The sequence below is a fragment of the Ursus maritimus genome, unplaced genomic scaffold (genome assembly GCF_017311325.1).
Source record: "Ursus maritimus isolate PB19 unplaced genomic scaffold, ASM1731132v1 scaffold_6, whole genome shotgun sequence".
NCBI classification, from domain to species: Eukaryota; Metazoa; Chordata; class Mammalia; order Carnivora; family Ursidae; genus Ursus; species Ursus maritimus.
Window position 1 is genome coordinate 30,076,213 of NW_024426774.1, and position 144,179 is coordinate 30,220,391.

At 45.9% G+C, this 144,179-nt stretch overlaps 1 long non-coding RNA gene across 3 annotated transcripts; it reads right to left on the reverse strand.

Moving 5' to 3' along the window:
• Window positions 1–9,258: 9,258 nt before the first annotated feature.
• On the reverse strand, window positions 9,259–59,048 carry LOC121100992. 3 transcript variants are annotated; one of them, XR_005832808.1, is made up of 4 exons: window positions 58,906–59,048; window positions 54,604–54,778; window positions 51,801–51,954; window positions 9,259–9,489 (listed from the first exon to the last, which is right to left on the reverse strand). It is a non-coding gene; the product is annotated as an uncharacterized LOC121100992 (long non-coding RNA). The 3 variants fall into 3 exon arrangements; XR_005832809.1 differs by lacking the exon at window positions 58,906–59,048 and adding an exon at window positions 58,777–58,894; XR_005832807.1 differs by lacking the exon at window positions 58,906–59,048 and adding an exon at window positions 55,770–55,965.
• Between the last annotated feature and the right edge of the window lie 85,131 nt (window positions 59,049–144,179).

Genomic DNA, 144,179 nt, shown 5'->3' on the forward strand with positions numbered 1-144,179 from the left:
CAGTTCAGTAACCCAATTCTTTGTACTGCTCTTCTTCACAATCGTTAACTCGCGCCCTGCACGTGAGGTTGCTTTTGCATGCCTTTCTTTCTCTTTTTTACCCCCCACCTTCTCCTCCACAGCTATTCTCCTCCTCCCTGTCTGCCCTGCTTTTCCTCTTGATCTTTCCTCGTCCAAGTCCCTAATGTTGCTTCCCGTCCACAGACCATCCTACGGTTTATTTGCAAGAGTTGCTACCTGCTTCTGAGACCCTCCACCTACCTTCCTGACTGTGCGTACCCTTTCCTGCGTCTAGTTCCTGCAGGTACAAACCAGAAAGCACTGTCGTCAGAAAATGAATTGTAGCGGGTCCTTTACTAACTATGATGAATTTTCTTGTGAGAATCCAGTGATATCCTGTAGAAAGTTCAGGTCACTTTTTAAAATAAATACCAGCCTGTGGAAGCTTCTGTGAAACACGGTCTCTTTTCTTTTGGATTTTTTACCACAAAACCAATGCATTAACAATTCCTTTTCTTCGTCAAGACAGGTGTCCAGGTGTCCAAATTGCTATCTTGTCCAGGCCTTGTCCAGTCTAAAAATCACGACCTTTCATCCTGCATGATCTCTAGAAAAGCTCTGGTGTCCTAGAAACTTGCACAGTGCCATTCTAGCAGGGTTTTCATTGGGCTGCCAGTTAATTCATCTGTCTTCTGTCTTTATGGAAAGGGATTTGGAGCTTCTCCTGGACTTCCTACACCCTGCACCCTGGTTCAGTGCCCCTAAGCTCCCAGCCATAAGCCTGGCTTGATGATGGATTTCCTTTCATAATCTTCCTATGTGGCATCTATTTAATGTTGCCCGCAATCTGCTTTATGCAAGGTACCATCTTGGGCATGAAAGAAGATGCAAAAAAAAGTATTTTTGTGGTCAAAGAATAACTTTCATTAGAGTTAGCAGTTAACTTGGTACTCAGTGCACCCCATCATGGACCCCCAGGGACCTAAGGCTATATTCCTCCTAGTCTATTGACCTAACTGCTGTCCTTTCCACTATTAGACACTAATTATCTCCTGGGCTGCTACTACAGTGCCCTGAACAGGTCCACACAGCTCCTGACTTGAAGGAGCGTAGAGAAGCCTAATGCAAGTACAGTCAAGAGATTAAACAGTGTCCCACCGTCGCCTCAAATCTGTGTTTTGAAAAGTCCTTTCTTCATTTTTCCCAGCTATCCCTCTTCAGTTTCTCATCACAGTGAAACCTCAGTGTTACTTCGGAATTCTCCCTCCTCTCTCCTCCCCTCTGCATCAAACAAGCCTGTGTTAAGTCGGTTCTGACTTCTAACTCTCTGTCCGGGTCACCTCCTCTCCATCCCCTCAGCCTCCCTCTTGATTCAGCACCATCATTTCCCACTACACTGAGGTAATGTTGCTGTGGGCCCTTCTCCTGTGTGTCGAGTCCTCCCTCCAGCCACTGGCTGAAGTTTTCTTCAATGCAGATCGGTTGATGTGCTTTCTCTGCTCAGGATCGAGTCCAAACTCTTCAGAATAGTTGACAAGGCCTTTCGTGATTTGGGCCCCACCTATGTATCGAGCTTCATTTTTCACTACTCTGTCACTTATTCCTTATTTTTTTCATTTAACAAATGAATTTTGACACCGTCGTGTGTGTTGAACAGCAAATAATGAACATAACAGACAAAATGGGTTTACTTAGTTGTTTGTTTTTTCTTTCCACAGCCCACACGGACCCCTCCAGCACAAGAAAGTGAGCCTCAGGGGCTCAAAGATCTATCTGATTCAGGGGTGCCTGGCTGGCTCAGGGGTAGAGCATATGACTCTTGATCTTGGGGTCTTGAGTTCAACCCCCATGTCGGGTGTGGAGATTACTTTTAAAAAATTCTGGTTCTACCGCTGATTCAGCCAATGTTTCTAAACTTCCAGGTCCACATTTTTATTCGCTAGCTATATATAACAAAATTCTTCTGGGATCAAATCAGTGTATTTCAGAGCCTTTTCTTGATTGTTAAATAGCTTTTATGAAATGTTTACCTGTTCCGGGCACCCTTCAAAGTACTTACCATATGTTAGGTCATTTATTTCATCCTTAAAACAATCCTAAGAGGTAAATGCTATTAATAGTCTCATCTTACAGTTAGAAAAACCAAAGCGCCAAGAGGTTTAAAACGTGCCTAAGTGGCAGGACTGGCATTTGAAGGCAGGAAATCTGGCCCCAGAGTTTATGTTTGGATCCACTGTGACGGTACTCGGTTCGCACACTGTGAATTCCCGGAGGGCAGAAGCCACAGCTTATCCACAGCGGGTACTTCGGGATTCTGCCTTCAGTTAGCGTAAATTGTATTAAAAACTATTTCTTCCAAATAAACAACTTTAAATATGTTTTAACCCTATTAATAAATGGGCAAAAGATGTCCACAATTTGCAAAAAAAGTGTTATAAAAATGGGCCTTAAACATATGAGAAAATATTCAGTTTCACTCATAATAAACGAAATGCAAATTAAAATAACATTGAGACACCATTTCTCACCCATCAGTCTGGCAAAAATTCAAAAGCTTATGATGACACTGTGTTGGCAAGGACATGGGGGAAAACAGGCACTCACACATTGCCTTCTCACTGAGAATGCAAAATGGTGCAACCCCTATGGAGAGGAATTTGGCATTGTCCAACAAGCTTCATCTGCATTTACATTTTGACCTGCCAATCACACTTCTGGGCATTAACTCTGAAGGTATAACTCCAATAATACAAAAAAAAAAAAATACATTTGCACAAGGTTATTCACTGCAGAATTATTTGCAGTTGCACAATTTTAGAAACGAAATATCCAAGCATAGGTGATCAATTAAATAAACTATGATAAATACTCATGATGGGGCGATTTGTATCTGTAAAGAGAGAAGAGAAAGATTTCTATGAACTGGTATGGAGTGATTCCCAAGAGATATTCTTAAGTGGAAAAATCAGACTGCAGAATAACATATGCAGTATGCTTACACCTTTTGTGTAAGAGGGAGAAATAAGAACACGTGTATATCCACTTATCAGTCCAAAAAAAACAAAACTCAGAAAGTTTAAACAGAAAACGACAGTTCGTTCCCTCTAAGAGGGGGTGGTAGAGGGAATAAGAAGGAGTACAGAATGGAGTGAGTATCCTGTTTTATGTAGTGCTGACTTTTGAAAACATCGTCTACATGACCAAAACAAAATTAAATCAACAATAGGAAGAGGTTACTAACACTGAAAGCAAACCAAACAAATGATTATAACAGTTTCTAAATGAACAACATAGCCACACTGAAGAGGGGAAAAAAGGGCCAACTAATCCGAGTAATTTACAAACATAGAATTGGACTGTAAGTATTTCTCAGTTTTGGTTGGGATGGGGGAAAACAGCAAACAAATCCTGAACCTTCTCTAGTAGCCTTGTTTTTGTAGAGGTGTAGGCAAAGCAATTCTGAATTTATTTTAGATGTATTATAGATCGGTAAATGCACATATATTTATATGATATATAATATTGATATATGTTATATATAATCTATATAAATATTTTATATAATACATGTGTACATTAGATATGAGTAAATATATAAATATATTTTAGATGAGCTATAGATGAGTAAATGTGTCAAAATTGTTGAAAGCTAGGGTTCTCAATGGGGAAGAAGGGACATACAAATAATGAAAGGCAAAAAGCAAGGTGGATCCTATGGGATGGACTAAATTGGAGTTATTGATACGGACTGAAGATTTATAAAACATGTACACACATGTGTGTTTGCAAGTGTAAATATGCATGCGTATGCGTACGTGCTGTGTACATACATGTGTATAGTGCCTTTTCCTGTCCACGGAAAAGGCCTATGAACAAAGACATTCAGGTAACAACGATCATACCTAGTGCCCAATCTTGGCCTCTGATACCATTCCCTACTAAAAGAAGTGGAAGTCCATGGAGAAACCACTGGTTTCAGAGCTGGAGCAGGCTGAGTGCAAGATGAGCCATGAGCACCATTTTTGTATCGGAAGAAGGGAGGTACTCAAAAAATAAATAAATAAATAAATAATGGGGCGTCTCAAAAAGGCACCGAAGGGGCTCCCACTGGCCAAATTTGAAACAATCTGAGCACTAAAACAATTAAAGACAACAATGAGTTATAGAAAATAGGGAAAATAAGAAACTATGAGTCTATACCAATGATAGATTAGACAGGTAAATACATAGATGATTGATAGATAGATGGATGGACAGACAGACAGATAAAGGGAGCACGCTTGTTTATAGTAGGATGCTGAGGGTCAACTGGTAAATGTGGAGGCCGAGCTAGAGTTGAAGGGTCATCAGTTTGCAACCATGATAGCAAAGAGTGGGTCAGGCAAGAATCATCAATGGATGCTAAGTCAAGGGGCAAAGATTTGATGACGAATCAAATATTTGCTTGTACTAACGTTTCTCTTCACATTTGCTTAATAATTGCAAAAGAAAAATAGAAACCAAAATTAGGCAACACTTTGAGTAGGTGATAAAAATTAGCATCACCGGGGGTGTGTGACTGGCTAAGTCGGTAGAGCACGTGGCTCTTGATCCCAGGGTCATACAAGCCCCACATTGGGTACAGAGCTTGCTTAAAAAAAAGACAAAACTTAACATCACCAATGAGGACACAGAGAGACATCATGTGCCTCCAGATATGATGCCCTGAGAGAAACACAACATTACTTACACAGGATGCCAGTCTGGAATGAACCTAACCATGAAGGAACCTAAGACAAGCCTAAAAACAAAAAAACACTGAATTAAAAAAAACCAACCAGAAGAGGGGATATATTCCTCAAAAGCATTAGTGTCACAAGAGACAAGGAAAGACTGCAAAACTGTTCTAGATTAAAGAAGGCTAAAGAACCATGACAACGAACTAGATCAGATATCGATCTGAGCCTAGACTGGATCCTGTACTAGAGGGGAAATGCTGTAAAGGACACTATTGAGTCAACTGGCCAAATTGGAATATGGATGGCAGGTAGAGCATCCCATCAGTATTAAATTTGTACAAAATACATAGAGGAGTATGTTAGAGTAAAGGGCCAGTGTGCATAAGACCTCCCCTCAAATGGTTTAGAAAATATTAGAGAGAGAAGAGGGCAGAAAGGAAGAAAGAACGATAAAGCAGATGGGGCAAAATACTAATAATAGTGAGTCTGGATATAAGTACATATAGGTGATCGATGTTTATCCTTATTATTGAAACCTTTCTGTAATTTTGAAATTATTTCCAAAATGGATTTGTTTGGGTTTTATAATTTTAAAAATATAAAATAAAAAATTTAAGTTGTTTATTTTAAAGGACAAAACATCATATCTCTTTAATTGGATCAAAGATCGAACAGAACTTACACTTCTTGGGACGCCCGGGTGGCTCAGTTGGTTAAGCGTCTGCCTTCAGCTCAGGTCATGATCCCAGGGTCCTGGGATCAGGTCCCACATCGGGCTCCTTGCTCAGCCGGGAGACCGCATTTCCCTCTGCCTGATGCTTCCCCTGGTTGTGCTCTCTTTCACTCTGTCTCTAACAAATAAATAAATAAAATCTTTTGAAAAAAATTTTTAAAACTTACACTTCATGTATCACTATGCAATTATTAAAAAGAATCGCCACTGACAACTCAGCAGAAGAAAATTTTTATATCAAGCAGGAAAAAATTAGATTACAACTATGCAAAGACATGTGTGGACATAGAAAAACCTGGAAGGAGGTATGTTAAAAACTGGGAGGATGATATGGGGATTATATTTATTCTCTACTTTACAAATTTTCGATAGTCCTACAAAATTGCCCATAATATCTTTAAAAATTACTCTGCAAGTGGCTCATTCGGGCTTCTAACAAATTTCTGTGGTAGACGATAGAAGAGACTTTAATTTCAGAAGGAAGGATTTAAGTCGGACATTCTAACGTCTATGACTTCCTTCCTGGAAAAAATCTTAGAAAATGTTGGCACAAGTCAGCAATAACAGAAACATTTTAAACAGAGTTACTAATGACCCAACGTCTCTCAGTCTATTTCTGATACACAGTTCGTCCCTTTTATATAGAATACTGTTAAAATACCTTGCGATATTCTTCACAGCTTATTCTGCACGTCTAGAACAGAAGGAAAACTCTCAGCATATTCTCCAACCACACAGTCTGGATCTTCCTGCTTTCATACATAATCACCTATTTTGTATGAAGTCCTGCATTCAGATGTTTAGTTGTGAAGAACTTGCTTCCCCATTTCCTCTACTCCTCTTAATAATTACTCCCTCCCTTTTCCTTTCTTCTGACCTTATTGGGTTTTCAGTGCTGTGTTTTCTAGAAGTATAGTTTAAGCTACACCATACTTACAAGCTGGTGCTTCTTTGTGCAAAAACGTGCGCTCTCTTGTGCACCAAGCGCTGACAGAAGATGATCGCACCAGGTCCCGGAGACCGTGTAGACTTCTGCGTACAGAGCTGCTTCAGGGCCCAGTTGACAAAAAGAAGAACAAGGCTGCAGAACCAGCCTGGGGTCTGGTAGCGCCGGGAGCACCGGGAGCCAGTGAGCTTGACCCAATCACTGGCGTCCCGTGGTGGACTCCGCAGGCTCTGTGGTAGTGGCCACTGATTAATCCCAGAAGTTGCACAGTGACCATGGCCAGCAAACTACTTTGCCACCTAGGAGGCTTTCTTTGAGATTCAACATTCCGAGGGAAAGGGCCAAGAGGAATTTTTTTGCAGGAAAAGAGAGAAACCAGAGTAGATGTGGACAAGAATATGGACTCTGGGTTACTGATTGGCAGGGAGATTTTACTTATACTCAAAGCTGATGAGCCAGAGTCGTCTGGTTATAGTCTCTAAGGGAGATCAAACCAAAAACATCAAGGTTCCTTGAGGCTGGAACTTGCAGGGGCCTGGACCTGAGTGCCGGCTTCTCGTTAGACAACCGTGTCTGTCTCGTCTTGAGAATAGTCGGCATCTAGAAAGGCAGTTGCCCCATATGGAACGCTGTGGGCAGAGGAGTTTCCCCTTGGGCTTGCTGCTTAATCTTAGGTGTCCATTTTTCTCTAGAACAAGAGGGAAATAATGACGCCTCCAGCCCACATCGATCCTGAGAGAGAATGACTTGAACGGGGATGTGTTAGCATCAGTGTGGCTTAGTGAAAAAGAACACCAAGTGTGGAGCTCAGACCCCAGCTCTGCAGCTTGGTGCTGTAACCTTGAGAAAGTTAATTCACCTCTCTGGCCCCCAGTTTCCTGTGCTGTAACACAGAGATCTCTTCCTAGTGTGTTTGTCATGATGATTGTGGTTAATTAGATCAAGTATTTAGCCCGGTGGCTGGCACACGGTAAGAAATGACAGTCGTCACGATTAGTGCGCCGCCGAAGCAGCTCTTTTGAGTCTAAGAAGAGACTGAAAAGCAAAAAGATAATAAATAATAATAATACCTATTCATAGTTTCATTTAATCTACAAAATACCTCAATGAGTATTATTGGCATCATCAGCCTTCTACAGAAGAAACCTGGGCTTTAAGAGGTCGCATAATTTGTTCAAGGCCACATGCTGAGTAAGTAAGTGGAAGAGCTGAGGTTTAAATGCAGTTCTGTTTGCCTCCAGGGCCTATGTTCTTAACCGCGCATCTCCAGATGACACACTGGTCTTAAGGCTAAGCACTGAAAATTCTATCATCAGAAGCCATTTATACAGACCTCTAAGTAGCTAGAAGCAGCTTCTGGATGTCCAGGAGACTGTGTCAGGCAGCCGGAGCGGATGCAGACGCCCCTCCACGTCCAGGGCGCCCGCGAGCATTCTGACAAGCACTCTCCTAAGTGCAACGAGAGCGTCTATTTGAATGACCCACCTCTACAGTTCATAGGGGTCTTGCAGTCACTAAGATAGGTTAGAAGTAGGAGCAACAAAAATCCACCTCCGTGAACTGGACTTGCTTAATACTTGGAAACGTAGACAGAGCCCGGGGTTTTAAATGAAGATCAGCATACAAAAGAAAAGAACACTGTCAGGAACTCTCTAGGGATGATTATCGTATTCTATCACATTTTTTCAAAAATAATAACAAGGAAGTGGATGTAGCCATCATGAGACAGAAAATGTGCTTGTGGCGTGAAGGAAACACTGCCATGTGCTTTCCATTCCTCTGAGAACAGGGCAGTCAATGTTATCCTCCGCAAACAGCCCGTCTGGATACACCTAACCCTCCCCGTCACTCCCCAGACTTCGGGAATGCCTTTGAAGTCAGTGGGAAAGCCAGGCGTCTCAGAAGGAATTGCATATTTTAGCTTCTTTTAAGATGAGGACATATCTACAGCGACCTTATTAGAATCAACATATTTTATTTGTAACTGGAAAGCAGTCAAATCTTTTCTATCTCACACCGAGCTTAATTCCAAGCTCCCCAAATCTGACTGGCTAGTTGTCAGACAGAACACTCCACCTTGACAATGCCCTTAGAATTGACTGTCCTTGTTAGAACCTATTTAATCCTTCCAGAGTAGTTTCATCATTATATCTTGACAGATCTGCGCTGACCTCAAACACCTCCCAAGCCCCACGCCACGTGCTGACCTCAAACACCTCCCAAGCCCCACGCCACTTCTCCCCTCCCTCCCAGTCTCAGGGTCTGTCTTCAGGTACAAGTGCTCAGAATGTGAGCTCCTTCCTTCTATTTCCCATAACCACTCCTCGCTCGAGCTGAGATGGCAACAGGTAATGTCACCGCCGCCTGATCGGCCTGGCACATAGTTACCTTTCGAGCTTGTCCTGATCACCCTGCCAGAAGGTGAGCGATCATAAAACAGAATGAAACAATTGCTGTCGTAAGGCATTAGGTTTGGGTGCAATTTGTCGTACAGCGATAGATAACCAGAATGCCTGCGCGTGGTATGATACCAACGCATAAAAATACATACGTGCTAAAACGATAAACAAGTACGTAGCAATGATAAACACCGAATTCGGGATAGCGGTAATCACTCTGGTAAAATCGCTTGTTTGCTTCTGCTGTCTAGCACAGTGGGTCTTCATTTTTTGTTGTTGTCATTTTGTTTTGACAGCGATAAGAATGTTAAATGGCACCCACTTGCAGGACATGCTCCCACAGGGGTGCCCAAATATCCATTGGTGGCCACTGTAAATTAGACTGTTGGCCATGCAGCACCCATCAGGAGCAGATCTAGGATTTGTGGGGCCTAAAGCACCCACAAGGTTGGGGAACCTCTTTCAGAAAAAAAAATTCTGAACCAAAATCAGATGTAAAAGTAAATATTTATTTAGCATGAGAAAAGAAATCACAAATTTTATAAAGCTAACACGTACCACAAACATACCAGAAAATAGTATTTTTTATTAATTCACTTTATGGCATATCTTCCTAATACTATTTTTCTGAAGTTTTGACTGTTCAGTCTTTGATCGGCTCTTCCTGATATACCAATTTGGGGATATCATTTTCTGAAAAGAAAATGGAAAGACAATTTAGTTTTTCTTCTAGCATAGTTAATAAAGTTCTTATTTATTGAGGGTTTTAAAAAGTCTCTGTCAGCTTTTAACATTTTCTCATTGAAGTCATGTGACTTTTGAGGATTATTGTCAAATTTGGGGAGATATCGATCAGGTCTTTTTTTTTTTTTAAAGATTTTTATTTATTTATTTGACAGAGATAGAGACAGCCAAGGAGAGAGGGAACACAAGCAGGGGGAGTGGGAGAGGAAGAAGCAGGCTCCCAGCGGAGGAACCTGATGTGGGGCTCGATCCCATAATGCCGGGATCATGCCCTGAGCTGAAGGCAGACGCTTAACCGCTGTGCCACCCAGGCGCCCCTCGATCAGATCTTTTGTGCAGGAGTGTCAGATTTCAGAGCATATCAAGTTATCTTTTCAGTGACTAATCTCGAATACTCTGGATTGAAAATGCATGTGGCATTTATAATTGGCATATGTTGCATTTTGCAGTAGATTCTTGACAGGAGAGAAATTCCATTTCTTTTCTTTTTTTTTCTTTTTGAGGGGGAGAGGGGCAGAGGGCAAGAGAATCTCAAGCATGCTCCATGCCCAGCACAGAGCCCAATGCGGGGCTCCATCTCACAACCCCGAGGTCATGACCTGAGCAGAAACCAAGAGTCGGATGCCCAACCGACTGAGCTCCCCAGGTGCCCCGAGAGAAATTCCATTTCTTTCTTTTTTTTTTTCTTTTATTTCATTATTTCTGTTTGCTGCTGTTATTTTTATTTACTGAAAGAGAGAGGGAACTTTTGTGGCCTTTTTCTTTTTCTCTGTAGGCCGCCTTAAGCTTTCTAAATTTGGAATATTTAAGCAAGCTGAAGGGAAAGGGGTTTCTCAAAATCACTTGGGAGAAGGAAAGGCTGCCTTGTCCATCAGGCCCTATGGTGGGAGATCAACTGCATGTACAATTACGTTTCACTCTTAATCGTGCTTAAGGCTTTAATTAAATTTGGGTGTTCCCTTCTTAGAGCAGCTCATACTGACGAAGGTGCATGCGCTGAATGATGTCACGGCAGTCGTTGAACACACGGCGAATGTTCTCGGTGTCCACAGCGCAAGTGAAGTGGGGGTAGCAGTAGTGGCGGCCGTCCCCACTAGCAGTGCTGATTCTCAGAAATTCGTCGCGGATGAATTCCATTTCTAATCGTTACTGATGGGGTCAAAATCTTCTTTTTACAATTGCACCCATCTAGTGATTGGAAGGATTTCCCCTAGACTCAGTTTTTTCCATACTTTCCAAACATTATTTTCCCTCTGGTCTCCACGTACTGTTGGAGCTGGCCACTGTAGGACTCTTTCACATGTTCCAACCGCCTTTGAGTCTAAGAACACAGGCCTAGAGAGACAAAGGGTACCTGTATTCTGGTTTGTTTCTTGAGGGCTGGAATCCAGGAGGTTGAAGTTAAAGAGACTAAAGGGATTACCGGCAGCAGAGGAGATTTTTGCCCCTCCCCCGTCTGGAACCTGGGGAGGGAATGGCTGCACAGAGGGGGCTTGCTCCTTTCAGAAATGCTCACTGCACATGGAACACAATGGTGCGTGGACGTTAGGTGGCAATGGGCCTTGGTTGTCTCTCTGAGTTTTCCTGGGCTGAGACCTGGTTGTCACCATATAGCCCATGAAGGACTGGGAAGGCAGCTGAGCTGGGAACCAGAGGGCACAACTGTGAGTACAGAGTGCTCAGCCTAAACCAGGAATCAGATGAAGGTTGTAGGTGCAACTCAGACAGGTTTGCCACACCAAGGTGACCTGAATCCGCAAAAAAGAGCACTGGGTCCTGGCTACACCAAGAACAAAGTACAGGCAGGTCAGCTCCCATGGCACAGACGAGTGCAAGGTGCCCGGGGACCAGACCAGCCAAGCGGCCTCCCAGCAGAGCCCAGCAAGGCCCCACACAAGAGCACTGGGACACGGGCATGTAGCCCAGGCCCCATCCCCTTGCCAGACGGTCACCTGAGTAAGCTTTCCACTCTGCCTGCAGCCCTGTTCCTTTAGCTGTTGTTCTAGGAGGGAGTAGAAAACAATGGAGCCTAAGATACCAGAGTCAGATTTTCAAATCTCAGGGGAAGATCCCTGGAATCCTCTACCAACACTTATCAACAATATCTATCAGTTCTTACGGACGTCTGGTAATTCATGTTACCATGATAATATATTTATATCACTTTTTTTCAGTGAGCTTACAACGTCTCCAAAACAGAGGTACTACTACTCTTCCCCTTTTACACCAAGAAGCCTGAAGCCAAGAGAAATTAACTGGTTTGCCCAAAGCTACCCGGTTTGTAAGCTAGTGGAGCCGGGCTTTGAACTCACAGGTAGACCTCGAGAGCGCACTTAGAACCACTAAGTTGTTCACCTGCAACAGCTTGAGGACTCTGGGTGCATAATACCAATAGCTCCTTGGGCTTGGCCTGACGATCCCCCACCACAAGTCCTTTCCTTGTCAGCGTGCGACATCAGTGGCGGATCTCAGAAGATAACGTGATTGCTGCTCCAGTGTATGTCGTGTGGGCCGCTTCTCAGATGCAGAGCTCACGCTGCTTCGGGGGAGAGTCGCCTGTTGCGGGAGAAGGGCCGCGCGCCAGCCTATTCTGTGGCTCTACACTAGGCCGCGCTGGCAGAGACCAAGGATGCTCTAATCTCATACCCGTTCTCTGCTCCATTCCAGAAGCATCTGGAGCATCTTAAAGGTATGCTCACTCCCAGCACAACACATGTTACATATTTTAATCCATGGAAATTCATCCTTAGAAACAATCACACTTGCTACGGATAATCCGGAAACGGGAGCTCCAGATTGCAATTCTGACTCTGTGACAGGATCACTGGAAAATGTATTTATCCGTCAGGCACCTTCATTTCCCCAAAACAGAAGGGGGTGCAACATACCACTATCACTTAGAGGCTGGTTGGTTGGTTTCCTCTTGAGCAAGTATTCATGCTCACTTGTACTTCTCTGCCCAGCTGCCCCATCTCCTCCAGCGCCCCTCCCATCAGCATCTGCTTTCCTCCGAGTTCTTAAGGACAAAGCCATATCCTTGCTGGTGCTGACAGCGCCCATGGAGAGAGCTAGGATCTGTGCCAAGTATGCAGACTGCTGATGCTCCTGGAGCCTCTGGTCCAGTGGGCACCACAGCTGAGAATATTCCATACAGAGGCAGCGAGATCAACCTCCAGCCAGCCCTGCCACGCTTTATTCCAAGCAGTTCTGCTTGTGCCTAAAGATTCTCAAAGATGTTGCTGTTTCTTCCTCTCACCTCTTGCTGGGAATGCCTCAAAGTCTCATGAAGCCAGTTCTGTTTCTGGTCTCTCCCCTCTAACCAAGGGTCTGCAGCACCTTCTAGATATTGTGCCTCTCCTCTGCCACTCACTTCTCAGGCCCACCTCCTCACTAATCTTACTTGTCCTTCCTGCAAGGGCACTGAATATTTGACCAACCCAACACAAAACTAATGCACATAAAAATGGGTGCAAAGCCGAAAGGGACTTGAAGGAGAAATATTGTCTTTACTAGCTGTATTTTGGCCCTTGCTCAGGAAGACAAAATTGCCCTATAACAGGTGTTAAAAAATATTTAGGAATTTCAGCACAGGTTAAATATTTTCCTCCTGTTCTTATTTTAAGTACGTAGAACCAAAAATGTGCATATCCATCTGGAAAACAGCATTTTTAGATTTTAGTCATGGGTATATTTAAATCTGAAGGTCAAGACCAGCAACACCCTACATTCCGAATTGGAACTCTGTCCTCACAGACATCCGTGTTTTCTTTTAGCTCATCCTGAATGATGGTGAGTGACAGGATTTGTCAAATGCAATGAAGAAACCCTGGGGGAAGTTCATCATGACGGTAGGTAGGGACTTGTTCTTGACAAGATAAGCACGTTACGTCTCACCATAGACGATGCAGTTGTATAAAAGAACACAAAATCTTTCAGTCTAATACCTTAACAGGGAAAACTATTTTCAGAGCAATTTTAGCATCTTTCATTATGCTTATGTGAGAACTGAGGCGCTGGCGGCCATTCTGGGGGTGAGGTTAAATACTGTGCACGGACTAAGACGTGGCAGCTTCCCAAAATTAAGACAAGAGAGCTCCAGAAAACCGCTGAAATTTCAGGTGTACACATAGATGCTCCGGAAAGGCTGGAAGGAAAATAACAGGCCTCTGGTGAAAAAAACAGAGAAAAGAGATATGTGGAGGTAAAGGAGCCAGCCACGAGCGGTCGAGAACGGGCAGAAGCAGCTAAGAGGAAGTTCAATTTAGGAAGGTGTAAGCAAAGGCTGCCAAGCAAAGAAGTGCCCTCTGTGGGTCAGAAAAGAGGAAAGAGAAATTCAGCAACAAAAATTCAGGAACCCCCAAAAAGAGAATAAATCGTATGTATTAAAGTCACCTATGATTCTGGGGAATCTGCATCTGCTCACCAAAAGATGGTGCTCCCAAATCCCACAGCAAGGAAATGAAGAGTGAGATGACCTTGGTTTCTATTCTATTCCCCCAGCATCTGCTAAAGCAATCTGGCCAGCTATTCCCTCTTGGGTGGCAGGGAAGGGGAGAAGCATACAGACAACAAAGGTGGGAAGGAAATAGAAAGGACAGTAGCATCACGTATTTCAGTAGAGGAGACACTTGGGAGTGCTTTTGGGGAAGCACCCTGAGATAAGTGTGGGATCTCTAGCCAGGGGGGGCAGGGATCTGGTAAACTGTGCCTCGGGGGTCTACACTGGGCCTGTAGATAGTGATCACGACCCAAAGGCAACTTCGTAGGCTCAACAGGTCCTTTGAAAATTAGATCGTTTGCAGTACAATGAGTATGAGTATTTTAAATCTAAGATTGTGCCTGATTCCCCAGGTAGCATACCTGGGGTGTATACGGTATGAGGATATGGTATGGGGCACAAGCTACCTGGGGTGTATACGGTATGAGGATATGGTATTGGGCACAAGCTACCTGGGGTGTATACGGTATGAGGATATGGTATTGGGCACAAGCTACCAATCCACCATGGGTTTCCGAGATAGCTCTTCTCTCCTGCCAGTGAGATCTCTGATCACATCTGCAAGTCTTTAGCAGGTTCCTCCAACACAGACTGGAGCATAAAAGGCCACATTTAAACTCATAGGCAACCTCTGGTAAACCCTTTTTTGAGGACACAATTGAATCGCGAAGGGAAAGCTAGGCTATTTCATTACTCCAAGTGGAATAATAATTGATAACACATTAGGGTGCTTTAAGCTGAAAATAACAGAAAACTGAACCAGGAACATCAGCAACAAAAGGAGAATGTCGTATCTCACGTAACAGTAAGTTCAAACGTAAAATGATTTCAGGGTTGATAAGCTCACTGTTCAATGACATCATTAAGACATCTGGTCGCATTGTGTTTTCCAATTTTCTGCTTCTCCTTCCTCTGCTCTTCCTTTCTCCAACCAAAAGGTTGCCCTTTGTGTACACATTTATCCTCTACAGCTGCAAACTGGCTGCCACAGTTTTAAGTGCTCCGTAGAGATGCAACGGTGTGAACAAAAGAGGGTCTATTTCCTGCTTTGAATCTCTTTTCTTCAGAGGGAATTTTAAGTTTTAATTTAGTTTTTTAAATTTTAATTTAATTTTAAATTTTCTTTAAACTTCCTTGCAATCTCACTGCTCAAAATTGCTACTCATGCCAATTCCTAAACTAATCTTTGACAAGGAAAGTGGCCTTGCCGTGATTGGTTTGGTGTAATCAAGATCCACCCTGCTTTGGGTTGAAATCAGCTTTCCCTGAAGCTCATAAGTTGCCTGATACCTGAACAAAGTTGAGATATTGTTAGAAAGGAAGAAGGGAGGAATGGCTGATGGAAAGGCAGCCAAATTGTTTGTCTTAGAGAAGAACATGACTTCCAGACATACCCTGACCCACCAGCTGCTCCTCCTGCCCCAACAGTCCACTTGCCACAAGGATAATGACTCTTCCCCCCTTTACCCCTAAATTTGGTCATAACTGAAGTAATGAAGGCCCTTCACAAACAGGCTGGGAACAAGCCTGGAAGCCCTGAGACCCAATCAAGAATTCTACAAGTACCAGAAAAAGTAATGGGAGTCATAGGCAGCTTAAGTTGAAACACACCACCAATTGAGAAGCATAAGGTTTACCGTCGATGGTGCTAAAGGACCTTCCAATATTCAGTAAGTACCAGTTAGACGTTGTTCCTGTTCATCCCTTGTCTGTGTTGTTTAATAGAGGTCCTGGGTTTCTATGAGGCCTTATTGCATAGTTGAAAATCCTGTTGATCTTATTGTCACACGTATCCTTATAATATAGTCTCCCATAACTTAAAGTAACTTTCATAAGTTGGATTTTTCTCTGCGGAAAGTCAATTTAACCTGGAGGCCCAGAGTTGGGAGCCAAATGAGACCTACAGATTTGTTTTATTTTATCCTCACATAGTTTGCCAATAAAGTGGTTTTTAAAATTTCTAAATTAATTACCAACATTTAAAAATCAAGAAATCACATTTTTAAAAATCTGAGTTTCTGGATGTTTCTCAAAAAATCACATCTGACCATGGTGACCATTGTCAGAAGCTGACTAGTGATTCCCCCTTTGGAAGGGAAGTAGATTCTCCAGCTTGCACAGACTCCATTTCATATTCATCTGCCTGCTTGATCCATCCCAAGTTTATGGCCCCTGGTTACCTACCCAAAACGACACATGGACTTGCCTAATGTGCCTGAATTTGATAAACCCAAGAGTCATAGCCAGTTAAATCCGAGAATGAAAAGCAAATGCATATATGAAGGGAGACACATACATGTATGTAACACATGATAGGAGACATATGATCTCCAAGAAGGGCTGAGACATGAGGCCTATCCCCCAAGAAAAAACATTCTGAAACTCACAGCCCTCCTCCCTCTCCCCAGAAATCTTGGGAATCTGGCCAGCCCTGATAGGAGAGAAAGAGGAAAGAATCAACAATGCTATTGTGCTCTGGTCTAGTCTACAACAATCACCGTGTTGGGGGAGGCCCCAGAGCACTAGATCTGATTACCTACTGATTGTGATTTCAGCTTGCAGAACAAGCCTGTTCCCATTAGTGACTGTATACAATTACTAACTGATATGCTTTTGGGATCTCACCACAATATTCTTTTCAGGGACTTCTCATTTCTTGAGCCTTCCCCTACACACAGACACACAGACACATACACACACGCGCGTGCACACACGCTCTTACCTTGATAGGTCTGATAGCAGGTGGCCCAAATGGACTCTGAAACCTGGCTCTGTTTGTCAGCATTCTATACATGTTTCTCAAGGCCCATTTTTTTCTTCTTTCTTTAATCCCCACTTAATGACCACATCTGTTAAAACCTATCTTCCTTGCTGAATGTCAGAGTCCAAAACTGAAAGGCCAGGGATGGGAGTGGAGGGATAGTTCTACCAATTATTTTCAGTAAGTGCCTAATTCCAAACTAAATCAGAACTGTAAAAATGTACTAACTTAACATCTCAGGATCTCAGTTCAGAAATAGCCAGCATTCAATATGAACAAAAATGTGCATAGCATGATACGAGGCTGCATGTTGAAATGGACAATTGAGTACAGATCCTTTAGTTGATGAGATGACAGAAATAGTTCTTAAAAATTAGGACAGACAAAAAAAAATCAGCAAAACAAGGAACTAAGTATCATAGCGATTACTGTGGCCTTTGGAGAAATTTCTATCAAACTGGTTGCAGCCATAGGGAAATTAGGCTAGTGTAACAAGATCAGACATTTTGAGTCCAAAGCACCCCTTCAAGCATGGAAGGACTCAAACAATGCTTCCTCCTGATAACGCAGGGTAAGACGGTCTTCTGTCTGTTCTACTTTCTGGTGGCCTAAGGTACGTGCCTCAGGAAAACCCTGTTGAAAATAGAAGGGCTCATTCTACCTAAAGAGTTTTAGCACCTGGAATGTAGGCTCTGATAGAACATCAAGGAATTAAACATTTTCTAGAATTCCTCTCTGATCCTTTCATCACGCTAGAAGGTGCCTGAAAACAGTGATTAGGCAAGGAACTAGGAACAGAGAGATATTGCATAGACAGACCTTGGTGGGATTGCCCTTATTCAGTTCAGCCAAATTCAATCAGAACTATCTGCGCCCAGCACTGTGCTAAGGGCTACAACAGATGTGAAAGAAGTTTAATGACAAAGCCCTTGATTTCGAGAAGCTTGCCATCTTGTTGGGTAGGCTGCAGCTATATATCTGAAGGAATTAGAGAGCAACATAAGAATATAACTGAGCGTCAAAACTGACCTAATCTTTACCTAACCTCGGGTTTCTTAGGTGCAATTCTGCAAATACACTTACTAAATTGGAACTAATTTAATTTGGTATAATTTAATAAATTAAAATCCATCATTGGTCGCATTCTAGCACAGCTAAAATGAGTAGATAGGTAATGTCAAGTATTTAAAAGAATGTGGACCAACTGGGCCTCCTCTCATACATTAATGATGGAGGAAGAAATTGCTAAAACCACTTTGGAAAATTCTTTGGCAGTATCTGTAAATATAAGTATATCCTATGATCCAGAAATTCTACTCCTAGATTTATACCCAACTAAAATCCACATATATTTTCACCAAAAGCCATATATAAAAATGGTCATAGCTGCACATTCATAATAGCCCCAAACTGGAAACAACCCAAATGGCCACCAGCAGCAGAATAGATATGTAGCATATTTAGGCAGTAAGCTACTATAGAGTCATGGGAATAAACAAACCATAACTATACCCAACAATATGGATGAGTCTTACCAACATAACCTGGAACAGAAAAAGCCAGACCCTCCCCCCCCCAAAAAAGACAACTACATACAATATGATTCCACTTGTATAAAGTTCAAAAGCAGATCAAACTAATCTATTGTGGTAGAACTCAAGATAGCGGTTACCTTTGTTCAGGAAGGGTAGTTATTGGAAGGACAGGCAAGAGGACTCTGGGGTGTTGCTCATGATTTATTTCTTGATCTGGGAGGTGACCACATGAGTGTTCACTTTGTGCAAACTTACTGAGCTCTATGTGATTTGCACACATTTCTACATAATTTGTCGATAAAAAAATCCATACAAGGGTCACATCGAGTATTTTAAAGGCATCAACGTTTTCTCAAGATTCTACTAATGGAGAATTGAAGCCCAGAGAGTTGTAGAAATTTACTTCCAGTAGTCTTTGACGGGGACCAGGAATTGCAAGTTTCTGAACTCCCTGTTCTATTACTGATTCTCTAGACAATTTTAGAAAAACATTACTTGTCATACCTCTATTTTTAAAAATAGCAAGTTTGGCTTTCATTCTTCAATCACCAGCTAATAGGTTTGCCTTTAAGGGTAAAATATGTGAAATTGCCCAGCAGTTGATGCTTTTGACGTTAAATCAAAATGAAAATTCAACTCCCTTTCAGTTTTCATGATAGGTAACAAAATTCTGCTACACATAGGGAATGGGCTGATATTGTCCAAAGGAAATCATTCTCATTCTCATTCTCCGCTCAGCCCACAGGTGAAGGTTAGACTGTCTGCCATAAATCTTTATGTGGAAGCCAAGCTCTCATTTCCTTTCCTCTCAGAGGGACGGGGACAGGTGCTTTCTCAATCCTTACATGGATGGATTCCCTTGCTCTGAGGAACAGGAGAAGAAACAAGTCTTAGCAAAATATGAGCCAAAATGAAAAGAGAGTTGATCTTGATGGACAGGGACCTGGGGCTGTCACTTATTAGCTGGAAAATTGTAACAAGTCATTCCACCCCTCTAAATTTCAATCACCTCATGTTTAAGATAGAGCCGTAGCAATCCCTCTCCTACTTACATCACTGGGTTCCTTTGAGGTAAAAGTGAGATTATGTATGTAAAAGTTTTTTGGAAACTAGGAAGTTCTACCCAAATGCAAAGGATTATAACTCCTTTAAAGTCGAGTGTCCAGGGGCTGAGGATATAAGCACAGTGAGCGAGACAAACGAGGTCCCAGCACTCAAGCAGCTTATGTGGTGGGAGACATTTTTGCAGATAGTAAAAAGCGAAATGAAAAATAAGATTTCAACAGCCAATAACATTGTCATAACGTAGTGTGGTGATAGATGGTGACTACACTTATCACGGTGAGCATTGAGGAATGTGGAATTGAGAATTGTGGAATCATATGTTGCACACCTGAGACTAATAATAAATAAATAAATAAATGAGTTTGGTTACGTGAAAAGTGCAATGAAGAAAAGAAAGCAAAGCAGTGCAATAGAGAGTGACTAGGAGTTCCATGAGGTTGGATGACCAGGACCAGCCTCCCTGAGAGGGGGGCCATTGAGGCGGTGTCCTGAAAGCGAAGAGGAAGCTCTGGAAGCAGAGGGAACCCAGGTGGGCAGAGGCAAAGGTGCTGAGATGGGAGGAAGCTTCACACACCTGAGGACCAGACAGAGAGCCCCTGCGGCTAGAGCAGGGAGAGAGAGGGGAGAGGTGGCCTGAACGGCAGGTAGGGGCCAGAGCATAGAAGACGTCACGAGTCGTGCGAGAAGCTGGTCACTTAGGGAAAGGGTGTAGGTAGAAAAGAGGGCACAGGACCAAGACTCGTGTATAGCAGAGGAAGACCTGGCAGCAAAAGACTTTTCTCCCAGGGAAATAGCTGTGAAATCATAAAATCAGGCCTTACTTTTGACTTGCAGTATTTCAGATAAACACGACTCAGGTTCCAGAGATTGAGGCTGGTGAAAGGGCAAGCTTCGGAGTGCCCCACTTGTACAAGTCTTTTCCAGGGCTCTGGGAGGCACTCCAGCATTCTTGTAACCCAATTTGGTATTCTTTTTCTTTAAAAGGTCTCCCCAAACTTGCCCCTACCCCTGAATGTGTCCAAATGCTATTGAAAATTTCTAGAACAGAGCTTCAGCAACAAGTCAGGACTCAGAGGTCTGTAGATATGCCCTCTTTGACTACTCAGGTCCTTCTCAACCAGCACAGGGAGCCTAAGATCAACATTTCTATGGGCTGCCCTACTTACTTCTCTTTGCCCTATTAGGCCCTGGGGCCAGATTTTCCACAATCTGGCCCTAGCTAACCTTCCCAGCCTCATTCCCCATGGCTTCTCCAAGCTTTCTCCCTCTTCTGCCTCCCCTACCTTCCCACACCTGTAAAAAGCTCCAGCAACTCTTTCCTGTTCTGGCAACCAGCAAATCCTCTCTCGGCTCCATATTTTTACACGTGCTGTTCCTCCTGCCTGAATGCTCTTCCCCTCCTCTCCTGTCAAACCCTTGCTGTACCCATACTCGGTAAAACTGGAGCCCTCTCGTCGTCCTCCTCCAATTACTGCTCTCATGACACTGAATGCATCACTCCACGGAGACACCAACTTCACAGTAATCGGAGTTATTCATTTCCACGTCTGTTCTCCTCACGCCCCCCACAGCACACTGGCCAGTGGATCCCTTGAGAACAAGTCTTATTCATCGCTGGCATTCCCTAGCCCCATCCCAGGATCTAGCACATCGAGTAGTGAATCAGTGGATGGCAACCTCCCAAATGCAGGGGAGAACATGAGGGTTTGAGGAAACTTCTAGTTTTGCCAATACCTCTAAGCACTTTTTTAAAATTTATGTACACGTCTATCCCAGCATGCCCCGTGCCTAGTAAACACTGGGTGGTCAGTAAGTGGTTGTTGGCTGCATGGTTGAGCACCTACCTGATACAAAGCACACCTGTGGGCACCTGCTCCTGTGGGGAGCTCCCACCCCAGTGCAAAGTGCAACACGGCACTTACTCTAAATGAAACTTAGTAAATAGCTAATTTAAAATAGCTGAAAGGTTATGAAGACCTTGAAAGGACTACAGCTAGAGGAAGGGAGCTACTGTGGACAGGGCACCACTCTAAGGAATTAGCAATGACTAAAGCTTGTCCCTGGGGTTCACTCTACAGACAAGAACAAAATTGTCCGGGTCTCTGAGGGGCTATGGGTTTGGGAAGGAGGCAGATCTCGTTTGGTTGGGGCTGGTTCCCCTGAAGCCCTGTGATAGAGCAAAGCTTTCCCAGGCCACCCAGGCCAGGCGCCAGGCAGCTGGGTGGTGGTAGAGCGGGCCTCCGTGTTTACTAAACAAACCAATGTGATTATCCTGTCAAGATCTGAAAGACAAAGACAAAACACTTAGCATAAATACAAGGCCACCTATTCAATGAAAGCCTCAAACCGGGGCAGCTAAAAGGCTGAATATAAAGCAGTCAGGGAGAGTTTTATGAAAAGTGAGTTACATAACTTGAGACTTGCTTGAGACTCAAACAAAGGCGTTCTTATCTCAAGGTTAAAGAAAAGAATTAAGACTAGCAGCGGTCTCCAAGCACTTCTCCTATGAACCTTCTGCCAACAGTGGGGCGGGAACTAAGGGAGACCAAGGCCTCTACAGCCAGCCACTCCCTTGGGTTCATCAGGATGTCTTCTGGGTGGGGTGTTGCTCCCCACCGGTGGTGGAATCGCAGGGCTGTCCCACCATCACCAACTCACCACTCGAGAACTGTTCTGTTCTGCCAACCCCTCCTGCTGTGGTTAAGAAACCCCAGAGGTGACCCAGCCAGGCACTGCAGGACAGGGACCAGAACTCCTGCCATCCAGGCCAGTGCCCCTTCCGCTCTCCCCCACTGCCTGCACCTTCAGATGCACCATGGGCCCTCTGTCAGCGGCCGATGGCTGGAGGGGGCAACTGGGCATGCCCCCCCCCCCGGCCGAGACTAGCCGCCTACCCCTATCCCCCACTGAAGGCTTCTCCTTTCTCCCTTTCCTTTTTTTTTTCCCCCAAGATTTTATTTATTTATTTGAGAGAGCGAGTGTGTGAGCTCATGATCATGAGAAGGGGGAGGGGCAGAAGAAGCAGCAGACTCCCCTCTGAGCAGGGAGCCAGATGTGGGGCTCAATCCTAGGACCCTGGGATCATGACCTGAGCCGAAGGCAGACGCTTAACCAACTGAGCCACCCAGGCACCTCTCATTTCTCCCTTTCCTTTCTCCTTTCTTCCTTCTCCCCTTTTCCTTCCCAACCTGACTCTGTCCTCAACCCACTGATGACACAGAGGGACCCCAACGCCTTGTTTTGTCTTCCTGGTGGCAGTGGGAGGCAGTGCAGTGTGGAAACAAAATGTTTCTCTTTCAACCTCTTCTACCTCTCTTCCAGTCTAAGCCTTGCCTGCCTGGGGCTCTGACGCCCCCATCCCTGCCCCAGGCTTTTCCTCCTTGCTCTTGATTGTCTCTGCTGGAAAACGGGTCATGTTTAAGGCAGAATCTGCCATAGGGCCATTACATTTTAATAAGGCACTCTTTAACACCCAGCAGCTTTCACCAAGAGACAGGGTCCTATCAGTGGACATATTTAAAAGACAAATTCTTTGAGACACAGCCTTCTGGACCTCCCTGAGATTGTGATTTAGAGGTAATCCAAGGGAAACCAGAGCTACCCAATTCCCCCACTGCCCCCTTCAAGGAGCAGCAATCCCATCCTGGTGTCCGTCACCTGCTCCGGCCAGGGGCTCTGCCTTCAGTGGAACCTACACTTGCCACGCTGTGTAGTCCGAGGCCACACCCCCGGGTGCTATTGTCATTGTGAATGTACAGTCCTAGTCAGCTCAGAAGTTCTGACTCACACAAATGAGAAAAGGGCTACCTCTGAGCCACCCATGCCAGTACATGGATGGTTTATAGCTTTAAATCCAGCAGGACGTGGTCCGGGCTGGTTCTGCAAAGGGACAATGAAGAAATCCTTTGTTTGGGGGACCTGCTGGAGTAGGTTAAAGTGCCAGGCAGGCTCTTTCAGCTTCCGTAGGCTCCCAGGAGTGTTGGCATTACACAATCTCTTGCCGGACAGACAGGCAGAACTGGCAAGCTCGCTGGAACACAACGAGGTCTTGGGAGAGAGCTTTTTCCCTGCAAGTCTGCCAGCATTCCTAATCACACTGGCTCTAGATTTAGGGACTTTAAATGACAAAATGATAAGGTCTGAAATTTATTTTTGCCGCTCCAAAGAAAATTATAAGACTCCCCACGGGCTGGAAAATTTTGTAAGTGTTAATTTTGAATAAGTGGCTTTTCCAAAACCCTTCAGCATTAGCCAAGCATGCGGGAGAGAATGAAAACTTGCCCTTCTGGGGACCAGGTCCTGGGCTGTCCCTTTCTCTTTATTGGGCAGGGTTTCTCTTAAATTTGCATCAAAACAAAGGACACCAGCAGCAAACTGGGTGGCTGGGTTGCTGGGTTGTTTTCCATTTTTCCACTGCCTTCTTTAGAAAACAAATATTATTATTCCTTATTTTGGCTCCCTCCAAGTGAAATGGTCTTTCAGATTCAGCATATTTCAGGATTGGTAATGGGTCAGAGAGAAGGCACAGGGTGCATGAGAGCGTGTGTTTAAGTTTCCAGTGTTGCTTTTAGAACAATCCAAGAGTGAAGTCTCCCCACGGTGCCCAACCGCCCCAGAGGGCAAACCCCCCTAGAAGGCATCAGCCAGGGAGACCAGATGAGTAAAACAGGGGAAGGGCTGCCTCTTTTGTGGTATCCGAAGGGTTGGGCCTGATGACTTCTGATTGCACTTCTGGAAACTACCATCCACCTCTACTGAGCTTAGCCATAGAAAAGAGCCATAGAGTATCTCCATGGTGTCTCCTGCATGGATGTTATTGAAAACATGGTATAACCATCATGCAAGACTCTCTTTATGAGGATTCTCAGGAGAAATTTCATTCTGGCCTTAAGACCACAGACATACATACGTCTCTTGAACAATTATACCACCTTATGATATTTGTGGGAATTCTTGCAAACAGTCTTCAGAACCCAGCCATATGTTCTGGATGGATCCTACAGCTGTAGTTCTACCGGGGCTGCCCTCGGGGGATCTACCTGACCAGACCCGCAATCCCAGAGAACACCTCCCAGGAATCATCAGCTCAGACTCAGAGCTTCAAGAAGCCTGATTTCAGCCCAAAGGCAAATCCCTAAAGACATACCATTCTTTCAATAACAGACATTTCATATGACAAATATGGATAGAGCACCTACCATGTGTCAGAGGATACAGCCATAAATGTGACAGGCACAATCCCTTCTTCTCAAAGAGTTCGCAACGTAATAGGATTTACCTCACTGGATCCATCTGAGTTTATAGATATGCCAATGAAATTAACAGGCAGCTAAGGTGGAAACCTCGGAAAATGACCAGAAGACCAAATTAACAGCAACAGCAAAAAGATGATCTGAGTCAGAGTGAATGAGAAGAACACTTAGAGAAAGTGAAAGAACTGTATTTCTGTTAGCTGTGTAATCTTGGGCAAGTGACCTAACCCCTGAGTTCCCACATCTAAAAAATGATGATACCACAAAGGCTTCCAGTGAGAAATAAATGAGGTAAAGCACGGAACACATATTGATAAAGCTCCTTGCACATGCTCAATAACCCTGGCTGCCACTTCTTTCACTACTGTCCCAAGGAGTGCTGAGAGGAGAACGGCTCGTGGGATGGGCATTGTGGCCACATGACCTGTTTCAGTGGGATTGGTGTTAGCAATGGAAATGTGGGGACAATGGAAGGGTCATGCCCGTGATGTCACCTTAAGTCCTATTATTTGCAATGGAAACCGATCTTTCTCTTACACTTCAAAAATTTCTAATCACAATCCTCATACCCTCTCTCTTTTCCGATACGGTAACTCCCATCGTCCCTTGCGTTTTACCGATGAGAGTGGTTTTCATTTTATTGATCTTGGCCAATGTTAGAAAGTTAGCACAGATAGAAAAGTCCAGACCTTCTAACTTGTATCCCATGTTTGTGCATTTTCTGTTCCGAGGGAAAGCGGAAATCAATTTGGTTTCTTCTTTGTTCTGTTTTGGCAGCAGCAAGCAGGGTCATACGCCACAAAGGTCTCAACAGTGCACATTCTAATTTAGGAATTCCTTACAATTAGCTTTGGGGTTATTGCTTCTCTAAAGTTAATAGTCAAATACTTCATTAAATGTAACACCCTTGACCTAGAATTCTGGGATGCAAAAAAGGGAAGTTCCAAAGATGTGGTTCCCTCTTTGGCTCGCACGTCAGCCTCGGCAAATGGCTCACTTCTATTTCAAGGGGTTAAGCTTCGGTGTACAGTCTGGGCAATGAAAGTTGCACCTCAAAGCAGCAAGATCCTAAAATCCCAGGATTTTGAAAACCCAGTTTCCTCACCTTCTGTGCTTCATCCTCCCCACCAGACCCCGCCCACATCTATTCCTCCACCCCTACCCACCCTTCATGGCCCTAAAGAACCTTCTCCAAGGCTAAGCAGAGTAGCTCTATAAACAAAGTGGTGAGAGGGAATCTCCACGTGGCCCACCCCCAGCACCCTAGGAGTTGAGACACAATTAAAGAAATGACCTTGCTATATAAAAACCGAGAAAGGTGAGGAGATGATGGAGAAAGAACATGTTACTAGTAATTTCTACTCACGCAAGGCGAGCAGGCCCATGATATAAATAGAAGAGTGGCCACTTTAAGCCCTCCTGCCTTTATTCTCCATAGACTTTATAATGCAAATGCGCTAAATTGGGCTCAACCTAATCCCAGTTTATTGACCCCCAGTTACCTTCAGGGGATTGGTGGGCCCTTCTGACCCACCACTGATGAAACTTGGATGAAGAAAAACTCACTGGGCATGAACTGGTACACCCAGGATCTAGAGTGAGCTGTGACCATTGGCAACAGTTTCTGGACGGAGAAAATGTTTTTAGGGACCTATTCTATCATTGTAAATTCAGGAGACCACTCCTTACTTCTCTTATCTCCTCAACCTGGTCTCTTAAGAACTGTTGAGTGTTTATCAACTATTCGTTCTGGTAGAGTGATAAGGAGGAATTCTCTTGTTTCCTACGATAAAGCTTCTCTGTTCTGTTTTCGTGCTTAGGCAAGTAGCCGCAAGCCTGGGAGATTTATCAATTTATTACCCATGCCACTTTCGGGAGCTTGCAACTTTGAATCAAGCCAGAGATATTTGTTATTGTACAAACCTAGCAAGCCAGTGTGGAAAACTCAGGAAAGAATATATATCCTTTGAACAAATTATTCAAGTTGACAGCATCCCATCTTCCAGATCAACTGCCCATTGAATCATAATGCCTTTAGCGACATGACCCTTCAGAGAGAGCTTACAAAGCATGTTCTCATTTGTTATCTCCCGACCCTCCCAGCAGCCCTCTGCTGTGGGTTTGACTGGTGTTATCACAGAGCAGGCTCTGGACTATGAGCCCAAAGGAGAGGGCTCCAGCTTCCTCCACTTCCTTGCTTGATGCCCTTGGGTAATTTCACGTCAACTGTGATCCTCCATTTTCTCTTCTGCACAAAGGAGCCAAAATACCAAGAGATGGATGGGACTAACAAAGCTTTAGTTTCAGGACCTACTGTTGCAGAATTTCTTTTCTTTCTGTGCCCATGGTTCTTGGTCACACCGTTTCGAAGAATGAAGAGGAAGACCAGATGAATAGTGGTGGGCAGCAAAGCAAAAAAGTGTATTGAAAGATAGTACCAAGCTCCCGAAGAGAGAGGGGATCTGAGAGCGTTGCCACCGGAGTTCCTAAGTCTAGGGGTGTTTATGGGCTTTCTGCTAGGCTCTTTTCATCTGATTTAACCCTCCATGCACCTGTCATCCAATCAGGTTTTTGTCATCTACCTATCACAAGGGAAAGGCTGGAGGGCTCTTTTCAGGGTGGGTGTAAAATCCTTTTAAGGGTGGTTTCCTCTTAGGGCGGGGCCCGTGTCCCTGCCTGTCTTTCTTCCAACTCTCTTTCATTACTACCGCCTGTACAGGCTGTGAAGCTAATTTTGAAGTCATTTGGGGTCCTTTTTCTTAGAGAAGACTGCCCAAATTGTAGTAAGCTTCAGGACTCACCAAACTTAGATCAGTCTCCCAATAAAACCTGCTTAGTCTAGTACCAGGAAGCCAAAATATGACCGGTATTTCTATGGCCTCAGCTCTGCCAAATGGTCCGCGATGATGGCCATTCAGACCCGTGCACTAGGTGGACTTTGTTGGTGCCCCTCCCGGATAGCTGTGAAGGGCTCACAGCTGGCCCCGTTTCTGCAGAATTGCCTTCCACTGCGTCAGAGCTCCTTGTCCTGGAGGTTACACTGTCACCGCTATTCAGGGCAGCCGACCAACGTCTGCCTGATGCGGAGTAGTCCCCTGTACGAACAGCTGCAGCCCTGGCTCTAGGTGAGACCGGCTCTGTGATATAGTCCATGCTCCTTTGGGATCAGACTGCAGCTGGGCTGACATCCTGGCTTAGCTCTTCCCTCTGTTTCATTTTGCTTCCCTCATTTCCTTTCTCCTAGAGCGTTGCCCTGCCAAGTTATATGTATCTGAATCCTCACCGGGGGCCCAGCTTCTAGGGTACCTGACCTAAGACATAAAGCGGTAAGGAGGGTATCATCTTTTCCCACGTCAAAGCCTGTCTGGTCCACTTTCAAGCACAGTCCAAAAGCCACGAGCCCCCGAGACCCACTGCGGCCAGTGCTCAGGCTACCACACAGAGGTGTTTACTTATTCCATGACTCGCATCCCTGTCTGAGGCCCATCCTGTGCCCCTAGCCAAGTCCGGAGATCCAGAGTTCTAAGGACCTTTGGAAATCAACAGTGGAAGGGTGAAGGCGGTGTTGCTAAGCTTTTGGTAAAACTCTAAACTGCGACCGCCCCACCTTTAGTGTCTTCTCTGAGCATTTGCTTTAGATGTTAGGAAGGAGACCAAACGATGAGAAAAAAATGATTGGCCTCATCATGTCTCTTGATCATTTTCTCGGCGTTTTTTACTGCAGATTTATAACTAGCTCTTTGACCCCACTGAATAGAAGAGGAATCCAGGCTCTCCAGTGTGGCCTGTCATTTTAGAGAAAGACAGAGTTTAGGATGAAAGAGATTTAGAGCCTCTTTCTGTCTCATCTCTGACTTGGTTTGTGACTTTAAATGAATTAATTGTCACCCATTAGCACTCGTGTGTGTGGCATGGACATTTACTTCCACACCCCACAAAGAGCAAAGACTCTTGGAGAAAGAGCATCATAACAGCAAGACCATGTCTATAAAAGAGACATAATTTTTAAATCACCAAAAAGGACACAGAAATTCCTCACAGAAGAGAATAAAATGTGAGGCAGGAAGTATTTAATACCCAAGTGCTTGCTGCCCCAGGCCCTCAGCCCTAAAGCATCTAGAGATAACTAGTCTACCACTTCCTGACACAAGAGAGACAGGTGTAGGCTTTGCAGACAAATGGTGAGGATCTAGGTCCAGATTCAGGGGCATCATTCAAGAGAGGAGCAGGTGGGCCTGATGCGCTTAGGCAGGTATAGTCCAGAAACAGTTATCACAGGTTGGAAAAGCCCAGTTAAGCAACTATAGATCCAAGAAGCAAGGGCCCAGGGAACTCACCCAGCTAAGGCTCCCAGTGCCCAACATGGAACTCATCAGAACCCTGGCTTTTCTGAACAAGCAGTTTCCTGTAGACATCCTTGGAACTTATCTCAGAATGTGGGTAGTACTATATTCAGCGGGGAGCCAAATAACAGGATTAACTGTGTGATCTTGGCCAACTTACTTGTCTTCCATTTCTTCATCTGTAGTAATTCCTCCTTTACTCATCTTTCAGGCTGGTATCAGATTCTGTTTGAGCCAGTATGTATGAAATTGCTTTGTAACCTATAAAGTGACAACTGTACATGTAAGACAATAATATCTGTGAATAGGTAAGAAGGGAGAGAGAAAAGAAAGCTTTTCAGAATAGGAAGAAAGGAGTTCCCAGGTCTGTAGGCTCATTCAGCCTGGTCTCTGAGCTGATGCGAGGCCAGGCTTGCAATGCATGCAGAGCCTTCCCTGCTACTGAGGGGGAGCTGGAAAGAGCCCCATGCCCAGTGTCCAGTGTCCTGGCAAGAATGAATCTGCCTTTGGGTGTCCACAGAAGTGGGAGCTGCAGTCTAGTCTTCCTATCACAGGCAACCACATATGGTCCATCTGTCGGACTGTTCTCTGCCATGATTTCTGGTTCCAATTCCCTCTCCAGTTCCCTTTGGGACTAGGGCCCATCCCTAAGCTCTGCTCCAATTGGCTGGGGCCCTATTCCTTCCAGTCTTTTCCCCAGGACAGATGGACATGTTGGATAAACATGTTGGATATACACAGAGCACCCACACTCTCTGAAATCCTACCTTCTGCTCTACCTGCTCGACTCGAATAGAATCCGCCATGGACCAGCTCAGTCTGGATCATACTCAGCACCACTCCCCAAGCTTAGTGGTTTGAACCGTGGGTTCTACTCTTGAGGGAGGAGGAGTCTTCTGCCATTCCCCCCATCCCAGCTATTTCCCCCTTCACCCCTAAATCAACATCACTTGCAACGTTCTCCCTCCTCCCCCCTCCCCCCTGGGAGCCCACAGTACTAATGACAGCAGTTTTTAATATCTTTCTCTAAAAATTTCAGCAAAGACAAGAAAGGTGCAAGATAAAAGACTCAAAAGAAATAAGGAGCGTGTACTTCTAAAATGTTCATCCTTCAAAGGAAGAATCAAAGATAATTAAAATATTAGTGAAGGAAGCACAGGTAGATAAGAGTTACATTTGCATATTCTTTAAATTATAAATTACTGTGCTGCTCCTTAAAAAATATTTTCTTTTGACTTAAACAATTTAGGTAATTGAAGTGATGAAGTTTGTAGAACCCTGATTGCTTGTGAAAGAAACACACCCTGTAGGTCCTGCACACACCACTGATGATTTTATATTGTATAAACTGTGCTGATGTTCTGGGTAATCCTCAAACAAGTGGAAAAAAGACATTAAGCTATCAGGCCAAACCGAGTGAGGCTGCTTTCATTGCTTATCTAACAGTTTGCAAATATGACACGAGATGATTGTTCTCCTGCCGGCCAGGCAGGAATGGACTAGGGCAGCTGAGTGAGGGTGGAGGGTCCCTCAAAGTATTGTCCCGGGAGCAGAGGAGAGTACTCCTAGAGGCTTCATCTCCAGACCCCTGGTGCCAAACCAGGCTGATTGTAAACCAAGTGGCAGTTGGTGAGAAGTGGCTTCAGGGAAGTGGATTGGACACTCGGGAGACGACATGGGAAGACAGAGGTGGGAGCAGAGACTGGAAATTCTTTACTTGGAGGAGGGGCTGGAGCAGCTTTTGATAAAGCCTCTGTCACCTTGGGAAGGCCAGGGAGGGAGCCACTGAAGCAGCTGGCGGGTCTGGATGCTTCTCTTCCTCCAGGAGTCTGTGTGAGAAGGGTAGGTCCCTGGGTGGAGAGAAAGACTGAAGACATTTCTGGTTTTGATGCTGGTTCACCTGCTGCTTAGCAGCTGGTCAGAAAGCAGATAGATGACTTCCTCCTGAAGTCACAACTCAATATACTCATCTCTAAAATTCACCAATCTTGCAGCACCAAGGATGGGCACAGCCTCAAACTTAGAATACCCAAGCATGGGGAAGAGGAATTCACACCTTGTTTTGTTTAGTGGGAGGTCTATACTTCTTTGATCCTGACTATCAGGTAATGTGGTTGATCATTTAGGTCAAGTCTGGTAAACAAAGCAGGCAAATACAATTTGGGACCCAAAATTGCACTGTGAGCATTAGGGGGTCCCTGACTAAAATGGCTCCCAGGGGCTTTGCTGGAACTGGCTGGTTATTAACCTACACAGCAGAAAGTACATTTCAGCAGAGGGCAAAGGTAACGAATGAGAGAAGATGAGGAAGGACCTTCATGAGGGTCAAAAGCTGGAATTGCCAACTACTGTGCTCATGGTTACTCTTCTACTTAAATCCGTCTTTGGCTTCCCCTTGTCAAAGGGTGAACTCCAATCACCACTGGCCATTAGGGTGACATACAGGACCTGGCTCAGCCCTATCTCTTGACATGACCTCCAGACATTCCACTTCGGGCATCCAGATTCCTAGCAGTTGGGATGATCTAGCAACTATTTGTGCGTCAGCAGAATAATTCCTGCCCTTCCTATGCCTGGGAATTGCCTCTTCATCCTTAAGAATCAGACCTCCCTCCCCTGCAACCTGCCTCCCCTCATTGACCATTTCCTCCTTGGGCCATGACAGTAGCCTCTGTACCACTCTATTAGACTCACTGATTCCGTGAGCCTGTAAGGGGGTGACCGTGTCTCATCACCGTCCTTACCTCCAGTGCCCAGCACTGCGCGTGGCACACGCTAGCTACCTCGCCAATGATTGTTGAATCAGATCGAACTGATATTGAGTATGACTCTGAAATAACAAGCCATTTTCTTTTTCTTGTTTAACTCACAGTGTGAGAAGAAAAATAAAGTAACATGTGCATATTATCTCCAAATAAATTAAAGAACAACTTCTATGTGAATTTTGGGTTTGCAAATTCTGTCAAAGTGTACACGAAGGTAAAACCAAATTCGTCTCCTTAGTTTATGGTCACACTTTAGACCCAGGATAACATTCAGTTAACTTTATTCATTAGTGATTTTAAGAGAAGTGGGTGTTCTGATCAGTCAGATAAAGACCCATCATAGAAGAAAACAAAGACACCTGGATCCTGGGTCCTGGCTTTTCCACTTACCACCTTCTACAGACTCTGGGCAAGTCACTTCGCCGTAATTCCTTCAGCTTCGGAATGTGGATTATAAAATTTTCTTGTTTAGAATACTGGATAAGGGCACCTGGGTGACTCAGTCGGTTAAGTGTCTGCCTTCGGCTCAGGTCATTATCCCAGGACCCTGGGATGGAACCCCTAGTCAGGCTTCCTGCTCAGCTGGGAGCCTGCTTCTCCCTCTCCCTCTACCCGTGCTTGTGCTTTCTCTCTCTCAAATAAATAAAAATAAAGTAAAGTAAAGTAAAGTAAAGTAAAATAAAATAAAATAAAATAAAATAAAATAAAATACTGGCTAAACTGCAAATTGATCTGCCAATACAAGGTACCATTAGGTAACCTGACCAATTCCCCAGGAATAAACGTCAAATATATTTAACACCAGGAAATATTAGGCAAAACCCACACCTTTCTTTGATGATTCAGAAGGCATTTCAGTAAGTGCTTTGGGCTCATCATTTAATAAACATCATTTACCCTTACACCATAACTTTGTGCAAATACCAGTTAATAGAAAGTTCCATTTGATAGAATGGTATATAAGCTGAACTTTGAATAATAGAGTTTTGTTTTGGTTTGGTTTTTTTGAATGGACACGCCATTTAACAAGCTAATGAGGTTACTGCCAAAACAGCTTTGCGTTTTCGTGAGTTAAATGCATAGCTAGGGCTGGAAAGGATTGTTTCAGCTCCGTCAGCTTCATCACGGTTTACTGGGCCCGAGTGGGTTTGGAGGGATGGGGTCAGGCATTACGATGTGTGGTCAGTGACTCACACCCAAATCATTGTTTTCAGGCAGGAGAATCAAACATTTGGACAACAAGCCTTGTAAAATTCTTATTTATAGGGAGGTTAAGCAGCCTTTGGGATTAGTCTCATCCAAAGAGGGTTTTGAAGACCTTCACTGACTGCAAGTCTGACTATCCCTATTCACCACAGTGACACAGAAACTGCATTCTAGGGAAAACTTCCGTCTTCCTCCAGACTTGCCAGACTTGTGGTGAACATTACTTCGTAAAGAAGTGGTTTGGGAGCTGTTTGGAGATGGAACCAGAAAGAGAAGGTGGAAGGGCTGTTCTTGGGGCAAAGACCCTGCATTAAAACCTCTGGAGAAATAAAACCGGGTTTGGTAGAGTGGGGAGGACAGAAGAATTGGATGAATGAGGGAGTCAGGCCAGGAAAGGGCTGGACACGAGTGGAGATATCAGAAGTCACGGTGTAAGGGAAGAAGCTGCTGGAGAGCGGCTGGAGTGGAGGGGACTCCCTCGCAGGGTGGAGGGGAGCTCTGTGAGACAGGACACGAGAGAGCATCATCAGTGATGAGGGAGGTAGGGGGTGTGAGAGAGGAGCGGTGTGCAGGAAAGGCAGCGGTGAGGAAGCGCGCCTTTGCACTGGGTCGAAAGCAGAACCATCCACGGGAAAGCCCAAAAGCCGTGCTTCTCGAGGGTGGGCCGTGGAGTGGCACCAGCCTCACCCGGAGCCTGTTAGAAATGCAGAGGCCCAGGCCCCACCCCCGATCTCCTGAGTCAGAGCCTGCACTTTCACAGGATCCCTGGGGAATGGGGTGCACAGGAAACCAAGCCCCTTGTTTTTGTTTTTGTTTTTGTTTTTAGGGCCCTTGCAACCTCAACTCTTCCTTTTCTTTGTTCTCCTTCTTCTCCCCTTCATCTTTCATCACTTCTTCCTCAAATTCCCAAACCAGGTCATGTGTGAAAACAATATCTACTTGTCTCAACCTGGTCTAATTCAAACACTCAAATATATCTCTACTTGAGGTCCCAACTCCAAGCACGAACCAGCCTTGATTCATAAACATGTGAGCAAAATAGTTTCATTGGGCCTCAGAAAAACAGCAGGCAAGAGCCCTCCCCCACAAGATCTATATTTGCGTCATTTACTTACACGGAGCCTTAAGTGTACACACGGCTTTGCTGGGGAACATGCCAACAAGACTACAGTCCCTGCCCTTTAAAAAATATTTTTCCTTTTTCTCTTATGCCCCAGGGAGCAGCTAGGGTGGGGATAGAGCTATGAAATCTGGACCAAAATATATGAGATGAATAGAAGGAAGCTGTAAGTATTGGTGAGGGCCTCCAGACCTCTCTAAGAAAACAAGCAAGACTTTCCCAAACAATATGCACGAGCAGATTTTTGCTGTACAAGGAAACCAGCCCTCATTTCTCTGAAGAAGTCTCAGTCACACACACACACACACACACACACACACACACACACACACATACACACACATCTCCCACAGGAGATCTTACAGGCATTTGAGCCAAAGATATCCGTTCAAAAAATAAATTTAAAAAAGGAAATTTAAAAAGGAAAAATATTTAATGGTACTTATAAAAAACAGTTAAATAAAATATGAAACAACCATTTGATAAAATAGTATGTAGCCACTCAAATCAGGATTTCAGTAATATTTAGCCCAAAACATTAACAATAAGTGGCCAGGTAGGGTACAAAATGTTACGTTCGCCATTACCCCACTTTTATGTAAATAAAAAAGGTGAAATAAATATACCAAAATGTTAATGGTCTATATCTCTGAAATTGATATATATTACTTAAATGTTATTCTTTGCACTTTTCTATATTTTCCAGCTACTATGGAGACTTAGGACTCATACGAGTACTTTCCTAAATGGTCACATTTGTCTCGGTAAAAGTTCTTTCTAGACCCCACAAATTCTCCTTTCTCTCCACAGCCTCACCAAAACCCGCTTACTTTTCTGACCCAGAAAAGTGACAGTTCAGAGAATTCTAACCATTGGAAAAGTCATGCTGGTTCTGGACACTGAGAAGAGGGGAAAGCAGGGTTGGAAGGGGGTCTGAATGAGGAAATTTAACAAATTCCCAAATCCTCTTAGGTCAGCCCTTCCGTGTGAGATTCCAGACTTTATTCAGAGTGTTCTGCATTCCCAAACACACCCATTATTGATCGACATGGAAACACATTCTAAAGTCCAAAAACATGGTTTGTGTACCATCCAGAAGAACAAGAGTAGGAAGAATTTTAGAGACCATCTTAGTTCACTAGTTCTCAATTCTGCTGTGCGCTGGAGTTGCCTGGAGAGCTTGAAAAAATTTAATGCCCAGGTCCTACGCTCAGAGCTTCTGATTTTACTGGTCCGGGGTGTGGCCTAGGCATCCGGGTTTCCCTGTAGCTCCCACGTGATTGACTATGGAATGCCACAGCCACTATCGCTCTTACCCAGATGGTCCTGCAGCCCCACTGTTGTGCGATCCCCTAGTTCAGGTCGCGTGACCAGCTCCATCACTGGCTTCCAGAATCTGATCAGGTATTTGGCTACAGGCAGAACAGCTATCTGACCATAATGAACTGCAAGGTGGGCAGCCAGGTTCTATAACTGTGCAAGAGGAGAAGGACCAGTTTCAGTGGACAAGTCCAATTCTGACCACATAGGTAATAGCTCCCTTTCATGGCCAAACAGAGGCAAGGTAATTTACTTGGTCAAGAGCTCTAGGCTACTGAGCGGTTGGGGTGAGATTCTCATTCTAAAGCCTCAGCCTTTCCACTGTCCTACAGGATAAAACATCGAAGGCAGTTTTTAAAATGTTTCTAGGGTTTCAGAATAATTTTAGATTTATAGAAAATTTGCAGAGCTAGCACAAAGAACTCCCATGCAACCCTCGCCCAGCTTCCCCTCGTGTTAACATCTTACCTAGCCCCGGTGCCTCCGTCCAAACTAGGACATCGACATTGCTACATTATCATGATAACTACGGACTTTATTCGGACTTCACCAGTTTCTCCACTAATGTCCTTTTGTCTGTTCCAGGATCCCATGTCGAGCACTAATACGTTCAGTACAACGACACAGGAAATGTCACGGGATAATTAGTTATCAAATGCAGACAGGAAAGAGAGCATCCTCTCTAGCTGAGAGAGGTCTCATGTATCTCAGAACCGTTGAGATCCCCAATGTGCCTGGAGGGATGTGTCTCTGTTCCAGGGCAGACAGGGGTAAGGCAGGCATTCCAGCTCTCAGGAATGTCCGAGAGGGCTCAGTGTGCTAACTGCCTGAGGACTTTGCAGCTCATGTTGGACACAGGGTGTAAGGCTCCAACCACGGACTTGGGACCAGAGAGGACCAGAGGTCGAGCGTTTCTGTGCCTGAGAGGAGAGACTTTCCCACGCCCTGAAAGCACACGGCTTGCCCTGCAGTCTGGCAGGAGTGCAAAGCCTCCAGATCTGGGCTTATTTCTCAAGTTATTTCTCAAGTCAAAGGAATGAAAGTAACAAATTACATATTCAGACTTGCTGCTTCTGGGGAGTCTCTTTTCTTGGCCTCCACAGGGGCCACCGTGGCCCAGAGGCTGCATGGGGCTGGTGAGCAGGGGCTAGCGTGGAGTGGGCCACAGCCAGGAGGGAGCTGCGCTGTGCTCACCTGAGCAGAACCTGGCGTCCTTGGGGGCCCTCCCAGCCCTCACCTTCTTTCCTTAGGAAGGCACTGATCTTTGAGCTGGACTCGGCGCCTAAGGCAGCCTGGGCACCGACGTATCAGCATTCCAACTATATTTAACGTGCAGTAGATTCTAGATTTCGCTCTTCAGCTAGGACAGAATTTTCCTCTTCCCCTGCCCTCACTGTTCCTGCCTCGGAGCCAAGTCTAGGGTGAGGCAAGAGAGGTGCCTAGGGCACACAACTGAAGGACGCCTTTGCATTACCTTGACAATGAACACCTCCCTCAGTTTTGTCCCCGGGAGCCCTCTGCTTGCCTCACCACAGCCCCAGTCCAGTTACGGCCTCCCCATCCACACTCCACCCCCTGGGGTAGCACCACAACGAGTTAGCACCTACAGAGTAAACGGAGTCGACAAACCCCCCACATATCGGGCCTTCCTCGTTCCAAGTGATACAGTTTTCAACGTCCAATGTCCCAGCCTCCAGCTCTGAAACAGGACGGAGCAGATAGGAACAGTCCTTCCAGGGCAGCCCGCTGGTGAGGGCTCCCACTCAGCAGCCACCGCGTGGGGAACGCAAATGGGACCCAGGACACAGCCACTTGCTGGGCAGTCCTGGACCAGGCATGCTCCGCTCTAGCTCACCCAGGGAATCCGTACCTCAGGAGGCTGGGCTTTAGGAAGAAGAGAAGTTCCAGAACTTGTGAGACTTCCGACTTACAAATGTAAAGCCAGTGCGGAGGAAGAAATGGGAGAGCAGACAAATGGTCCAGAGAGATCTACTTGGCAGAAAAGAGCAGAACTTTCCTGAGGGCCGGACGTCCATGCAGGGCTAATAGTGCACAACTGCCTCCAAAGACCACAGTCCTAATTTTCTCCAACGAAAAATAAAGGCATTTGAATTCGTGAACGGTTCTGAACCCTGACTGCATACTAGCATCACGAGGGGCTTTAAAAACACCGGTGCCTGCGCCCCGCTCTGGAGGTGCTAATTCGTCAGGCTCAGCCACAGTGCTTTTTAAAACCCCAGGCCGTTCAAACGCATGGCCACGCTTGAGAACCTCTGAGACAGGTGAGCTCTAACCACCTCCGATGTTCTGTGATCCCGAGAAATAAGGTCACCGTTTTTTGACTTGCTTCCCTGGACGGAACCCAATTCAGGAGCTCCCATTAAAATGACCACACGTTAAAAAAAGGTGAAGCGTTTCTAATGAAGTCTCTGGCTCCTGACAGAAGGAAGTCAAAGGAATGACAGCCACGACAACAGGGTGAACGAGTACATTTCCAAGTAGAAACAGCTCCAGGGGCTCGCAACCCCTGGGGCAGCTGGAAGGTCACAATGAAGTTGCTTCATGCGCTCAGAAGCCAGTGGGCCCAGCCCCAGGGAATGGCCGCGTTGCCCTGATGATGATGCAATGACCCGGCTGCCCCCAAAGTGGCTGCGAGGCCGTGAGTCATCAGCGGGCAACCTCAGCTCCGCCTCCCCGGAGGACACCGATGCCAATTTAACCGGAGGTCACCCGGGTCTGACAAGGATGGCAGCCGGCCTGGGTTTCACAGAGGGGTACACGAACATAGATGCTTGTGCAGTAGCCATCAGGGACTGAGCTCCCCAGGCACACACTAGAGCACAGGGATCGAAAGGTCCACAGAAGATTGGGCAACTGTGGATTTCAGGCCCCAAGTTCCAGGGCAGAAGTCCGTCTGGTACCTCACAGTAGCTTCCTAGGACAGCTGCCCAGGGTGTTACAACAGGGCTCCTATCAGAGCAGAAAGAGTTTTTTATTCCCTTCCTTTTTTTTTTTTTTTTTAACCCTCTTCTGGACTGTCCACGTGGACTGTGGATGCTGAGGGCCGTGAACACTGCGTGATGCTTTTGAACACACCGCCACCTACGAAAACATCGCCAAGGAAGTTTCTGGTAGTCCGGTAGTAAAGGTTCTTGACCCCAGCTGCACACTGGATTTGACTGGTCTGGAGTGAGGTCTGGGTATTAGCACAGTTTTCAGAGTCCCCAGGTGATTCTGACGTGTAACCAACAGTGAAACGCACGGGCTAAGCCATGCCTGGCTCACGTGAGGAGGTGGTGGGATGGACTGGAGGGGGTCACGGCAAGGGTCTCAGGGGTGTCATGGGGAGATGGAAGAAGACCAAGACGTGGAGAGCCAGCCAGTTTTCAGAAATCACCTACTGATGCCTTCTAGAGCTAATGCTTTTCATTCAACCATTCGCTAGCGCATTACCGACAGTGGCTGGGCGCCGGGGTATCAAGAGGAGTAAGACCCAGGTGCTACCCTCAAGGAGCACACAGTCCAGGAGCAGAGACAGACACGTAAACTGTGTGGCAGAAGTTGCACATGGACTGTCTGTGTATGCGATTACTAGGCCCCAGAGGGCACCTCAATCTGCGGGTGAGGGGTAGGCTCACCCCATTGTCAAGCATGCAGGGAAGAGGAAAAAGCTAAAATAGTCAATGAGATCTTGGAAGGAGGCCTTGAGCAGGGGAGAAGCAGGAACCTCGCAGCCTTCCTGGCCTTACCCTGTAGAGCCTGTACCCCAAGAAGCCTGGCAAGTAGGTACATTCCGAGCAACCTCGGAACAAGGGACAAGGTTGGGGGGCACCATTCATGTTGTGTTTTATGGAAACACTGCCTGCTGTGCACCCGGGTGGCCTTGCCGGTGGTGATGAGGGAAGCTGGCCCTGACGAGGGAGGCCCATGAGGGGTAGGCTGGGAGACGCCTCTGCCCCGTGACAGGGAAGCCCTGTAAGGAAACAGGGGAACAGATCTGTGCCCACGGGCTGTCTAGGTGCCGGGCAGTGGATTCTCTATTTTCCCAGAGCCTTCAGTGGGTTAGGATTAAGGACAGGTCTGTGACCAACCTTTGGGCTGGCGTGGTACCCAGACACCAGCATCTCCCAGGGCCAGGGTAAAGGCAGCATCCCCCAGAACTGCAGGGGGAGTCACTGCCCCGTGGGCCGTGGCCCAGAGTGACGAAGTCCCATGCCTGAGACCTCACCCAGAGATCCACTGATACAGACTAGATGGAAGGGGACCCAGAAAGGGGACATGAGGGCCTGCCACCATCCTGGTGGAGATGAACAGCCAGTCGGATTTGACTTTAAGTAATAATGCAACCTCATTTGGACACACAACCTAGTGTGAAGTGTGAAGATTAGCTGGGGACAAAAGGGTCAGGAGAATCAGGGAAAGCCTCTCAGTGGGGTCCTCTGAGTTGGGTCTTTTTTTTTTTTTTTTTTTTTTAGGATTTATTTATTTATTTTAGAGAGAAAGAAAGAGAGCAGGGGGAAGGGGCAGAAAGAGAAGGGAGAGAGAATCTGAACCAGACTTCACACTGAGTGCAGAACCCACACAGAGCCCATGCGGGTCTCAATCCCATGACCCTGAGATCACAACCTGAGCCAAAACCAAGAGTCAGAGGCTTTACTGACTGCGCCACCCAGACACACCACCCTCTGAGTTGGGTCATAAAGAATGAGTGGACCTCAGCCAACTGGACCGAGAAGCAATCCGGATAGGGGACAGCACGCACACAGGTATATGGGGCAAGAGCCTTCTGTGATCTGGGCACCATCTAGGGCTGAGACCAGAGACCTGAAGTTAAGAGGCAGGTAGGGCTATATCGGAATGTAAGCTAAGAGTACCCCAGCTTAAAAGTGCGGACTTTGTCTTGTAGCGGATGAGGACCCCCAAAGAATTGCAATCAAGATCGTGGTGTCATCTAATGAGTGGTAAGATCGGCCCAGCAGCCGGGTGGCACTGTTGCCAGGCAGGGGAAAGACTCTGAGGAGATCTAGGGATGTTTTTTGCTACGTATGCCACATCCTGCTTTCGGAGGCGAGGAAAGAAAAGTGGGTTTCTGTTAAATCATCGGCCAGCCACTGTTTCTCTGTGACTGTCAGGGGAATCGGCCATGGTCTCTGCTGCATTCTCCGCGGCTCCTGACCATAAAACAAAGGGTGTCTTTCAATTTCCAGGCATAGCAAAAACCTTGCCTTCCTTCCCTCTGATTCAAGTTATAAAAAACTATCTCTACAGTCACGGGTAAAACAAAGGGAGCTGGGCTTTGAACTTCAGGGGTCTGCTTCCCACATAGGAAGTGAGGGCTCATTGAGCGAACTCCCCACTCACCTCCCACTAGCTCACTTTGACCTTCCTTTGATGGTCAAACCCATGTCTCTAGACCCCAGGTGATTTCCATCACTGTTTGGGTCAACCTGCTGCCTCCTTCCACACAAGAAAGCAGCACAGAGCCCCTGGGTTTGCTGGTTCAACAACCATTTCAATACTTTATTTGCTCAGATCAGGAAAAAAAAAAACAACTCTTTGACTGCAAGAAGACACAGACACGCAGACATCATGCTTAATAAAGTGAGTGTCAGAGAGAGGCATTATTTATTCAACGGGCTTGATTAGTGAGTGCCAGACAGCTATTAGAACAAAAATCATGCATTGAGGCAACTGTGTCTATTTGTGTCATGGTGAGCCTCTGCAGAGAGCCCAGATAATGCTTGTTATCTTCACCCACACTAGCCAAATGTTTGAGTAAATAAAGATGTTGTATGAAATCCCCTGTCACTTTAACACAAATTGACATAGAATGGAACACTGTTCTGTTGTGTTCCATTTCATGGCTGGGTGGTTTCCAAGGCCAAGGAAAGGGGAAGGGGAGGGTTTCCTGGAGCTAAGGATCCTGCTTAACCTGCCACCCTCCTCTGTGTCGCCTGTGTGCAGACACACCGGGTCCTCCCCTAAGACCACGGTTCATTGTGTATCAGGTAACCTAATCCTTGCCTGGTTGCTAGAATTGTCCATCTGTAACCAGTGTTTTAATGTAAATAGCCCCCCCCACAAGTCAGAGACCAATAAAAGGGAGTCAGGCACACTGGTCCCATTGCTAGCCACTGGCTTGGATTGTCTGCCTTTGTTTTCTATCTGGCTCTGACCCCTTGCTCAATTTTGGTATGTAGCCAAAGGCCAAAGACACTTCGGGCTTTGTGCCTTGTTCTTGGGCCCCTGGAGAACATGATCTAATCTTTTTCCTTGCTTTTGGCTGTAAACACTGGGCATGCACTAACCCTGAAGCTCCCCTGTGACCACACCCCAGCAGGTGAGCACAGGTGAGCCCCTCCACTGGGCAAGCTCTAGTTTGGACAAAAATGGAAGATGAGTCAGTTGTGACTACCACTTACTGGACCTTTCCTAGAATCCCATCTTGTTCAGATATCCAACTATAACACAGAACCGGAAGTTGCCAACCCATTTCACCAGTCAGGCTACACAGACTAAGAAGCCACACTACGGCAGAGCCACTGAAAAGCAGCTGCAGACACGCTATAAACATGTGCTCTTGCTACGGGAGACCACATGCCCCTGTCTGTGCCCGTATGTGGAGCTGCCCACACTGACTTTCATTTTGCAGCTTCATCCACTGGAAGGACGCCTTCCACCCCGCCCCCTTCTAGTCTGCCATCCTAAATTGTCAGACGGAGCTCACTGATCTGCTTCGTAATGTGGCTGCCTCCCCTGCAGCTCTTTGATGAAGGTGGGAAATGGCCTGGCACAGCCCCCAAAGAAGGGAATTCCCACAATTGCTCAGGCTCAGTGGGGGTTATCACCCCGTCATGTCCCTGAACCCCACCAATCCCAACCCCATTTAGCAAAACAAGAGTTCTCCTGTTGCATCCCAGCTATGTCAAAAGATAAAGACTGCAGTCTGTTTTAGATAAGCCACTTGTGGAATCCTTACCAATTATTGCCTTGTAGTACAGAGGATCCCTTTTCTATCACTGTATAATGGAGAAAAACAAACGAGCTGCCCAGTCTGAAGAGTCCCTGTGTCGTAGACAAAGACCTTGTTCTGTATTCTGGATGAGGCCAATCCTCAACAAAAGGCAATAGGATGGAGAAGTTAAGCTCATAGTTCCTGAAGTTAATTAAGGGCTGAGTTCAAACACCTGCTCCAACATTGAGAGCCATGTGACATGCAGCCTCAGTTTTACCATCTATAAATGAAGATAGTTGATAACCACCTCCTCATGTTGGTGCGACGATGATTGGAGTTAATGCATGAAGAGCCCCTAGCATGGAACACAGAAGGCTTTTCATGATGCTGGATGGACTTGGTCTTTGGTGATGTCCCTTTGTAATGTCTTCCTCATTCCCCACTGCTGCCTACGACCTGGGGCATCCAGGGCTCTGTAACCAGGCTTGCTCCCCAACTGTTCCTCCTCCATATGATTTCTCAAGGGGACTTTGATGAAATATACACCCCCATATGAATTTAAAATCCTTCATGGCTCATTAAAACTGTCAAGACAAAGTTGAACTCTTTATCATGGGCTCCTAAGACCACTCTCAGCTTGTATCCTGCCTACCTCTCCCACCTCAAGTAGTCTATGCCAAGCTCTCACCATGCTAGAACATTTGCTGTTGCCCAGATAGGCCATGCTCTTTCACTACAATGCATGTCTGCACAAGCTGTCCCCTCTGCCTGCCATACCTTTCCCCTGGCTACCTCCAACTAGCCTAGCTAACTAGTTTCCAAGATTTGTATGATCAGGAAATTCCTGGAGACTCTTGCCAACCCCAACCTCCATTCTGTATTAGATATGCTTCACCTGGCTCTATTCAGGTCCTTATCACACTGTATTTACTTGTTTGTCTTTGTTATTAAATTCTGAGTTTCTGGAGGGCAAGAGTGCATTTCTGGCATCTAGCACAGAGCTTGGCATGAATGAGACATTCAATAAAGTTTAATTGCCTGAAACACCAACGATATATTTTTGAAACCATATGTACTGGAAGGGACGATGAAACACATAGTCCTTTTCTCCATGTGACTAAATGAACCAGTTGGGCATATAATCTATGACCTTGGCCACAGCAATTCAATTGGCACTTCCAGCTGCTCCACCAGAAAGAGAATTCAGCATTGTGTCTAAAATATCAGATTTTAAAGTTGGAAACCTCCTTACAAAGTCCCCCTTTCTTGGGATCTTGGCCAAAATGCTCAAATTTGTTTAGTTTATAATACCTGGCTGTAGAAAATAAATGAGACAATGCCTATAAAAGTAAAAGGTATCACTGAAATTCTTTCTATATGGAATTGTTATGGTTACTTTCAGAAACTGGAGAATATCCCAATTTCTAAGCCACAGCTAGTCCTTGTCCCCTAAATATCAAGTCATTGTCTGGTACCAGAAAACGCTCATCATCACCTGTGTTTTTCTCCTGCTTGTATCGTACCGCAAGTGGAAACCTGGGCATACATTTTACACCCCTCATGACTTTCAGGTGTTACAGAATTCACTGGAGCCTGACTATAGCGTGGCACTGTCCTCAGAGGCCATGCTGTGGGACCAGGTCACAGCAAAACTCCTATAATGAGCTCTTCCCAGCACAGCCAGCAAAAAAAACAACCCTCAGATAAGATGTAACCTAACACAGATTTCTATGCTTTCACAGGTCAGCCTCTAGTGAGATGAGTAATAAAACAAAAAAAAAAAAAGCTGAAATTAACTATGGGAATAAGGGTTGCATTATTCATCCGTAAGGATTATGTACTGGGTTTGAACAATACATATATGCAGCACTGCTAAGCTTCTCCCTGCTTATAATTATGAACAAGTTGCAGAGGGACTCACAGTAATTATCATCTGGGAATACCATTCAGGGTACAACTCTCAGAAGGTGAACTAATTCCTAAGGTCAGGTGACGTGGAGCAGAAATGTCAAAGTGTGCAGTCTATAAAGTAATTAATAAGGTAACCATGAGCAATAAGGCCATAAATTCATCTAAGAGAGCTGAATGAGCCAGCCCAGGAAGGGAGACCCTCAGCCTGACCAGGATGTGCACATTTCTACCCTTTGCTCTTACTGATGTGCAACGTGTGGTCAGCATTCCCTCCATAACCAGCACATGGAACCCAGCACGTGAACCAGAGGCAGAGGAGAAATCAGAAAGCCTTTGTTCATTGCACAAACACTGAGGCAGCAATCACGGGACACCTGGCCCAGCAGCAGGTCCAGTAAGATACATTTCTGGCCTTAAGGACTCATAGGTGGGCAATAACGCGATAAGGGTAGTTCCAAGTGCACATGGAGTCCCAGGAGAGCCCAGAGAAAGCAGCGGCTCATTCTTTCTGGGAACACTAGAAAGGATATCTCTGAGGATGTGGCTTTGAAGAGGAAGTCTTGAGAAGCTCTTCTGGCCAAGAAGTGAGGAGAGGGCATTCCAGGTGAAAGAGAAAAGCAGATGGGTTGAATCCTGGCTCACCGGAAGCCAAAATGGGCCCCTCTAGGGCCTGAGCCAGACAAGCTGGCCTCAACCCTCAGAGTCAAGCTCAACAAGGAGAGGGGAGAACCAGAGAGGAGTGCCAGCCAAGCCCGTTAGAGAGCTGGGCGGCCATCACCGACCAAGCCCAGGTCAGCTGTCAATAGTCAGAGGGTCAGAAGCTGGCAGAACAGAGGGAGAGGGGAGATGGAGAAGAGACCCAGCCTCCGGCAGCCACTTGGTGGATTGGTCTGGTTTAAAAGTGAGGGACTAGAACAGACAAGTTTCTGGGCACAGAGGTGGGTGTGTGGGGAATAGTGAGTATTCGGCAGAACAGAAACGTGTGTTCCTGGAGAAGTGAAGAGGCAGGAGCACAGCCCAAAAAGTGGGGCAGAACCGATCATGACTGGTCTCTCCTGTTAGCAGAGGAATATGGCTCCATCTTTCAGCCCCTGGGAAAACACGGCGGTATCTTAAGCTAGGGAGTGACACAGAATTGTATTTTAGAAAGATCACTCCAGCAGCACTATGGAAGACAAACCAGAGCAGCCTCTGTTGGAGGGCAGTAAACACCCCGCCTGTCTCAGAACTTATTTAAAACAAAGAAGCATCACTTTAGCTGGGCCCTAGAGCTGGATTTGAATTCAATGGAGACACCTAGGAATCTGCATTTGTATCTTTCCCTGGTATTTTGGGGGCACACTAGAGTCTACAAGCCGTCGCCTGGGCAAGACAGGGTCTGTACCGCAAAGGAGACTAGTAGAAAAACGTGCAAGCAAAGACCCTGTCGCACAAAGGGAGTGCCAGTAAGTCTGGGAGAGATAAATGAACAAACAGGACAGAAACAGGTTTTGGAGACTGAAGGGACGAAGACAGGTCAATTCCAAAGTATAAGGTAGAACCATATGACACACAGTGGCTACCCTCCACTAAATGTTGAATTTGGGGGGGGGGTTCACAAGCGCATACTCAACCTCTGTGAATTATCTTCGTAGAATAAGGGCAGACCAAGCTCCATGATGCTTAGTCCACTGGTTCTCACCCTGACTGCACATTAGAATCACCTGGGGAACCTTTCAAAGTTCTCGGAACCTGGAACCCATCCCTTGACCAATCTTGGAAGGACGGGGGCCGTCCTGGCATCACCACATTTCCAAAGCTCCCCAGAGGATTTTAATGCACGAGCAGGGTTAGGAATTGATAATCCTTAAAATTGGCAGATAACTGAGAAAGGAAAAGTGGTTTTATTCCTTCTCCCTAATCATCACGGAAAATAGTCAAAATGGGACAACCTAGCAATCTGGGGACTCTATGGAACCAAGGCTGATTTCATGGTACGCAGTCCAAGAGATCCGGTTTCATATCCCTGAAAGGCAGTGTGTTTTCCTCCACACCCAAAGTGCCACGCTTTCAAGAAAACCCTATCTGTTATCCCTATATGGAAACCGGGACACGACAGATGGCAGGAGAATGGATTGGGTCTGCTCAAGTTAGAGCTGCTTTTATTTGCAAGACATCAAATTCATATTGACTACGGGGACGGGCTGACATGATTTATTTCTAATGAAAATGGAGGCATCGTGGGCTCTGTCTTTGCTCATTAGCATAAGACAGAGTCTCATCTGTGACCAGGACACACTGGATTGCTGACGATAGAAACTGCAGGCAGGGACCGCAAGAGGCTGCTCCTGTTCTCAGGGATTACCTGTTGGAGAATCTCTCCATGCCCAGCAGACGCCCGAAGTTCACAGCCGTGAACTTCCCCACCCAGAGCCCAGCTCCTCCAGAGCACTCAGCTAAGTACCAGGGAAACAGCTTTCATATTTCTTTTTCACCATTAATTATATATTTCTACATGTGCTCTCAAAAGTGCGGCATGAGATTTTGAGAAGAAAATGCAGTAGGTAGAGCACATTCATTCCTGAAAGAAATCATTTCCAGCGACATGAGAGCAGCCCCGGCTGTGGCCCCCGAGACCCCTCACCAGCTCAGCAGTGTGATATGGGCAGGGAACCTGCCTGCTGCCCGAACTGCTCCTAGCTGCTTCCTGAGGCTGGTGACAGTGTGAAAGGGACAGTAGGACACGTGGTGGCAGGAAGAACAGGAAAGCCTGAGTGACAAGCGGCTCTTCTTCCCCTCCCCTCCCCCCACCTGCCAGGAAAAGAGCAGAACCAAGCCAGTTGCCCACTACCTGCCCAAACCCAGGAATGCCTAATGATGTTTCAAAGAGGGTCAGTCCGGTGGAACGGGTCTTAGGAACCTTCCACTTCCGAACTCCCAATTTACAGATGAGAAAACGAGGCCAGAGAGGTAACGGACTTGCCCAAGATCGCATGATGACTCAGTGGCAGTTTCGGCTTCCAGTCTCCTGATTCTCAGATTCCCCCTCTTGGCCTCGCCAGGAGATCTCAAGCTTGGCCCCACAGGAGAATCACCTGGGGAGCTTTAAAAAAAAACTGTGACCAACCTTAACCCCAGAGATCCTGGTTGTGGGATAGGGTGAGGCCTGGACATAGGCATTTTACAGTTCCCCAGGTGATGGGCAGTACGCCCGAAAGAGAGGGTCCCTTCACCCTGGTGTAACCTGACTCAGCTGTCTGTCCCGTTTTGCTCCAGGATGAGCCCAGCCCTGTGCTGGGGCCCGAGCCGGGAAAATGCAGCAGAATTGGTTCTTGTCCTAATGCTTGCTCAGCGTCTGGCAGAAGAGCCTGCTGTAAAGGGCTCATTCCAGCAGCAGAGTTGATAAGAGTGACAATTTCTATTTCTACAGAAATAAGTGAGAGCAGTGATTAACTCTGTCTGGGAAGGCTGAGGGAGGCGGTATTTGAGTCCCCGGTAGAGGATGAATAGAGTTTGCTGAGAGGACAGGAGGCAGAAGGGTTTTCCAGGGAGAGGGAACAGCATGTGCGAAGTCCTGGAGGCATGAAGCGACACGACACATTTGTAGCTTGGTGTATCCAAAGCAGGGAGCAAGGTGGGAGCAGAGGATACAGAGCTAGGAGGCAGGCAGGGCTGGACCCCAAAGGGCCTTGGGCTACAAGCCATTCTAAGGGCTGGGGATGATCCTGGAACGGTGGTGAATTGCTGAGCTAGGTCATGCAGAAGGAAGGCAAAGTACAACTTGCATTTTAGGGATGGAACCTGGATGGTGCTGTGAATAGTGAATGGGAAGGGAAAGAAGCCAGAGGCGGGAAGACCAGTTGACAGGGAAGGCAGAGAGATGACGAGGGTCAAGGGCAACAAGCACTGAAGGCAGAGGACAGATAAGACCCGTATGCTGACCTCTGCCCTGAGTCACTGTTTTTCGAGGTGGAATTGATTGGATGAGGTGGTTGGCCAAGGAGCTCGAAGGTCTGATTCCAACCCAACTCCTCCGTATTCCTCTTCATGTACTTAGAACGGAACGGCCCACACCCCACTGCCTCTGATACCGCTGGTCCCGTAGCCTGGGATGCCTATCCCTCCCCCATGCCCAAATGTCCAAAGAGGATAGATCCTTTAAGTCTCAGATTGATGCTGCTTCCTTCAAAAAGCTGTTGAATGAAGGAAGGAAGGAAAGAGTAAAGTTCAGCAACTTTATTCTATGTGTTCTCAGAAACGGGTCTTTGCATTGTGCCTCCTGAGAGGTCTTCCTTCTTGTCCATGTGGCAAACTACCACTCCTCAATTCTGCCCCAAGCCACCTGTTCTGGGAAGATGTCTTTGGTGTTTACAGACATGGGCTGTGTCCCATAGCACTTTTATATTCCTCTGTCAGTTTTTAGAGAATTGTTTCACATTGTCAGTAATTACTGTTTTCCCTGTCTTCTTCTGTCTCCTGCCCTAACCCAGCACACAGGAAAAAGACATTTGATCAAAGTTTGTAGAACGAATGGGTGTCAAGGCCAAATTCATGAATCTAGGGAACTGTTCTTTAATGATGATGATGATGTTTATGGAATGCTGGAATCCCCCCTAAGAATAGGGCACCTCAGATTTAACTCTCCAGCATCAGGCGACACCCAAGGGTGGAGTGATATACTGAGGAAGTACACCCATGCCTTTCGAACTGGTCTGCAGACCACTTGGAAGACTTCCTAAGGTGACTGCAAGGCTGGGGGCTGCACTTTGAGAAATGCTTCCAGGGCATTCCCTCAGAGGAGCCTTTAGCCATGGCAGGGAGGGGAAGAGAGAGACAAGACTGCCCTACCCAGGAAAAGTGAGGCTTATCCTTTTCATCGGGGCAGCTCTCCCTAGGACGAGGCCCTCTCCCGGCCTTCTCAAGGAACTAATATCTTCCAGAGGCACCTCTTCCTCCAGGAATCTCCCCTAGCTGGGGGTTATGAAGGAACTTCTGACAAACTGACACACTCATGCACCGGCAGTTGCTAGCTTCATCCTCCCACAGGTTACCTTTTAAAGTGCTGGAAGATTCAAAAGGATTTCAGGTGCTGTAGAACGTGAAGGGAAAACATGTAGACCTCAGCAGGGTCCTCCAGCTCGCCTACCATGAGGGAACTAGGATATCTGAGAGTCATTCCAGCTCCCCTTGAGTCACGCACCCAGGCAAGGAAGTCCATATTTTGAGTCTGAGCCGGCAACTCAAGGAAGAGAGCCTGAATCAGCACAGCCCTCAGAATGCTGCTTGAGAGAAGCATTGCTGAGACTAAAAGGAATAATCTTCTCTGCAGCAGTCTCTCTGAACGCCTGTTCCCCCGTGGCAGCTACGGTGTGCAGGTTAAGGTGACCTGTCCTGGGGCTGAGGGGGAGGAGGAGGGAGCAAGGAGAATCATGGCAAAGAGGAGGGAAGGGAAGAGCCCCTCCTGGACACACATGCACCAGCGCGAGATTTACGGGGGGCTCTGCTGATGCCTGGACAGGGAACACCTTCCAAACCGGCAGCATTCCCCCCTGGGAACCTGCGGGCGTGTGAGCCCCATGGCAAAATTCCTCCTGAGGCTTTGGCTCTGCAGGAAGCTCCTGGCTGTTCTCTAGAAGATGCAAGGGCAGGCAGGTGGGGCTGGCCCAGCCCTTCATCACTCCTGGGCACGTTCAGACTAGAGGGCCCCATTTCAGGGCGGCCATCTGCTTGGAAATGAGGTCTGGTAAAAAGCCGTTGATAGGGAGGCCTCTCTCCCTGGAAGACCATCAGCTCTAAATCACCCAGAGGAATTGGGGGGTGGAGGTCTGGCTTGACACCCTGAAAGCCACTGCCAAGAACAGGTGCAGTGAAAGCATCCTGAGGGTGGGTTAAAAAGAAGTTAGTCCGAGTACAGAACACGATGCCCTCATCTGGGGTGTTTCTTATAGCACCTGTTGTTCGGATGGGTGGATGTGTTCTTCAGGATAATGCTTGGAAGCCTCCAGAATTTGTTTTCCTTCAGGCTGCCTGACCTGATACTATTCTTTAAGACCAGCTTCTTTCTGCCCCAGACCTTAAGTTCAACCTTCAGGGTTGGGTCCTCGATAGACAACATCTTAATTTTCAGTGAAAAACCTCAGTCATCTCTTCGGGTTGTACTTCTTCCACTCTGATTTTGGAAGGACTTTCTCACCTCTGTCTCTCCAGATCTAGCTGTGGAGTTTCCCAACCTCCACAGGAAGTCCTTGCAGATTCCAGCTGTTAAACATTCTGAGCCCACATAAAGCCTCCCCTGCGGCCTGCCACCACGGAAGGATTTTGGGGGGATTTAAGGTCCCATCCAGCAGTTCCTCCCCTCTCTCGGTCCGTCCAACAGGAAGGCCAGTTGGAAGCCTTCCCCCAGTGCTTCCTTCTGGATTGACCTGGCAGACATGAATTAAACTCCCATTTTGTCCCAGGCACTGTAGCAGGCCCCGGGAATACACAAAGAGTAAGACCAGAGACAGGCGATAGCAAGCCAGAAGGTCCTTTTCCCTGCTGAGAGTAGAGGACTGACCGTAAAGCCGGACATTGACCCTGTGAGACGGGATTAACTGGAAGCTCTCAAATTAATTTACATCATCAGATTTTTCCAGGCCTCACTTGCTGCTCCACTGCAGTCAGCCTTGGAGGTGTGGCCCCAGTGACAAGCCAAACTGTGTTGCAATTTTCCTCTTAGCACCGTACACATCTTTGAGTCTGGGAGAGCAGGTGTGCAAGAGGAGGGCCCAGGAGGCAGGGTGGGCGGGGTACTCCATGCATTCTGCCTGGATTGGCAGTGCCGCCATCTTGGTTTGTTCATCTGTCCGAAGCCTACAACTGCAGTCTCCATGGCCTGCCCTCTCCCCGCAGAAGGGGCTAGGAAGAACAACTGTTCCAAAGCCAGACTGAAGGGCTTGGCCCACTTTTGAGGGTTTCCAAACCAATTCAGCTCAAGCCATCCTGCAGCTGTGCCTTTAAGAGAATAATGCAGGCAGCTGAGCTCATCTTTTATGAGCTCATCTTGCAGAAGGTGTGGTCTCTTCCTTCTACTATTTTTCTTGTGCTGCCAGAGTCTGAAGACTTAGAGGAATTACTACAAAACAGCTCACCTTCGCTTTCACCCATGAAACACAAAAACTCTGCAGCAAACATCAAAGTCTGAAGGGTCATTGTATTCTGAGTGAGTGTAACAAACAGGCATTTTACTCCTGTGCCTTACAGTTGGTTCTAGTCCTCAGGTCCTCCCTCCCGGCTTCTGCTTTGGACACCTCTTCTGGGCAGGTCCAGAGACCAACAATAGCCTTTCATCAGTAGTGTTTGAACTACAGATCGCTATCTATTGCTCTTGACTGTGACTGTGTGTGCAATAATGAAGAATTAGGCCAGCAAGTGCTAATCCTCAGAACTTGGTCTCGGACCCACTTGTAAATATCACTTCTGCTACTATGAGCAACGCGATCCTGGGCAAGTTACTTAATTTCTCTGAGTCTCAGTTTTCTCACGTGTGGAATGAAGTTAATAGTACTTACCTCATATAATCGATGTGACAATTGAATGAGAGAGCATATGTAAAGAGTGTCGCAGGGACTCTTTGGTGGCCAGAACCATTACTCGACAAATGGCCCACGAATGTGCTCTTGGTCTGGCGTAGGAGGGACATAATATCCTTTTGACAGCCACTATCTGTTGACCAGGAAGATTGAGAAAGTAACAATTTTGCTTGTTAAAATTCTCACACCTCTTCCTCCTTGATTTAACCCTTCACTCTCTCTTGGCTGTCTGCCTGCTGCTCCCACCAAAATGTCAAAACTCTTTGAGGACACAGATTATGCCCCAGTGGTCAGCAGAGTCTTTCTACATTTTTAGATAGTCAATAAATATTTGTGCATGGATGTATGGATATTTTTTTCAACTGACTAGTGGAATATGACTTCTGCTGCTAATGGGTATCAGTACCCAGGAAATATAGAGTCTAAGATGGGAGAGACATGGGTTTAATATTTACTAATTTCCCATACCCGCCCTGATTGCTTTTAAAGGTATTAAATCCAAAGTCTTTAGATCTTGCTGCTTTGCATGACTAGATTAGATTGCATATAGGAATTTTGCAAAGCAAAGAAGATACATCACACTGATTTGCATCTCAATTTCTATTCCTTTTAAAAGACTCTCAAAAGCCACATAGTCCCCCAGCAATAATCATGTGCAAGGCAAATAAATTAAGAACTTGGGCTGGGAAGATATTAAATTAGTCTCTGGAATGTAGTAAAAGACATATCCAGGGGTGTATTCTTTCCCTGGACTTCTTTCTGGCCCCTGCCACGGACTCTGAGCAGAGCAAGCACTCATGGGAAAGGTTCCTCTTGGATAATGAGAGAAAATACATTAAAATCTTGTTACAAATCGCTGCTTGGTACTTTGGATTTGTTATATTTATAGGTCAGATCGTGTTCCCATGCACAGCGGTGTGTAAAAAGCATCACTCCTGATAACAACAAAACCCTACAATATAGAGTTTCTAAGGCACAGAGTCCCTTAGTAATAAAAAGCTGCAAGACCCAATAACCCAACAGTTCTCTTCATCCCCATTCATCGGCATTCCAGGGAAATCTACTGTGCTTCTCCCTTTCAGTCTCTTAGGAATCACAGTGATAATGAGCGCTTGGGGAAGGTGGGGGGGGGGTAGATGAAAATGAGCTGGTTATTATAGCCCTGGGTGGTTGTATTAAAAAGAGGAGTCTGGTCAGAAAAGAAGCAAAAGGCCCAGCCTGGCATGTAAGGACTCTGAGGGAATCAGAATTCCAGATAGAGAATCCAGAGTAGGTCTGGGTTTGTTTATATTTGTTTTAATAGAGCAGTAAGACAGGGCACAGTTTCCCTGTGCCATGTGTAGATTTACTGCTTGGAGAGGAAAGGCTCCAATGCAAAGATGGAACTTCCTCTCCCATCGGGAAGGGGATCTGGCTTCGGTAAATCCCCAAAGCCTATAAATAAGGTTTTGCCTGCCAAGTGAGCAGGACTGGGTGGTTGCAGGTCCCATTTTCAGAAGTCATTTCCTCGGGGAAGCCCAGCTGAGCCCATTCAGCTTGGTGGCCCAGGGCACCCTAGGAAGCTCTTAACCTCCACACACCAGAGCATGAGGCACCCACATGGCCCAGAGTTCCCCTCCAGATGTTCCACCCCTAGTCCTCCCAGTTAAGCTTGTTTCTGACAGGTGTTCTCAGAGAGGAGAAGGGGAGGGTTGGAGCGTACAGCCATGGGAAACACCCCTGTAGTAATAACTGATCCCCTGACCAAGTCCCGCATTCCCTTCAGGCCCCCCTCTTAGTGAAGCCTTCTTGGAATGCTAATTAAACATACAATTTTCTCAGCCCCTCCCCCAGCATCCCCTAGCTCCTGTCCCTGCTTTGTCTTCTCCACCGAACTTATTACCTTTTGACGTTATTTTTTATTTATGTGTTTACTGTCTCTCCCACTAGGTTGAAAGCTCCAAGAAGGCAGGATTTTTGTCTCCCTTGCTCACTGGATTCCCAGCACTTAGAGCAGTGGATGGCACAGAGCAGACACTCCATAAACATATCTCTTTGAATCGAGGCCTACTGATGGCCAAGTGCTTTGCATTGATTACAGCCCCCAAGCCAACCCTACCAGTGAATGTTGGTCTCTGAGGGAACGTAAGTGTCCTCTCCACGGATAGGTAGGGTCACTCTCTGCCTTCAGAAGAGTGCTGCTCTCCCAGAGAGTGTTTTAACGGCCACTGTGTTAGTGGGAAGAGTCACTCTGCCTGATTAAAAGTCTCAGAATAAGTGGTGTTTTCTTCTGTTTCTTAAGTCTAAAGCGGTAAAAAAAGAAAAGAAAAGAAAAGAAAAGAAAAGAAAAGAAAAAAAGAAAGAAAGAGAAAAAAGAAAAGCCAGACCCTGCCCTCCTCTTTCTCCCAGTTAGACTTGCTTCTGTCAAGGAGTCAGTCTTGGCCTGAAGCTTGATCTCCCTGGAAAATGGCTGGCACCCCACTTTCTTGTTTACACTGGGAGACGTGGCTCAAGAAGTCATGGTTCTTAGTTAAACAACAGAAATCCAAGCCGGCTAATTTAAGGAGAAAAGATATTTACCGAAGAACATTAGGCAGTTCACGGACTCTCTAGAACGGCCAGAGAGACAAGCCTAGAAGCAGCTAGAATAACACCCTGAATCACACCACAAAAGTGGTCCCAGAGAGACCCCCATTTTTGCCACTGCTGTGTTCAGACACTCCAGCTCACACACAACCCACCCCACCCCCACCCCCGCATCGACATCCCCAGCACGGGCATGGAGGCTGGGGATCCACACTACCTGAGAAAGTGGACCAGGCTGCTGCCGCTCTCACTTAAATGGGTTCACACAGCATTTGCTCCTTACATAATCAACCTCAGAGTCTGCAGGGAGGGTGTGCTACTGGCCAAACGCAGCTCGAACGCTGGGTCCTTGACAGCAAGGGAGCCTGGGAAAGCAAGTATCTGATCTTCTCCTGTGGGAAGAAGATGGGGTCACATTCCTCAAATGATGAAGTGATCAAAAAAGTATGACAAATGTCTACTTCATTGATATACTTGGTTCTCCTGGCCAAATGCCCTCTTACTAACACTTACTGCAACATTAATTTCTAAGAGTGAAATCTTACAGTACCCTTTTCACATGAGAAGATGGGCTTAGATTCAGAGACTCGTCCAAGGTCACACGGCTCAATAAACATCAGATTAAACATTCAAATGTGGTCTCTCCCCCACCACACTGACTCGGGGGCACTTCACGCCTTCGTCGGTAGGTTGCCTCTGCTTTCCTATTCTTTATTATCTATGTCCGCGGGTATATTTCCTTTTGGTCCCATCTCCCCGTTACACAATAAATTCCTATTCTTCTTTCCTTCTCTCCTCAACCCACTGACTAGGAGGGACCCCAGGGCTCTGCAGCAGAAGCAAGTTGTTACCCATCCAACAGCCATTCGCCTCTCGTCCCTTGCTAACAGAATGTGGGCTTTGTCCCAGAGACGATGGGCGGGGCCTCTGGAGTGAGTGGTGATTGGTCTAAGGGTAAGCATGTGACCCCGTTCTGACCAATGAGGTGTAAGGAGTAATCTGTGAAGGAGTTTCCGGGGTTCCGGCATAATAGAGAGGCGTGGGAGAGAATAGCGCCTCTCTGCTCCCTTTCTTCCAGCTTGAAACTGGTCCTGGGAGGACAAGACAGCCGCCACTCTAGCTGCCCCACTGGGAACGCTAGAGTAAAGCCGCTCCAACTCGGCACGGTGTGTGCGCACGTTCCTTAATGTTCCGGGGCCCACTTCTACGTTGGACTCTCACTTAACCTGGTCCTTCTCCCCACCTATCCACGAGTTCCAGCAGCAATTGCTCTCGACCCTCACCTCTCCAGCCTCCCGTGTGCTTCTCTTTTGGGCTTCCATCACCTCGGATCCCCTGACCACCTTAGCACTCCCTGCAGCGAGTTACCCGCCCTGCTCTCACCTGCTGGGTTCCACTTCTCTGGTGCCTGGCCTCATACACTACCCTTGGATCTACCAAGTCCTCTTCTCCGGGAACCTTGACCTCAAAGTGAGCGAAGTTTCCCTCACACCTAGGGGAAGGCGGCAGTTGCACAACATTGTAGATGCAATATATGCCACCGAACTGTGTGCTTTAATGTAGTTCACTGAATGTATGTGAATTTCACCTCAGAAAAGAAATCCCTTCACTCTAAACCTGTTTTACTCACTCCATTCTCTTGCTACTAGCCTTCACCAAATCTGGCTCTCCCTTGAAAGAACACACTGTATCTCCTGATACATCTTATCCCCCACTTCATTTGCCACCTTTTCCTGCTCAATAGAAATCCTTAATATGAAGTCCGTGAACACCAAAAGAGGGCTATGAACTCCCTAAAAATATTTGCAAAACTTTAAACATTATACATGGCATTACAAATATTTTAAAGGGGCTTGTGGTCTCCAAAAATATTAATGTAAAACACATGTTAAAAAAAGGAGGAAATTGATGTATATTTGTATATGTAGATAGATAGATAGAGTATATCTTCAGCAGCAGTTCACAAACTTCAGCTTGCACCATAATCACCAAGACGGTTTGTTAAAACACAGATTTCTGCCAACCCCCCCCCCCCGGCAAAAGTGTGGGGTGGGGTCTGAGAATTTGCATTTCTTACAAGTTCCCGGGTGATTCTTTTGCTGCTAGTCCAGGGACCAAGGCTGTTGTGAGATACCTAAAAACTGTTAATATGATTGCCTCCAGGGAGGGGGAACCTTGCTGGCTGAGGGCGCAGGGGGAAGGCGTTCTCACTGTGCACGCTTTCATATCTTTTGAATTTCTGTCTATGTGAGTGTATTACCTACTCAGAAACAAACCTGAGATTGGAAAAAAAAAAAAAGAGAAATGCGAACATCACTATCTTAAACTCACTACCCTCACCCACATGGTAAGAGTTTTTTTTTTTTTAATCGCTGCTCTTCTAGAAGGTCACCACCCTCTCCCTCTTTTTCCCTTTGCTTCTCAATTTGTATGCTGTGCCCCCACTCAGTGTTACTTAATTCAAATAAGCCCTGCTGCTGGGTACCAGAGCACATTTCCACCTTCCAAGAGGAATTTCCTTGTGTTCAAACAGCTAAAAAACACAATGACGAATTCAGTTGTCTAAGAAAATAAAACAATCATGAAATACTGTTTCCCGCCAATCAAATGAAAAGTTATTAAATATCCAAAATATGTTGGCAAGCATTGGGGAGCACAGACTTTTTGCACTACTGGTAGAAACAAAAATTGGATCATCTCTAGAAGGCAATCTGGCCTTTAAAAATGTGCACAGCCTTTGACCTAATTAATTCCACTTATAGAAATAAATCCTAAGGAAGTAGCTAGAGATGCATAAAGGCATTTATAATTAAGGATGTTCATCTCAGCATGAAAAACCAGAAAAAAACTCAATGTTGAACAATCAGTGGTTATTAAATATAATGTGTCACATTTATCATGGAACCCAATGTAACAACAAAAAACCATATTGTAGAAAGATACTCAATGCCATGGAAATGTGCTCATGTTGTATTACCAGGTGACAGAATGTAAATCAGGTGACAAAACAGCACCGCGGTATGACGCAATATGTTTAGAAAATGATGAATATGAGATGACTTGAAGGCTCTGTTCTGCAGTGTTTAATAGCGGTTATCTTTGACTGGACTGATTATAGGCGGATTTTATTTTCATTGCGCTCCTCCGTATTTTCGAACTTTCCACCCGGCGTGTATATTGCTTTTATCAAAAACAAAAACAGAAACGGGGAGGGGAGCTTGTGTTGACATAAATGTTGCTTCCCCAAGACCGGTCAGATGCGTCAGATATAGGCCTCTGAAGCAGCGCCCTCAGGGAACGCTGTCAACTGCCCCTCCTGAGACACCACTCCCTTGGGTTGGGCAAGCTTCTGGCAACCAGGGACATGCGGGGGTGAGAGCTTTCCACTCCCGTCTCCATTGCTGCCGCTGCGGCTGCTTCTCGGGACAGCACCCACAGGAGGCCCCACGGTGGGGGCCAGCCCCTGGCCAACGGCCCCGCAGAGCCTCCGTAGACAAATCCACCCAAACCGCGGGCTGAGCACGACACATGGGCGCAGGCCCCGAGGGAAGGAGCCCATGTCCTGACCTGGGTGGACTGCTGGGCAGTTTGTGGTTAACCGCACCTCCCGAGAGGCTGGGCTGGCTGGAGGCCAAGTGAGAACGGAGCGTGGGAGCCAGGCATGGGAGTGAGCAAAAAGAAAGTGTAGTAATCAAGACAGAGACTTAAGTTGAAATGGTGTAGGAGTTGACAGAGATGGGGGTGCAGATAAAGACCGAAGCAGGCTGACTTTGAAGAAGAACCAGTTTTTCCACCAGGGCGCTGGACTTCTCTAGGCCTATAGTCCCCTGCTCACACAGAGCCATTGTTTAAAACACCACCAACAAAAACCTCATGGTGATTCTAAGAAAATGCCCAATCTGAAGAAAATGCCTAGGGCTCAGCTCTCCTGGGGATTTTTTAATATGTGCAAAGCCTCTAACATTCTTCACAGCCATCTTCCAGGGTAGACTAGCCATGGCATGGTCCCTGGACTTTAAAAAAAGAAAACAGCTGAGGAATTAAAGATCCCATAACCACCGTCTTTACACTGGTGACTATCAAGTCGGTAGCTCCCACTCAGACTGTATTGAACCACACCATATCTCCATTTGTATGTCAGTGTCGGTTTAGGCCAAGACCAGAAGTACGGATCCCCAACTGAGTCTGCTCAAAAGCGTTTTTGCCTCAGTCAGCAGTCTAAGAGCTCTCTTCAGTTCTATTCTTTCTCTCATATCCACATTCAACCTACCCTGAGCTCCTCGGTTCTGTTTCAGAACATACCCTGAATCTGATTTCTTCTCTCCAGTTTCCCTGCTACAACTCCGGTCATACGTGGTCATCTGTCATCAGCCCAAACTGGTGTGCTCACCTTCTTAGAGCCTGTTCTCCCCAAAGTGGCCAGACCACTCTTCCTGTAAAGAGCGAATCAGATCGTACTCTGCTGTTGCATTCTCCAGTGATTTCCCCTTGCTGCTGAAATAAAACTCCGGCTCCTTACGTCGGCTGAGAAGCTGGCCCTCGCATATCGCTGTGAGCTCAAATTCCCTTTTTCTCATTCACTGCGCTCGTCATGCTGACTCTGCTCTTCAACACACGAAGACTCTCTCAGGGCTTCGATGCTTGTTGAAAAGTCGACCATGTTGAAAAGCAACACTACAGGATCAGTCATGTTGGTTAATTTACCGTCCAAGTAAAGTTTCCAAACTCTGTGAACTTCCAGGTAGCAATATAGCTGTGATTTAGTAGAAGGAGCACAAGACGTAGAAGAACCACCCAACTCTGCAACCAACCAGCCAGCCGCCGCCCGAGTCTGAGTGCTAGCCCTGCACCTGAGTCAGTTAACCTCCTGGAGCCATGATTTCCTTGTATGTAAAGTAGAGAAGCTCACTCCTCCAACAAACATTTATTGAGCACCTACTATATGTCAGACCCTGTGCTCAGCACTGGGGACCCAATCATGAGCCGGTTCCCACCGTCATAGGGATTAAACAATGTTATGGCCACAGTCTGTCTTTGGACGCTGCAAGTTAAAAATGCTTTTTACATTTGTGAACTAGTGAAATAATTAAAAGGAGGGTATTTTGTAACTTGCGAAAAAATTACATGAAATTCCAATTTCAGTGTCCACAAATAAAAGTTCATTGGAACACAGTCCCATTCATGAGTTGACCTAGTGTCCAGAGGCTGTCTCCACGCTCCACCGGCAGAGCCGAGCAGTTTTAACAGAGACTCGACAACCCACAAATCTGCAAATATTTACTATCTGACTCTTTACCCCCCCCCCAAAAAAAGTGCTGACGCTTGGACTAAAGGAAGAAAAACAAGGTGATTATAGACTCCGAAAAGCTCAATGAAATTAAAAGAGGGGAGGAACTTGTCAAGGCTGTTATGAAGGTGAAAATTAAAATGCCCCCTCGCTTTATATAGCATCAGACCCCCTCCCAAGTCTGAGTGTTTCTGGGTCTCACTGGGCTGTGAGTTTCTGGAGCTCACTGGGCTCACCACCGGCTGAGAGGAACAGGTGTACCTGGAACTTCAGTGGCCCCTGCGTCCACCTGCACGATGCAGCCCCTCCAGCCCCACCCAAGACACACTGGTGTTCCGGAGTCTGGGAGGGAGACTCCCGTGTTCGCAGGCTGCCCTCTAGGAATATACCTGTATTTTTGCCGAAGGCGCTGTTTCCATGACACCAAAGGTGCAGGGACCAATATGCAGTTACGCTTTCTGCTGTCCTCACACGCGAGAGAGGCTTTGCGGCACAGGGGCATGAGGACAACGGCCCTCCTCCCCTCGGTGTCCCTGGGAGTTCACTTTAAACCCAAGGCACACAGCCATGGCCTCTGTGTCCCTGAGACCCTGTGAAAACGGCCCCTCCGGTCCCCTGCCTGCTGCCTGTCCCACTGGCCTGGGAGACAAGGCCAGAGCTGGGCATCTGTGCCGAACTCTCGTCCCTCCTCTCCCCCAGCGTTGGCTTCCCTCCCACTCTCCACGCCAGTCACCCGGTGCCTGTGTGGACTACTGAATACAGGTGTGCTTGGCTTTTCTCACCTGCTCGGTGAGCTCTGTGCTGCCCACTTGGTGTTTCCCAATCCAGCTCCCCGTCAGCCACCCACCCCTGCACTTTCTCCTATCGCAGCTCCATGACACATGGGAAGTCAGCCCCAGCCTCCCTCGGTCCCCCCAGTGTGTGGACAGGCCCCAGGCGGCTCCGTTAGTGTGTCAGCACCAGGCCAGTCCTCGGGCCCAGTGTGCACAGCCTGCCAAGGAGGCTCCTGCCTCTGCTTCCCTGCGGGGGAAGGGGGCAGACTGGCCTCCCTAACTGTCAGGCTGGAGCCCTGACATCCTCCCCGGCTCCAGCCTGCCCCTGCCCCACGGGCGGAACCCTGTCCCTGACGCCTCCACCCGGCGACGCCCACCTGCATGGGTTCTGACAGCGACACCCTGCCATGAAGGGTCCAGGTCCCCCAGGTCCTCAGACCTCCTGCCACAGAGGCCCTCCGGCCCCCCAAGCCAGGGTGCGCACCGCATTTCTCACCCTTGCCTGCGCTTCCCGTGCCCCCTGCATCTCGCCTGCTACGTGTTCATACTGGGTCAGCACCCCTAACTGCCCCCTCCCCACCCATGCTTGGGCTTCCTGCCCCCTCTTTTTAAAGAGTATCTTTGGCTCCCCTCTTCAGCCCAGAAACTCACTGGTGTGTGTGAGACTGGGGTTCCAGTATGGAGCAACCCTGCTGTTCTATTAGTTAATTCTGGCCTTTTCCAGGCTGGCTTCCTTCCCTTACCCTGAAGGACCTGTGCCACCAACGTCCCAGCATGGCTCGGGGCCCAAACCCACTTAACAATGACCGCAGCCGGGGTCATGGCCTGGGTCCAAGCTCTAGCAGCGCAGAACGAAAGGTGAGGAGACAGGTGGAAACGGCAAATAGTCACACACGTCACACTGTCTCTGCGGTGGGTTCCAGCACTGGCGCGGGCCCAGCTTCGCGGGAAAGGGCGGCCAGTGATGCAGGAGGGGGGGAGCCAGAGTGCAGAGGGGGCTGACAGCACAGACCTGCTCCCCTCAGCGGGGGCTGGTGGTGAGTTTCTATTTGGAGGAAAGGCAACATCTACATTTGTTTCTGTACCTTTAAGGAGCCCAGAAAGCAGAGACAAAGGGACAGAAGGAACTGTGCAGGCAGGACTGTCAAGCGATTAGCCAAATCCCCCTGGCTTCTCTGCCCTATTTCCGAGTGTGTGGAGAGATCCAATTCCTCTCTTGTTCCTCGGTCCCTCCTAATCCAGGATATGATTATATGAAGTAGATTAAAGGTGTCTGTGACGGTGCAGGGCCTGCCTCACCTCTGCAACCAGTTTTGCAAGAGTCTATTCATCTTAATTCAATTAGCAAACTTGGAAAATGCTCATGCTGACTGCTGATTCTTGATGACAAAGTGAAAATCGATGCAAAGTTTTATAGGGAGTCTGTAACCTATGGGACTCTGTCCCTTCAGCAATGCCCTTAAAAAGCAAGCTCTCCGAGGCTGGTGATTTGGCATGTTTTGGGAAAAATTCTTTCATCACGTGGCAAGCTGGATGGGGGACGTCCAGGGTCCCTTCTAATTCAAAGCTTTCATGTGTCTAAGGTTACTGGATGGCGAAGGGCAAGTCCAGAAAAACCATCTCACAAAAGCAGTTTAAAAAAGACTTGACATCGTGTTTTACCCGGAGCAAAGTGAGCCCAAACATTTCAAACTAGAGCTGTCAACAAAGAATGTGTTTGCAAACCAGACACAATGTAAAATAAACTTCAGCCAGCCAATGATAAACCTTCCCTAAAAAGGTAATCAGAGGGTGAGTGAACAAACTTTGGAAGTGGTATTAGAAAAGACTTCTACACCATCCAACAGGCTTTCACACTTCTAACTCCAAATGGACCTGTGCACTTGTTTGGGGTGCGGGGGAGGGGGGGATTCAAAAAAATGGAAAAGTTAGGATCATTGCATCCTACTCAGCCAGGGGCTGTGGGAAAGCGGCAAGCAATGGAGCACCCCGTGGCAGCTTTGAAAAGGAAAGCAAAACAGGCTAAATCCTGAGGATTGCGGTGTGGGAAGAAAGGGTTATAAGGTGGGTAAGGTGAGGTCCCCAGGCCATGTGAGCAGGAGGTCCCTGGGACGGTGGGACCCACCTCAGTCCAGCTGCTGGTATGCACGGCAGGTGGACAGAGAGCGGCTTACCTTCTTCCTCTCTCACTGATGCCCTTCCAGATCTTCAAGGCACCACATTTGGCAAAGTTCTCATTCCTTTGAGATCATACCGTTCACCCACCCTAACCTCTACCTTTTACTGGCACGGGGGAGGGGAAGCTTTGGCTTTGACAAAATACATTTTTTAATATTTTCACTGTGCAATCGATCATATTTACAAAAGAGTGTGCATGACCTATATATACAGTTTGAAGAATAATAATAAAGCCAAGCAGCCACACATTACCACCCAGCTCAAGGAATAAAATATGGCTGATACCTTAAAGCTCCCTCTGTTCTCGCACCCCTTCCCATTTAGCTCCCCACCCCCTCCCCAGGCAAGCCACTGACCTGACACATGTATCATTCACTCCCTTGCTTTTCTTCCCAGTTTCAATCCATTTATAATGGATCCTTAACCATTATATTACTTGATGGGGCCTGGTTTTAAAGTTCATCTCATGAATCTATACAAATTATAGTCTTCTCTATTTGCTCTTTATACTCCACGGCCGGTATTTCTGAAATTCGTCCACACTGATATACGTAGCTGGAGTTATTCATTGTCTGTGCTCCATAGGACTCCATGGTCCGATTACACCACGATCACTTCTTGATTCTGTTGTTTACAGACATCTGGGTTGTTACTTTTTTTAGTTATAAATGAAGCTATTGGGGCATCTGGGGGGCTCGGTTAGTTAAGCGTCTGCCTTCAGCTCAGGTCATGATCTCGGGGTCCTGGGATGAGTCCCACATCTGGCTCCCTGCTTAGTGGGAAGTCTGCTTCTCCCTCTCCCTTTGCCCCTCACCCCTGCTCGTCTGCTCGTGCTCTCTCTCTCTCAAATGAATAAATGAAATCTTTAAAAAATAAATAAGTACATAAACAAAGCTACTGCGAACGTTCGCATACATATCGCCCATAGAACATGTACGAGCATTTCCTCGGGCACAGCTACTCGGGGTGTCGTTGCAGCCCCACCGCTGGTGCCCAGACTGGCGCTGCTTTACCACGAGTGAAGGAACTCGCACCAGAACGGGAGGCAGCTGCACTATTAAGTACTGTGTAGTGGGACCAGCGGTTTTCCCGGAGCAGGACTTCACTGCGAAGGAGCAGCGGAGCCACATTCTGGCACAAGCACCTCGTTTCTTCTTACCTCTGGGACTTTGCTGAGTGCGAGGTGCCCTTTGCCTTTTTTCTTCACCTTCATCTACCGACCTCTAGGTCACCTCTCCCCAGTCAGGGAAGGCTCTGGCCCCTCACTCAGTCTCGAAGTTTTGCTCAACAAAAATCTGTTGAAGGATGAATGAATGAATGAATGAATGAATGAATGGTTTGCCCTTCCCCACCCACCATCTACCTTAGGAGCTTCCGTGTTCTTCCATGAACCTCATCTCCCCAGCTGATTGGTCGGGGTGGGGCAGGGGCCAGCACTGACATGCAAGCGGGAGAATAAAAGTCCTTTCCAGCATTTTTCATCCTGGAACCAATAAAGGAGGTCACTATATCTCCAACGCAAAGCTACGACTCCATTCACCGGGGCTGTCAGCCGCCCTCTCTACCGGCTCGGGATGAAGCAGGTCCGCAATGACAGGGGATTGAGTCGAGGTACAGAGAAAAAGCATAGGACCAAGACGAGGCGCGAGAAGCTGGCAGCACTCAGTGCCTGGCTCTGCCGTGCTGGGCTTGGCGGCATCCTGCCCTTTCCATGCCGCTATTCAGCCTCATTCTTAGCTTTTCCCTTTTTGCCCGGGCTGGCTGGAACTGTGTTTCCAGGTCTGGAAAGAAAATAAATAACCCCATACTTTAGCCCTCATAAGCTGCAGAAAGCTGGACTCGAGCTTGACCTTTGAATTGCAAAGCTGGTTTTCATGGATATGTTTGAAGAATGGTTGTCAGTCCTTCAGATTTGTGTCGGTACAAACACCACACCAAAACCCAAACCGAACCCAAAAAAAGTTCCAAGCAAATGGGAGATCTGAGATCAGCGTACTGCCGTCAGAGTCATTCCCATCTTTCCCACCACTGCTCAGGTATCAGCTCGGTGGTTTAGCTTGGGGTGCGCTCATGACCACACGTGTCTCAACGCTGATCTCACAGGGGGAGAGGCCCTCTTTACCAGGGGGGTCCTCTGTGGGACATCGAGGGCGCCATGTGACACCACCAGGAAGGCTCTTTTCCACATCCAAATATAAACCGCACGTGTGTGGAGGGTCCAGGAAGAAATGTGTGACAGCAGCCGGGACAGTCGGGGGTCTGTTAATAAAAGGAGATGGAGAAGCAGCTCTAAGCAAAGGGCTCTAAGAAATAGCAGGAGTCTCCGGAGGAACATTCGATCCAGAAACAATTGCTTTAAAAGCCAGAGGGGCTTTTAAACTGTTTCACCACAGAAATTGAAAGCCCTTTGTGGGCATTTCATCTTAGTTCAACCCGAAGGCGGACACAAAGCACAATTAAGTCACGGTCGTGGCGTCTGGAGTGGAATCAACAGCTCAGGGCGGCCCCACCTCACCCATAGGTGAGCACCCCGCATGTTCTTGGGACCCCTGGTCACCGTCTGTTCTGGGATCCGCCCAGCCTGCGCATGCCCTGTGGTGGATAATCTCAGTGCTCCTCCAAGGTTCTCTCACGTCTCTTCTGATGGCCTCCATGCCCTCCCTGCCGCGTTTTCTCTCTTTCCAGGGCTGCTGCCGGGCTGCGGAGGCCCCCTTTGCTCACAGCCAGAAGAGCTGAAAGTGGCTGGCCCTTTAACCCCGACCCTGGGACTCTTAGCCAACAAATGCGGGGGAGTACGAGAGCCCCCTCTCTTGACTCAGGTTGGGACGACTCTGTCTGTCCCACTGCGGGCATGGAGCAGGTATCTGAGAACTCTGAAAAGTAAACCACGGCAGGTGAACTGGGAGAAAAGACGGGGATCCAAACACCAAGAACCTAGTGGTGAGTTTGCCATTAGCTTTGCCCCGGTAGCTAGATCCCTGCCTGCACCCGCAGCAGCTCCAAACCCAGAATACGACGGGGGGCACGCACGGTAAGCACTCCTGGGGGTGCACAAAAGGGAATCCTCGTGCTCAGAGACGGAGAGCAAATTGTACCACTCTACTGTTTTTTCTTTCTTCCTTTCCGCTTCTCTATGTCCCAGCCCCCAAGCAGTGCCTGGTTACAGGGCCTGGTATACAGTACCGAGCTCAAGGAGTGCTGGCGACGAACACTGATGCATGAATGGTATTTACTGAATATTTTTTTGCTCAGGACTGGCCATCTCAGCTGGGCATCAATGATGTCGAAGCTGAAAGAAGGGGGTTGGAAGAGAAAGCTGTGCTTCTCCTGGGAGTTATAGTTTCCTACTCCCACTTGAGAGCCTACCACATTATCTTCACTCCCCCTTCTCTCTCCCTTCTCTTCCTCCCTGAATCGAAAGAAGAGACGAGCGTGTATCCAAGAGGACATGTTTTGCAGGAGTTGAAAAAGAGTAAGATTCATTTCCTCACTCTCAGCTTCAAGCCAAGACTGAGAACACTATTAAAGAAGTCAAATAATCTGTAAGTTAATAAAAGCTGAGGATAGAAAGAGCACTAGCCTTGGAATCCGAAGGCCTGGATTCAAGCCACAGTTGCATCTCTTGTTAATTCAATGGTGGTGAGCAAACATCTTATATTCCATGGCCTTCTGTCTGCTCTTAAATTGCATCTTAATCGGGTATAATAATACCTGCCTGAGGATTCATCCGTTGACATCTGTGAAAATACCTGGTACACATCAGGTATAAATATTACGGGATGTGGTCTTGATTTTTATCCCCTAGGTACTCAAAATTTAAGCTAGACGAAATGAAGGAAACTCAGAAAATATCAAAAATGGATTTTCAGAGCTGGAGTTGATGTGACTTCTTACCTCTGTGAAGAGAAAGCGGGGGTCCAGAGGGGTTAAGTGACTTCTCTAAAGCCACCGGGTCAGTTACACAGCTGGGGCTAGAATCTGGTCTTTACCAACCAGTTCTCGGCATTCTGTTCGCACACGTCCCTTATGGTGAGTGAGTTAGCATGGTGGCCACTTTCACGCGGATAGGCAGGCCTCACGAATACAAAGCAGGCCAAGAGTCGCTGAGAGGACGTTATGTCATACAGCCCCAGCCTGCATGCCATACAAGGTAAAGGGACTTCAGGATCCATGGGGACGGGGAGGCCCTCTAATGAGCCTTACAGGCTATCTGACTGGGAGGGAAAGATAACAAATACCTGCGGTAACTGATTTACTATGTGAACCAGACTCCTCAAGACACAAGAAAACCACTTTGTTTTTTCCCATCATGACCTTTTAACCGCTCTCCAGGGGCCCCTCCCCCAGCCCCAAATGACAGCTCAAGCCAGTCTATGCATTTCCCGCCACTTTCACAATTAACTAATCACATCATTTTCAGATACTGAAAAAAACACAGTCAAATCTAAACCCAAACACCTCTATCACGTCCAATTTAAAGCACCCCCATCTTCAGCTCAGTCCTGAACCCCAAACTGCAGACCAGCAATAGGAGTGATTCTTTGGTCGCTCTGCGTTCTTTCGGCACCTGCCTCTTCCTCTGCTCCCCCACTGATCACAGTGCCCCAGGCAGTGATGCCCAGGCTCGTCCAGGATAGAGCATCGCTACATTCTGTCACACCGGATTTTTACAGCATGGAATAAGTGTAATTTGTGGGGATATTAAAAAAAAATCTGAAATTCTGATTCATCTGCCTCCTCCTTTGTTACTCACTGGAAACGATGGAATCACTGTGGACCATTTAAATTGACTCAGCAGAAGCTTCGACATCCTTCATGAGGACGATGGTCTCTGATCATAACAGTTCTGGTCATAACAGGGGTAGACAACATCTATCGGAAGTCTGTGCCCTTCTACTCGACACCGGGAAGGTCCATTTTCTTACTCCTAGTCACATGCTAGCTCAAAAGTCTGGCCTTCATCAAAGAATCATAATGCAGATGCCCTTCTTGATTTGCTTTCTTCAGAAAAGGAGGAATGGGCTTTCGCAGGTAATAAGACACCTTTCACAATCTGAAGACAAGAAAGAATGGAGAGGGGAGGGAGAGAAGAAAGGAATCAAAGATGTAACAGGGGCATAGAGAGGTCGGCATGATGGGGGAAATAAACCTCAGGAAGGGTAGTAAGACTTCTTATCTTGATATGCAATGGAATGCATATATTACCTCCTCAAATCTTTCCCCAACAACTCCAGCTTCACTTAATTTTTCGTCTGTTTCAGGAACACTTAAAATTCTCACTTAAGATCTAAAAGGCTAAGGGGCACCTGCTCCCTGGTGTTTATAGCAGCAATGTCCGCAGTAACCAAGATACGGGAAGAGCCCAGCTGTCTATGGACAGGCGTGGTATGTGTGTTTTGTATATAACGGAATCTATACAATTTCATTCCATATATAGTAATATTCCATCGTATATATACATATATATGGAATATATATGTACATGTATATATATATGATGGAATATTACCTAGACGTCAAAAAGAATAAATTCTTGCATTTGCAAGGACGTGGGTGGAACTAGAGTTTAATTATGCTAAGCAAAATAAGTCAATCAGAGAAAGACAAATACCATATGATTTCACTCGTATGTGGGATTCAAGAAACAAAACAGATGAACATAGGGGAGGGGAAGGAAAAATAAAATAAGATACAGAGAGGGAGACAAACTGTAAGAGACTCTTCACTATAGGAAACAAACTGAGAGTTGCTGGAGGGGAGGGGGCTGGGTGATGGGCATTAAGGAGGGCACATGATATAATGAGCACTGGGTGTTAGATGCAACTGATGACTCACTAAATTCTGCCCCTAAAACTAATAATACATTATATGTTAACTAAATTGGATTTAGGGGCACCTGGGTGGCATAGTCGTTGGGCATCTGCCTTCGGCTCAGGGCGTGATCCCCGTGTTATGGGAGCGAGCCCCACATCAGGCTCCTCCGCTGTGAGCCTGCTTCTTCCTCTCCCACTCCCCCTGCTTGTGTTCCCTCTCTCGCTGGCTGTCTCTGTCAAATAAATAAATAAAATCTTTAAAAAAAATTGGATTTAAATTAAAATTTTTAAAAAAAATCTAAAAGGCATTATTATTAATAATGTATCCTATTTATATCACACTTTCTATTTTTCAAAGTGTTTTGTTGTTTTCGGTTCTCATAAGCACCCTTTGGGGTAGATAGGGCAGGGACTCTCATGATTGAAGGGAGCTACGGTTCAGAGAGGTTAAGTGAATTATCCAAGATCACACAGCCGGGTACTACCAGAACCCAGGCCAGAAATCAGAAACCCTTATGCCTGGTTTAGTGGTCTTTTCTCTCCACTGTGCTGCCTTGGATCAACTCTCAGGAAATGCCAAGTTCAAATGGTGTGAATTAAAATGTAAAACCAGTCAAGTGGCTATAGTTTCCTCAGCATTAGTGTGTGGGACAGCTATCAAATGACAACCCTGGGGACATCCTGGGCATTTTATTACCCAGACACCCAACTATGCGAGAGGCAGGTAGAGGCCTGTTGAACTTTGAGTCTGAACTTTTCATGGGGATCATGAAATGAATTAGTGTGTCAACTAACATTTCAGAACAGAATAGAGCATATCACACTGCATCACACGGGAAGATGAAGCATTGTTTTGCAAAGTTTTTATTACTGTGTGTGTACATGCGTAAAGTGTAGAAGGTGTTTTTGTTGTTGTTTTGCTATTTTGTTGTTTTTTTAACCATGGGTCACTGTCAAAAATGTTTGGAAACTCTGCTTTACAGAATAACTTCTAGCCAAACTTCTAGCTGTTACAGTTAAATGCTTTTAGCTTCCCCACAGATGTAAAATAATGTAAAAAATACTTTGTGTTTTCTTAATGCAGTAAACAAAATTTGGAGCTATTCTAGTAAAACTCCAATTAGGCAGAATGCTCAGGGAATTTACTGTCCTGGTTAATTGAATCTCTGCATTAATGAGGACACAGTGAAAACCCTGTCAAGAGGCAGGATGGCAGAACTTTATAGGTGGACGAGACCTTGAAGATGGGTTTTCTCCAGCTCCCTCATTTCTGCTGGTGCAAGCCCAGGCCCAGGAGGGAGTGGCATGCCTGGGGCCCAGCAGACAGGTGGGGGTAAAGCCAAGACCCAGGGCCAGGAATGGCCGGCTCAAAGCACCTGTCAGATTGAGCTGAATCTCAGTGAAATTGCCCAGAACACTTGGGGTTGCTTCTTAAAATAAAACCACTGCTTTCAGTTTGTCTCTGCCATTGTCTTTTCTCCTAGGTCAGTACAGTTGATTTACAGAATTTAGAGCAAACACCAAAGATCTGCTGGTAGCATCAGAAGGTTGGAGTGGCCGAGCCTCTCTCTCTCTCTCTCTGATTTATTAGAATTCACTTTTCTTTGTTTGCTCTGATCTTGTTTCTTCACATACATTGTTAGTATTCCAGACACAGGGTGAGAATTTTTTTAAATATATTTTTTATATTGCTTGAGGCTGAAAGAGGCTGTTTTCATCCTTCGAACTCTCTACACTACCCTATGACCCCAGCTTGCCTCTGTTCCTGCATGCAAGCTAGTATTTCATTCATTCTAGCACACTGACACTGAAATGCACAGCGCCGTCCTCCAAAGACATGTGCTGTTCTCTGCATACGCATTCTTTCAACACATATATATAAGCACCTACTATGTGGCGGGGCAGGCACTGTGCGGAACACTGGGGATGAAGCAGGGAACAAAATGGAAAAATTCTTGCCCTTACAAAGCTTATATTCCGATGGTAACAAATAGTGAACGCGTACACAGTAAGGACATGGTGTGTCAGATGGTAATAGGTATGAAGGAGGGGGGAAAGCAAGATGTAGGAACACAGGGATTGCTGGGGATGGGTCATTACTATTTTATAGGGAGTCATCAGGGAAGGTCTTGAGACAAAATACAGAGACCTGAAGGAAGTAAGCGAGTGAAACATGTCACTGTCTGGAGAAGGGTGTTGCTGGCAGAGAAAAAAAATAGTAATTGAACAGCATTTTAAGTATCAGGCTACAAATACTTTCCATCAGCTACCAACGTCCGACTTGTTAAGTCCTCCTCATCAGTGACACGGTTCTAAAAGTTATTAGATTTGATTTAGGGATAAGACAAGTTGCATTGGTTCATTCCATTCACAAGCGTAAATGCCAAATGCACGCATTCTGTAACAAAAGACACAGATGGTCCCTGCCCTCACGACTAGTGACCAGTCAAAAATCACTACCCACAATGGCTGGGGTAGTAAGAGTGTCGCAGAGGACAGAAAGCATGAAAAGTCTTCCAGAATAAGGGGAAGGGGGATTTCAAGCAGAGGAAATAACAGGGTTGGGTAGGAGAGCAGATGGTACATTCCGGGGTTCCCAAATTGGTATGATTGGGAAGTGAGTCTCAGGAAGTAGGGGTAGAAATGGGAGTGCGGGTGGATGCCCCTCTGCTCTCTGGAGCACTGTTAAAATCTTTCCTGGTTGCAGCCCTAAAAAAGCAGGCTGGGTGGCAGGAGGTGGGGACATGAGTGGGGAGGCTTTGGACAGGTAGAGAGGAGCCACATTATAAAGTCACAAAGTTAAATATTTGAAGCAGAAGAATGATTGGATTGGATTTGCCTTTTATAAAGATCCATTGATACATAGAGGATGAAAGAGGGAGTGAGCCTCAGTGAAGAGGCTGAAGGGGCCGACAGGTCCAGAGTAAGGCAAGTGAGAAAGGCAGAAGGTCCCCTAAGAGGCTGACAGCAGGGGCGCCTGGGTGGCTCAGTTGGTTAAGTGTCTGCCTTTGGCTCAGGTCACGATCCCGGGGTCCTGGGATGCAGTCCTGCATTGGGCTCCTTGCTCAGCGGGGAGCCTCCTTCCTTCTCTCTCTGCCTGCTGCTCTCCTTGCTTGTGCTCTCGCTCTCTCTCTGTCAAATAAGTGAATAAAATATTTTTTTTTAATGTTAAAAAAAAAAAAAAAAGAGGCAGGCACGGAAAGGGTGGGATGGGCCTGCCGCTATTTCGAGGATAGCATGGACACGAACCAGGGCTGGACGCGGTCTTGGGGCACAAGAAGCAAGTTTAGGGGAAAAGGGAGCGATTCCCTCATACAAGACGGAGCCAGAAAAGAACAACTATGTCCTGAAGGCTGTTTGGAATTCCTCAAATGACACCATTTGGCATAAGAAGCAAAGACTGTTACTTTCCCAGATGACGACTTCAACGTGTAATTGTAGAACTGGCCAATTAATTTGGGTGAGTAGATTCCAACTACAGAATATCATCGAATACAAGAAAAAATGTAAAGTAATGTGGTTAATGCTTCAAAAGCCATACCAGGATTTACATATGCAAACAGACAGTACCTTCCTTGGAGGCCACATGGTCTGCACCTGCTGAGAACTGCCTTAGACTTCTTTTGGGGACCTCCCTTCATGACCATAGCCCCAGAGCTAGAAAATTCTCGGCCTTTTAGGGAAAATCTAATTTTTAGAAAAGATGCTTATTTGCCATCAAAGACCAGTGGTTCCCTGGGACGGGGCAGGTGGAAGCATAGGGAAGAGAGATGGAATACAAGGGCACAGGGGAACTTTTGGGGGGTGATGGATGCATTCATCTCTCTCTCTCTATATATATATATATAGAGAGAGAGAGACTCATCAAACTCATCAAAATGTACACTTAAGGGGGCGCCTGGGTGGCACAGCGGTTAAGCGTCTGCCTTCAGCTCAGGGCATGATCCCAGCGTTATGGGATCGAGCCCCACATCAGGCTCCTCCGCTAGGAGCCTGCTTCTTCCTCTCCCACTCCCCCGCTGCTTGTGTTCCCTCTCTCGCTGGCTGTCTCTATCTCTGTCGAATAAATAAATAAAAAATCTTTTAAAAAATGTACACTTAAATATATGCAGTTTATTGTACAACAGATGGTAATTTTGTACATCAATTATATCCCAATACAGCTATTTTTTAAGGTCATTTGTTACAAAGAGTAATGCCTAAGGCTCATGATCATGCCGAGGAATCCCCTCCATTGTTTTTTTTTTTTAATGAAAATTTGAGAGACTACTCTTCTGGTGTGTCTGCCAGCTGACTTGAAGGCAATCCTCAATGCAGGTTGATTTCTGTTAGGAAAAAAACATCACAGAAGCAAGAGACCTGCTCCCATTAAAGGATGGGCTTCGTGTGAGCGTGCACATCCGAGAACATTTGTTTTTAAACTTTGCAGTCATGCCCTGTCATCTAAATTGGAATCCAGTGACTTTGTGTCTTCTGGTTCTTCCATTCGCTCTCATAAGGGACAGCTCTCCGCCTACGTACATTGTCCCGTTTGCTTAGCTCATCCAGAGAAAGGTTTGAATAAGAACAAGGGTCATTGCTCCCACTGACTGGGGTTTGCATTTCAGATATCCAGGGCCGGCCTTACAGAGCTGGGGTTCTGGAAATGTTTCCTGACTGTCTCCCACTCCCACCTCACCCCCACCTAACATGGTTCTCTGACCAATTTGCCAATGTCTGGAAGTCTACCATTAGGGGGTTCTTTCACTTGGGTTAACCATTCCATTCTCCCAGAATTCCGTTGGAAAATAGGATCCTGGAGGGCAGGCCCAAGGGGAGAGTCTGGAGTTAGCCAGGGGTGTTGTGAGGACCTTGGGGCCTCGAGGCCACCAGTGGAAGAAAGGGGAGTCCAGAAAGGGGAGACAAGGTGACACAGAGGACCTAAACTAAAGTTATTCCCCATGTTTTAGTCATTTATTTTTTCAGAAAGCATTTATTGAGTACCAAGATCCGCACCTCAGTTTACCTCTGGACGTAGTACCGAGCAGAGCAATATGAAACAGGAAGTCCAGCAAAGTTGATGAGCAAGCCCAACGGCTCTCTCACGTACCTCAGCAGAGAGACAGCTGGCCGCTGCGTCAGTGGCTGGTCCCACAGGGACTCAGAGGCCGGGTGCCCACATCACACCTGGAGCGGCAGTTTGGAATTAAATGAAACAGAATATTGACAAATGAAAGTTTAAGGGAAGCGTGAAAACTCTGAATGCAAAGCAGGTGGGGATGCTATTAAAATAGTTCACCTAAAAATAGTCTAATTCCAGCTAGGGGCCAAACCCGATTAGGTTTCGTGTTCATTCGGGTTCACAGTTTGACTGTAGCCTCCTTTGACTTTGTGGGGCCCACACGGGACGGGAAGAGGGTGTCGCCCGCGATCTCTATGCTCAACCACACACTGGCCCATCATCCGAGGCAGAGCCCAAGAATGGGCAGGTTTGGAGGCAGGAAGAAAGTGTGCAACGTGGAGCTGTCCAGAGCTAGAACAGGCTTGAAGGGATTTAGAAGGAGAGTTCGCAAGCCCTCCTTTTGATCTGTCTCCCCTCGGACAAATGAGGTTAGAACCACAGTGCGGTGGTCCCTAAATTCCCAGACATTTCCCTCTCCTGGGGGCCGGGCCTCCCCCGGGTCAGCCCGGGGCACGTAAGGGAGAGGGAAACCGGGCCCACGTGGAGAAGCTTGTGCCGCCCTCGGCCGCCGCACGGGGCAAGGTCTGAGAAACCAAATCCGTCCTCGCAGCTCCTTCTTGAGTCTGGCAAAGGCATGGCTGCTCAGGGAACTCCAGGGTTGAGCGGAGATCATTGAAATCAGAACCCAGGAAGGGGACTGTGCCGGACAAGTTTCACGCCTCCCACCGACCCTTCTATAGAAACCGCCCTCTGACACAGGGCCGGGCCCAGGATCCTGGGTGTTTCTACCATGTGACCCTGAGCTCTTGCCATCCCCTCCAGCACCACAGCTGCCTGGCACAAGGTGGCTCCGGCTGGCCAGGAACCCAGGACCCAAGGCCCTGCGTGAACAGATGGTGGGGCCGCCCCATCTCTGTCCCGGCAGTGCCAGCAGTGGGCGAAGCAGCCTCCCCCGGTTGGGTTTTGTCACAGGGGCTTCATTTGTCACCCAGCGCTGCCTTCACCCCTGCTGTGTTGAATGTCCCTTCCTCCCAGCGATGTAGAGGAGGCCAAAGAGGTTCTGAGTGGCCAGAGTCAAGAAGGGAGTGACCCAGGAAAGAAACAACAAGGAAGTCAATGGCCGGACAGAAAAGCAGACACAGAGGGCAGCCGAGCCCCATGGAGGAGGCTGAAATGCCTATCCCAGTCCCACGGCAGGGTCCCCCGAGCCACACAGGACCCGGAGCCACCCTCCAGCCCCTCCTCTGTGACCTCTGAGCCCGGCGGGCTCTTGTCTTGCATATGTCTGCGCTGTTCCTTATTGCTCTGTGTGGAGCAATACGAAACTTACCCCAAACACCCCCACTTGGTAAGCTCGAGGCTTCGCCCCTCGCTAACGAATGAGCCAAACGACAGTTTTGCAAGAGGTCCCCAGCCTCTGCCGAGCAACAGAAGGCCAAAAGCACGATAGGGTCCCAGGGAGACCAGTGAGGCCCTTTGCCCTCTGGGAGCACAGGGTGAACCCGCTGCCTGTTTCGCTGCTGGGCTCTTCATTTTTTTTCTTTCACAAATCATTTTGCCAAAGTTTAGAGGCAGCAATGTGGTGCAGTGGAAACAAAACTAGAACAAGGGTCAGGAAATCTGTGCCTCCCTTAATCAGCTATGCGAGGTTGGCTGAGCAATTTAAGTCCCTGTCCCAGTTTTGTCATCAGAAATGCAGGACGAATAATATTTGCCCTATTGCCTTGAAGATTTTTTGTGAAGATCACATAAAAATAGGCGTCAGAGGCCTTGGGGGAGCACGGATGAGAGCTATACTATTTTATAAGCCGTAAATGAGAATGCGAAGCAGGTGGTACCGCGCATGCCAACTGACAACGGAGTTGCTGCCACTCCCCTCTGCCAAACTTGATGGACTCAGCACCAGAGAAGCCCAAAGATGAATGTTTGTGTCTCCCGAAAATGAAGACTGTGGCTTCCTGCCTACACCCAAAGTCACTGTTAATTCCACAAGGGACATTAACCAAATCAGAATTTGTCCCCCTCCACTGCCTCCTTGGCTCCTCTCTCTCTCTTTCTCTCTCCATTTCCAGCTGAAAGTGGATTAAACAATAGAAAATTCTCATGCAATTTCCAATTCCAAAATGTGTTAATCTAGTGGCACATCAGTTGGCTTAGATCCTTGAGCTTATTGCCATAGGGTTACAAAAAGGCTGCTTCAGCACCACACAGCACATTCTCTCCCAACCACATCCAAAAGCAGGGAGGAAGATTTTTCTTAAATGTCTCTAGGGCATTTCTGTCATTAGGGCAGAAAACTTGTCCAGGAATGCTCCCTTCCTCACACACACACACCCAACACAGAACATGCTGTAAAGAGGCTGGGAAAGGTTCTCAGGGTCTCTAGTGGGAGTGGGCACTGCCAATAAGAAAAAGGTAGGGGGTAGGATTTGAAGGCAGTAGCATGGAGGAGACATCTGTAGGGTTGGCAAGAGAATTTCGATGCAGAGAATGGAGTTCATTCTTAATGAAGCAGAAGAATTTGTTCCAGCATATAATTGGCCAACCAAACTGTGAAGGCTGAAGAAGCAGACTCTGGGTTGAGTATCCAGGAAAGAGTCCTACAGTCACCCTGCTGCCTGGTCTGTGCTCAGAAAGCCAGAACCACACTGCCATGGCCATGATCAGGAAGCCACCTGCACTGTTGCCAGCTCCTTGAGCACGCCATGTCTGCTGTGGTCCACACCAGGTTCATGGACAGCCCATCCTGCCTCTTAACACCCACAAGGCCAAAGACTGGACCTTGAGATCTCTGCTGCAGCTGTTACAGAAAAACCGAACACTTCCCCAGCCAAATTTGCCAGCAGAATCTTGGCTCCGCCTCAATTCAGTGGTTCAAGATTCATAGGAGACCATCCAACAGGCAGAATCAAATCACAGCAGAAATTATAGCTGCAAGAGAGTCTGGCAAATGTCCTTGTCTGCTCTTAATCACCGGTGATATAGGGAGGTACACCAGGGGAGGGAAGGAGGACACTGAGTTCCAACCCCACTTAATCAACCATGGCAACCAACTGTGTCTGCCTCACTCTTCTTTGGGCTATAGCTTCTAACTAATTTTTTAAATATTTTATTTATTTGTCAGAGAGAGAGAAAGAGAGAGAACACAATCAGGGGGAGCAGCAGCTGAAGGAGAAGCAGCTCCCCACTGAGCATGGAGACCGATGCAGGACTTGATCCCAGGACCCTCGAATCATGACCTGAGCCAAAGGCAGACACTTAACCAACTGAGCCACACACGCTCCCCGTAAAGCTTCTAACTTTAATTGGGTCAGTCCATATGTTCAAGGTGGCAGCCAGGGGTGGGGTCTATCCCTGATTCCAGAGGCGCAGGACATGACAATCAACATACCTCATTCTCCTGGCCACAGTAATTGGCTCAAGCAGATACATGCCTTAGGACTGTTCGAACTGATCAATCCTTGGGACTTTTGCCCAGGCTCCTGGAAAAGAGGCTTGCTCTTTCCAGCGGAACATGCACCAGCTGTCTGGAGCTGCTACCTCCATCTTTCATTGCAAGAGAACAGCCCGTCTGAGAATGGAGTCAACTGAGACGAGGCAAAGCCGAGAGACAGAGAGAAGCTGGGATCTGATGACATTTTTGAACCCCTGGATTCAGCCATTCCTGAAGCCTTCTGGGCTTTTCAGGTGCATGAGCCAATATCTTCTCTTTTTGTTTAAGTCCATTTTAATTGTCATTTGGCTGGGGTGGGGGAACACACAGGAATGTTATCCAAGAGCCATTTTGATCATTCGCCTGAACGTGCAGGAGGCAGCCACTGGTTTATTGAGACTAGTACCCCAGCTCCTTAAGAGTTAACTACTCACCCTGAAGTGAGAAAGTCCAGAGACAACGGAGAGATGTGAGCAGCTGGAGCTCGGGTTACAGCAGGGACAGCTGCAGCCTTTACTTGTCTCCATTGATACAAAAACCACTCCCGTCTCCGAGTCCCCAGTGGTCTGGGGGTATGTTCATATTGCTCTGAAAGACAACAGGGATCTTAACATTTTCCTTGGGAATTCCATTTAGAAGTAATAATAATATCAGAATACGTTATTCTATTTTCAAATATATATATTAAATATATATTTAAAATTTTGCATTTCGGATGAATAAACATATTCTTTTTAATCAAACAAACTAATTAATAACAACATAAACATTTGTCTTCCTGTCTAATATCAAAGACGTTGCACAAATGAACTGCTCAACACACTCAAGCTGATTTATTGTTTCAACCATCGTCTAAGTGAGGAGAGACGAGGGGCCAAGGAATCCGATGGTCCTCAGCCTTGAGCGCACAACAGGGCAGGGGGACCCTCGGGGAGTCAGTGCACGGGGACCCTGGGCTCTGCCACGAGGTCCCCCTTTGGGAATGGAAACCTGATTCCGCCAGATGCCACAAAGGTTGTCAGCTGACAGGCCTCAGCTGTCCACCCTCTTTGAGGATTATATTGGTTGAAGATTACTGCCTCATCCAAGGTCATGCTCCTTCCAAGGGCAGCCCATATCCAATGACTGACCAACGCAGGAGAGAAAGGCCACGCTCCCTTGCCCACCTGGGACAAAGGAAGGGCCACCTTTGTTGGCAGGCATCACAGTCCCACCTCCCCCTCCGGGCACTCCAGCTCCCTCTCCCTGGTGTGGACCCCAGGGGCACTCCCCAGTAAACACCCTGGTCTTCACCCTCCGTCTCAGAATCTGTCTCCCAGGAGACCCCTGCCAACCTGCATCTCAGACCACAGTTGCTGGACTTGGGAGTTCAACCAGGTATAACAGAAAAAGATTCCAAACCAATTTCCATACTTCTTAACCGCATCTCAATTCCTGCTGCTCCCACTCCTTGCCCCATCTTCCTGTGCAAATAAAATGATCTTTCGTGGTCCAGCTTCCCAGCCCACCTTCTCTGTGAAAACTCCCCGGAACCCCCGAGCAGCAGTGGGTTCTCCCTGTCCTGAGTTCCCACAGCATTTTGTGGGTGCCTTGTTCAGGATGAGTCACCTGCTTGGGTTTGTGAAGTTTTGCATTGTCAGTGTCTGCCACTGAGTCTTTGACTCCGTGAGCACCTCCTCCGAGCTGACCTCCTGTTCTATGAAATCGGAGCAACAATAAGATGAGCCAACAGCTCCTACCCCAGCATCTGGCCCCCCGAAAAAACTCAATATGCCAATTTCTTCTCTCCTTCCTCCTAAATGGGCCACTGTCCTCAGGAACAATGGAGTGTCTCCTCTTTTTCTGCTCTTTCAGGGAGGAGGCAAGCAGCAGGAGCCCCCTTGAGAGTATCTGACTTCCCCCCAACGCTGCCCTCCACAGAGGCTTGGCTATTTGCACACAGAGGGAGCAATAGCATGTGTGGCTTTGAAGAGACAAAGGGTTGACACAGGTACTCTTCTGTGGTCACACTGCAGTCAGCTTGCCCTAGAACATCTAAATCTCTGTCTATTTTTAGGATCAGAGTTCATTTTCTGGCTTGGTGTGAGCACCCAGGATGGGAGAGGAAGTTAAAAGTGGATGGTGTTTCACTGCTAGGTCTATATCCAAAGGAATTGAAAACAGGGACTCGAACAGATACTCGCACGCCAATGTTTGTGGCAGGATTATTCCCAACAGCCAAAAAATGGCAATGACCCAGGTGTCCACCACCAGACGATCGGATAAACAAACCACGGTGTATACTCAGCCTTAAACAGGAGTGAGTTCTGACACCTGCCTTGCCACGGATGAACCTTCAAAGCATGAAGCTGAGTGAAATCAGCCAGACACAAAAAAGACAAATATTGTATGATTCCACTCACATGAGATGTCTGGCATAAGCAAATTCATAGAGAAGGAAGGCACATCGGAGGCTAGCAAGGGCTGGGGGAGGGGCAAGTGGGGAGTCAGTTACAGGGTTACAGAGTTTCTCTTTGGGGTGATGGAAACCTTTTGGAAATAGGAGTCATGGTTGCTCAACATTGTGAATGTCATCGATGCCCCTGAATTTATACTTAAAAATTGCACATTTTATGTTACAAATATTTTACCACAATTTTTGAAATTAACATGGTCTCACTGTCCAGGCAATCCAGAGTGAGAACCCACGGTCACTTTAGGCAATTCTGAGCATCGCACCACATGAGGAAACTGAGGCCCAGAGAGTTTAAGGCACGGGGGCAAGATCACACAGCTGGTGGATGGTGCAGCCCAGATTCTAAGTCAGGCTTTTCTCACCACACCGTATCTCATGAACATCCTTGTTATCCACCCATGACCTCACTGCTTTCTGCTAGAGCAGCCCATGGGGTCAGCATACCTGTACGTGCCTCAGGTTTATGGTGGGGTTGGGGTGGAATCCTGCTCTCCCATGTTCTCTGGGATGACTGGAGCCAAGGGGAAGTCTTGGAGACACCAGTAACACCCATTCACTCTGTGCTGCCTGTCTCCGAGATTTCTAGATGGCAGGTCACTTGTATTTCTCTTTCCTTTTAAGTTTGATTTCCCAGTTTCCAGGGCCAGAGACACACCCTGAAAAAAATCTGTACTAGCTCCGGTAAATACAGATACCATTAATGCCACATCTCCTTCTTTCTTCCTAGGACAACAGAAATATTGGCTCAACCTGGATAATAGTAAAGTCTTGCAGAGTGTATGTGTACGTGTGTGTGTGTGTATCCCTATATGGACTTTGGGGGAGTTAAATAGAAATGTCCTTACCTTTCATGGGATTCGGTGCAGTTTGCTTACAGCCAACCACCATGGGCCAAACACGATCAGAAACGGTACAAGTCTAATAGAAGGCAAACAGAATGCAAAGCAATTTACACCCTATACTTGCTGTAATTTCAAAGTCTCAGAGAATTTAATTAGGGGAATCCCAAAGGTAATTTAGATCTGTCTTGCGTGAAATCTGTCTTGCGTTGGCCCAGCTCAGGACATTCAGGATGTACCTGTGTCTCACCTTTCCTTCTCTCTGAGTTAATCTTCTACCGTCCCATTTGGCCATAGTCCCGGCCTTGACATCTCTGAGCCTTGCGCCTAAGGAAATCTATGTCCCACAGACTGGCCCCCGTAGCAGAGACATTCTTTGGGTTCTCTTGTGGGCTGGAATTATTTTGCCATGTCTGAGAAGTTGCTGAAGTGACAGCTTCACCTGTCCCCCAGCTCTATCTGCTCTCGCAGCTGTGGCAACACAAGCTCCTGATGGAAACGCAGTCAATGCCCTGGGAGGAATCCCTGGTTGGAGACAGCAGGTTGTGAGATAGGAATGACATTCCAAATCATGCAGAAGGCATTTGGAGATGCAGCCTGAGAAATTCTGGAGGACATGGAAGTCGCTCCCAACGACAGAAGATGCAAGGACACACGGTTGGAGAGAGGCCAGCTGACTTCACAGTCATTTCAAGCACATACGCTGACCCACCCAGGAAGCAGCTGGCCAGAGAAGGACCCAATGGGGATCCATTGGTGACCTTGTGGTCCTCAACCTTACTGCCTTAATAATGGGTAGATACAGTCAAAATATTTACAAAGGCAATTATTTCTCTCCAGTGTGCTTGTTTGCTTGCCTGATTTACAAGTCCAGGGACAAGGCCTGGCTGTCTGGGATGACAGGGAGCTAGGATTCCATTCTTTAATCATCCTTATTTTTAGTCATGGGGATAAGGGAGTTGAATTACTAGGCTATCATCCCTTGGAGCTGAAATCCCTCTGTTCCTAAGAATCTCAATGGAAAGTTTAGGCCTGTTTTTTGTGTCCCATAACCTCTATTTTTGGAGTAGAGGTATTCTCCAAAACCTACTTTTTAAAAATCCAGATTTGCTAACCTATGTATAACCTTATTATTTTTCCCTCTTCATCTGCTCCGTCATCACCGCTCCCCCAGCTCCCTGAGATCCACCCCCTGTCAAACACCTACTACGCAGGGAACGTTGCTTTAAAAGTCGTCATTGCTTTCATAGGTAACTGCGCAGAACAGCAGGAAGGCACTTGGGGGAGGTGGAGATTTCCGCTCGTCATGGAATTTGGAGAGCAAGCTTGAGCTGGGAATTCAGCAGTCAGCAAAGGTGGCCGGCCTTTTTCTGGAGACCTGTCAGTCCTCGGTTGAATGTCAGAGTACACTCCCGATCGGCCCGCAGTTTTCTTCTGGTGGTGTTGACCTTTCCAATAGGGTGTGTTCCCGGGGCAGGTTTCCCATGGAGTCAGTGAGCCTCATTTGGGATAGGATGAGTAATTACCTTTTTTCTGGCTTCCCACCCCATCCTAATTAGGGTACTTTCCCTAACCAGAGCCAGCAGGAGCCACCTCGAAGTCTCTGCCTCCCTCCTGGATCTATGAAGCTTGTGGGACTAGAAAGTAAATATTATTTGCTACAAGTAGCCCCGACCGGGTTTACAGGCTTGAGGGTCCTCACCGCCCTTCCTGCCTTCTTCCCCACCCCACCCCCAATCTTTCTTCTTCCCTGTCAATTTATGCAATAATAGAACCTTGATCTTTAATCATCCTTTTTATCTTTTCAGTAAGTGTCACATCTTTGGGCTCATCTGAGAAAGACTCAAGGGATGGGATGGTAGGCGAGTGGGAGACCCTGGGGGGCAGTGAGCTGCAGGGCCGGCCTGAGAGCACAGGCAGAAGCCTGAGAGTATTTCCAAGGAAGACTAGCCTCCCTGACCATTCTCATAAGGGAAGAGAGGATAGAGCCCAGGTGACGCTTCCTCGAAGTGGAAACGGCCGAGTTCTGGCTCTTGGGACCAGCAGGCTGGATAGCTCACTCCCAAGTGTGAGCTTAAAACCTTGCCGTCTCCCCTCCCACACCTCCCCACTGGATCTGCAGCCGACTCTTCACCTGAAACAAAGGGTAGGCAGAGCCCCCGATAAAGCTGATAAAAGCTGACTAACCAGTGGCAGGGGGCGAGGGGGTGCAGGGAATAAGTGTCCCCCTCAGTCTCCCCTTTCCCCACCCTCTGTCCTTGCAGTAGCCCCAGCAAATATCCTGGGAACTGTGTTTGGGGACCTCGGCACCTCTAGACCACACGGGCTCCTTCAGGCAGAAGGCCCTTGTTATCTTAGCCTCCCCCACCCCGCCCCTCCCCTTCCCCAACCCTAGAGGACAGATGCTCCCAACTAAATGAGTTGAAATTCAAGTCAGAGAAATTCCTAGGGGCTGTTTACTTGGTGTTCCATGGCTAACAGGTTTTAGTGTGCCCTCTGGCTGAATCATCCCTCTGGGGGTGGGGGTGGCAGCCGGTGCCAGGAAGCCTGGGCAGCGGTGGGTGGCAGTACCGCCCCCACAGAGACACGTGGTGTCTGATACCTGCCCACCTGCTTGACGTGTCCCGCATCTCTCCCTCTTGCAGACAGATTCCTGGCTCTGGCGTGTGGGGTTTCCTCATGCCTGCTCAGCCCTTCTAGACCAAGTCGGCCTCAAATTAAGGCAGCAGGCAAGAAAGTCCTGATTTTTTTTAGCGGCCGGGCAGCACTTAGCGAGCAAGCCGCCGAGCAGATGGTAGACTCCTCCTTGACATCCCCGGGGGCAGCGGGACGTGTGCCGGAAGGAGTGTCGTCGCCGCCGGGCTCTGCTTCTGGCTCCACCGCGAACCCTTCTAGGGGTCCTGAGCAAAGGCCTCGACTCTCCAAACTCGGCTTTCGAGAAAATTAAAAGGCGGTCTCTAAGGTCTCTTCTCACCTTACCTTTGTATTTAAACGGCCACTCGTGGGCGCTGCCTGGTCAGCCCCTCGCCTCCCGTCTGAGGTGAGGGGCCCAGGAGGCTCTTCTGGTGACATTACTCTGGATCGTGTCCTGCATGTTGAATGACATCGGTCTTGCAACCCTGCCCACCAGGAACCACCTGGAACAGAGAAGATGCTAAAAGCAATCCACACCCTGGACCAAATGGGGCTGGCCGGTGGGGAGGTGGCAGGTGGGGACTCTGTCCGAAAGGGGCCCTCCTGATTGATGGTGGCCAGGTCCTCAGATTTTCTTGTCTCAGGAGGATGAATGTGAGGTTCTTACACAGAACATGTCAGAGCAACCATGGGAGACAGAGAGCTTCAAAACAAAGTGTGGCCACTGTTTCTGTTCCTTCAAGGTGACCCCACAGGCCAGCTCCGGGAGGCCTGGGACAAAGCACAGCTCGGCACTGTTGAGATGGCTCTCCAAGACTCTTCACTTCCCCCTGTGGGCTTACCGTTCACGCTCATCGCCTAAGGAGAGCCACGCCTGTCTTGCCCTTGTAGCCCAAGAGCACCTAGAGGCGAGGATTCCACGCTATTCTGTAAGCAGCTCATGATGGGGAAGTCCTGGGTCGTCAATCACCTGACACCCTGATTTCGTGTTGGGCATGACTGCTCCTCCCTGATCCGACACAGAGGGTTAACTCCTGGTGGGTCAGTGCAGCAAACATTTCTTCCTGATCAGGAGCCCTGAGTGGTTCATTTATCACTAACTAGTAAGGTGACCTTGAGGACGGTGCTTGACCTCTGCCTCAGTCTCCCAGCCTCTGGTGAGAACAGTATTATTGAATCCACCTGAGTCCGAAGGCTGTCGTAGAAAGAAATTAAACGTGATCACGTACGTGAACCTGCAGCGTGCTAGGTCAATAGTCGGCCTTCATACCCAGACGGGGACGGGCATGAGACAGCAGAAGGTGGAAATTAGGAGCGCTGGCTCTGGTACTTCCCACAAGGCCTACTTAGCCTCTGTGTGCCTCGGTTTTCTCATCTGTAAAATGGGGGTGATTATAATAACACCTGCTTCATAGAGCTACTTAAGTTAATACAAGTACATAGAACAGTGCATGGCATATAGTAAATGCTCAATTAATGTCTTGTATCATTAAGAACACATTCCCCTGGCCAGAAGCACATTTGCCGGGCTCCCACAGCCTCCCTGCACCCCTGGGAACGAAGGCCTGCCTGGGCCTTGGGAAGGAAACCGTGGCGGGTCTGGCACAACCCCTCCCTCAGAGCAGTTACATGGCCTTCTATTCTGCACTCGTACTGTGGGGCCTCATGCAACTCCCTCCTGCCCAAGAGCCTCAGTCTCCCCGCTGGAAAAGAAAGACAACCATAGTGACCTGCCCTGCAATCATTCGGATGGCTTCATGGGCGGTATCTGGGAAGAACCCCTCACGCCATGATTTCCCAGGCGTGCACCCCACTGCAGAGGGGAGCCTCAGCACACACACGGCACAGAATCGGGGGGACGAACAACTCAGGGCCTGGAGAGCTCACTGGAAAGGAACAGAGAATTATTTTTGCTGTAAATACCTTTTAAAAAATGATTCCTCAACCTTACCTTTGCCTGTAATTTTCCTGGTAATAGACCCCCGCCCCCGACTCCATGAGTTCAGAATGAGGTAGAAATTTCAAAAGGAGTCTTATTCCAGAATGCAGTGTACTCTTCTCAGCAAAGCTCTTTAAAAAAAAAAAAAAAAAAGATTTTATTTATTTATTTGTCAGAGAGATTGCGAGCCCAAGCAGGGGGAGTGGGAGGCAGAGGGAGAAGCAGCCTTCTCCGCTGAGCAAGGACCCCAATATAGGACTCACACTTGATCCCAGGACCCTGGGATCAAGACCTGAGCAGAAGGCAGACGCTTAACCGACTGAGCCACCCAGACACCCCTAAGCAAGTCTTTTTATTGGGAGCTGCCGTCACTGACCCCATTGGTGGGCGGGGGGAGGTGAGGGGGAGAGGCAGGCACCCAGCCTGCTGTGACCTCATGCTGCCATTTCCGAGAAAGTGACTTGAGCAAGCAAGCCCCAAATCCTGGGGGCCTGGGCCCCGTCGACCAATCTACATGGCAAAGGGATGGGGGCGGGGGTCTCTGCCATGCATCGCTCTGTTGTTTCTGCAGTGGTCCTCATTCAGACTGCCAGAGATGATCACCCAGGTGAACCCTAGAAGGTCCCCTCTGGAGCAGGAGGACTGGCGAGGGACAGGGTGACCACTGCATTTTCAGAGACTCTCTTGTGTTTGGCTAGCTTCTGGTTGGATTGCCACACTCTGCAGCGTCCACCCGTGATCACATTCATGTCCGGCCAGAGTGACAGCTTTGGCTCTGGGTTTGGATTCCTTAACCATGCCCCCATGACGTGAGCTGAGAATGGCATGGAACAGGGAGCAGGTCTTGGTATTTGCTCAGATGGCACAAAGACCTTTGTCCTGGAGTCAGATCTCCAGCCAAACCTTGAACTCTGCTGCCCCGGCTTCATAACTGAGTCCTAACAATTGTTCCATGTGATCAGAGGTAAGAAATAGCCTAGTGCCATCCTTGAGGCTTAGCAAGGACACCAGCACGCAGTTCCAGAAAGGCTGTGGGTTAGAAGAGAATATGTCCAAGAGCTGTTGCGTGGAGTTACGGCTCAGCAGGCCCTGTCATGGGACTCCTGTCATTTTCCTCTCGGAGAGAATGCGTCTCTTTATATGTGAGTAAGGGAGGCAGGCAGTGAGGTTTTCTCTGTGGAGACCAAAAAGGTTTTACAGATTTTACCTTTCTCAGTCTCAAAAACACTTTTTTTTAAAATGTAAGATATTTTCTGAAGTGAAACCTGCAGGATGTATGATGCTGTAATTATGAATCCTGTGGTCCTGCTAAGCTAAGGCCCATGGCATCACAGAAGTGTAATTCATTCTTTCCCTCGACCAGTATAAAACTAAAACAGCCTGCTAAGCTGTGCATAAGTTTCTCTCACTAAAACACACATCTGATCACAGATACAATGGTTCCAAGGCGGTGGTCAGAGCCCAATTAAGACCTTTTAGAGACCACAAATACAGAACCAATTAAGGAACACACCCAAAATAAAAATGACATCAAATGCATTTTTTTTAAGTGTGAGGGAAGGAGAACACAGATCTGATCTTCCCCATGATCAATATTTCATTAGCAAATGATCTCCACCTCTCCCAGCCTCCCACCCCCTACTTCACCCCTCCAACCTCCTCCCTCCACCAAATTTGCAACACAGCCTAGGGGAGTGGGGGCAGGGGAGGGGGTGCATTTGAGTGATGTTATTGCCTAGAAAGTGAGAGCTCTTTCCCAGTTCCCACGGGATAGAGGGAGACTCAAACACCATAAAGTCGTCTGAAGCAGGCCAGGCAGTCTTCCGAAGGCAGTTCACTGGGGGAGGGATGAGAATTCTCTGGGGAAGCGGGGCAAGAAGCTGTAATCTCTAGAAGGGAGAGGTGGCAGAGCCCAGCTCTGGAAGGCTCACCAAAGGGAGCTGAAGCTGTTGGAGCCCATGAGACAATATCATAGTGAAATCAGAGGGTGGACATGGAGTCAAGCAGAAAATTATCTTGACTCATCTGGGAAACTAAGGACAAAAGCAATAACTCAGTTTCTACCGAGAACTACTTGTGTTCTTGGGGAAAGGAGATTATTCACAGAGAAACACTGGCCTTCCAAGTCTGCTTCAGAAGACATTAGACTCAAAGTCGGGGCTGGGGAAATAAGAGCAGGAAACCAGGAAGATTTGGAGATGTATTTTTGGTTAACACAAGCGGAGCCTTCTAATTGCCAGATCCCATAGTCTTAGAGGCACTGCAGCCTGACATTCGTCTCTGCTTAGCTGTGTACCGAGAGGATGGATGTGTAGACGCTGTTGTGCGAGGGGCATCCCAGGAGCCCAAAAGGGGAGAGGCTATGAATCCCAGGGCACCCCCTTTAGAGAAGATGTTTCTCCTCCACCTTGGATGATTCTGGAAAACAGTGACCTACCACATAGGGGACAATGAACTGTTCAGAGGTCTTCCACTGGCGACCCCCCTGACACCAGTTTTCATGGTAACTTTTGTGTCTATTTTGTTGTGGTGGTTGTTAATTTCTCTCTAATAAGTTTCTTTAGCTCTTAAAAAAATACTGGTTCTCAAAGCAGGGGTCCCTGTCCTAGCTGCATCAGCATCACCTGGGAACTTGTTAGAAATGCAAATGCGCTACCTGACCCCAGACCTAAGGCAGCAGAAACTTTGGGGTTGTTTTACAAGGCACTCTGCTGACGGTGGTGCCCATGGGTGAGCACCATCCCTGTAGCAGAATGGCAGACCCGCTGAGCCACGAAAGTATTAAATATGTCGCCCTGTGCTATTTATCAGTCAGTGTTTGGCTTTTATATTTAAAAGTTCTTTGCAGAGACGTACAGGGTTTCTGTGACACGGAGCTCATTGTTTCCAGGGTTATGATGCACAGTATTGAGTTAACTCTTTTAACCTTGGGGGTAAGGAGGAGGTGCAACAGGACCGAAATGTAGTTGGGTCCTCCTTCCTTCCTAGGCTGGGGGAAGAGCAACGAAGTGAACAAAGAGCTGCAGTGGCCAACCATAAGAGACTCTTAACTCTAGGAAACAAACTGAGGGCTGCTGGAGGGGAGGTGGGTGGGGGGATGGGGTAACTGGGTGATGGGCATGAAGGAGGACACTTGATGTGATGAGCACTGGGTGTTATATGCAACTGATGAATCACTAAATTCTCCCCCTAAAACTAATAATACACTATATGTTAACTACATTGAATTTAAATTTTAAAAATTTAAATAAAAAATAAAATTAAAAAGGAGAGAGAGATGCAGGGGGACCAGGCTCCAGCTGCATTTGGCTCCCTCCCTCCAAACAGAGCCGCTTGAATCGGCAAGGCAACTGAGACGTGTCCTTAAGACCTGCACCAGCTCGTCCTTCCCTTTGGAAATGAGAGCTTGGAGGGCCGCACGTGACAGGTGAGTAACCACTAAGACTGCTCACATGCTTCCCATTTCCTTTTCATTTTCAAGGTCAATTATTCTAGCATTTCTCAACACTGATTCCCTGCCCCACCCCAAGGGAAAATGGAATTTATAGCCCTGGAGACTCTGCTACCGTCAGTCACCATTTGGTCCCAGCCCATCCCTCCCCCCAGCCACACATTCCACGTGACTCTCTCCTCTGGGTTCCAGACCTGCCAAAGCATTCCAAGACAGAGGCGATGCCTTCCTGCCTGGCTCACGTTGTCAAAGAAGAGAAGGGAGGCCAGAGACAGGTATCTGTCAGGGGGGCCAAGATCTCTGTGCTCCCTGCAGCCTCGGGCAGGCGGGGATGAGAAGGGAACCGGAGCTTTTGCAGAAGCCGGGAGACAGTTAACTGAGGAGAAGAAGGCTCTGTTATGTAAGTGACGCGCCTGGCTTAGAGCACGGCTATCCACCTGTTGCTAATTAGTGCGTTCGCGGTCAGGAAAACCCCGCCTGCTGGTACAAGCGCCCCAGCTATCAGAGGGCAGAAAGAGGCAATCTAGAAGGGTTTCGTTCGGTTTAACAAAAACATTGACTGAACCACCTACCCTATTAGGTGCAGGGGATCCTGAAATAAATAAACCAGGGTCCCTTCTCACAAGTAGCTTGCGGTCAGGAAGAGGGACACGGGCGGGTAAACAGACCTTTACGATCCGTATGATTTACGGTCTATGTGCTACATAAATGAAACTATCATCGGTGTACAGAAAGCCTGCAGAAGTGCTTTGAAAGTTGAGTCAAGCAGACCCAGTGGTTTCTTCCAGAAACTCGTTCCAGGCAGAGAGAACAGTATGTGCAAAAGCTGCAGAGAGGGGCTGGGGTCCTCTAATCCTGAAACAGCAACATTAAGCTAAGGTTCAAATGCCAAGCACAGAGTCAGGAAGGCTGGCTGCCTCTTTGCAGGGCCAAAATCTGAGCGGGAGAAGCAGAGGAAGAGCGAGGAGAAGAACGGGTCTGAAGGGACAGAGAAGGGTAGGGGGAAGGGAGGCCAGGGAGATTGCGCGGACAGCCGGCTAGCATTGCGGCCTTTGTGGGCCAGTGGGGACGCTGCTTAGGAGAGCCAGCCGAGCCCAGATGGCAGGGTCGCTGCCGGGACACAGACACAGCTGCGTGCAGAGCTCCCCACCAGTAGGAGGGGGCTGCTCTGCTTGATGAAAGAGTGGGATCTGGAGCCCAGGAACATTTTTTAAGCCCCTGGACGAGGCCTGGTGTGTCTGGGAGGGCATGACCAGGAATGAAAGGGAGAATCCTGGAGTGCAGAACAGAAATCTGGCCATGTGTACCCAAGAGGAAGACAGCTGCTTACTGGATGGACATCTTTACCTTGAATCACCCCCCCACCATGGACACTCAAACCTAATATATTCAAAACCGATATGTGATCACCACCCCTCCTCCCTAACTCACACCCAGAAACCCCATGAGGCCTCTTTCCCACCTCCTCTCTCTAAGCAAATTATTTACTAAATCACTCTGGAATCTGTTCACCTCCCATATTAGTTTCTGTTTGCTGCTGTCACAAATCCCTACAAACTTAGCAGCTTAAAGCAACACAAAGTTACTATCCTCCAGTTCCTGGAGGTCACAAGCCTGAACTAAGTCTCACCAGGCTCACGTCAAGGTGCCGGCAGAGCTGCGTTCCTTCTGGAGGCTTTAGGGGAGAGCCATCCACTTGATGTGCTCCAGCTTCTAGAAGCTGCCGCATTCCTCTGTTGTGAAAGCCAGCCGCACAGCATCTTCAGATCTCCCTCTGACTTTGACCTTCTGCCTTCTTCCATCTTTTAAGGATTCTTGTGATTACCTAGGGCCGACCCAGATCATCCAGATTCACCTCCGCATCTCAAGATCCTTCATTTAATCACATCTGCAAAGTCCCTCTTGCCTGTAAGGTAACACAGTCACCGATTCCAGGATTAGGAAGTAAACTCTTTTTTCTGCCATTTGGGCCATTATTCTGCCCATCACACGGCTCTCCCCAACACCTCTGTCAGCAGCATCTCTCATCTGGAGCCCCCAGGACGTTGTCGATGCATGGCCAGGGGAGAAGAAAAGAGGGAGAGGAGAAAGAGAAGTGGGGGGAAGGAAAGGGTGCCTCCTCCCACGACCCCCTTGTGGGAAAGGACTTCTTCATTCCCAGGCTCTCAGCTGGCCTTCCTGACTCCAGGGTTTCCCCCTCCACACCATTCTTGGCCACATGATTTCCTTTTGTCCTTGCTCTTTGCCACCAAGATTTTCCTGGCTCTCTTCTCTGTCTGGAAGCGTCTCTCTGTACCATCCCAACAGTCACCCTCACCGCACCTCAACCCCCACACAGAGCACCTGGCCAGGTGGTGGCCCTTCAGCCCCCATGGCTCTGTCACCTCCCCAGAAGCCTTCTCACCCCTCCAGGTTTAGGTTAGATGGGGCCCGGGGGCACGTGGAGCCTCCCTTTCACCTACCCCAGCCCTTACTTCCTCTGCTTATACCGCCTGTCCCCTCCCTCGTCTGTCTTCTCTGAGCTTTGCATGCCTTGGGGACATGGTCAGAATCTTGTTCTGTGTTTTCCCCCAAGTACATTGAAAGGCTCAATAAATATTTCTGAATCAGATTTTTTTAATAAAATAAAATAACACTCTCTTTGATTGAAAAGTCTGGGGGTACCAGACCCAACCTGGTCAGCTCACGGATGGCCCTAGCCCAGATCCTGCTCTTTCTTAGTGCTTATGGCAGCTCCCTTGACTTGCAGGATACATTCCCAGGCCCCCAGGGGAGGCCTAAAACTGCAGATAACACTGAAACCTATATATGCTATGCTTTTTCCTCTACATACATACCTATGATAAAATTTAATTTCTAAATTAGGCATCATAAGTGATGAACAATAATTAACAATAAAATAGAACAATCATAACACTACACTAGGGTAAAAGTCACGCAAATGTGGTCTCTCTCGAAATATCTTACTATACTGTCCTCGCTCTTCTCTTCCTATGATGATGCGAGATGATAAGGTGCGCACACGATGAGACGAAACGAGGTGAGTGATGTAGGCGTTATGTCATAGTGTTAGGCAACTATTGATCTGTTGATACGGCAGAAAGAGGACCATCTGCTTTCAGACTGAGGTTGACCTCTGGTAACTGAAACGGCAGATAGAGGGGGACCCCTGTGTTACCTACGGTTGACTCGATTGGAAGGTGCGGTGGTGAAGTCAGTAGAGGGACACTTTCCTATGGACACGGAGGCGCCAGGAAACAGTTCAGTGCTTGTCAGTCAGTCCCAGATCAGGAAGGCAGCTAGGGACAAGGCCCTGGCAAGAGGCCTGGGAGGTTTTCCAAAGCCAGGATCCAGAAAAGAGGTTTCCCCTCTTGGGTCACCTACGCAAGGCTGGACCCTGCTGTCTGTAATTTCATCACTGGCCAGAGCTGGATTCCTGCGACATAGTAAGAATTCCAGGACAATACACATGGGGTGGTAGCTGGACTATCAGCTTATGCGAGACCAAGGCAGGGCCAGCGTGGCAGCTCCCCAGCAGGGGTGCCCATGTGGGGGCCCCACAGCCCTCCCACACCTACCTCACCTCTGCCCCCACCTCTTCCCCACACCTCTCCCCTCCCATTTGCACTCCTCGAATGCCAGGCCCACTCAAGGGGGGCAGACATGTAAGAGAATACCAGCAAACCTCTAGCAACTTCAACAGTTGATGAGAAAAAATCATTAATAACGACCCTTTTCTGTCTGCTTTTAATAGATGAAAAACTTACAAAATCATAGCCTCCTTCAAGAGTTACTGTGGCCAAGACAAATTATGTCAAAAGTACTTGTCAACTGGTTATAGACTAGAGGATAAACAAGTGTCTCTTTCTCTTGCTCTCTTTCTGTTTTTTTAACTTTCTTAAAATAAGTATTATTAGAACTTTTCACACCCCAGACGCAGCTGTTCACTTCCGTTCCATATGGAAGTTTTTGCTTTGGTTTATTTATTTTCGCAGCTCTATGATATTCCATAGCATGTCTATCCCACGATGTGTTCATCCATTTTTCTCTTGGTGGACATTCAGGTTGTCCTGGGTTCTTTTCCTCTCTCAAATAATTCTGCAATATATTCTTCTACAAATCTCCTTATGCACACACAGGAGAGTCTCTTACGAGGAATCGATGAGTGAGTCCTTGCTCATTTTTACTAAAGGAGTACTGTAATTACTAAGCTACAATCCGAAATGGCCCCATGTATTTGCCCTCCCACCAACAGCAGGTGTTCCTGTGGCTCCATATCTCCCCCAATTCTTTGCAAACGTTTTAGGGTTTCATCATTCTTACATGTATAAAGTGGTATCTGGTTTGCTGTGATTTACATTTCCCTGACTACAAGTAAGATCATGTATCTTTTCTTGTATTTATTGGCCTTTTAGAGTTCTTCTTTGAACTGCCTGTTCATATCTTTCGCCTGATTTTCTATTGAGTGTTTTTTTTTTTTTATCTTAGCAATCTATACTTTGGTTTTCATACACATTCTGGATACCAGTCCTTTGTCATTTATAGGCTATGTCTGTTCAAGTCCTCCAAGAAACAGACACCAAGAGGGAATTAGAAGTGCAAGACAATTATTGAGGCTAATGCTTCTGAAGGATAATGGGATGGGGGTGGGAATGGTTGGGAAAAGCCTTCAGATGCCAATGCACATCTTGCTATCTGGAAAGAGGAAGAGAGAAGAAAGGAGGATTGGGTAGGAAGAGCCTCCACTGAAGGGCAGCTCTGAGAAGGTTTCTGCCAGCTACTGAGTCCTGGAAGTTTGCCTTTCAAAAGAATCCAACATTAGGCAAGAATGGCTCAGCTCTGGTTCTCCAGCCATGCTCAATCTTTAGTGGGGATCAGGCCAGGGAGAGCATGGCCTCAACTTGAACCCTGGGGTGGCTCTCAAGGGCACAGCAGCTACAGGCTGTCCTCCAGTCACACACGTGACAGGTGTTTCTCTCTAGAAGGGAGACTGAGCAGCACACTCCTATGGCTGCTGCACTGCCAAGATCTTCTCCTACTTTGTACTTGTCTACTTTTTATTTTTCCCTTACGGCATCTTTTGATGAAAAGAGGCTTTATATTCTTAATGCAGTCAAATTTACCACTACTTTTCTTTATGGTTTGTTCTTTTTGTGTTTTCAGATAGTATGGCCTACGCTGTGATCTTGAAAGATTTCTGTATTTGCTTCTAGAAGTACTAAAGTTCTGCTTTTCAAGTTTTTGGCCTAGAATTTATTTATTTATTTTTTAAAAGATTTTATTTATTTATTTGACAGAGATAGAGACAGCCAGCGAGAGAGGGAACACAAGCAGGGGGAGTGGGAGAGGAAGAAGCAGACTCATAGCGGAGGAGCCTGATGTGGGGCTCGATCCCGTAACGCTGGGATCACGCCCTGAGCCGAAGGCAGACGCTTAACCGCTGTGCCACCCAGGCGCCCCTGGCCTAGAATTTAATGGGTTCTTTTTGGGTTTGTGTTTCTGTATGCATTACCAAATTCCCAGTGCCATTACGTGAATTGTTCATTCTTTCTCCATGAATCCGCATGTCACTCCTGTCACATATCAAGTCTTCACATGTAGAGGGACCTGTCTGGGGAATGCCTATTCTGTTCCAACGGTTCTATTTGTCTCTTTCGGGCCAACACCACACTGCCTTAATTTAGTAAGTCTTAGAATCTTATAGGGCAAGTCACTCATCTTGTTTTCTTCAAAATTTTATAACTCTTTTGGCCCTTTGCTTTTTCACAACAAGGTTAGAAACATCTGTCTAGTTACACACCAAAAAAATCCTACCTGGATTTGGTTTGGTGTCACGTAGAGTTTATAAATTAATTTAGGAAAAACTGAAATGACGGTGAACCTTCGTATCATGAACACCTTATTCACCTATTGAAGAATACCTACATCAGTGAAGCTTTATCATTTTCTTCATAAAGATCATGCATACATTTTATTAGATTTATTTCTGGTCCCTTATAGCTTTTGTTTCTTTTTTAGATGTTAGCTTTAAAAACTTGTGTTTTCTTTCTTTTTTTTTAACTTTTTAAAAATTTAAATCCAATTATCCAATGTATAGCACATCATTAGTTTCAGATGTAGAGTTCAATAATTCGTTAGTTACGTATAACACCCAGTGCTCATCACATTACATGCCCTCCTTAATGCGAATCCCCCAATTATCCCATCCCCCCACCCACCTCCCCTCTAGGTAGCCCTTGGTTTGTTTCCTATAGTTAAGAGTCTCTCATGGTTTGTTTCCCTCTCTGATTTCTTCCCATTCGGTTTTCCCTCCCTTCCTCTTGATCTTCTGTACTGTTTCTTTTATGCCACATATGAGTGAAACCATATGATAATGTCTTTCTCTGATGGACTTACTTCTCTCAGCATAATACCCTGCAATTCCATCCATGTCAATGTAAATGGTAAGTATTCATCCTTTCTGATGGCTGAGTAATATTCCATTGTGTATATATATATATATGTATATATATATATACCACATCTTCTTTATCTAAAAGCTTGTTTTGTAACAGTGATTGATCATAAAAATGCAAAATGGTTTTTATATAATGCTCTTCTATTTAGCAAACTTGATGCATCTCTTACAAGTTGTATGAGTCTCCTTTTTATACATCTCTAGAAAATCTGGATCCTCTTGTACCCAAGGAAAATCTATCAGCAGGCTCTTACCCTTGGTGACCTAAGCAGTCCACGCAGCAGGGAGAGGCCTTCTGCTGACTCCCCTGGCTAAACAGCAACGCCCCCTTCTGGAGACCTGCCAGCAAGACAGAACTCTCCGGTGACATAGCTGTTGGGCTTGTTAGATCAAACGAGGATCTGGACAGAGTGGCCTAGCTTGAGGTCGGCTTTACTGTTACAAAACAGAATAATCCCCAGGCAAAAGGCTCAGAGCCAGCCGGGTTAGACAAGGGGCTGCCTGGATGACCTGATTAAAAGATGTCGTTTCTTGATTGGCCACATCCACTCTGTCCTTCCACTCTCCCTACTGGAAAAGGCCTTGGGGACATCAGAAAGCAGGCCAGAAGGAGGTGGCAGCACTGCATAGAGAAAGGGAGATAGAATGAAGCCTGCCCCTCGCCCAGCCCACCCCCGAGGAGCTCTCAAGCTGTTTCCAAACTAGGTCCCACCTCCAGTGTCCATCTGGCCTGGCTGCTGGAGGGGAGTTGGGCATCTTTGAGAGACTATGTGAGGCCAGGAAGATGTGTTTTGTGGACCATTGGCTTTGGGGTCATCTGAAGTCGATACTGGAGAGAGACAGAGACAGAGAGGATGAAAAGGCAAAGCCCATTTAGTGGACATGGGGCCTCTCATCAGCCCTCAGCTGTCTCTACAAAACAGTCCTGAGGTTAGATGACTTTTCCAGAAATCCCATTATCTCTTCTCTCATTTCTCCATGGCCCACTTGGGCATATAGGGTCTTGGTGACTTCATGTGAAGGCCTAGGTTTTATTCCCACATACATCAAAGCTGTGAGCCAGTGGGGCACAGGGAAAAATGAATATGCTTTGAGTCAGACAGATCTGAGTTAGAATCCCCATGTGGTCTCAAACACGGTACAGTCAACTCTTCTGAGCTTTGATTTCTCCTTCTGCGTAAAGAAGAAGAAAATATTTTCTTTGTGGGGTTGGTGAGATGATTAAATTAAATCACATACATCACACCAGAGCGGATGCCTGATAAAGGTGTTTGAGTCCTTGGATGGTTTGTGAGGAAATCGCTAGATCATTTCTCTAGTTTAATGGAGTGTTGGGTACTTGCCAATCTCACCTCTCTTCCAGCGAACCAAGAAACATGAATTCCCCTGAAATAGCAGCCACTATGTCCGACGTTGCGAGCTCGGGATGGAGTTCACGTACATATGTTAACCCATTTTATCCTTGGGACAACTCTGTGAAGTGCACAGAGCAGATACTATGGCTGTGCTGCAGATGAAGAAATCGAGGTCCAGAGAAGCAATGTGAATTCCCGAAGTCGGAGGCAGGATACAGAAGACCAGAGATAAGCTGTATGCTGCGTGGAAACCTTCGCTGACCTTGGCCCCACTGGGTCATTTCCTTTCTCCTTTCCTGGCAACCTAGTTCCAGACCTCAGGTAACCCCATGGCTTTTAGCTAAGCTCCAGGGCAGTCCTGACTTCTCCTTTTCGGATGACAAATTAAGTATTTCAATTGCCAGGAGCAACAGTTCACCGACTCACATGACCCTCCCAGTCTCTGGTGTTTTCCTGCCAACAAGAATTGACTGAAAAGCTCTTGTTTTTCTTATTCTTGCTTTTCAGGGGAACTGCTATTCTGTATAAAGTCCCTGAGCTGGAATGTGCAATCAGATAAAGGTAGAGAGGAAAGAAAGGTTAATGGGAAGAAAAGAGGGGCAAGAGCGGCTCTTTATAGGAATCAGCAAATCGTTATTTAAGCCAAAAATGGTTGTTCTTATATACTGACTCTATTATAATTTCTGTGTGTTTGTATGACTTCCTCCATTCATCTGTAAGGTTCTGAAGGGAGAAAGTGTGTGCGTGTGTGTGTGTGTGTATGTGTGTGTTTGTGTGTCCATCTGTGTCTGTATTTAATCTACTATGGCACCTGGCCTGATATCTAACACATAAACAACTACCCCATAGAAGGGAGGAACTGGTGGCCCATCTTTCCAGAAACGTCTTCTCCTCTGGCTTTCAGTTATGCCTGACAGTTACATCATGACTGTCTCCACCTTTTAGGGGACTCTTCCCTTTGACTAGGTTAACTGGGTCCTCCCCACTGTCCACAGAGCCGAGTAGAATACCACAGGAGAGGAACTGTGATGAATTAGGTCAAGGGAACAGCTGATACCTGGGACACTGTCAGTCCTGTGAGACCCAAGCAGGGATATGCTCCTGAGACATGCAGCATGGATGGCTCTGGCTTTGTAGGAAGAAGAGAACTCGCTCCACAAGGAGGAGCCCTGAGAAGGCAAACACGGCTCATGCCATCATCTGTCAGGATTAGCTTGACTTGGGTCTGGTTCCATGCTGCAGCCTGGGCCACAAGGCAGAGCAACACTACATGGCTCCCGTGTGCCTCCAGCTGACGACCGCAGTCTCGTTCCTTTGGTCCCCATCAACATTGGGCTGGACAACTACAGATCTCTGCAGAACATGCAACGCTCTAGAGCAAGGGCTGCCCATGGCCTCGATCCATCAGACAAGTCAAGAGGCTACTGATGTGTTTCTTATTTGTCTGTTCCGTTCATTGTTTTGATCATTCGTTTATTCACTCATTTGCTCCTCGATTCTCTCATTTGGTCACCCATTCAGTAACATACTTATCCCTGCTTTGTTACAAAATGGATTTAAGGTGAAACCTATTTATCCCAAAGAGGACATTTTTAAGTCGATTCGGTTGCATCAGTATTTCAGTAATTTGAACATTTGCAATAATAATTTGCAATTGCTATCAATTGCATTCAATAATTTAATTCAACAAATAATTATTAAATGCCAACCTTAATAAAGGTGAGACAACATCCAGGAAAAGACAAAGATGGGCCCCACCCAATTGTACCTTCTAGTCTGGGTGCAAACGATGGGATGTGGACAAGTAAACAGATACAATTGCACACCAGTTGTCTTTTTAGTGATCATGGCTCAGTATTCTATCTTACTATCAGTCAGTCCCTAAATACTGCAAAAATTTGTTTTCATAGCTGTTTATATTCTGTGTACTCTAATGACATCAGACTAATTGTCATACCGTTCCTCAACAACCAAAAATTGCTCCCCAGATTAAGGCTGATGCAGCAGCAGCGGCCCCCTGTCCCCCACTCCCAGCCTTTGTGGTCGGAAAGCCTGCCACTCCCACCCAGACAATCGCCTTGGGAATTTGCTCTCTCCTTTTTTTTTTTTTTTAAGATTTTATTTATTCATTTGGGAGAGAGAATTTGCAGGGGGAGGGGCAGAGAGAGAGGGCGAAGCCCACTCCCCACTGAGCAGGGAGCCCAATGTGGGGCTCAATCCCAGGACCTGGAGATCTTATCTAACTGACTGAGCCGCCCAGGCGCCTCTGCTCTCTCCTTTCAAACAGAAGAACTTACAAACACATCAATGAGAATCAATGTTAAAGCAATCAGTAGACAATTTTTTAAATGTGACTTGCAAACTCCAAGTAAAAGGCAACATTTGCAGAGGTTCCATTCTGGGTCTAGTTTCCCTTAGCTCAGTGAGAATCCTTCGTTTCACTTCCCTCCACCCCGAGCACAAGCCAGGGTTTCTGCCTTCACTGAGGAGCTGCTGGTGAACCAACGACTTCTCAGGGTTTACTCAGAAAGAGACCCTTGTTCTCTTGACCTTCCGAGTTTCAGGAAAGAGCTGGTGCCAAGCTAGGTCCTGTCCAGGGGACTATGGGAAATGTATTTGATCTCAGAGCCAGAGCTTCCTGCTGGGGAACCACGCATTCTGCTGCCTGCCCTGCCTTCCTCCTCAGGCTGGCTGGGACACTTAGAGCCCTGTGAAGCGGATGACCCACGTCAAGAGAGCAAGGAGTCCTACTCGCTCACCTGTCTTCTGCCTGGTTCTCTTTGTCCCGTGTTCACCTGCACCCTGAAGGTTTCGCTGTGGTCAAGGCAAGTCAGATCACTCTGCAGAGGTCCGCGGCCATGTTTTGTTTGCTTTTTGTTTTCGCTTGGCCTTGTTCGGTGTTCAGTTACCTTGATGCTTTTTCTTCCCACTTGCTCCAAGCATCCCAGGAACTTTAAATGGAGTATTTGGTGTCGCAAACCTGCATTACAATCTGAAGAAGAGGAGAAAGAGATGTCTGTATCAACCGACATAAGAATGAAGCCAATCTCAGGTGCTGGGGTTGGGAGTCAAAGCCTGCGATCGTCCAGCTACAAGTGACATTTGAGACTACCCAGGCCAATCCCTTGCCTTTGACAGATGGAGACCACTGGCTCTGGGTCACCCCAGTTAGTGAAAAACCAAGACCCGGGAGCCGCTCTCTTTGTCTCTCTGGTCACAGAGTGAGGGTAATGGCCAGCATTTGTGCCGTGAGCTTTAAATATGTCTTAATGGGTTTGAATTTATTCTCTCATTTCATCTCCTCAAGATGTCACCTTTGTCAGATGAGGGGGAAATCGGGCCAGGGAAAGATAAACGACTTCCTTATGGTCATTCACAAAGTCAGTGTCTGTGTTGTAAGTAGTGTCTGGGTCCTGGAATCTTAGAGCCTGAGTTTCCCAACAGATGGTTTTAATAGCAAATAGAACATTTGCTGGACCGAGCGAGAGCAGAGCTCTGGACTAAAGGAGCCCGGTGATTTATGAGGAAACCCGGGCATGTCAGATGGTACTAGCGTTATACATCTTAGCTTGAAGTAAAGAAAGCTCTCTCTGGTCTGGGCTGAGGGCCAATTTGCTCTTCGATGCAATGGAAGAATCTAGCAAGGTAGTTCTCAAAGCGTGGTCTCCAGGCAAGCGGCGTCAGTGTCCCCTAGGGGATTATTAGAAATGCAAATTCCCCAACCAACTAGATGAGAAACCCTGGGAGTGGGGCCCACAGTGTGTGTTTTAACAAGCCTTGGGAGGATTCAGATGTAGGCTCTGAGTTTGAGGGCATCCGCTCAAAGAGCCGTGTTCTCAAGTTGTGGTCCCGGGAGCCCAGCCTCAGGATCTCCAGAAGGACCTTCTGAAATAGGTGATTGGAGATGCAATAAAGAACCAGAGTTTGGGACACTGGGTGGCTCAGTCGGTTAAGTGTCTGTCTTCAGCTCCGGTCATGATCCCAGGGTTCTGGCATCAAGCCCACGTCGGGCTCTCTGCTCTGCGGGGCCCTGCTTCTCTCTGTGCCTGCTGCTAAACCTGCTTCCGCACGTGCTCTCTCTCTCTCTCTCTCTCATAAATGAATAAAATCTTTAAAAATAAAAAAAAATTTAAAAATAAACACCTCCTTTTGGCAGAAATCATTCCAGTATAATATCTAATTTATCACCTCTTACTCAAGAGAAAGGCTATATGCTTGTAGACCATCCCTATGATTACAAGTCCTGTTCATGACTTACTTTAAGACCAGATACCACACACCAATAAACAACGTTTATACAGCTCTTCTTATCCACACTGATGAATGGAGAGGGGCAGATCAGCGAGGAACCCACTCCTGGGACGATGGGGCCCAGCCGCCCTCGTGGGCAGAATGGGTGCTCGTGTCTCCCTTTTGGCTCAGTTTAAATTCGGCAGTACTTAATCCCAGGCACACTCTCTGCTCACAGCCCTCAACTGGATGGAGCAAACGCCTTCCAAGCGTTCTCTCAGCATCTCCTGCTGTTCCTGAGGCCGTTTCCCTTTCCCCTCACTACCTCACGTCACTACTCCAGGCAAAACAAGTTAGGTTGATTAGGAAAGAGAGAACGTTGACAAGAATTTTGTTTTCTCCGGGAGGCCTCCTGGAGAGGGGCGGACCAGCGCTCTGGGCTGGAGCAGGTAACAGACTATGAAGTGGTTAATGGGCTACTCTTCACTGGGGTTCTCAGACTTGAGCGAGCATCAGGATTCCCGGCGGGCTTGTTCTAACGCGCTGCTGGGCCCCCCTCAGAATTTCTAATTCCACAGCCTGCAGTGGGACCTGAGCCTGTGCCTTTCTAACAAGCTGCCCTAGGATGCTGACGCTGCTGGTTCCCAGACCAGACTTTGAAGACCACCACCACTCTACAGTTTGGAGAAAGAAATCATGACTTATGAGAAGCTATACGTTATCATAGAAAAGTCACATTGAAAGATACTCTTCCTCCATGGCGAGTTGCAATGAGGGCTGGAAGAGAGCATAAAATGATGTCACTGAATAGGCACTAGATCGTTTTGATTATGTCACCCTTTTTTAAGATTTTATTTATTTATTTGACAGAGAAAGACAGCCAGCGAGAGAGGGAACACAAGCAGGGGGAGTGGGAGAGGAAGAAGCAGGCTCCCAGCGGAGGAGCCTGATGTGGGGCTCGATCCCAGGACTCCGGGATCACGCCCTGAGCCGAAGGCAGACGCTTAACGACTGCGCCGCCTGGGCGCCCTGATTATGTCCCCCTTGATTACAGTACTGGTCCCGATCACCAGTGCACAGCATTCCGTTTCTCGCTTATGAGCATGATGCTTATCTCATGATCTTGTCTGTCATTTCTGGAGAACTTGGTATCCAGGATAATAGGAGGGCTACTTAAATACCCATTGGCCCAAAAGCATCTCCTGCTTCCTGAGAAATTTCCAACATCAGAATCACCAAGTCAGGGATGGGGTGCCCGGAACTACACAAGGAACTCAACAGGGAATCAAGAGTATCTCTGTCTTCTCCCACTGAACCTGGAAGCATTCATTAAACTAGTTTGTTAACACTTGGTGCTGAGCTAGTGAGATGCAAAGTTGTGTAGGTAGAACCATGGCTAAAACCAGCTCCAAGGAAAATGAGATGGGGGCACAGGGTGGCCCAAAGACAGGTGTGAGGGTGGCTGCCCCAGGACAAAGGAGGGAAGAGTCCCTGAAATACAGTTATGGGGAGGTGTGGGGGTACCTGCTTTTGTGTACCCTTATCTTGATGATCGAAGCGGTTGCCAACACAGAAGAGAGGAGTGAAGATGAGAGAAAAACAGCTCCGGACCGCTCCAAAGGGAAGTCAGTAGGAACATTAATGACTTGGCTCCTGACCAGCTCTGTTTAAGTCACAAGAGCCTTGTCTCTCCCTCGTGTATTGTCCCAGTTCTCATCCTGTACCCAGGAAGGCAGGTTTTCTGTATAGGTCATTCCACAAGGAGGCTGGGTCACTTATTTCTGGGAGGATGTGGTACAGGTCCATGGAGGGAGGAGATAGACAGCTCAACCTCAGATAGAAATATGTACCCTGAAATTGGAGACACCTTTTGCTAATTCCCACGGAGACTGGTATCCGATAACTGAGGACAGACAGGATTGCAAACACAGGCACCTCTGTCTGCTCCCGTCCTGCAAGCAGTGTCCAGGGCACGCTAGCTCCCGGGGGCAGCCTCCTCGGGCCTAGAAGCCAGTTCTTGGTGTAAAAACCTTGGCCCAAAAGGACTATCTCCTTTGTGCAAGCTCAAAAGAGGCTTCTGGACGAGCTCAGTGCCTTAGTGGACAGCAACACCCTCGAAGAGGGGGATTAAAGTGTTGGGAATGGATGGATAGGCTTAGGGCTGAACACGCAGAAGGCTGAGGGCTACACCAATAGAGGCTTTCGAGTGTATCAGAGAAACGAATTTTGCCACATTCTGCTCAAAGCCAGGCACTTTGCCGGCTATTAGTCCTCACCAGACGATGGTACAGACATGGACAGACATGGGCTCAGAGCTAAGTCACTGGCCTGAGGTCCCCCAGCTGGTAGTGACAGAAACAAGGCTCCTCTCACTTGAGACTCATCCTACCATGAAGCCTTCAGGGGGAACAATGGGAGAGTCTGTGTTTAAGGGAAAGAAGGTGGTGCTCGGGTATTTTCTATTTCTGCAACATGAGAGCCTCAGGTTAGACATAGTTAGGAATCGTCTGACACGAAAACAGATTCTCTCAAGATGTTAAAGAAATCTCTTTGCAAGATGACTTGGCAGTATTGCCCTGCCCCGAAAGTGGGAGAGGGCATGGTGAAGGGGTCCCTTAGTAATCCAGGGGCAGCCCAGAGGAAAGGATATGGATATGGGGCCCAGAAGTCCTTTTGGAGAGTCACCAAAGAGGGAGAGCCACAAAAGCCTCCCGCTCCCGCCAAACACACACACATACACAAAATCAAACTGAAAATTGCATGGCCTTTTTTTTTTTTTTTAACCTTAACACTCAAAGGAATGAGGCTCTAGTGTATGACAGGCAGTGAGGTGGCTGTTTTCGGCCATTATACATGCCTGTCCCTCTCCTCATCCCCCAACATAAGTTCCATTGCTTATTCTGCTACTTGGAGAACGGGGCAGATTCGTGCTCAGAGACCTTCTAAGCAGAAGCCATCTGAGACCGGGTGCTGGCCCCCCATGGGCCCTGCCAGGCAGCAGTCACGTGCCCATCCTGGAGGGCTGGCTGTGTCCGGGTGCAGGCTCAAGGGACCTCACACCATGGGCTCCAGCCAAGAACGGGATGATTAAGAGCCAAATCAAATCCAAACCTCGACAGTCTCCTTGTCCATGAGCTTCAGCATCTGCAAACAGTTTGCCATCAGAAATGAGCCCCACACGGAGGAGTCCTCTGTGTAACTGGGACCTCTGAAAGGCTCCCAGTCCCTAGTGACTGAAGACAGACTCCCCCCGTTCCAGGAGCAGAGAGCGTTGCTCCCCAGTCACAGAGAACTGTGTCAGGTGCTAGCCTTGCCTACCTGGTGCCCTGGACACCCTACAGGCCTCTCCTTCACCTCTACTCACAGTACTGTCCTTGCCTGGATGTGCTCTCTTCTCTCCCTGTCATTCTGAACCCAATCATTGTTCAAGCACTAACGGAAGACGCTTCCTCCCCGAAGACTCTCAGGTCACCCCCAGCCACAGAGATCTCTCCCTCCTGTGAATTATTCACCTTGTCTGTCCACACCATTCATTTGGCTTTTAAATGGCCCCTACTCCCCTCCTGGTTAGTGGACTTGACTTTTAGACGTGTGTATTCAGATGATGGTGCTTTTCCTGGTATTTCCTGGTATTTGTGTGCACTGTAAGCACTCAAATCTCAGTGTTTGCCCATGAATTATGGACAGACTTCTTCAAAAAAATATTTTTATTGGACCTGCATTAGATCCTCTCAGGAATCCATATTCCTATCTTCTGAAGCTTATAACATGAAAAGAAGGTCTTGCTGAGTACAAGCGAATGGAACAGAGCATGTCTGTTCATATAGGAAAGAAAATAGAAAATAGAAAACATTCATAATCCCACAGTCTAGAGTCAACCAGGATTTTTTTGTTTTTGTTTTTTAAAGATATTATTTATTTACTTGACAGAGAGCACAAGCAGGGGGAGTGACAGAAGGAGAGGGAGAAGCAGGCTCCCCGCTGGGCAGCGAGCCTGATGAGGGCCTCGACCACAGGGTCGGGACCCCAGGATCGGGACCCCAGCATCGTGATCTGAGCCAAAAGCTGGTGCTCAACCAACTGAGCCACCCAGCTGCCCTATAATTTTGCTTTTTAACCACGTAGGTATTTCGTAGTATTAAAAAACAAAATCATATTTAGAAAAGGCAACAGCCATCAATCAAGAACAAACTGAGACAAACGAACAGTGTATTAAGTTGATTTCACAATCACATGGAGAAGTATTTCAAGTGACCTTAAAACCCAGTCTTCTGACTGAAGATCCCTAGTGGGATCTAGGGCCTAGGGCCACAAACACATCTTAGACCTTATTTCTCAGTCTTCCTAGTTATTCCAATAAAAACTAAAAGGAAGACATTCTCTTACAGATTAGAAAAGACTTGAGACACCCACAACCAAATGCAGCTGAAAAGAGAGCTTTGAAATAATCAGAGAAAACTGAACTCTAGTATTAGGTGAGATTAGGAATTATTACTAATTTTATTGAGTGTGATAATAATAACGTGGTTGTGGGTTTTTTTTTAATCCGTTCTCAAAGATTGGTTTCTCCCTTGTGTGTATGGGTTTTGTGTGTGTGTGCGTGGTTTCAAGTTAGTTTCCCAGGAACTGAGTGGTGACTTCCAGAGCTCCAGGGAAATACTCCTAGGACTCTGTGACCCTAAGTCCTACGTCAAACACTGAAGTCAATGGTGAACTTTTCAGAGGATGCAAGTGAGGAATTGGAGCCTTAAAGGGATCTTAAAACATACATTCTGGGGGCGCCTGGGTGGCTCAGTCAGTTAAGTGTCTGCCTTCAGCTCAGGTCATGGTCCCAGGGTCCTGGCATCGAACCCTGCATTGGGCTCCCTGCTCAGTGGGGAGCCTGCTTCTCCCTCTCCCCCTCTGCCCTTCTTCTGCTTGTACTCTCTCTCTCTTTCAAATAAATAAATAAAATCTTTATATATATATATATATACATATATATATATGTATATATATATATATATATTCTGTTTGATCAAGCTGATTTAGGCGTAAAAACCCTCTTGGTTGTGTAGAAATCAAACCACCCAAGGCAGAGAACACAGGCTGTAGAGCCAGGCCACAGGTTTGAATTCCAGCGCTGCTGCTTCCTCCTCTATGGCCTTGGGGCCAGTTCTTTAGCCTCCCTATTCCTCAGTGTCCCTAGCTACGTAAGGCGGGGGTGATCATCATACCTACCTCCTAAGGCTGTTGGAAGGGGTAATTAAGTTACACCCACAGAAAGTGCTCAGAACAGTGACTGGCACAGATGAAGCACAATATGTTATTAAACACATCTTTTCCTTGAGCATTTAATTTTTTGGAATAGATTTGCCAGCCATATATATCGCCCCTTTTCGTTTTCCAAGGGCAATGATTTTTCCTAGAATTATTTTTGCATCTTTAAATAGTGAACGTGTTAGTGGGGAAATATAACCAGTAGAACCTGACACCCTCCCACTAGCACCCTTCCACAATGATGCTCCCTGGTGACCCTTTGGGTCCAAGGCGTGGACAAGCACAGACTGCTCTTCACAAGGGGCCCCCCAGGCCGGGTGCCAAACATTTGCAGGATGACTTCCTCCGGGAAGCCTTCGGCATCCCTTGGTCCAGGTTAGGTGCCTTCCTTGGCCTTTTTGCCTACAGCGGGTAACCACCACTCGAGGGCACACTCACTACACTGACGTTTTCGTCTTGCTCATCTCCCTGCAGGATGGCCCCTGCTGAAGAGAGAGCTCTGCCTTACTCTCCTTTGTAACCCCCAGCACAGTGCCTGTCACCCAGGGGGCGTTTGATAACCACCTGTTAAGCTGAACTGAGTTGCAGTATCACCCAGCAGACAGAGGACCCAGTTCCTGAGCAGAATGGAAGAGATAGAAGAAGGTGTGGGCAGGGGAAAGGGGGCCACGGGCAAGCTCCCAGTCTGCATTTCTACTTGGGGCCCGCCTTGCCTATCAAAACTAAATCCCACTTCATTGACAATATGCTTGCTTAATCATGCCTATGCTTCAGTCCTTGTTTCACTCCAGTCATTTACTGAAGACCCCCCTGAAATACAATCCTGACCCCCCCCCAAAAAACTTCAGATTGGTAAAAGAGAGAAGCCTCATTGAAGGATAAAATCAATAGAATGAAAAAGCAACTGATGAAATGGGAGAAAATATTTGCAAATCATATGCCTGATATGGGATTAACGCCCAGAATATATAGAACTTGCACAATTCAACAACAAAGACAGCAAAAAATAAATAAATAAATAACCCAATTTAAAAATGGACAAAGGACTTGAATAGACATTTCTACAAGATATATAAATGGCCAACATGCATATGAAAAAAAATGCTCAACATCCCTAATCATTAAGAAGATGCAAATCAGAACCATAGTTAGATGTCAACTCACACCCGAGAGGATAGCTACTATCAAAGAAAACAGAAACAAAAACAAAACCAGGAAATAACAAGTGTGGATCAGGATGTGGAGGAACAGGAACCCTTGCCCTCTGCTGATGGGGGTATAAAAGAGCGCAGCTGCTCTGGAAAACAGGGTGGAAGTTCCTCAAAATATTAAAATTAGAACTACCCTATGAACAAGACAAGGGACTGAACATTTGTGCCCACGATATGCATATGTTTAAATTCTAACCCCCATGTGATGGCATTGGGAGCTGGGGCCTCTGGGAGGTCATGAGGGCAGAACACTTCTGAACGGGATTGGCGCTCATAAAAAAGATGCAGAGAGGTCCCTCGCCGTCCTGCCATGTGAGCACACAACAAAAAGACAGACATCTGTGAACCAGGAAGCGGATCCTCACCAGACAGCAAATCTGCCGGCACCTTGATCTTGGACTTCACAGCCTCCAGAACTGGGGGAAATAATTATTTGTTGTTTATAAACTGCTTACCTACGGCATTCTGTTACTGCGGCCCACATAGACTAAGACAATCCAGCAATTCCACTTCTGAGCATATACCCAAAAGAACTGAAGCAGGATCTCAAAGAATTATTTGCCCACACACGCTCACAATAGCACTAGTCCCTATAGCCAAGAGGCAGAAGCAACCCAAGTGTCCATCGATACGAATAAATAAAATGCGTGTATACTTACAACGGAAGATTATATGGCCTAGAAAAAGAAGGAAATTTTAACACAGGCTACAACATGAATGAACATTGAGGGCATTATACTAAGGAAAATAAGCCAGTCCCATAAAGTCAAATCCCATATGAGTCCACTTACATGAGATATCGAGAGAAGATAACCTCATAGAAATACAAAGTACGGGGGAGGAGGAGAGAGTTATTTCCTAGGTGCGGAGCTGCAGGTTTGGAGACCGGCCGCGCGATGACATGAATATACTTAACACCACCGAACTGTACACGTGAATATGCTGAAGATAGCAATTTTTATGTTCTATATTTTTTATCACAATCTTTAAAAAGAGAGAGAGAAACCAGGTGCAAAAAATGACTCCAAACAGTTTATCAAATAATGTCAATTAGTCAGGGGATAAAAATGGGATTTTTGGTCCTATAAGGGCCCCCAACAAGTCCAGGTTGTCTGTCCTTCCTTTTCTAAATGGTGGGTCCTGTAATCACCTCTTTACCATATTCCATAGCTTCCTGGTCATCTTTGATTATTTCAGGTTTAAGACTCCGCCCTGTTCATCCTGAACTTTATCTGACCACCTCCCCTCCCAGGCTTCCTTGTGGGCTGGACCTGTCCATGGCCGCAGCTTAGACTTGGTTTCTCTTTATCCATGGTGCCCTCCCCTTTCTAGGCCTCCAGAGACCAGGAGGCAAGAGAGGTCATAGGCAAGTGTCTCCCTACCTTAACAGAGTGAGGTTACATGGCTCCGTCTCCCACACTCCTCAGCGTGGCCGTTCCGGGCCCTCTCTGCCCCACAGTATCTCTTGGGCACATCCCTCTCCCATCCTCTTGTCCCTGCTCCGAACTGCAAGATCAGATCACCAAGTCCGTGTGCCAAGCAAACAACCACCTGGGAGCACAATGTCTGCCTCTTTTTGCAAACACTTCTGCTTTTTCCCGATTCTCTTAGATACCCATCCCCTTTCTTGGCTTCAAGGAGTGGAGTGAATAACTTCTCTCCCTTTGCAATCCTCTTCTTATACGGACTGATGGGGGGGAGTGGAGGAGGATAGCTTAGATGGGTGGTTGGGACAGGGAGCCTGGCTTACCCAACTTGTGGGGCTTACTGGGGCTCTCTGAATTGACCCTTACCACTAACCCTGGCTCGAACTAGCAGTGTCATAGCAGTCAGAAGAGGGAGAGCTCACTCTCAATAACAGGGAAGTCAGGGGAAAAGGAAACATTGGAACTGGACCTCCCAGTATAGGTAATATTTGGTAAAGCAGAGACTAATGGCCAGATGAGAGGGAGGGAGCAGCCGGGGGCACTGGGTGGTGGGCGCAGCCGAGGCAAAGGCCCAGGGACAAAAAGTTATGGGACTTGTAAGTAGCACTGGTGATACCTGCATGAAGGGCTCGTAGAAATGAGGCTGGAGCATGCCCACCCCGCCCAAGGTTCTATTTCTGGTAGCATTCAGCTCAGTCTGCCTTGAGGAAGGATGCCGACAGCTGTGCATGGCTCCCAGGACCAGGTTTGGGTTTGCCAGGGGAAGATCCACTCAAACGCCCAAGTTCACTTGTGCTGCATCGAGCTGTTTGCAATGGCTTTCAGCCTGGAAAGCAAGCTACATTGATGGCTTACACTTTCTTTCTTTTTGTTTGTTTGTTTGTTTGTTTGTTTATGAGAGAGAGAGAGAGAGAGAGAGAGGGGAAACACACAAGCAGGGGAAGAGCGGAGGAAGAGGAGCGGGGCTCGATCTCACAACCCCGAGATCATGACCTGAGCAGATATCAAGAGTCTGTTGCTTAATTGACTGCACCAGCCAGGGCACCCTCGCCTGCGCTTTCTTTTGTCTCCAGACATAAAATTAGCAAAATTTCTTCTGCAGCCAATCACATTTTTTTGTGGGCTCCATGCAGAAGCACCAGCTGTTTCTCTTGTGACTCGGACCACTCCCCGCAGCTCATTCTACCCTGAAGGACCCGACCCAAAATGCACTGCATCTGTCCAGCCTGCCCTGAATTCCCACCACTGCACAGCCCAACCTTAGCATAAGGGGGAAACAGGTGGACTTTAGCTCTGACCACTCGCTTGCCAGGTGACTTGGGACAAGTTAGTCTCTGAACCTGAAATTCATCAGCAAATAGGGTCACTACAGTCTGCCCTGACATAGGACCAAAGGAGGGAAGTCATGTGCATGAACGTGCACTGCAAAGTGTCGAGGGACAGACAAATGTAAGAAGTCGTGACAATGATGTGTGCTGTTATATGCCCAAGGCAGCATTTCTCCTCTCAAGGCCCAGAGAGTAGAAGTGCGTAAGGACAGCACGCACGTTCCCAGGGGAGAGATCTGTGTGCGGAGGACATGATAAATAACACTGCCAACTCAGAATAGACACCGATGTCACACACCCCTGGTGTTTGGGGTGCTCCCTCTCTCTGCTCCGCCTCCCTGCTTTTACTATTGCTATAGCACCAATCACCATGGTATCTAGGTACTCAAATAAACACAGCAAGTTTAAAACAGAGCTGTCTGCGGGAAGACACACTTCCCTTCTGAAGCCTTATCTTCCAAAGCTGAACTTGGAAGAGGAGCGACAGGTAGAACAGCCTCCCTGGATGATGGAATCTTGAGACTACATGTGGGAGAAGAGAAGCAAATACCAAGTATCTACCAAATGCCTACAGGGTATAACACCTTATTAGCCCCCTGGAGACTGAGAGTAATAAGTCCGTGTTTCTTGCCCTCAAGGACTTAGAGCCTGCAAGAGCAGACTCTCCGAATACACAACCAGGGCGGGGAAGGGGGGGGGCATTGGATGACACAGGGCTAGTCCCTGCCTGAGATGGACGGACACACAGATGTGAGCTCATCTCCAGACCAACACCAGCTCCACTCCGAAGTGAGCTCTGTCTCATCTCCTACTGTACCACGGGCATCGCGGAGAGCAGAGAAAAGCCGTCACTATGGGGATGTGTTAAAGGGAGGGGAGAATGAGGGGACAACCTGCAGAATGAAGCAGGTGGAGCTAAATAGGGAAAGCTTATTCCAAACCCAGAGATGATTCTTTTATCTCATCATGGGAAGCCAGCCTCCTTGGAGTCAGAATTTGTTAAAGTCTCAAATAACATCCAAAGAGGAGTCAGACCCTCGGTTCTAGATCCCATTCTGTCACTACTTCACAGATTATCTAATCTGAAGTGGTTACCTACTCTCCTGTGATAAATGCGCAGTTACAGACCTTCAGAGTTGGAGGAAACTCGACCACCTTCCCCATGTTTTGCGAACCACAAGTCAGGAGCTATTAGGCAAAACATCCTTATTCAGGAAAGCAAGATGCCTTCCAGAGGGTGTGGAGTGCAGGTGGGCATACTGGAGTCTCTGGGACATGTCACTGTTTGTAGTCACCATCACAGGTGACTACTGAAAATAGCACTGTGCTGGAAAGACTGTGACAAGGGTTGCAGGAACGGGCAGCTTTCCAGCCAGGCTGTTCCTTCCCAGGGCACTGCCACATGGTCAGCAGCACCTTCTTGAATATCTGTTGGGGGGGGGTACTTTTAATACTGAGGCAAAAATCTGCTTCCTACTAACTTATTCCCTGGTCCCAATTTTGCCCTCTTATCCTCCACAGAATAAATAACTTCTCTTCCACATTCGAAATATTTTTTATTTTTTTTTAATTTTTTAAAATATTTTATTTATTTGAGAGAGAGAAAGAGAGAGAGAGCAAGAGTTGGGAGTGTGGCATAAGGGGAGGGAGAGGGAGAGAATCTCAAGCAAACTCCACACCAAGCGTGGAGCCTGATGTGGGGCTTGATCCCACAACTCTGAGATCATGACCTGAGCTGAAATCAAGAATCAGACACTCAACCGACCAAGACACCCAGGTGCCCCCACATTCTAAATATTTAAAAGAGGGATTGGTCCTTGTAGGTCTTCTTTATTCTAAAACAAACATCCTTACTTCCTGCAACTGTTTCTTGGTTCCCAGGCCTGTCATCCTGTTCACTATACGCTAATGTATGATGCATCTTTTTAGAAAGATGGTTTGACCAGAGTCGTGGCACACTTTAGCCACAAGGGGAAGCTCAAGGCTCCCTTAATTCACCCTAGAAGAGGAGGAAGCTGGACCCTGGAAAAGGGTACACAGTTGAGCAAACACTGTTTTGGCTTCTTCCCCTCTCCCTGTTAGCATCTCTATCTCTCGGAAGCACATGCCTCTGGTCTTATCAAAAGGACCAGGGTTTGCCTCTTGTGTGGGAAAAGAACAGGCGCTTAGGGCCCAAGGGGAAGCCAGGCAAAGGAGATAGGGAGTGGCTGGCCTGCCGCTGTACTCCATGTCCGGAAGGGCTGTGGTCCTTTTACCCAGACCTTCTCATCAACCAAGTAAAAAGGCCAGATAAAGGGGACCAGAGAGGCTTTTCACCTGCCTTTGGCCTGGACTTAATTCTAGGGAAAAGGTGTGCTTGAAGCCCACCCAGCCGTGAGGGCTGGCCAAGACCGGGCCTCCACCTCCTTCCAACAGAGGAACAGCCAACAACCAACACAGAGTCAGTAACTTCAGCGGGATGATCCCAGCCCAGGGCCCAGGTGCGGTGCTGCTATTACAGCAAGCAAACACTGCAGTTACGTTTTGAACCAGTTTCGCTCTTGGCTCTTATTGAAATCATGGGTTATGAGGAATGACTGTTTCCTAAATAAAGCTAACCCTAGATCCTGCAAGGTTCAGCATAAGAAGGAGAAGTCAAAGAGGAAGGGATGGCTAAGGAGCCCCTACTCTATCATTAACCTTTAGGTTCTCTCACTTCCGTTACCACATCCACACTGCCCTGGTACCCAGGGATCCAAGTGTGGACACCACCCCCCTTCCCTCATCTATTGATTTTCTCTTGGCTCTGCTAAGATAAGTGGCTTTGCCAGGATGGGAATTGGCTCCAACATAGCTAATTTGTCCCCAGATTCTAACCCAGCTCAATCGCTATCTGAGAGACCCATACACTTGCCCAAAGGATCTGATACAAGTCTTCAAGTATCCTCTTTCCATTCCTAATTTCTACGTGGAGGGCACCATCCTCCAGCCCAGACCCCAGGAGTCCCCTCATTGGCAATATGGACATCTTCAATCTCTAGACAAAGTGCGAGCACCCACTCTGCAGCCTGCCCAAGTTTACGCTGCTTAGAACATGGAATCAGATTTGAGAAATGTCCCTCCTCCTTAACAGAGTAACCTTAATAATGAATGACCTCGCCCTTCAGTTAGGACCCTGCCTTTTCATAATGCGGTGTGCCCTGAAGCACAGTCACACAGTATTCACAAAGTAGACCAGATGGCCAGTCTAGTCCCTGGCCAGGGCAGGCCTCCACAGACTTGGGCCTTCGCTGCAGTAACTTTGGGCAGCTCTGGATGACAGATGAGGCCTTGCTCTCGGAGGGGCTGCCCTCTGTCCGCAGCATCCAGAACCTGCTTCGGGTAACGGAAGGTGCCCTGCGTGCTGAAGAGGACCCAGCAAGGAGCTCCCTTCAGGACATGCCCAGCACCAGAGCAATGCAGAGACCGTAGGAAAGACAGCATGTGCCACGGAGACTGCCTTCAGGTCCAGGTAGTCAATAAAGTCCGGCAGGGGCGCCTGGGTGGCACAGCGGTTAAGCGTCTGCCTTCGGCTCAGGGCGTGATTCCGGTGTTATGGTATCGAGCCCCACATCAGGCTCCTCCGCTATGAGCCTGCTGCTTCCTCTCCCACTCCCCCTGCCTGTGTTCCCTCTCTCGCTGGCTGTCTCTATCTCTGTCGAATAAATAAATAAAATCTTTAAAAAAAAATAAAAATAAAAAAAAAATAAAGTCCGGCAAATTCACCTGTACGGATCTCACTGACCTTGGCAGGTTCGTGAGAGTGAAGGTTGGTGCCTAGGTCTCTGCCCGCATGGCGGCTGCACTCCACAGAGCACTGTGGCCTCTGCCAGGGCCCCCACATACTCTTCTGGCTCTAGAGCTGCGCCATCTTCCTCCAGCACCAGAAGGGGCAGGGGGGGAAGAGTTGGTCTACAGGTGTCAGGGTTCTCAGAACTTGGGCTGAGTTCCTCGAGACTGTGGCCAAATGCCCTTGGGTGGCCTGGTCTTGGCTCTGACAGCCTGCAGGTCTGTGTTCTTCACAAACCTAACATGACCGTGGTGAGGAAAAAAATAACATTGTATGACACGATGCCAGCTTTAATACCGTTTCTGCAAAGAGGTGAGGATACAAAGAAATATACATATGTCTGTGTACATAAATACGTGAATTTTAAATACTTGGAAATGTTAAAGAGCTCATTTTAAGAGTCCTGAGGCAAAACCACCCCCTTCTCAACTTCCACTTTCTCCAGGCTCTGGAGGTGAGCCCTGGCTGGGGCTGGGAAGGCGGGCCCCTGGAGGGAGCCCTTACTCAGTCTCTCTGGCCCGGGCCCCAGCTCGCCCTCCCGAGGGGGCTCCGGAGGAGACTCTCCAGGCAAGGTCAAGGGCCCATCTGTCCTGGACTTGTCACGCCTCTGCCTGGTCCCCGGGTGAGGGCGGGCCTCCGCCCTTTGGGCTGCAGCGCCAGGTCCGACCGCTCGGGGCCGCGCACCCCGCCCCCGAGGCGCTCGGGGCCGTGGAGACTCCCGCCGCTGGGCTTCTTGCCACCAGGTGGCGCCACTCGGCTGCCCGCGCCCCTGCGGTCCAGGGAACCAAGAACCAAAGACCAATCTGAGCCAACCCGCCCGACCTGACTCCTCGGTCACACCGGCTCCGTGCCTAGTGCTAAGGGGGGCAGACGGTTTCAGCGGGATTACTGAACAGTCTCGTAAAAAACACTTTCCACCCCACCCACCACTCTCGCTTCAATTTAAAAATAAACTGTGATAAGGGAAGTTGTTGGCGACAATGTAATAGTACAGAACAGCATGAATACTGACAGCAGTAGACGGCTCTGTTTAAGACGGAGCGTAGGTTCCAGAGTCTAAATGCGTTCGAATCCTACTTAATGACCTGGTGCACTAATCTCCGTATCCCCAAGGCTTCATCTGCAGATGCAGATAATTTACATAGAACCTACTTATGGAGTTGTGAACAGGAATTAAATGAATTGATACACTACATCTATATGTGTGTGTGTATGTAATATATGTATATATGAAATTATATCTCTACATGTAAAAGTATATGTATATATCTATAAATTGTTATTAAATACATGTAATATACATAAAGTTATAGAGATATGTGTAATAGTATACAAATGCCTAACATACTGAGCACCAATATTAGCTACATTGTATATTTCAGTATGCAACGTCTATGAATTACTAATTTTTAAAAACATCTTTCATTCAAGCAAGAGAAAGTCACACCTTTGGGGCTTTTTTGTTATCTTTTCATATGGAGATTTTAAAATGTTTCTAAAACTAGCGAAAATAGTATAATGAACCCCCATGGACCCATCACCTAGTTTCAATAATCATCAACACATGGCCAATTCTGTTTTGTCTATACTCCGTGTCCCCTCCCCCAGTCAGCTGGGTTATTCTAAAGCAAACCCCAGATCTCAAATTATTTCATTCCTACATACTTGACTATTGCACAGTAATTTTTAAAGCTCAGTGTTTATTTAATATTGCCTCTATGAATAATCTGTTGTATTCATCAGTCCGCGATTTCCCATGACACTGAGTATCTTTTCCACGGCAGCATTTGACACAGAAATTGGAACCGAATACTGATTTAGAGCAACAGTATATTTTGCTAGAAAAGTATTTCCACTTTGCAAAAGATGTGTTCTAAGGAAGGAACATTGCCTTCAGCCACTGGCTTCCTCCCAGTGAAAACCCAGAGGCTGCTCTTTTATCCATGGAGACCTAGCCCAGGCTGAATTATCACAGTCAGGGAAGGAGATTTCTCCTAATTACATAGTCAGACTCCTGCACTCAGAGCAGGATATGATCCATTTCAAGAAGGAAACCACTTCTCCAGACACTTAAAGGTTTTAGGATACACACCCAACACTCCAGGGGGTAAACCATTGTCTGCCTAGAGTGTTCCTGACACAGTACCAATGTCACTTTCACAATGAAAATATAACCAAATTTTTTTTCCTCGAGGCATTTGGAACGATGTTAGCATTTTAAACGATTGACATAAGATATACAGGTACATACACACCTGCCTAATATTCCTTGCATTGAGAGCCCTTTGAGACAGAAAAAAAAGATGGAAGCCAAACACATAATAAGGTCTTGTTTCAACGGTATCCTTTCGAAATTCAGCACTACTGTCACTACACACTGCCCTAGTGACAGACAGAGATGGGGGCAGGATCACAGTGCACTGAGGGGTAGTTTTGAGCTTCTTTGGAAAGGGTTATCTTATATCCGGTATGATTAATAACAGTAGCCAACAGCAGGGTGTCTCAGACTTTGTAATATTTATATTAGTGTTGATAAGGGAGTTTCACAAGAAAAGACTAATCCTCACGACCCTATGAAGTTGGGATTATACCCGTTTTACAAAGGAGGACCCTGCGACTAAAATGCAAGAGAATCCAGGAATACGCCCACGCCCAGACACACACACAGTATTCCAATTTGTAGTTTAATGAGCTAAGTGGATTCTCTTAGTGAATCAACAGTGGTATACAAATCTTGGTGCTGTTCTCTTGTTATATTTATAAAGTAGGCATCTGTCTTCCTCTCGTTCTCAAAACAGGAAAAAATGTAGCCATGTTATATCAAGCAGAGAGACTGTCTAGACCTAGGTATACAATTCCCAGTTTCCTCCATTCTCTTTTAGCAAGCTGACTGAGCTATCTAGCACAATGACTTTTTCTGATCGGTATTCTCCAATGTCTGGGTTAGGATTCCGAGAGCTCTCCAGTTCCTACAGCCTCTGCACCTTGAGGATGAGACTCTTTAGGGATCAATAGAGCTGAGCAGCAGCTGACTCTCCCCTGAATCCTTCCTTTTCTCAAGGGTGCAAGCCAGACATGAAGGTCTGGGGCAGTACAGTCTTGTAGGAACGAGGACCCTCACACACTTCCATGAGAGGGGCTAGGAGGTGACCATTATGTCCATGGCTGTTGGCAGATGGTCTGAAGCCGAGATCAAGAATTCCTCAGAATCCTTGTCTTCTTTCAAAATCTTGATCCTTCGGGCCACCTGGGTGGCTCAGTCAGCGTCTGACTCTTGGTCTCAGCTCAGGTCTTGATCTCAGGGTGGTGAGTTCAAGCCCTGTGTTGAGCTCCACACTGCGCATGGAGCCTACTTGAAATACGTACATACACACATAAAATAGAATCTTGACCTTCTAGTAAGATCCCCTTCTTCACATGACCTTGACGGCTTAGACACGTTTCCTACGCCCTTGCATTCCATTGGTTGATAGACTTGTTAGCCTCCCCACTCCATAACCAACACTGTGAAGGAGGAGATTGGCCTATTCATCTTCAAGTTCCTCAGGGCCCAACCTCATAGACAGTAGGTGCCCAATAAACATTGATGGACTTTATGACTCAGACCGTTGGGGCAACTTGGTATCACCTTGACTTGGCTCTTGCCTCATCTGCAGCTAACTCACATGCTGTGGTATTTTTTTACATCCTTCACACATCGCCTGGGGTCTTGTGTTTTGTTTTCTTGTTTTTAATACAAATGCTCCAGATCCCAGAGTTCCATGCCAAGTGAGGAATGTGCCAGCTTGACGTGTCCCTGGGGTACTATTAACTATAAAATTTACGAGCCACGAGAGGTGGGACAGGTGAGGAAAGAGTGCTCGCCGAATGCAGCTCTTGCCATCAGCCATCCGGTTTTTCCTCCTCGGACTTCCGTGCCCTTGGACTACAGCAGAGCGGTCTGCCTGGGTCACTCAACAAATAATACGTGGAGGAAAGCCCAAGCTGGCCTTCAGAGCTCAGAGTCATCCTCCCTGTTTGAAGCGGACTCTCTGTGTGACTGCCAACAATCCACAAGGGATGACGCTATGGCCCATGGGCTTATTTGTTAGAAAGGGGCAGCTTTTTGCTGACTGTTGTGCTCTGAGGGAGTCTGTTCCTCTTGCTGTTCCACCCAGCCCAGAGTTTGGCTGCCTTTCCAGTAGTGTCCCTAAAGTTAACATTTCTTCTTCCTATGCATTCCCACTAAGGCTTGCTGGAAAACACGCTGTGTGGCATGCCTCATCACTCATTCTTTGCCCACATCCATCCAGGACAGTTGTGTTGCTCGTGAGAATGTAATGCCTTGTCTGCGGTGGGCGGCAAGTCCCGCGTGAGCTGGAGTGTCCCAGCCCTCCTGACGTCTGCACACGGCCTCCCCACTTGGATCATCTTGCACACCACCAGGTCTATCTTCCTAGGATGCCTGCTCCCCTCAGGCCGCTCCTCTTTCAGGAACCTACAGTGGCTGTCCAGTGCCTACTGGGAAGGGAAAAAGCAGCGCCTTTGGTGAGTACCCGCTACCTTGTGTATCGGGGACTTACACATTCTTCTGGAGCCTGTGGGTCAGTGATATTCTCTTCTTTCATAAGACACAGACTTTGCAGCTCAGAGAGGTTAAGAAACTTGCTCCGAGTCATACACCTTGCAAGCAGTAGAGCCAGGACCAATCCTAAACTCCTCACCCTCAACGTGAGGGTAGAATACAGATTGCTAGAGCACTCTGGAATTCACACATTTCTTCCTCCGTGCCCACCTAACCAACACATCCTCACCTTCTAGTTTCCAGAGTCAGGTCATTCTCTGGAAGGCCCTCACAGCCCTGGCTCCTCCAGGCATGAATAAATACTGAAGGTGCACGTGTGTAAACAGCCTTCTCACAACTGGGAAAGGAAGTGGCAGGGTGAAGCTCCCCCTGGGAGCCTGCCCTCAGTCAGCACTCTCCAGCCGAAAGCCACCACCGGACACATCTCCAGTCAGCTGTGGGGTCAGGGGCTTGCTGCGCTGAAGGAGACTGCAGAGCCTCAGTGAGAGGGCGTCCAACGGAGCTGACGGTAGGATTTGGGACTGTGTTCGGTGATTCCGGGGAGGGCTCGGGAAGTGGGGCTCTGCTCTGGATTGGACGTTGTCAGGAAGCAGAGGTGCTGCTGTGATGGGGAACTTAATTCTCATCTAGAAGGCAGGAGGAGAGAAGCAAGCCTACAGCTACAAGGGAGGAAGAAGCAGCAGTCACGCGTATTACCCAGGAATAGGGGAATGTTAGGTGGTCATTTTTGCAATCTGCACCATTTCTTGCTTCTCATTATGGTCAGACATGATGACAGACGGGTCTTGCTTTTGTCTTGACTCACCACGGCCACAGAGTGGCCTTGGCTGACACAGGTGTTGTGCGAGGTCGACAAGAGTGTGCCACAGACTAGTCAGTCGTGTGAGGCCAGCTGCCTTTCTCTTCTCTCACTCCACTTTCTCTGTATTGCTGGTGTTATGGTTTACACATTGGATGTTCTCTCCCCAGAACCCTGTTTAGACCCTAGTTCTCTCCCTTCACTGAATTTCTGGCTCTTACATACAACTTAGCACTCCGTGTGTGTCCACAGGCCCATGGAGGCTGCACCCGAGTAGAGGGGTGCAGGCATTTCTGGAGAAGAGTGGGACCAGTGGGGAAGAGCTGACGGGCACGGGGAGCCGGAGCAGGCCCCCCATGTGACCACCCAGCCGAGTGTCACGGGGAGGGGGAGGGGGCGGAAAGGTATTCCTCCTTCCCGAAGCACCAAGGGCTGCTGGCACTTTGGGACTCTGAGGGGACATGCTGCTACCTTGTAGCTCGGGCAGAGGACTTTGTGCTAAGGCGCCTCCTAAAACCGGACAGGGCTGTCTCTGAAATCACTGGGGGAGACGTAGTGGAGCTGGGGGTGCTGCAGAGTGAAAGGCATATCTATTGTATGACCCAACGGACATCCACAGAACGGGAGACCAAGGCTATGCAATTTTTGTGTTTTACAAAAGCTCTTTTAAAGATTATAATACCCACTCACTGTAACAATTTAAACGAATTGAATGACAGAAAGATTTTTTTAAACTCCTTTCTTCCTCCTCGGCCCAGTCCCACCCTCCTACAGTCACTGATGTTGGCGTATCAGTTCAGATCATTCCGGACTTTATGCTTATACAGAGTTGCCTATTTAGAGCCTCACCTTTGCTTTTTACAAAAACATGACCATGCTCTTCCTATTATTCTCCCTCTTGCTTATTTGCACTTAACAATATGTCCTCCACACCTTTCCAAGGTAATATGGATAAACGTGTGATTTATTTTTTTGGATGACTGCATAATATTCCATAGACTGGATGTACCATAATTTATGACGCCAGCCCAGCATGAATCCTGGGTTAGGGTTCTATCTTACCAGCTTCGCTTGCTAATGGTTACGTCTGGGCTAGTCCTGCTTAGTTGTAAGCTCTTAAATAACGAAGATCACGTCTGAAATACAAATTTCCTTCCTAGAACATCACTGCCTACACACATCACACATTTGACATGACATGAATATTCTTTTAATTTTGGAAATGCTCATAATGTCTTCTTTCCACTTGCTAAAAGGAAGACAGTTCTTAGGATGAGAGGCTCATATCTGGCACATTTACTGAGCAGGAGGAGATAATTTTTAATTTCCTAATCCCATATGGTCCAGTTTTTCTCCATATGTCAATCTCCCTCCCAACACGTGCCTCAGATTTTCCCATGAAAATACTGTTGTATCACTACAGAAACCGTTTAAGTGTAACCCTCCACGCCATAAAATAATTCAAGTTTCAGAGCGAGGCTGCCTAATCGAACACCCTGGTTTTGAAAGATGACCTGAGTGAGGCTTGAAGGGATTGACAATTTGCCAAAGTCACATGGCTGCTCAGCAGAGCAGAACCACCCCTGGGCCCCCTCCCCTGCAGGACACAGAGCCTCCAGGGCCTGGGGGTGCGGGGGGCTCAGCACACGGGCAACCATATTTTTATTGGAGGAGGATTTAAAAGTAGACTATTCATGCTTCTCAAAGACTGAAACAGGTAACTGGCTAGCGCCACTTGCTACCCACCTCTCTGAAGAGGGAACGCTTTCCGCCAGACGCCCGGTCTACAGCTCGTTTCTCCTCAGGGCTGCTCTGGTCCAGGCTTGCAGTTTCTCTGGATCCAGCAGTGATTTGGGTGGTGAATGCGCCTTTTTCCTCACATTCCCACATGATGCCTGGCATTCCGGTGTGCCCTGGCTTGGGGTTGGAGCTGCTTACTATCTGGTTGTATAAAGGTGAAATCCCGCAGACATGGACAGAGAGAAGACCCTGGTCAGGAATGGATCCAGCCTATAAAATTTTTGAGATAGTTTTTAATGGGAAACAATACAAGACAATCTTATCTTTGCTATTTATACAAAAACGTATGAACCCATCTTTACTAGGCCCCCTCCTAGTGCCTTAGAAAAGGCCAGGCTCTGGCGAGTGAAGGGTGCTGAAGATTAATTTCCTTTAGTTTCAGGGTAAGATTGCCACTGGGCCTTACATAGGGTGAAGTAGGACATACCCAGGGCACGCTTTCTGATCCCCCACGTGTATTTGGACGAAGCCGCTCAGACTCCTTTGGGAGGTAGTAGCACAGTAACCAGAAGCCCCCAGAGTATTCGGGACAGTTCCTATTTCAAATACTTTATGAGACCATATGTCAAATGATGCCCCTTGACTTTTCAAAAAAAGGTAGGCGATAATGTTATAGAATGGAAGCACGAAAGACAAAGAAAACAAAGCAAAAACAAAACAAAACAACCAACGCTCATCCCTTTCCCCACCAAATGAGTATAAATGGAGACAGAACTACCAATTGTTTCCTATGGGTGTTTTGTTTCCTGTCTCAGAATGGAAAAAACAAACCCAGGAAGTACAAGAACAGAACAGAGTCTCTGCAGAGACAGAAGTCTCTGCCTGCTAGGAAAACAGCAGNAATCTTTAAAAAGAAATCATCTTCCTTTATTAGCTAGCAATAATTATGTTGCCAAGAAAATGCTGCCTCCTTAGACTTACCTTGGATAAGAAGCAAAATGTAGCCAGAAAGGAGGAGTTGGGTTCAAAAGACTAGAGAACCTTCTTCTAGTCCCCGTCCTCAGCTTTCCTTTCTGTGGTAACCAGACCCAAGATTTCAGAGCAGAATATCGAGGCAGCTGTGCTGTGTAGGTCTCCCATAACCAAAGACTCAGATTCATTATTCCACGGACTTCTAAAGGGCTGTCAGGGAACAGATGTGCAGTGAGAAGCTATTCTCCAAGCATTTATGAATCAACTATGAGGGTCAGGGAAGAGGAGCTCATTTTGCTTTCCAGGAAACACCCTCTTGCTGAAAGTCCGGCGATACTTTTCTGGCACTTCCAGAGCTAGCCAGTGCATTAGCAGCCTGTTCGTTATAGTGATAGTGATAACAGCATAGCTACTGTTCATGGAGACTTACTATGTGCTATAAATGTATCACCATGTTTCATCCTCATAAAAACCCTATCAGTATTCATTCCTGCTTTACCTACAAGAAAACAGGTTTAGAGATGTTAAGAAACATACCTAATATCATACAGCTAGTAAGTGCTAAATAAAGCTGGTACTCCAACTAGTTTTATCAGACTGCAAAAGCCATTCATTTAACCACTGCGCTTTCCTGTCTCCTTTAATGGACATTTGATGGATTTCTGAGTGATTAACTAGAAAAACAGAATGACAGAAAGGGAGAAAGGGAGGAAGGGAGAGAAAGACAGGAAGAAAGAGAAAGGGAGGGAAGGAGGAAGGGAAGGGGAGAGAGAGAAGAGAAGAGAAGAGAAGAGAAGAGAAGAGAAGAGAAGAGAAGAGAAGAGAAGGAGAAAGGAAGGAAGGAAAGAAGGAAGGAAGGAAGGAAGGAAGGAAGGAAGGAAGGAAGGAAGGAAGGAAGAAAGAAAGAAAGAAAGAAAGAAAGAAAGAAAGAAAGAAAAAGAGAGAGAGAGGGAAGAAGGAAGGAAGAAGAAAGAAGGAAGGAAAGAGAGAGGAAGGGAGAAAGGGAGGGAGGGAGAAAGAAAGGAGGAAAGATTTGGTTAAACATATGTACAAAGATCAGCTAATCCCTGCACAGTGATGGGGTCAACAGAAACTGCTGTGGGCAAACTCCATTCCCTCACCAGTTCCAGCATCAGAATGACCCAGGCACACTCTGGAGAACAGTAAGGAGGTTCCTCAGAAAGTTAAAAACAGGGGCACCTGGGTGGCACAGCGGTTAAGCTGCTGCCTTCGGCTCAAGGCGTGATCCCGGCGTTGTGGGATCGAGCCCCACATCAGGCTCTTCCACTGGGAGCCTGCTTCTTCCTCTCCCACTCCCCCTGCTTGTGTTCCCTCTCTCGCTGGCTGTCTCTGTCTCTGTCGAATAAATAAAGCAAATCTTTAAAAAAAAAAAAAAAGGAAAGAAAGTTAAAAACAGAGCTGCCCTATGACCCAGCAATGGCACTACTAGGTATTTACCCAATGGATACAAACACGCAGATTCAAAGGGGTACATGCACCCCAATGCTTATAGCAGCAGTATCAGCAATAGCCAGACTATGGAAAGAGCCCAAGTGTCCATCAACTGATTAATGGATAAAGACGATGTGATCTATCATCTATCTATCTATCTATCTATCTATCTATCAATCATCTATCTATATAGTGGAATAGTACTCAGCCATCAAAAAGAATGAAATCTTGCCCTTTGCAATGACATTGATGGAGCTAGAGAGTATTATGCTAAGTGAAATAAGTCAGTCAGAGAAAGATAAATACCATATGATCTCACTCATATGTGGAATTTAAGAGACAAAACAGATGAGCATAGGAGAAAGGGAGGGGGAGGGGAGAGAGGAAAATAAACCACAAGAGACTCTTAACAATAGAGAACAAACTGAGGGTTGATGGTGGGAGGTAGGTGGGGGATGGGCTAGATGGGCGAAGGGTATTAAGGAGGGCACCTGTTGTGATGAGCACTGGGTGTTGTATGTAAGTGAGGAATCACTGAATTCTACTCCAGAAACCAATATGCACTGTATGTTAACTGAGTGAAATTTAAATAGATGATAGATGTGATGGATAGATGATAGATAGATAGATAATAGATAGATGACAGATGGATGGATGTATGTATAGAAAGAAAGAAAGAAGAAAGAAAGAAAGAAAGAAAGAAAGAGAGAGAGAGAGAGAGAGAGAGAGAAAGAAAGAAAGAAAGAAAGAAAGAAAGAAAGAAAGAAAGAAAGAAAGAAAGAAAGAAAGAAAGGAAGGAAGGAAGGAAGGAAGGAAGGAAGGAAGGAAGAAAGAAAGAAAGAAAGAAAGAAAGAAAGAAAGAAAGAAAGAAAGAAAGGAAGAAAAGAAAGAGCGAGCCTGGGCAGTTGGGAAAAAGGCCAATTGTTGGGCCCATTCCAAACTTACTGAGTCAGAGTCTCTGGGGATGGGGCCTAAGAATCCCCATGTTCCATGCCTCCCCCATCTGCCCCCTACTCCCAGGCAATTCTCTGCACCACTGCTTGTGGGATGTCTGTGAACAGCTGCTGGTGGACGGCCATGTCTCCTGGATCACCTGGAAGACCCACTTGTCCTGGCATAAGTAGCAATAGATTTTTACTAGTCATCTGGGGCCATTTGGTTACCAGTTCCTATTGGAAAGACAAGTTAAATTTATTTCTTTTCCTCCACCATTTTCCAGTTGAGGACCTAATTTAACAGTCATTGGGCCCAAATTCTGGAGTCCTTTTTGCAATGTCTGTGTCTGTGCGCAAACATGATTGGCAACCAGAAATAGTCCACCAGAAAGAGTAGCCATGATAAGTGTTGACCTAAGCTAACTATAATTTTCACATCTGCCCCTCAAGCCACAACCCTGTACTGAAATTCTTTGAGCTCAGGAAGTTCTAAATAGCACTCAGTTTATGATAAAACACACTCTGTTGCCTCTCAGAAATGAGCTTTCATGAAGCAGAGGCAGAACTGTTCTAGTTAATGGGCTTTCAACAACATGAACACTGTACCAAGCTATGGGACAATGATTCTTTGTGTTTGGAGTTTGACATGTGGTGTAGGTCTTTAAAAGGGGTTACATCATTATACACTGTGGCATGTTCAACAATATCTCTCATTGTACACGCCCTTCTTATATTGCAACTTTGACACTCCTGCCCGTGAGAGGTGGGGTCTGTGTTCCCTTCCCCTGAGTCTGGGCAGGCTGGTAGCATGGCAGGAGTGACACTGTGTAAGGATATACCACCACTGATTTATTCATTCGCTTGTTGATGGACATTTGGTTGTTTCCAATTTTGTGCTATTAGAAATAAAGCTGCCGTGAACATTTGTGTGCAAGTCATTGTGTGGACATGTACTTTCTTTTCTCTAGCAGTAAATGGCTGGATCATATGGCAGGCGTATGGTTTAACTGTCAGGAAACTGCCAAATAATTTTTGGAAAGCGTTATACCATTTTACATACCTGCTAGAAGTGTATGAGAGTTCCAGTTCCTCCACTTCCTCAACAACATTTAATACATTCAGTCTTCTTGATTTAGCCATTCTAGTCGGTATGGAGTGGTATCTCACTGGGGTTTTAGTTTCCATTTCCCTAGTGACTGATGATGTTAAGCATCTATGCATGTGCTTATTGGTCATTCATGTATCTTCTTTGGTGAAAAGTCTATTCTAACATTTTTGACAAGTTTTAATAGGGTTATTTTCTTTTTCTCTTTCTTACATTAATTTTTTTTAGTTTTTAAAAAAGATTTACTTTATCTATTATCTATCTATCTATCTATCTATCTATCTATCTATCTACCTACCTATCAGAGAGAGCGAGCGTACAAACAGGGGGAGTGGCAGGCAGAGGGAGAAGCAGTCTCTCTGCTGAACAAAGAGCCCGATGAAGGACTCAATCCCAGGACCCTGGCCGAAGGCAGACGCTTAACCGACTGAGCCACCCAGGCACCCCAGGGTTGTTTTCTTTTGTTGTTTTGAAGGTTTGTTTATACTTTCCAGATACAAGTCCTTTATCAGATATGTACATGGCAAATATTTTCTCCTAGCCCATGGCTTTTCTTTTCATTCTTTCTAAGAGCAGATGTTCTTTAATTTTGATGAAGTCCAATTTATGAGTTTGTTCTTTTATACATCACGCTTTTGGTGTCATTACTAAGAAATCTTTACCTAAACCAAGTTCACAAAGATTTTTCTCCTATGTTTTGTCTACAAGTTTTATAGTTTTAGCTCTTTCTTACATTTAGGTCTATGACCCATCTTGAATTAATTTTTGTATGTGGTACAGAATATGCATTGGAAGTTCTTTTGTTTTTTGCTTTTGTAAATCCAATTGTTCCAGCAACATTTGTTGAAAGGACTATCCTTTTACCACTGAATTATCTTTTCATCTTTGTAAAATAATCATCAATGTATGTGTAGTGTAGATCTCTTTCCACATTCTTTATTCTGTTCCACTGATTTATTTCTATCTTGTGCCACCACCCACTGTGTTGATAAGTTTGAAACTAGATAGTTTTACTTCTCCAATTTTGTTCTTTTTCAAAGTTGTTTTGACTATTCTGGGTCCTTTGCATTTCATATAAATTTTTAGAACCAGGTTATAAATTTTAATTGAAAAAAAAAAAAAAGCCTGCTGGGATTTTGATAGGGATTGACTTAAATTTACAGATCAATTGGCGAGAATTGACATTTTAACTATTTTGAGTCTTCTGACCCATGAAAAAGATAGACTTCTCGATTTACTTAGGTCTTCTTTCACCAATGCCTTATAGTTTTCAGTCTACAGGTCTTTAACACATATTTTGTCAGGTTCATTCCTTAAATAGTTCATATTTTTTATGCTCTTGTAAGTGGTACTTAATATTTTTTTCAATTTCTGATTATTTGTTGCTAGTATTCATTGACTTTTAAATTTTGAGTTCTATTTTTTAATTTCTTGTTTTTTTTATAGTTCTCTGTTCTTTTGTTATTAAAAGCATACCATAGGACGCCTGGGTGGGTCAGTCAGTTAAATGGCTGCCTTCGGCTCAGGTCATGATCCCAGGGTCCTCGGATCAAGTCCCACGTCAGCTCCTTACTCAGTGAGGAGCCTGCTTCTCCCTCTGCCTGCCGCTCCTCCTGATTGTGCGCTCGCTCTCTCTCTCTGACAAATAAATAAATAAATAAATAAATAAATGCATCCCATACTTGCTTCACTCCTGCAAAATCTTCTCATCTAAGAATGTAAAAGTGTTTTTTTTTTAATTTTCTTCTTCTCCCTGAATAGTCTGTTTCCTCTAGATTTCTTTGCTGTTGTTTGTTTGGGTCTTTATCTTCATGTTAAAGGGTTTTTGTTTGTTTGTTTTTTGGCAGTCCATTCATATTCAAGAGGAAGACACGAAAAAGCCAATTAGAAGTTCTGCATGCATGGGCAAGGATGGTTCGCCACTAGCCATCTCTGTAGGGTAACTTCCCATTTAAAAAAACAAAAAACCTAAAATGTCAGAATCTGTAATATTTTTGCCTTTAGCTAGACAGGTTCTCCAGAGGAGAATCCTCCAATCTTTTGCTAAGAGAGCATAATTCTAAGAAGGGAGAGAGAGCTGGATGAGGACAAGGGTTGGGGGGAGTCTCAGTTTCCCACATGTAAAGTTTCACTTAATTTTCATTTTCAGAATTGTACTTCAACTCTCATCCTCTCCGTTTTTGCTCCTAAGTCTGCCTTCTCTAGTTGAATTTAAGAAAATGAACTTCCTTTCTCCTGGAGTACAGGAGAGGTAGTCCTCTATCAGGGTAGGGTATGGAAAGGAATCTGTGGTTTAATCGTTCCTTATCAAGTCTTTCAATAAATCATCCCGTTATGAGCCCTCTCTCCCCTCCAGCTATTTAAGAAAAATGGTGCCCCACTTCCTGAACTTGACAGAGTTCTGCTGTGCAAATTGGTATATCTATTGTCATTTTCCTCTATAAGCTAGGTTACCACTTGTCCATCTGCTTCCCATTTTCTCATGTTTGTTGACATCTCTAATTCACTAGCTTCTCCTGTCCTGTGTGGATTTAAACATAAACATGTTTATCCTTTGCACAAGTGTGCAGGCCACAACATTTATCTAGAAGTCAAACAGTTTTTGAATTACCTACTAATAACTGTATGTGACAACCCCGACCCTTCATCCCATCCAATGAGGTTGTAGGGGTAAGTCTAACAGGAGTGAGGCTGAAAGGTGGAGTCTGGGTCACTCATTAATTAGCAATTTTAAAACAATATATGGTAGTTTGTAAAGATAGATAAGGAAATGTGAATCACTATTTCTACAACCCTTCTATAATGACAAACTGGTTAAAAAAAATTGCAACATGTATGTCAGACAGAATGGCCCCAATATAAAAAGAATGAAAATTGCTTACACATCAATAAAAAGATGAACACCTAATAGAAACAAAGACAGTTAAAATATACAAAAATACATTGCAATAAATGTGCAAATAAAAATAATATGGAGCTAATTTTCACCTATCAGATTAACGAAGTTTAATAGTCTAACCTTTCGTGGGGCACCTGGGTGGCTCATTTGGTCGGGCATCAGACTCTTGGTTTCAGCTGGGTCATGATCTCATAGGTTTCGAGAGGGAGACCCTGAGTGGGGCTCTGCCTTCAGTGGGGAGTCTGCTTGAAAGATTGTCTCCCTCTGCACCCCCCCCCACCTCGTGCAAGCATGCTCTCTCTTAAAATAAACAAATCTTTAAAAAATACAGTTCAACCTTTCTTGGGGCGAGGGGTTCAATTTGACAATTCTGTCAAAATTTGAAATGTGAATACTTTTTGACCAAGAAATTCTAATGCAGTGTATCATGAGCATATAAATGAGAGCTTGAAAAGCTATATGCAAAACCTATCAGCATTGGATTGATTAAATAAGTCACCATTCTATCTCACAGTGAATATTCTGCAGCAATCAAAAATAGTGAACTTAGGGATGATTTTCTTTTGATTATACAAGAATCTTTTGTAATAAGCATGTCTTACTTTTATGATAAGAAAAATTAAGAAAGCCATTTTTGTTTTATTCATTTAGAAGCAATTTAAAATAGTAGTTAAGAGTAAGACCTGGGTTCAAATCCTAGCACCACTCCCTTGTTCAACCTTCAGCAAGTTGCTTCATGTCTCTGTTGCTCAGTTTGCCATTATTATGTAAGGTTGTTTTAAGGAGTAAATAGATTAATATATGTAAAATGCTTAGAAACTGCCTGGCATGCAACTTGATATGCACGAGCTATTATTTCATTTTGGAAAAACAAAGATTATTTAGTGATTTGTATTTAGGTTGTGTCAAAATGTCTCTGATGTCAAAACATCTGATTCAAAATGCCAATAGTCAATGGGACAAGAACAAAATTACAGTTTAAATATTAGAAAGGAAGAGACAAAATGTAATTATTTTCAAATGCTACAATTGTCTACCAAAGGAAATCCAAGATACTCAACTAAAAAATTTTCAGGATTAATAAGAGAATTCAGTAGAATGGAAAAATAAGGGTTAAATATTCTGAATTCAATAGCCTAACACTATAGTAGCTATAACTAGTCAGAAAATATAATGAAAGAAAAGCTTCAATTCACAGTAACAAAAACAAATAAATAAATAAAACACCTAGGGGTAAGTTTTACAAGAAATATATTAAACTCCACATAAACAGTATCACAAAAATATGCTGAAAGACTTAAAAGGAGACCTAGATCTCCTAGATGGAATAATGTAAATAACTTAATAATAATGTAAACGTATATTTATATATTACATATTTATGTTTTACATATCACATTTACATAAGTGTAAATATATAATAATGTAAAAATATGTTGATTCCTCTCAAATTAAAGTGTAAATCTAATGCAATGCTAATGAAAATTCTGGACTTTTTTTTAACCTGACGAGTTGATCCTCAGCCTAGAGGATTAAATACTTGAGAATAGGCAAGAAAAGTATGAAAAAAAAGATGCATGAGGGTAGCTTAGTCTGCCAGGTATCAAATTAAAAGTATCGTACTGGTTCAGTGGGACAGATTAGAGAATACAAAACCAGATGCAAACATTATGGGGATTTAGCATATGGTAAAGGCCACCACCTGTGTGGGATTATTCCAGAAACTGTGAAGACAATTGATTATGCATAAAGAGAAAAATTAAATTAGATCTTTACGTTACACAGTACACAAAAATAAATTCCCAACTGGACCAAAACTCTTAAATTCCAAAAAAAAGAAACCATTAAACTATAGAAAAATATTTGTAGAACCTCGGAATAGGTTTTTGTCTTTCAAATAAGGATTCTGTAATCTATAAACCTCATGTTTTTTATTCAAAAAATTTACACGAACATGTAGATAGGTTAATACACATAAAAAACAAAAAGTTGGAGGAAGACTGTAGACTGTACATACGTTAGACTGCGGACTATAATACGGTTAGAAGGTGGGATTACAGTGGACTTTCATCATCTGTTTTCTATTTTGGAGATGTTTGAATTTTGTCTGATTACCTTTGAAATCAGAAAAAAAAGCAAATAAAATGTATATTATGTACTCTGATGAAATATATCAATACTCTCAGAAGATAATGAAACAAAACAAGGCTATATGAAAAATGCTTCGATTTCCAAAATATTAAAATTCTGTGAATCCTACACTTACCATTCCACTATGTTCATTATGCTTGATTTGCTTTGATTTGCTGATAACTTTCCAAATATAGCATTCAGAACTGACCTAATATTCCAGAAATAGTCTGGCCAACCTACAAAACAGTAGCATGATCTGAAAACTAATGTTTCTCTCTCCTGATTTGGTCAGGGCTGTGTTAGCCGCATCACGGTGCAGTTTCATGCAGGCGTGGTTCCTTTTATTGTGCGCCACTTGAGTACACTTTGGAGGCACCGCATTTCCCACTAACTGAAGGTTTGGGGCAACCCTGCTTCAAGCAAGTCTGTCAGTGCCATTTTTCCAACAGTATTTGCTCACTTCATGTCTCTGTCACGGTTTAGCAATTCTTGCAATGTTTCAAACTTTGTCATTATTATATTTGACTTGCTGCAATCCCATGATACGACTTTAATGGAGGAGATGTTCTTCTTATGGATGAGCAAAGAAAGTGGTTTCTTGAGATGGAAACTACTGCTGGTGAAGATGTTGTGAAGATTGTTGAAATGACAACAAAGAATTTGGAATATTACATAAACTTAATCGATAAAGCAGCAGTAGGGTGTGAGAGGATGGACTCCGATTTTGAGTTTTGTGGCTAAAATCCTGTCAACATCACATGCTACAGAAAAATTGTTCTTGAGGGGGCGCCTGGGTGGCGCAGTCGTTAAGCGTCTGCCTTTGGCTCAGGGCGTGATCCCGGTGTTCTGGGATCGAGCCCCACATCAGGCTCCTCCGCTGGGAGCCTGCTCCTTCCTCTCCCACTCCCCCTGCTTGTGTTCCCTCTCTGGCTGGCTGTCTCTGTCAAATAAGTAAATAAAATCTTAAAAAAAAAAAAAAAGAAAACAAAGGGAAAAAAAATTGTTCATGAAAGGAAGAGTCAATTGATGGGGCAAATTTCATTGTCTTATTTCATGAAATTGCCACAGCCAACCACCCCAACCTCGAGCAACCACCACCCCAGTCAGCAGCCATCAACATCAAGGCAAGACCCTTCACTAGCAAACAGATGGATTACCTGAAAGCTCAAATGATGGTTGGCACGTTTTTAGCCATGAAATATTTTTATTTTTTTATTTATTTATTTTTTTTATTAATAATGGTTTTTTATTATATTATGTTAGTCACCATACAGTACATCCCCGGTTTTCGATGTAAGGCTCGATGATTCATTAGTTGTGTATAACACCCAGTGCACCATGCAATATGTGCCCTCCTTACTACCCATCACCGGTCTATCCCATTCCCCCACCCCCCTCCCCTCTGTAGCCCTCAGTTTGTTTCTCATAGTCCATAGTCTCTCATGTTTCATTCCCCCTTCTGATTACCCCCCCTTTCTTTATCCCTTTCTTCCCCTACTGATCATTCTAGTTCTTATGTTCCATAGATGAGAGAAATCATATGATAGTTGTCTTTCTCTGCTTGACTTATTTCACTAAGCATTATCTCCTCCAGTGCCGTCCATGTTTGTAGCAAATGTTGAGAACTCATTCTTTCTGATTGCTGAGTAATATTCCATTGTATATATGGACCACAACTTCTTAATCCAGTCATCTGTTGCAGGGCATCTCGGCTCCTTCCACGATTTAGCTATTGTGGACATTGCTGCTATGAACATTGGGGTGCATATGGCCCTTCTCTTCACTACGTCTGTATCTTTGGGGTAAACACCCAGTAGTGCAATGGCTGGATCATAAGGTAGCTCAATTTTTAACTTTTTAAGGGACCTTCACACGGTTTTCCAGAGTGGCTGTACCAACTTGCATTCCCACCAACAATGTAGGAGGGATCCCCTTTCTCCACATCCTCTCCAACAATTGTTGTTTCTTGCCTTGTCTATTTTTGCCATTCTAACTGGCGTAAGGTGGTATCTCAGTGTGGTTTTGATTTGAATTTCCTTGATGGCTAATGATTTTGAACATTTTTTCATGTGTCTGTTAGCCATTTGTATGTCTTCATTGGAAAAGTGTCTGTTCATATCTTCTGCCCATTTTTTGATTTGTTTATTTGTTTCTCGTGTATTGAGTTTGAGAAGTTCTTTGTAGATCTTGGATACCAGTCCTTTATCTGTAGTGTCATTTGCAAATATATTCTCCCATTCCGTGGGCTGCCTCTTAGTTTTTCTGACTGTTTCCTTGGATGTGCAGAAACTTTTAATCTTGATGAAGTCCCATAAATTCATTTTTAGCCATGAAATATTTTTAAATTAAAGTATGAACGTTGTTTTTTAGACATACTATTGCACCCTTAATAGACTCCAGTATAGTGTAAACATAACTTTTATATGCACTACGAAACCAAAAACTTCATTTGACTTGCTTTATTGTGATATGCTTTATTGCGGTGGTCTGCCAATCCACAATACCTCTGAGGTACATCTGTATTTAGACCGTGGTCAGTAAAAAGCCCCCCAGCCATCCAACCAGGTTTCTGTTGGAAACTAATGCAACTCTATTAGTTTTCTATTCTTGTCATACAAAGTGCCACAAACTTAATGGCTTAAGCCATACAGTTCAATAGATCAGAAATCCGATGTTGGTCTCACTTGGCTAAAATCAAGGTGTCAGCAAGGCTGTATTCCTGTCTGGAGGTTCTAGGGGAGAATCCGTTTCTTTGCTCATTCAGGTTGTTGGCAGAATTCAGTTCATTGCAGTTGTAGCACTGAGACCCCCATTTGCTTGCTGACTGTCAGCATAAGAACTGTTCCCATCTTTAGAGACTACCCACATTCCTTGACTTGTGGCCCCTATCCTCCATCTTAAAAATTGTCAATAGCAGGTCAAGTTCTTCTCACATTCAAATTTCTCCTTCTCCTATCACCTCCCTCAATGCAGATAGGACAGTTCTCAATTTCAAAAACTCTAGTGATTAGTTTGGCCCCACCTGGATAATCCAGGATACTCTCCCCAACTAAAGGTCAGTAAATTTACTCACATCAGCAAAGTCCCTTTTGCCATGAGGTTACACTTTTACAGGTTTTGGGGATTAGGACTTGGACATCTTGGCGAGCAGTGAAGTGTGTGTGCTTTGGAATCCTCAGGGGTTTGAATCTGGTTCTAATACCTAACGGCTGAGCAATCTTGGACAAATTACTTTAAATTTCTCCGTTATAATAATGGCATCTTCCCCAACTGACTCTCATAAAAACTACAGAACACATACACTTAGCAGGTGCCTATCAGACATAAACACTCAATAACCGTTAGCTATTATTATTAAACTTAAATGAGGAAACTTTTTTATCTCAATTAAATTTCATCAAGTTGTTTCCAACACAAGGCCACAGCCTGTCAAGATAGTTTTTAATCTCTCAATTCTGTGGTCTGCAGCATTTGAACTTCCTTTTAGATTTGTGTTATCTTCCCCTTGATAAGCAGGCTTGCTGCTTCATCTCCGTCACAAAGTTAAGGAAGGCCACGCTGTAACTTTGGCATCAATGGAGACAGCTCTTATCTTTGAGAACAATTTCATGTGAGAGACCGTGACTCTCTGGGATAGGGGCTGAGAAGGGGTAAGGAAATACAAAGGCTCCTGCCCTTAAGGCATTCCTAGTCTAATTAATAGTCCCTTTCAAAATAAGAGGGGCGCTTGGGTGGCACAGCGGTTGGGCGTCTGCCTTCGGCTCAGGGCGTGATCCCGGCGTTATGGGATCGAGCCCCACGTCGGGCTCCTCTGCTATGAGCCTGCTTCTTCCTCTCCCACTCCCCCTGCTTGTGTTCCCTCTCTCGCTGGCTGTCTCTCTCTGTCAAATAAATAAATAAAATCTTTAAAAAAAAATAAGAAAAAAATAGGGTCGCTGCAAATGGCACCCAAGGCCCAGTCTAAGACAATTTAGTTATCAACATCCTCGTTTAATAGATTAATAAACAACTGAGGCTCAGGCCCTTTTAAAGGATTTCTCCAGGCTCATATAGCTGATAAAGGGCGGAGCGAGGCCATGAACCCAGGATTTCCGACTCCAACTCCTGCATTCCTTCCCCCTCAGCACTCTTCCTTCTAAGGGTTTGGAGACCAAAACGGAAAACAGCTTGCTATGAACTGGAGCAGGTACCCCAGTGGCATACACTTCTGCTTGTCACACCCTGGAATCTGACAAGCTCCAGAAAGGAGACAACTCAATGATGGAAGAAATCCTGGGACTTTGATGAAAGAACTACTTGGTTAGAATAAAAAAAGGAAAAGAAAGGAGAGATTGGAACTCTTCAGCTTAGAAATGTTACAGCTGAGGGGAAAAAAAAATCAATCCAGACTGACAGAACTAAGATTGACGGGCACTATTTGCTATAATCTAGTTGGCACCTTTCAAACTCCTGTTCAAGTACTTCTTCGCAGAGCAGAAATGTATCCAACTCTCTACTTGCATGAAGCAGTGTTAGCCAGAAACATTCAAGCAGTCAGTCTTCACAACAGTGAGCTCCTGGAAAAAATTTATAAATTGATCATTAGGAATTTAAGTGTGTTTTCCCATTTCCCAGTAGTATGATGAAGAGTCTTGACCAAGGGAGTATTAGGTCCAATAAATCACCGATAGGGCCAACGTAGGTGAAAATCCAATATTATGACTTCAAAATTCCATATTCATAAAACAGGGTCAATATGTACCGCATTCCGGCTGTATGTGAGATCTCAATTTGCTGTAACATGTGTATACAAATACACATAATTTATATTCAATACTGAAAGTGAAATTCTATCACATAAACTTCTCTTACTAACAGTGTAAATTTAATTTTGCCTACCTTTAGAATTTAGGAGGAGATCATACGAGTAAGTCAAGTCTTTAAGAAAACAAAAAAACCCTGTCCAGATAGGTTATAATTCAAACCACCAACTTGGTAGATCTACTAGTACCTGAGCTATACTACATTTTAATCTATGAAATCCATTTTCATTGTTGAAAAAGTCTCAAAGGAACAGCTGACCATGAATTTGAAAATGATTGGTTGTGACAACCTGTATTTCCCTCCCAAGTGTCAACCCCATGGCAGTGCAGAGGCCCTCTCCAAAGGAAGTGCCCCCGTCTGTCCTGAAGATTTATACTGACTACCACCAGAAGCACGTTTTATATATATTATTTCACTGTGAGATAAGCAGGACAGATATTACTGTTCTCATTTCACACAAAGAAGATCTAAGGTTTAAGTTACCTTAAATGACTTTGCTCAAGGTCACACAGCTCATTAGTAGAACAGCTGGGACAAGAAGTCAGGTCTCACAAGTCCTGTTACACAGTGCTACCTCAAAGTCATTAGGAATTATTTTTGACTCCTCCATAACAACCAGAATGTAGTAAGAGTTCTGTTTCTGTCCCTTCTTAATTTCAATACATTATCTTGAAATATGTATAAACTGTGCCTTAACTGAAAAATACCACTCTTTACCACAGTATATCCAGTCACCTGTCTACTAGGACAGAAAGATACTTCTCTTGAGAACCTTTGGGAGTTGGCAAGATGTATATATGATCAAAGCAGGACTTTTGGTTAATATAGTAGGACTCTAGTCCAGACAGAATATAAAGACAGGTCTTTCCAGTAAGGTGTCTCCCACTTAATGGATTTGTTTTTAAAATGCCTATGATCACTCCCTCTCATTAGATGGCCAATGGCACAGTGAGATTTTCTTGTGATCATAGATGTCTAGATTTTTCTCAAAGCCACATAGCTTCGGAGGAAAAAAAATCAAAGTTCTAACTACTTTCTTTTTTCCAACTCTAAGTTAGAATCGGTGCACCTCAGATATTTCTTCAAGCTCAGAAAGGCAAACCCAATACCTGGGAGTGCCAACACTATCGTTCCCCTCCCCCATCACAGCAACCCATCCCATAACCTGGCCCCGTCTATCTTACCCATAACCTGAATAGAGATGGCTGGTGTCATTAGGGAGTACCATGGAACAGAAGCACTGTTGCTTGGCAACGATCTCCTCAGCTAGCTTCCCGTAAGCTGGGATGGAAATTTCTTCCCCTTATCCAAGTTACCTCTATGATATAGACCAGCTTTAAGGATCTTCACATGAGCATTCATGATGCACGGAATTGGTAGGCAGCCTGAGCCTTTCCTTTATTCATTAAAACTTTGCTATAAGGGCAAAATTACTAAGGAACAAGAATAATTAACTGGATCAATTTATGAAAACTATCTGGATAATTCAGACAAGAAAAAAACTGTTACTCAAAAACAATTTTACTCATTTTATCCAAATAATTTTGATAGCCCTTTTCCCCAGGTGATAACTCCTGGGTCAGAAAAGAATTTAAAACAAAAACACTACCACATAGAACTGCTTTCTTGAGCATCTAGCCTAAACCATACATTGTATCAGTGGAGAATTAGACCTAGGAACCCTTACTATAATCCAGGTCTTCTTTCTCACAGTCTCTGCCCTTTGCACGACACACAGTCCTGTGCTCGTCACTGGAAGAGCACCACAGCCCACCAAACAATCCTGGGTTCCAGCTCCATCCAGTGTGTAACACCTGGTGGCAAGTAGGTTGAGGGTGGGGCTCCAAGGGGTTGTCCCCGCGCATTTTCAGGGTCTTACTCTACAATTTATAAACCATGTGGTTTTCATTCACACATAATTTTTGGGGAAATAATTCCCCAAAGCAGTCCTACTTTCTCAGAAACATATATGAACTAAGGAAAATAACAGGTTTTACTGATTCCGAGACTACTGTTTAGAGCAGAAACTGTAGGGACTCCGGGGTTATTACACGGCAGGAGGAGGCAGAACAGGCTGTGCAACTATTTTGGTCTTTTTGGTCCTGTGGTAGAAATTTCAGTTCAAATAATAGCACTTTGCTGAGAAATACTGTGGTATTAAATAAACAATCGTATGAGGCCTGTTTAGAACAAGTCTAAATTTGCACTAGCCAACAGTCCTGTAGATATTACTTATCCTTAAAACAGTTCGGCAAGAAAAGCTCTGCCATGATTGAGGTCAATGATAGTGGAATCAGTCCTCTCAATTACTTTGTATTAGGCAGAAAAAGCTCAAGTTTTATCATGTATCATACAGATGCATTCTCATTTTAGATAAGAGCCTCCCAAAGCCCTCTTGAGCATACCATGAGCAAGAATTTATATACTACATACATAAACATTTTTGGTTTTATGTATTATTTTCTACAAAGATGAGTCTCTTATTGAATTTCTCAAGACGTTGAAGCAGCTATGCATGTAACATATGGATCAAAGTCTGAATAATATCAGTACACTAGATAAGATAGTCTATTAACTTTCAAGGAGGGGGGCATCTGGGAGGCTCAGTTGGTTAAGCGGCTGCCTTCAGCTCAGGTCATGATCCCAGGGCTCTGGGATCGAGCCCCGCACTGGGCTCCCTGCCTGCTGCTTCCCCTACTTGTACATGCTCTGTCAAATAAATAAATCTAAAAAAAGAAAGAAAGTATAATATTAAAAAAAACTTTCAAGGAAATTTAGTATATTCATAAATATGTCTGCCTGTAGCCTAGGGCTCATTGAGTGGAGACAGCTCAAAACCTCGTAGCGTACAGTCCCAGCCAAACCTGACCTGAGCAGCTAGTGTACTACTCGGGTTTAGGAATGCAGAGAAATTCTACTTTCTACTTATGGAATCATACCCTCCCCTTCTCAAACTCTCTTTCCTAACTGCTCACTGTTCACAAGACCCCAGTGGGTTCTCTTCCCTGGTTCCAATTCCCCTGCCCCATAGTCCAGGATGACAGAACAAAAGCAGCCAGCCATCAGAGCAATACAACCATAAGCCAGATCTAGAATCACATCTTTGGCTGGTGTTGGGTGAAATTAACCCACAGTCCCCCATCCCCCTTTCCTCAACCTATCCAACCAGCTACATGAAAGCCCTGACACGCTCACTGTATTGACCCTTGTCTAAACTGAAGGGTTGCTGGGCCAGACCTTTTTTTTTCATTGTTTTAAAATACACATAAAATTACCATTTTAAAGTGTACAATTCCATAGCATTTAGTATTTCACAATTTGGTTAACCATCACTGCTATCTAGTTTCACAGCAATACCACCACCCCCCTCCAAAAATCCTGTATCCATTAGTCATCACTCCCCATTCACTCCCCACCAAGACCCTGGCACCTACTTATTCTGCTGTCATTTGCCACAGCAATCAATAATTTGGGCTAACATAGCTAATACTTCTACTCAATGAGAAGGACCAATTAATTCAATGAAGCAAAAGGGCTTTTTTGTTTATGTAAGAATTTTAAGGATTAACATTTGGATTCCAAATCCAATTTAACTTCAGGTCATAACCTCCCTATAGGTTTTGTTAAACTTTAACAGATCACAATATCTGGGTCTCTCATCATTAATTTGTGAAATAGAATCACCATACCTGTTTCCCTCCACCCTCCATGCAGTGCTAATCATTCCTGACCTCATTTTTCCATTTTATAGAATTCATAAAAGAACAGATTTAAGTTATACTACTCAAAGATTAGAGATTCACTAATCGATTTTTAGTTTCTCCTTCTTAGGAAATAGTGTTTCCTATCTGGGAAGATACCTTTGCCATTCTTCTGTTGGTTCCTTTGTAAGCTCAAATTAACCTACTGACTTTTTTTTTTTTAAAGATTTTATTTATTTATGTGACAGAGAGACAGCCAGCGAGAGAGGGAACACAGCAGGCGAGTGAGAGAGGAAGAAGCAGGCTCCCAGCAGAGGAGCCCGATGTGGGACTCGATCCCGGAACGCCGGGATCACGCCCTGAGCCGAAGGCAGATGCTTTAACGACCGCACTACCCAGGCGCCCCAACCTACTGACTTTTAAAAGCTAACTGTCTGCTTGAACTTTTAATGTCTGGCACATTCTGTACACTTAATAGATGTAAAAAAGCAAAAACAAAAACAAATGAGTTAAACATTCAAGAAGCCAAATGGCTACAAGTGACACTTCTGGAATGGTTTTTGTAGAAACTGTATTTTTTGGCTCAAATTGTTGTCATTTTTCCTTTGCATCTCTAAGTAGCAACAAAAATAATTATCTACTTCACGTTAAGGCTCTGTGACATCATAAAATCATAAACTTCAAATGAAAAGCAATGAATAATGCCATTTGCTTTGACTCTTAGAAACACACACATAGGGGCGCCTGGGTGGCACAGTGGTTAAGTGTCTGCCTTCGGCTCAGGGCGTGATCCTGGCGTTATGGGATCGAGCCCCACATCAGGCTCCTCCGCTATGAGCCTGCTTCTTCCTCTCCCACTCCCCCTGCTTGTGTTCCCTCTCTCGCTGGCTGTCTCTGTCAAATTAATAAATAAAATCTTAAAAAAAAAAAAAAGAAAATGAAAAGAAACACACACATAGAGTACAATTAAGTCAAAATCTGCAGATGGACCAGGATGGCAGTATGATTCTAGTTTCTACTCATGGAATCATCTCCCTCCCACAGCCCCCCAACACCACCCCACTTCCCTGCAAAATCCTCTTTTCTGTTCAGAATCACTGTCTATTACTACTGGGCAACACAAGCATCATCTACTACATTTTTCTCCTACTGTCTTAAGAAAAAGGTATTTCAAATAAACAAAACCACATCCGTAATCATCTTAATAACCTAAGTTTCACAATCCTAAATTGTAATCGAGTTTCAAGTCCCCAAATTATCCCACTGGTATTCTGTTGTCTAATCAGCTACACTCAAATTATAGTAAGAATCGCAATATTTCAGGCCATTTACTGGTTTACTTTCCAGGCTCTCAATCATCCATAACTACTCCCCAGAAAAGATTAATATTGCTCTTGATTTCTCTTGGTATTTCTGGGAAGAAAAAAAACAAATGATAACCAAATTACCAAATCAACTCAAAGCAAATATTTCAAGGTTGTTCAGCAGCTTTAGCCTGATTACTGTATCACAAAAGGGAGCTGTGGATGTTTTCAAATCAGAAATGGCCACTAATTCAGTGCTTCTACTTGAGTTCTGTAAGATTTTCATAAAAGGATTTAAGTTACACAATAGAATTTGTGATTGAGTATATATTAAAGTTTTCTGCTCTTGAAAATAAAGCAGTTCATTAACAAATCTACATAGTTTCACTGTAGGTGTCCAGAAATATTTTACTTACATTTAAATACAACGGGTCGGTCATAGGCCCAGACTGGCAAGAAGATGATAATATCTCAGGTTTAAAAATAGGGCTACCTGTCAACCAATTCTCAGTGTTCCTTCATGTGATTGTGTTGTTTTACATTAAAACGGCTAACGGTGAGATTTAGGCACTTAGACATTCTTAAAATGTCTCGTTAAGACTTCAAACTGAAAAGTGAACTCTGAAGACAGGAGTCTACTGAGCATGATCAAACTAGCCTATGCTCACGATGGTTTCCAGAAGCTGTCTAAATTAGGGTGTCTTTAGTTCTCTCTCTTCTGTGTATTTTTTCTCCACCTGCCGATTTCTTTCAAGATAGCAAATTGGTAATAGCAGCCCCAGGCCTACCTCACAGATGCAGGCCACACCCCTTTGGAAGAACATCTCCTCACCCATTCTTGAACAAATCCTCAGCTTCACTATCTTTGGGTCAACCTAGGTTTACCTGTTCAACCCAAAACCAGATTGGTTTAAAGCAATGGTTCCCAACCCAGACAATCTGACGTCATTATGCTGAAATAAAATTTGTTGATAATACCTACATACCACACACACACACACACACACACACACACACACACACACTATTTGAAGAAAAACAACAAAGAATTATATTCTCAAGGAGAAATAAAACTCACAATCAATGCATATTGTGATATATAACAGTTCAGGAATGACTACAATAGAAGACAAAGAGAGGTGTAGGACTGCTATAAATGAGAACGGACCCTGATGTGCTGTAACATCAACTCAAATACTGTAATGACATAATTTTCCAAAATAGCAAACAACTCTTGGAAATATTCCAAACAAAACAGTCATCTTTCCTGGATTTACAAGGCAGTTGCATTCCTAGGAAATTCATGGTACTGTATACAAAACACTGTTTATATCTACAAAATAGAGTTAATTCTAAGATCAGATACTATCTGATGGAATACTGGCAATTCATATAGGACAAGGGACAATTCTTCCTAGTACCTGCCCATCAAATATTTGTAGTATTATACCCCCAAACTCCTACAAACTGTTGAAATGTTCTCCAAGGGGGCATAAAGAGCCACTGGGCTGCAGGAATCAGAGTAAGTCAGTAAGGCTCACTCAAACCTCAATTACTCTACAAAATGAAGAAAGGAAAAGAGGCGGCAATTAAATTTATATATTCATAATTAATAAATAAAAACTAAGAGAATTTCACCCAAAAAACAAATAATACAACTAAAAAATGGGCATAAGACATGAAAAGACATTTCTTCAAAGACGACACACAGATCACCAACAGACACATGAAAAGATGCTCATTATCATCACTTATCTGGAAAATGAAAATCAAAACTACCTCACACTTGTCAGAATCAAAACTACCTCACACTTGACAGAATGGCTAAAAAACACAAGAAACAACAGGTGTTGGTGAGGATGTGGAGAAGAAAAAACTCTTGCACTGTTGGTGGGAATGCAAACTGGTGCAGCCACTTTGAACAACAGCATGGAGTTTCCTCAAAAAGTTAAAAAAAGAACTATACAACCCAGCAATCCCACTACTGGGTATTTATCCAAAGAACACAAAAACACTAATTCAAAAGGATACATGCAAATTGATGTTTATAGCAGTGTTATTTACAATAGCCAAATTATGGAAACAGCCCAAGTGTCCATCAACTGATGGATAAAGATGTGAGCTAGATACATACATATATGTATATAATGGAATATTATTCAGCCATAAAAAAGAATGAAGTTTTGCCATTTGCAACAACATGGATGGAGCTAGAGTATAATCCTCCGTGAAATAAGTCAGTAAGCGAAAGATAACAAATACCACAGGATTTCATACGTGGAATTTCAAAACAAATGAGCAAAGGGGGAGGAAAAGAAAGAACAAACTGATGGTTTACGGGTGGGGGATGGGTTAAATAAGTGATGGGGACTAAGGAGTGCACTTGTCATGAACAGCACTGGGTGATTAAAATAAAAACTTAAAAACAAAACACGAAGAGATTTTCAAGTGCTTCCTCAAATAAAGGGCTTTATATTCAAGAAATTCCTACTAGTAAAGCAAAGTCTTTTGTATTTGTTCAAGTTCAAAGCATGTTAAAATTAAAATTGAGATGGCTTGAAAGGTGATTAGCTGAATGAACAAAATATATCAGTTTTGAATTTGCACTTGAATCCATTTGGTAGAAATGCTAGGTTTTAGGAAAAAAGCAATGACATTACAGATTAAATATCTACAAGATTTCAAATTCCCAATAGTTTTCTTGGCTTTAAACAGGAATCATGTTTGCACATTCACTTAATTTTTCGTAGACATTGGAAATCATCATAGTAGAAATAATTTAGAAGGAATAAAACATGCTGAGGGACAGAACCTATGAAACCTTAATTTTGTTTCCTCTAAATCCATTGTTTTTTGTGATTTAGCTCTATGAGCAAACAAGTGTTACTAAAAAGGCTTACTTTTTTTTTTTTTTAAAGATTTATTTGAGAGAGAGCGAGCAAGCATGAGTGGGGGTGGGGGAGAGATGCAGAGGAAAAGGGAGAAGCAGACTCCCCACTGAGTAGGGAGCCAGACGGGGCTCGATCCCAGATTTGAGCTGAAGGCAGATGCTTAACAGACTGAGCCTCCCCAGGACCCCAAAAAGTCTTGCTACTTTACATGGCCCCTTAATGGACTAAGTCTCTTGAGCCAAATGGCTATGGAGGCAGAAAGGTTTATTGCAGTTAGTTTACAAAGACCTTTGTCACCTGAAGAACTTAAGTGAAATAAAGCTCCTTGTGCTTTTGATTCTTACTTATGGAAGAATGCTCTACAGCCAAAATGGCTTTGCTCTAGAGAGCAGTACAGTATCACTGATAACTACTAAAAAGCAGTTACCTAGCAACCTATCCCTACAAATAGTGATTAAAAAAAAATGAAACATAACTGACCCTATTTGGTCATTTTTATTCTCTCAGTTCAGTCCTAGAAAATATACAGTCTGGATAACCAAATCACTAGGATGCTGGTAAGCCTCATGTCAGCTACAACGGCAGGTTTTGTTTTATTTGGGCTAATACCCTCAGCAGGAAAGTGGGGACTTGAATAGGCAGCTAATATTCCTTAACTCAGTTATACAGAGGTATTATCAAATATTTAATGGAATTTAAATATGGAATAGGATTCCAATATTTAAAAAATAAACTCAAAGCTAGTATTATTTCTTTACAGCTATAGAATCTGCTCTTTCATGTTCTCCTAAAAGCAGAATGATAGCACAAGAAATGCTATTGTTAAGGCTAAGGAAAGAGAGAATGTTGCCAAAGCCAATTCCATTCTAGGATCAGGTAGTATCGGATATTAAGAGCAGTGATGCCCAAGTGAACTGTCAAAGACATTACTGATAGCAACAGTATAGGGCTGACATACCAGTGCACAGGTCAGCAAGGTACAACTTAACATACTTTAGGGGCTCCCGGGTGGCTCAGTTGGGTAAGTGTCTGCCTTTGGCTCAGGTCCTGATCCCAGAGTCCTGGGATCAAGCCCCACATCAGGCTCCCTGCTCAGTGGGGAGTCGGCTTCTCCCTCTCCCCTCCCCCTGCTTGTGCTCTCTCTAATAAATGTATTTTTTTAAAAACATACTTTACACCTGAAGAATTTACTCATCATTTTGTTGGGGAAAGAGCATTAAGACAGAGTTCGTATCTAAAAGTCAATACCACTTCAGGGCGCCTGGGTGGCACAGTCGGTTGAGCTATCAACTCTTGGTTTCGGCTCAAGTCAGGATCTTGGGGTCCTGAGATCTAGTCCCCCATCAGCTCCGTGCTCAGTGTGGAGTCTGCTTATGACTCTCTCTTCCTGTCCCTCTGCCCCTCCCCTCTGTGCTTTCTCTTTAAAACAAATAAATAAATCTTAAAAAATAAATAAA